We start from the raw sequence: 144,179 nt of genomic DNA, 5'->3' as shown, positions 1-144,179 counted from the left end.
GTGTTTGTGTATCTCTGACTTAAGCCGTGGATCCAATAAAGTTCTAGCCAATTGATTCCACAGGTATGGGGAAAGATTTTAGTCTGGCAGAAGAAAGGTTGTAGCAGGAGAACAGGAAAGATTTAGAGAAGATTGTTCCCCTAGTTTTTGTAACAAAGGCTTCAGGACAGCTATACATCTCCAAATGGAGCAAGCTGAGAAAAAGCTGAAAAACAAAGGCCTGGCCTGTGATCCAGAGGAGCTCTGCAAACCCACCTGCCAGTTTTGCATCAGCCCTCGTGGCTGAAGAGTCAAACAGGAATTTGAGAAAAAGTGTGCTGATTCAGTTGTCGGGCTTTGATATTAGAAACAAGCGGTGTGTCTTGTCCTTTACAGCTTGATACAGATCAGTGTGTCCTTAAAAAGAGATTGGCCAGATTTATGGCAAAGTCTGCCAGGGTAATAATGAAAGGAAACTTCTACATCCAGAGACAGCAAACCTCTGTCCAGCAACATCAAGGGAGAGCCCTGGCCTCCCTGCCGTGTTTCTTTGGCTTTCTGGGGCAACTGGTTGGCCACTGTGTGAAGCAGGAGGTTGGGCTAGATGAACTACTGATCTAAGCCATGCAAATTAAAGAGCCATCTTTTCTACATTTATTGTAGTAGGGAATAATATTTAGGCTTGCCAGCAAGCCTGAAGAAACATGTCCTTCCCCTTTAATAGAGGCTTAAAAAACTGGGCAGCTGAAGCTTTTTGTGGCATAGAGATAACTAGCATCACCTAGTAAATGACAGCTCATTAAGTCTCTATTAAAAGGTCAGGACTTTTTCTTCTCTGGTCAGTTGGCAACCGTAGTTTGTGTTTTTCAAAAATGTATGCAGTCGGGCTTTATGTTAAGCCTGCAGGGCAGAAGACTCCCAAGCTAGCAAGGCTAGCTCTAGAGCAAGGGGCAGAAGGGGGAGAAACAGCAGACTGGCCTAGGGTTGCCAACCTCCAGGTGGGAGGCTGACAATCCCTCAGAATGACAACTGATTTCCAGACTACATAAGTGGCTTATTTATTTAGTAGTTATTTATTGAATGCATTTATTCCACTCCTCCTCTGGAAAATCACTGCTTGCAAGGTGGACTGCACGGCATTATTCCCTACGGAGGTCCCTCCCCTTTCTAAATGCCACTCTCCCAGGTTGTAGGGAGACCAGCTGGTATTCTGTAGGCCTCAACCATAAGCCCAGTGGAACAGCTCTGTCTTACAAGCCCTACAGAACTGTTTAGGTCGCAAAAGGCCCTGATCTCACTTGGGGGATCTTTCTACCAGGCTGATGCCAGGGCCAAGAAAGCCCTGGCACTGGATGAGGCCAATTTAACTTCTCTGGGGCCAAGGATCTAGAGCAGGTTTTGTCTGCTTGGTTTTAAGTTTTTCTAAGGGACATAAAGGAGAGGCAGTCCTGTAGATGCAAAGGTCCCAGACCACTGAGGGCTATAAAGGTCAACACTAATACATTGATGGTAACATGAGAATTGCTCCACACACATCTAAAGAAGAATCAAGTGTACAATGTACACAGATGGTACATGTGTTTGCTGTAACTTGTGAACAAGCCTAAAGTGTGGCATGCCCAAAGTGTTTCAGGTTTATTTTTTAATTTACTGTATTTATACCCTAACTTTCTTCCAAAAGGGGACCCCAAAATGACTTATGACTCCTTGAAAATGACTCCTCAATCATTTATAGCAGGGGTAGTCAACCTGTGATCCTCCAGATGTTCATGGACTACAATCCCCATGAGCCCCTGCCAGTATTTGCTGGCAGGGGCTCATGGGAATTGTAGTCCATGAACATCTGGAGGGCCACAGGTTGACTACCCCTGATTTATAGGAATCAGGAGGGAAGAGAGGCATGTATTCAGGATTCTGGATGTTTAGGAATAATTCCTTACAGGGCTGAGTTGACTGATGGAAGAGTCCTTCAGGAACATTCGTCTGGGAGACTAGCTGCCAGCCAGCCCAGTTGAGGATTTCCCTTGAGCTACTAGCTAAAAAGGAAAGATATGGACTTTGGGATTTGTGGACTGTGAGGGAGGGAATATTAGTTAGGCTTCAAGAGGACATTGTTCATTATACTGTTATGTTCTGTGTTTGGTTTGTACAAAATGGTTGCTTAAAAAAAGAAACTAAAAATTGATTGATTTCTTAAAATTGGCAAGTTTTATTCCAAGTCTGCCCCACAGAACACATAGCAGTGTTTACAAATGCAAACAAATATCCTGTTTGATTGCAGATATTTTGTAACTGCCAATAGTTTTCTTTGGCGTTATTTCCTGCAGCTGTGGAAAACCTGCAGAGGACATATGTTCATAACAATTGCGTGCACACAGGGCCTTTGGATCTCAGACAGCTGGTGTCAGGCCCTTATTGTTCATTAAAATTTGATATTATAAGCGGAAAGCCATGACAAGAATAGTGGTTGTACAGAAATACATGCAAGGCAGTGCTACCTTTGAGTTTTATACATAGGCTACAGGCAAAGCCCATTGCATCCAGGAAGACAGGGTGTCTGTTGTGGGGAGAGGAAAGGTAAGCCGCTTTGAGACTCCTTTGGGCAGAGAAAAGCGGCATATAAGAACCAAGTCTTCTTCTTCTTCCCTCTCTAGCAGCAGTCTTGGGGCAGCAAACAATAATTAATATTCATGCAGTTTCCTCGCTAAATTCCCTTTGTTTTCTCATGTTTGTTTTCTCGTGGTTTCATATGTTAGTGTTGTTGTTGTCATTGCTCTTTAACATAGTCTAGATCAGGCAATTTCAATGAGGACCATATGGCCCCCTGTGGGCCCTTACACATGTGAAGGGGTCCACAGCTGGAAAATGTGAGACGGGGAGCTCAAAGGTTTATCAGGCCCTGGTAATTAAACTGATGAAATACCCTTTTTGTCACATATGATTTCATTAATCGCTAGAAAGTTTGATCTTATTCCTTTGTATGTGCTTGAATTAATGCATTCAAGAAAAAAAATGAATGCACATGTTGGTTGAATGTTCTAGAAATCTGTTTTGTGTATATATAAGACAAAGTATATCAGGTATAGTAAGCTCACTCTTACCTTAGGCCTTTTATAGCCTAGCTCAGGGGTAGTCAACCTATGGTCCTCCAGATGTTCATGGACTACAGTTCCCATGAGCCCCTGCCAGCATTTGCTGGCAGGGGCTCATGGGAATTGTAGTCCATGAACATCTGGTGGACCACAGGCTGACTACCCCTGGCCTAGCTCATTGTACAAGCCACCAGCTTACCACCTGGAACATGAAAAGAGCTTCTAAAAGGGCTGTGGCCACAAGAAGGTTGAAAATGGCTACTCTAGATGGCTCAGGATAGCCCTTTCTCATCATCTCTCAGAAGCTAAGCAGAGTAAGCCCTTAATAGAACTTGGCTGGGAGATTCCCCAAGGAAGTCCAGGGTTGCTAAGCAGAGTCAGGCAATGTCAAACCATCTCAGTTCATATCTTGCCCCGAAAACCGTACACCATAAGTCAGCTACAAATTGGCAGCATGTTCCACCATTCAGAAAGCACCAATGCATGTGGTTTAAGAAATCAGGTCTCTCCTAATTTAAACTATGTCAAGGCAGACATCAAAATGTGGGAGGGGGGAGAGGAAGTACAGAGGCGAAGAATATATTTTCACCCCAGTTACCTTCTGTCAGAATGCTATCTCAGGCCACTGAGAGCCGATGACCCTGGCTGTGTTCCATTCCCCAGTGGGAAACATACTGGGCCCTTCTAACCCAACATGATTGACTGGGAGGGAACGTAGAGATTAGGTATGAAGAACTCTTATGTGATAGTAGGAAACAACCAACAGAAAGCAGCTCCCTTTGCTCATATTTAACTGTAGAAAACAAAGGTCATTGGTTTGAGTCCCATATAAAAAATGGATATTTGTAAAACTGATGGGCAAAACAATAAACTGCTAATAAAGTTTCATATATGCTACAAGGGGGGGGGGAATTTCCCCTATCTCACTCCTGCCTCAGGCTTCATTCCCATTTCCCTCCCCAGCTTACTTCCCCCCAGAATAGTAAGGGGGGGCAGAGGGGATAGGTGACAAGCTAAGGCCAGCTCTCTTTCCCATATATCCCTTACTCTTGGTGGCTTTGACTGCTGTAATTCCATCAGCCATTTTGGGATTACTATGACAACCCAAACACTCCAGAGTGCTTGTATTTTCGCAACATTTGCACCATTTTGCAACATATGCTATTCACTTTTTTTGAGAGATTTGGGACCCTACAATTACTATTTCCCACCTAGATAAAGATTTCCCCCCTGAAAATTTGGGGTCCATAAAAACAGGCACCATCCCTTGGATATGAGATTTAAAGAGGTATTCAATGCATGTTGCTCGGCTGAGCATATTTCTGTCTATCTCACCATAAATGTTTGTCCCAGCTTTATTCCAAAGCTTCCAGGCTCTCCCTCCCTCCCACGGTCCTTACAATAGCCCCGTGAAGTGAATAAAGCTATGAGAAAACGACTGGCCCACGGACACCCAGTATGCCTTGTGGCAGAACGTGACAATATTTTCCTGTGTTGTTTTATTTCGACCGGTGCTGTTTTACCGTTTGCATTCCTCTGACTCACTGGCCACAGTTGTTGTTGTTATGTGCGAAGTCGTGTCCGACCCATCGCGACCCCATGGACAATGATCCTCCAGGCCTTCCTGTCCTCTACCATTCCCCGGAGTCCATTTAAGTTTGCACCTACTGCTTCAGTGACTCCATCCAGCCACCTCATTCTCTGTCGTCCCCTTCTTCTTTTGCCCTCGATCGCTCCCAGCATTAGGCTCTTCTCCAGGGAGTCCTTCCTTCTCATGGCCAGAGTTAAGGGTCTCATTTAATGTACAAGGCTGCTCTGCCAAATTTCTGCTCAGGTCCCTCTGCTAATGTATAGCCAAGATTGTCCTCCCAACCTCTAAGGCAGGGGTAGTCAAACTGCGGCCCTCCAGATGTCCATGGACTACAATTCCCAGAAGCCCCTGCCAGCATTTGCTGGCAGGGGGCTCCTGGGAATTGTAGTCCATGGACATCTGGAGGGCCGCAGTTTGACTACCCCTGCTCTAAGGAGCTTCAGGAAGCGCAGGCTTCAGAATTAAACTACAGGGGAGGGGGTTATCCAAACCCCCTTCCCCACCCCACCATGGTTGTGTCATACAGCTGCCACAGTTACTTGCAACCTCTGTATTAACTCTACGCCAGTAGAGGGAGACAAAGAAATGAAGCTGTGGCTGACAGTTGGAACTCCTTCCATTCAGGAGAAAACTAATTGTCCTGAATTCCTTCAGCGCACCCGAGAGTCCAGCTGACAGTCCTGTCACTGCAGAAAAGAAAAGCACAAGCTACTTTCTGTCTTTCCTCTCTGCCAAACATCTCCCATAAGACCCACCCCTTTCATTGCCTCAGGTCTGATTGACTGGAAGCACTGAGGCAATAAGCTGGCCTTGCTGAAAACAGGTCAGGATTTTCAGTGTCTTTCTAAAGAAGGAATTTTGTTTTTTTGACGTAGCCAATAGCACTGTGAATGCACGTCCCCTTTTATTTTATTCCCCTCTGCTTTTCGGTGGGCCCAGTGGAATTTGGTATGCTGGGCTTTCTATCTATTTTTATCATGCCGTTAAGTGCCTTCTGTCTTGGAGCATTCCCTCCATCCACCCTTGCACTGGCTTGTTTCTTTCTTCTATCTCCTTTTGTAAGCCCTGGCTCGCTTCCGTCGCTTTGTGTGTTCCTTCTCTCCCTCTCACTTGGCATCTCCTCCAGCAAGTCCCTGCCAGCTCCGCACAAATCCCCATGTCTGTTTTTTCCACTCGGTATGCTTTCTGGCTGCCAGTCAGTTCTCAGCTGTTAGCATTCCCGTCTCTCTTCTCAATAAGGATTTCTTTCTCTCTTACACCCTGAGCCTTAATCCATCATATGGAAGGAGCCTCACTGGGCTCAGTGGAACAGACTTTGGAGTAAGTGTGCTCAGGATCAAAGCCTTGTTTTCCATTGATCCCCAAATTTTTAACAATTTCTCTGTCTCCTTGGATCTCTGCAAGGAATGAGCAAATGTTCCCCATTTCATCTCCTTTTATATTCATTGGTGGAGATTTTTCAGCAGCGTTCTCAGCTATTTGGTGTTGCTTCTGTTGACTCATTTGCATTGTACATTTTTTTTTTACCTTACACAGTATTTATAAGTACGATATGTACCATCTGTATAGAGATATATAGGCTTAGGTCCTATGCAGTGCAAAACTCACTGTATAAATGGCAACCTTGCCATCTCCTGCTGGCCCATGTCTCTGTGTCCCCATTGGACAGTGGAATGCCAGGAACCCAAGAGGGGGAGGAGGGGGAGAGAGAGACGTGGCAAAAAAAATGGCCTTCACCCACTTCTATAACCTCAGGTACCTGGGGGAATCAGAAAGCAATGAGCCTTACTGCTTATATATTGTTCAACAAATAATGTTGAAAATACATACATTTCCTCAAGGGGAGGTAGGGATGCAAGTAGACGGTACCATTTCATTTATGCTCTGCCTTTCTCTCCGGTGGAGGACCTCAAGCAGCTTCCATCATTCCCCTTATGATGAGAATGACTCGGTCAAGGTCATTCAGCAAGCTTCCGTGACAGAGTAGGGATCTGAACCGGGGTTGTCCAGATCATAACTATTAGACCACGCTGCCTCTCAAAGACCATTTACACACTGGAGGTTTCATGCCAGGCTGCAGGCTGGAGTTTTAGTCGTGTCAGGTTGCCCCACCTCTTCCTGCACCCACACGGCCTGGTGCACCTCATCTGCCTGGTGCACCTGATGCATTTGGCCTGGTGCACCTCATCCGCCCCCGATTTGTGCTCCTGCACAGGAGCTGGGGCACTGAAGTTCCCAGTGCGTAAATGGTCAAAGAAACTCAAGTTTTATTTCCACGAAGTAGAGATGAAGATGGAATATTGATTTTTAAGAATGGCAAAAGTGAAAAAAAAATGAAAATTTTTCTACGGGAATCAGAGTGTACTGAGGTCTATTTTAAAATGTTCATAGACACTGTAAAGGATTTGAGTAGGATGAGGGACAAGATCTTGATTAAAATCTAAAACTCTCATCTAAGATGTATGCAGATTACATCTGCATTGATTCCTTCAGCAGCAGAAGGATTGATTCCTTCTGCAGCACATTCATATCCTGCCTTCCTACTCAAGGACACTTGAAGAAGCTTACAGTAATGGGGTTTAGCATTGTTCATGTAAAACAGTAACTTATCAGTCCAATGAACTAAGCCACAGCACTAAAATCAACAAAACACGCAAACGTGTCTTATATTAAACCTGGTCACTGGTCCATTAGTTTATTGTTGTTGTTGTTGTTGTTACTCGAACAGGCAGCATCTCTCCAAGCTCTTTGGAGACCAACACCTTCTACCCATATTAACACAGCTGGAACTGAACCTGGGATCTCTTGCCTCTACAAAGACTTGCTGCCTCTAAATCTCAGCTCTGTTGAAAATATTTCCTTAAAACAGGCTTTCTCAACCAGGGTTTCATGAAGCCCTGGGGCATCTTGATGACCCTGAAAGGGTTTCCAGAATAGGTGGGAGTTAATTAATTTTAATATATATATTTATTTTAAAAAAATGTTTATCAGTGATAAGACCTTATCCCCACCTCCTCCTACCCACCTCCTCCCAAAATGGCCAATGATGGGCCTGCCAGGGGTTGGAAGGCCATACATAGTTATGCTTCCCAACCATATTCTGCCACTTCTGAGGTTTCTTGAAGCCTGAAGAATATTTCAGGGGTTTCTCAGTGGTAAACAAGTCAAGAAAGGCTGCTGTAGACCTTTCATGTTGAATAAATTCTTTATTGATTTGAATGCTGTTTTCCATATCACAGACCTTCTCCATCCAAACATGCTATTCAAAGTGGGTGCCATGACCAGGGAGGATTCATGCCTCTTCCCCAGCATTTCTTAAATTTGACAATAGGATCCATAAGCTGCAAAGGTGCTAACTGCTTGGCATGGAGCTGTACACAAGATGTTAATTGCTATATGCCAAAAAAGGTCTTCTGATTCTGATGTTAATTGCAAATTGAACATCAGGGCAATCTGAAGTTCACTTCATGTGTATTTGAGTGAGTTTGAACAAGGTGTGTTCAGCAGGCCTCCATGTCAGCTGTTTAGTTCTCAGAACATCCAAGGACCTTAAAAGATCATTCAAATATATTGTTCCCCATTCTTCTAAAAGACAGCAGTAAAGTGGCAAGAGGATACAAATTTATGGGCAGGAAGTCCTGTAGTTACAGTGTCCTGACTGAGAAGACCCTACTCTGGATTGCCAAAGTAAACTGGATTGTAATCATTATGAAACCTGGCTAAGAAAAACAAAGTAAGGCAAAGTTCTTTTCTTGATCATAGTCGAAGGTAAATGTGAAACATGTCATCGCTGTCCAAGATGACATCTTTCCTAATTATTGATGCTATTTTTGTAATAGCAATGTTTCATTTTCCAACAATCAGTTCTTCCTTATGCATGCCAGAATGTTCCAGTCATTGTGGTTGACCATTCACTTTAAATGCAGTAAGGAGTCTTGTTTCCTGGCTGAAATGTAATGGGAGAACATAGTTCTCATCAGAGATGAGGAAATGATGTTATTAAATTCCTCACCATTTTTGTTCCATTTTTCCATAGGGCACATTGCATTCCTTTAGAAGTGAGACTTAGGCATGTACAAGTGAGGTCCCACCACAAACGGATGCACATTGGTTTTTAGCATAACGACTTGGCTCTGTTTGTAAGCTGCATGTGAATGGGTGAATTCTAGAGTTTAAGAGTGTGTGTGTGTTAAAAATAGGCTTTCCCCAATTGCTTTAGATTATATTCCTAAATTAAATTACATTACAATTTTAAAAAAGAGAGGCATTGCACAATCTCTCTGTAACTGTGAGATATTCTAATTTCCTTGAGCTTATTCTACAACATGGGAGTTAACGTGAGTTATCGTGATAAGAAAATGAGACGTGAGAGGCACTACCCCCCCCCCCCGGATATGTCACACTCTTTCCTGAGAATAAACCAGGAATAAACTTGGCTGAGATGAGTTCCCTTCATGGACAGAGATAGTCAGGGAAGTGATAACCATTTGCTTACTCATCTAGGAAAGGGTTTGGATATACTGAGTTAGGACAGCAAAAGATGAGTGTGTCTTGTTATGTTTAGGTAATTTTGAGGAGAGGGGATCACTTCCAGGTGAAAGAGTTAAACAGTTTAATACTCTGTGAAAGGTGCACAAGCTAAGGATCAAGGAACAGGGAGGAGTGGAATGGAATGGAGTCTGCCTTGACAAGTCTTTATTTCAAAACTCCAGCTTAGCCTGTGTCCATTCCTTAGAGAGGGATGTCAAGGTAAACCCAGTGCATATTGGGGTTTCTATTGTATTCGCTTCTGTAATATTCCTGCCCAGGTTCTGATAGTAGCTTCCTATACTCTTATGCTCCTTGGAGTGTATATTAGTACATAAAGATTTTTATTTCCTTCTAAAGATCTCAGAATGTGGCCAAAACTATTCTTACTCAAGCACCTGGCCATGCAACCAAGCCTAAACCAAACACCTGGCCAGGCTAGAAGGCTAGCAGGGCAGAGGGAAGTAGCAGCGAACACTCATCCATGCAGATTGCCATTATTAATACCTCAGACCACTGGTTGTAAGAGAAGGGCAGATAAATCTGAGTGATGGTAGGGACTTACCCTGTAGGACAGGAGGTATATGGGGTAGCCCCCTCACTCACATGCAGGCCCCCCCACCACCTCACAGACACTCACAGAAAATGAGAAGGATGGATCATCACTGAAACAACCACAGGAAACACCCATAAGCGAGCAGCACCATAATAGATCCTTGCAGGTGCTGAAACTGTCCAATCCCATTGCAGTGCTGCATAAAGTTGCCCCATGGCTCCATGCTGTTGCAGAACCAATCCAGCACTAGATAGTTCAACTTTAACATGTTTTTTTTCCATCCAGTTGGGGAATTAGAATATCGAATATTCCATGTTAGAAAATTCAATGCAAAAGAGTTTTGCATAATATGTTTATATTATTGACTGCCATTCCTGGCCATGCTAGCTTGAGCCGGTTTACAGATAAAAACCCATCCAACAATCTAAAAGGACGCAATATTGGCAGCACAGCCCCATTTGTTCCCTCCCAACCGACAGTCCAGTCCCCGTTCAAACCACCTACTAGCCTCGGGTGAGGTCATCTGCCCAGATGGGCAGGCATCCAAAGGGTTTCTAAAGGAGGTAACCAGATCTTCCTTAGCCTGGCCTTAACCAAATGCCTGGTAGAAGAGCCCTGTCTTACGGGCTCTGCAGAGCTGTGGTATCTCCATGACCATTTATGCACTGAGAAATGCCCAGCTCCCGTGCAGGAGCACAAATTGAGGGCGGTTGAGGCACACCGGGCCAAATGCTCCCCCATGTGTGTGCAGGAAGAGGTAGGGCAACCTGCCATGACGAAAACTCCAGCCTGCAGCCTGACATGAAACCTCCAGTGTGTAAACGGTCCATCAGGGACCTTAGCTCTTCTGGGAGCTCAGTCCACCAGGTTGGGACCAAAAAGGCCCTGGTCGAGGCCAGCCCTGCTTCCCAAATTTGAATCCCAGCAGCATAGGGGGAGATCTGAATTAAAACAATGCTTCTGCTGTTGATTTCAGCCTGAACATTATCATTTTCAATTGGCTGCAATTCTTACTGTCACGGTGGTTTGAACTGGCAATGCAGAATAAACCTCAACCGTTTCTGTTCTTTTTCATTCACAGTAGACCAAAAGGAGGTACTCCCATACTTAATTAGCGGCTATTATTCTGTGGGACTAGCACAGCTCTATAGACCAAATAATAATTAATGAAACAATCGACATTCTCTCTTGTTAAATGTCAATTTTATGTTTCCTATCTGGGAAAAATTCCAAACAGCTTAACGTTGATGGTGAATTGCCCTCACAAAGGTTTGGCACTGAGCACTTTGAAAGATTCTTATTATATTGGTCTGGGTACTTTGTATTAATTTTGCCCAAATGTAATGGAGAATGATAATTAGAAGAGAGGGTTTTCATTAAACATCTGCTCTGGCTCTTTGTAGAATGAGGGGAATGGAGAAGTATTGTGTGCTGAGTTTTTAATGCACATTGTTGATCCTAGTAATAAATGTATAGCAACACATCACATCAAGGGGGAAATCCAGAAAAAAAAGAATGTTCATTGTTTTCAGAACTTCAGATTCAATTTCTAGGGCAGGATTTAGCTGGCTTCATTTCCCATATCTATGGCAACAATCAGGAGGGTAACTTGCTTTCACCTCAAGAAAACACATGAGTAAATATCTAATGCTAATTCATCAGTTCAGTCAGCCTTATCTTTTGCTTGAGACTTTACATCCATTCAAATAGCCCTAGGTGCAAATTCACAGTCAATACCAAGGTTGGATTTATTTAAATACAAATCTGGACTGCATTACAATCAGGTGGAATATTGAAGAGCATGGGCACAGAATAAAATGAGATATTCCATGTAGAAAGGTCATTTTTAAAAACAAAACCTGCATTTTTATACTATGTCGTGTACGGTGGCTGAATTTCAGAGAAGAGCAGCTCAGAAACAGAGGAAAATGTTATCTAACTTTGTTTGCTCTGTTTTCCCACAGAATATGACAGGCACATGGTTTGCTCCATTAGGGCTCTCCATTTCTCTCTGCACCTACAAGATCAGATGTGTGTTACAAGTTTCATTCTGGGAGCAGAATTCTCAGGAACTCTCCGGCAGCTTTGGATTGGGAATATGGTGTGTGAGGAGGAGGGACTTTAAGCCTTCAATTTAGCATGGTTTTCATAACCTGAAAGAGCTGGTGGGGCTATTTTCCCCATTGGTGGAGCTGTATGTGCCAATGGGCTATATGGAAATTATCCCAAGGGGGCAAACAGCAATTCACTGTAGCTATGTCAGGTCAGGAAAATTGTAGAAGGAGGAGGAATAAGTCCCTTCTCCTTATGCATCTCGTCTTCAATCTGAATCAGGTTCGCATGTGCCTGTGGATCAAGTTTCCAGCAACGAATTTGATGATCACATCTGATAACACAGCAAAGATGTGAGGAAAACATAAGGAGAGATCTTAAGCAGGTCTACTCAGAAATAAGTCCCATTAAATTAAGCAAGGCTTATTTCCAGGAAAGTGTTGTTAGAATTGCGCCCAAAAAGTGTGTAGTTAGGGCCTTAGCTAGGTAAAACTTTCAGGTACATATACTTCATTCTCATTTTCCTCACTTGTGTGTTCATGGATTTTTAAAATGTTCTCTACATGTTTTAATTATTTTAGTGGTCAGTTTGATATCACAAGGTAAAGGTATCCCCTGTGCAAGCACCGGGTCATGTCTGACCCTTGGGGTGACGCACTCTAGCGTTTTCATGGCAGACTCAATACGGGGTGATTTGCCAGTGCCTTCCCCAGTCATTACTGTCATCGCAGGACTTTATGTCTGTCATAAAACCTGCAGTTTAAATCTGCAGGGAGATAGGCTGGACAGAATATAATGTAATTTCAAATCGACCACTAGAGGGAGCAAAGCATGTTGTGGAAGAGAAAAATACCTTGAAGCAAAAGGAACACACATGCAATGAAAATTAGAATGCGGAAAAGCTTCCTGATACCATTAGAGACTACTGTGCAAACCCTGGTGGATAATCTCAACTATTGAGAGGTGATGTGATTGTTACTGCTTTATGCCATTAAAGGGAACCTATATCTAAATGTCTCTTCTATTGTCTCTTTTTTCCTTGGTACATGGGACAGGAGTGCATAAAAGGTCTATATTTCACTGTTTCTGGAAACCACGAAAGATATTTTTTCCCTCCCGAAAAGGAGGAGAAGTCAAATTTTTCAGATTCGAGTAAGAATGTGGCAAATAGTAGTCCTGTGGTTTCACAGGACTTACCGCACCCTGAATGCTGAGAAATCCTCTCCAAGTGATAGTATAAAAATGTTCTTGTATGTGTGTGTTTTCCATGGCCTGCTCTTATCTTTTCCCTAAGGGGTAGGTATTTGGGCTTGGTTAATCCCAACTCTAGCCAGAATTAAAAGTGTTTGGTATCACATAATGAATTCAGCCTATGATAGTTTATGCAACAAATGTAAACAGTATTGTATGAAGGCTAAATCTGTGTGAAATGATGTATCTGCATGATTTCTGCTCGGAAATCATATTACATTTCAGCATACAAATTATCAATGTTTTTTAAAACTCGCCCCCTCCCCATCCACAATAGCCCCACAACAACCCTGCAGAGTAGGTTAATCTGAAAGAGAGTGGCTAACCCAAGGCCAACAAGTATGGCTCACAGCTCAGTGTGAAACTTGCACCTTCCAGATCCTATTTCAATATTAATCACCACTCCACACACATGTACTGGCTGTCTATGTTTATTAATGATGCCTCATAATTGTATCTGCAAGTCTGGCATTGTGCTCTGAATGTTGTATTTGAGAATGAAATGCAGTCTGACAGTGAGAAAAGGGCGGGCCCACTGCTGCTAAGTGGCATGTGCAGGTTACTTCGTGTGCGCAACCACATGGGGAAAAGTAACTGAAAATGGGCAATGAAATGGAGTGAGCATTAAAACAGCCATTTTTCTGATTATTACTGTGATTGATAGTGCCTTTTATAATACAGGGATAATACCTGACCAGTGGCAGCAGGCAATAGTAGTGCCCATTTATAAGAAAGGGAAAAGAAATGACCCTGCCAATTATCACCCTAGCAGTCTTTTTTCAGTCTTGGGTAAATTATATGCCTGCCCAGTTGTTCCTCTCACTGAATGAGGGAAACTCAGATTCTGCATTCAGGCCTTCTGAAAAGGCTCCACGCATTGGTTTTGTCTCGTTTGGTTGAGAAATACTTTTCCTTTAAAAAGAGGAAGCTTTAAGTTACATTCCTTGATATACATCCCATTTTAACACATTCTCTTTAGCAGAGCTAACTAGCAGTTTTAGGGGGGTCCCATGTGAACGGAGGTTATGTCCCTGTGGAGTTCGGGTTGTTGAAGTCATTATATTTTGTTCACCTGCAAGATATACGCAGAGCAAAGAACAATTATGTTAGCCCCACTTATGCCTACCTATCTTTTAAAGCCCTAAACCAGGGGTAGTCAAACTGCGGCCCTCCAGATGTCCATGGACCACAATTCCCAGAAGCCCCTGCCAGCAAATGCTGGCAGGGGCTTCTGGGAATTGTAGTCCATGGACATCTGGAGGGCCGCAGTTTGACTACCCCTGCCCTAAACCAAGGATTCCCAATCAGGAGTCCTTGGACTCCTGAGGATCCAGAGGAACTCTGAAGGAGATCTGGGGGAGCTCTGAAGTTGTGTGGTATGGGGAGGGCTAGGACTGTCTTCCCAGCTCCTAATGTTCTTTCTAGCCTACCTAGGGCAGAGCTGCCATAAGAGTAAAGGCAGGGGGGAGGGAGCAGAAGAAGGGTTAGCCCTGACTCCTGGGGGCATGGCCAGCTGACCACTTCCAGGGCTCCTTCAAGTCTGAAAAATTATTTCAGGCGCTCCTCTACAGTCAAAAGGTTGAAAAGGGCCGCCTTAAACAGTCACCTCTCCCATTATGTCCCCCAAAGAGCTCTTAGATCTAGCAGTCAAAATCTGCTTAAGATCCCTGGTCACAAAGAAATCAAATTGACCTCAACCAGGGCCAGAGCTTTTTCAGCCCTGGCCCCAGCCTGGTGGAACACTCTACCTGGTGAGATCAAGGCCCCGTGGAACACTAAGCTTGACTTCATCTAGTCAACCCTATTAGAGAGTGGACATTTTTACTCATTGCTCTCTCCTCAGACAAAATGAGGAACTGGCCGAGCAAGATTATATTTTTATATTGTTGTAAAGCTATATACTTCTGTATTTTATATTTTTAGAATGCATGTAAAACATTGTATTCAATTTTAATGGAATTATTAAATTGTATTTTTTTTACCTGTTGCAACCTGCCCTGAGCCTCTGGGGAGTGGTAAGCTAAAAATCTGGTAACAAACAAACACATTTATGGCCTGTTCATAGATTATTAAGTCCACAATAACTACAGAAACAGTGGCAAAATTCATCTCATGCGCCCTAAACATTGCGACCAGGTCTTGAAAATTTCTTAACTAAGTAGCTCAGAGGTCTGATTGAATTTTGATAGTGAGCTTATTCATGTTTTACTTATTGTTAAAATGCATGATTTCTACCCTTTTACAATGTAAACTTTTGCATTTGAAATGTGCACATGCTATATTTTACTGAAAGTAAATACTTTCTACTATGCTTACTATATTGTACTGAAAGTCTGCATTAGACCAACCCTAAGAAAGTCCAACAAGCCGCTCTGATTCATGGACTATTTTATTGAGAATAAACTTGAACTGGACCTTTTATTAAAGCTTTCCTTCACCACAGAGGTGACCTCTTTTTCTTTCTTTCTCCAACATGGAATTCATTTTAAATGTATGTATTTTCTAGTTCTAAATAACCCCCTTCAGACTGACTCCATTCCCAATTTGGCTGTTAAGGAAACAGACACTGAAAGTCGGTGAAATGGTCTTGCGTAGCCTAGAACAGGGTTAGTCAACCTGTGGTCCTCCAGATGTGCATGGACTACAATTCCCATGAGCCCCTGCCAGTGTTTGCTGGCAGGGGCTCATGGGAATTGTATTCCATGCACATCTGGAGGACCACAGGTTGACTACCCCTGGCCTAGAATGTAAAGGAAAGCAGCATTTTTACCAACACAATTTTAAGTTTAAAAAAAGACATTCAAAAGAGGCTAGCTTGTTTGGTTGGGAATGCAAACCCAGAATAGTTGATGTTTCTCATAGCTTGGACAAGAGCTTTTCATAGCATATTTGCATGTTTTTAAAAAATCAGCACTGAAAGAAAACCATGCTGAGTTTTTCTTTTGCTTCAGTTGAAGCTATTATGCATCTTCAGCAGCTCTCTTACAGACCTGTTTGTTTACTGTTTGGACTTTAGGAGAGAAATCTCTTTTTCTGAAGATGGAAATAAAGGACATGAATCTTTGCCATGCTGGCAATGCACTTTGTTTTTCAGAACCAAGGATTAGTTTTCCATTCGGCTTAGCTGTATTGATTTACAATGAACTATCAGTGTTTGCTAGAAATCTATTTCCTTTTATTAGAAGTGTCAGGGATATCCAGTCCCCCAAATCACATCCAACTCCCCAGGACTGCTCACTTGAATTCTGCAGAAGAAACTGGGTATACAGGAAGAAGGATGTGAAGAGACTGCTTCAGAGAAAAGGACCAGATGAGTGACTGGTCAGTGTTCATGAATGCTAAGAAACTTACTTGCATTCAGGGTTTACTAAACTCGGAAACAGGTTTTAGATTGTGCAAGTATACCGCCAACATCAACGCCATCTTTTTCCAGACTCTCCATTAACATATTCACATTCCATCACCTTTATGAGACAGGGGCATGTATTAATCTGATTCTACCTGTTGGAAGAGAACACAAAGACCTTGTGTCACATGTGCCATGAGAGTTTTGGGCCTTCCAGATGCAGACTGGCTGTCTGTGACCAAAGCCTGCAGGGGAAAGTATCTTTAGCCTCCCTTTCCCCGCCTGCTTTTTGTATCCTTAAGCCACTCTATGGAAATCATGTTATGTATGTAGCTACATGTACACAATAATGCCAATAGCATTGCTAAGGGGAAGTCTAAGGTTATGAAAAAGCAGGGAGATGAGGCTAATGTTGTTTCTCTATGGGTGCTTTGGTCACAAGCAGAAAAGAGCTTGTGTGTCTGGAAGGCACAGAATATATGATACAAAGTCCTCGTGTTGTTCTCTAATAAACAGGAACTTCGTGATATAGAGATGGAGCCCTGGGTTCGTGAACATTTATTTTTAGAAGAGGCACCATCATCTATGCTGCAAATTCAGGGCCTCTACCTCAAAATATAGTCCAGAGCCCCGCCTACCCCTGGATTGCTTCTACAGTATACATTATGGGGACTATAGACTATAAGGGTCCCCACAGGGTATAATAGAGCCAAATAACTTTCAGGATTCCTGAATACTTACCAAATCTAAATACTACACCATCATTGAGATTCAGGAATACTGGGAAATATCAATATATTTTCAAGTTCCATATACCTGAACCTGAAAAATACCGTTCTTATTGGCACACCCCCTCCAAGGTAGTGTTTAATGAGAAATGTGAGTAATACATATAATGGGAAACGCAACTCACAAAACTGCATAGCTTTAAAAAATACAGGTACAAGGTTGTGATTGTAGGGTGGTTTGCAGAGGAATTGCTTGTTTGGGTTTTTTCAGGATGATTCAGCCTTATTATCTTGAGATCATCCTCTACAATCAAGTGGGTTTGTTAATTAAAAAGTACAGCTGGCCTACACAGCCAAAGGGCACAGGGAAATTGGAAGCCATTCTGTAATTAAATCAGTCAGGTTCAGGTTGGATCTTTGCCAGTGGAGGAAAGCAATGAAGGAGAACAAAATTTCACACCTGACAGAGCAAATCTCTGTTAAAAGTAGCCCTCACTTTTTAAAATGGATTTCTCTTCCTACTTTCTCTAGCATCAAAAGCTTTTAGCAACACTGTTACATTCATAAGTACCTGCTCTCTAAACTGATTTCTCTTTCAATTTCTCTCAGTGCAAATCACAGCTAATCACAATATATAGATACATATTCCCAAACTGAAATTTGGTTGCTGACCCCAAATTCATTTTTTTTATTTGGCTGTTTGGGCATCCTAAGAATATTAACTCTGAATTTTATCATGTTAACATAATGGTGACTGCTAATGCTTTTCAGTACCAAGAAACTGAATTTTCCTTTGCTAATTTCCATCAATACAAATAATGCTCAATATGGCCAAATCTGTGGATACTTAAATCCAGAGAGTGGAGCCATCAACAGATGAGATAGATTTTTCTTCAAACCCTTGTTTGCAGAAAAATCTGAACTCGGAAAAAAAAGAGGATTGAACTACCCCCAAATAATAGAAGCAGCACCAGGAGCTTCAGCAAATGAATGACCTCAGTGGCTACTGTTAGACAACCACACATTGTTCAAAAGCCTTGGTTTCTGTCAACAAAAGGTAAGGGTAATATAATTTCCAGGGCTGTTTTGGCCTTTGAGGGATGATTCATCAGGGTTAGGCCTGGCAGCAACCACTGGGTGAATTGCTATCATGTGATTTGCATGACTTACCCAGGCCGAGTTTCTTGCTAATGTTCAAGAGTGGCCTACATGGAAGCCAGAGTTTCAGCCTAGGATCTGAGATACCTTGGTCCAAATCCACTTTGCCATGGAATATAAATTGCTGGGTGACCTTATTCAAGTTACACATTCTGTACATAACTGACCTTGCAGAATTGTTGCGAGGGTAAAATGGATTTGAGGAGAATGTTGTAAGCTGCTTTAGGCCCCCTCTGTGGAGAAAGGTTGGATTTAAATGAAAGAATACAGCTGGAGGAACAGATAAAGGGTAGGTCAGTGGGTGGGAAAGAGATAAGGAAGCAGGAAAAGGCAATGGTATTGGGGGTTGCCAAGAGGAGAAAAGAGGAAATAGTGTGGGGAAGGGAACATGTGGGAAAATGAGGTGCCACCCACAAATCCTTGCAGTTCCATACCACAAAATTGGGACTGGACCAGCAGCTGGCACTGTTCAACTTTGCCCCAGAGAGACGTTGGTGGGATAGGGAAGGAGGAACAGCTGAACATGGGTTGGGGACATAACAATTAGGGGTCTGGTGGTTGGGAAGGACAAAGGACAGGTAAAGGAAGAGCCCATAGGGGCTTTCATGGTAGGGAAAAAGGAAATAGTGGGGGAAGGGAAATTGGATGCTCCTGCAAGTCTTTATGGGTTCTCACTTGCAAGAGTGGCTTAAGGATTTGAGGGGTCCATAGTACCAGAGCCCATTTAAGGATTCAAGGGGCCCAAGAAGAGTACAATTGTGGTGGGATTGGGGGTAGAGGGGCCCTCACAGTGGGAAGAGGTGTCACTCCAAGCGTCCTTAAAGGAGGAGAGAGGCTATGGCTCTGATCCATGGGGCAAAGACACCACCCCAGGACCCTGGAAGCACGGAGCCTGTAGCACATGCACATTCCATAAATCAGTCCTTCCCCCTTGGGACTTTATAATTTTATCCTTTTTTCAGATCTTTGTGGTCTGCAGGTAGTTTAAGTGAAAACATTTCTATTCAATTTAATGGAGACCTCCCTTTATGCAGGGCAAAACTTAAAATTCTAATTACTTCCTCAGCCAATGACAGTATACCAAGAACAGTACTTGAACCCAATGCAGGGCACCTGTGTTTCAGATGCTTGCGCAGAATAGCATAGGATTCGGTATAAATCTGGCCTTGTGTTGATTGAATTCAGGGCATTCAAGTGGGGGACTTTGGTGACAGGATCTATGGCGAACAGGCACTTTGCACAAAAGGTGAGCATTCGAGTACAGACACTTTCTTTTCAGAAGCTGACATTCCAAGGACTCAAATCCACTGAATCTCTTTAAGCACAAATTCTCTTTAAGTACATATTTCCCCCCAACAATTTGGCAGATGCATGTTCCACTCCCCACCCCCAATAAATAAGATTCAATGTGATATATTTTCCAAAGACTTAAATATATATAATGTATTTTTCAGTATTTTCAATAATAAATTAAAACTCTTAGCTTTGTCTTAAATAATCGGCCTAATCTTAGTTATATCTTCAGCGGGTAGGTTGTGATTTTTCCTTATGGGCACTCCTGCAAATCGGAGTACGTTTCCTTTTCTCCTCACACCACCTTTTGTCACTGCCACAGTCGCTCCCTGCATACAAAGAGAGCAAAAAAAGAAATGCCGGGCCCAGAAATCGACATCCCTCGATGGCAAAGTCAACTTCTGGGTCCCGGCATTGTTTTGCTTTCTTCCGTTTCCAATAGCAACTGCAAACTCTCTTAGGATACAGAAGACAATGCTTCACATTTTCTTTTACTTTTTGTTCAGGGGCCACTGTTGAAATGCTTGTCATGTCTTAGCATTAAAGCTGTTTCAAAGGACAACATTGCAGGCAGTTCACTGTAAATAAATTATCAACTTTCTCCCTCAATATTCTCCAGTCAGAATCTGAACTGATGCACCTGCCAATGTTTTACAGAGAAAAACAAGAACCCAGGTTTTGAGGCTGGGTCTGTTAAGAACAATGGGCCCCTCTTAGGCATCTGATGAAACATCTCCCCCCCATACTTGTGGAGAGGCTGAAGGATTTCTCGTCTATGGACTTTTGACTTTGATTGTGGCTTTAAAGGTTGGGAGTTTTAATGGGGCTTTATGGGGTACTATAGAATCATAGAATCATAGAGCTGGAAGGGGCCATACAGGCCATCTAGTCCAAACCCCGCAAGATCAGCCCAAAGCATCCTAAAGCATCCAAGAAAAGTGTGTATCCAACCTTTGCTTGAAGACTGCCAGTGAGGGGGAGCTCACCACCTCCTTAAGCAGCCTATTCCACTGCTGAACTACTCTGGCTGTGACTATTTTGTAATCCACCTTGAGTCCAAGGAGGAAGGTGGACTATAAATTGAATGAATGAACCACCGAGTGAATAAATGAATTTCTTAAATAAAATTATTTAAGAAAGTAGCAGCTTCTTGTTCTAGCATGTATTTTTGTGGTATACACTCATTTTATTATAAATAGTTACTTTGGGGTTTTATCACTGCCTGGTTGGAATGGGCCTGTTTCTTTTGGAACTTTGGTTGCTCATGTTTGTCTGTTTGCTTTTTTGGTTTCAGGGCTTCAGAGTTAGGAGAGACTGTGCAGTCCAAAGGTAGGGCATCTCATTTCTTCCTACTAACATATTTCCTATTTTCCTTCCTTGAAAGCCCTCATAGTCTCTGCTTCCACACTAGAAATATTGCTCAGATTTGCATTAATAAAGGGCCAATTTTTCCATCTGTTTCTGTATTAAAATCTGCCTTTCCAGGCGCGGTTCTGAATTGCCATCTGACTTAGCGTGCATTTTGGAAATTCCCAGTCATAGCAATTTTATCAGTCTAGGCAGAATCTAATTGGGGAATGCCCAATGCGGAAATGCAGGCATTTGGGTCTTTCCCCATGCCCACCATTTTGAGTTGTTTAGGCATGCCCCTTTCCTCATCCCTGAAGTTGGATACACACAAGGAAACCAGACCTTTTCTTAAATTAATAAAAAGGGGGGAAAGGGATACCATTAGGCAACACAATCTGCCTGATTACATAGCATAAAACAATAAAAGCTGACTTTTCTGTCCAACACATTGATACCTGACATTACATGGTGCAGTCATAGGATTTCAGAGTCCAAGAAAATAGAGGTGTACACATTCTTCAACAGTCCAACATAGTAAAATCACCCAGTCAGCAGTACCCTTCCCTTGATCTCCAGCTCAATTATACATTTTGGCCCTTTGGGTCAGGTGGGGCTCCAAAACCAATCAGGACCCATTCCCACAGGAATTTTCTGGAAGATTGTATCATTTATGCTGCCCTCTCCCACCTAATGGACTGCAGGTTTTCAGGAAGAACTAATGGCCCCATTCCTGGCTCAAGCCTTGCAAGAGATAAGAGCCCTTGGAGAAGATGGATTAATTACAGACCCCTGCAAAACTGGAATAGGTCCATCAATATCTGCATTAACCCCTGTGAGGGGGGAACAGGGCAAATTTCCTCACAGATGGGAAGGCTAGTTCTTCTTTAAAAACTGTATGTTTTTTTCTTTTTTTGTATGTTGATTGTTGTGTGCAAAGCACACCATTCTTGCATTTTTAGGTGGAAAAGTTCCATCAGGTTCATCGTGAATAGCTCTTATATGAGTGTGCCTAAGGCTACAGCGCAGTGAGCTTACCTCTTTTCGTCTCGGTAAGCAGAGCTGCTGCTGAAATCTGTGTCAAGAGACATAACCTGTTGCGTATCTGTATGACTGCCAGCAGTGGAATTTTTCAGAAATGCCTTAGAGACGTGCCAAAGATCTGACTGTTGACTTGAGCAGAACACATATTGTGTTCCATTTGGGAAAAGAGAAGGATGCAAGTACAGAGGTGAAAATCAGCATTGACAAGCAGCCCTGAAAGTAATTGAAACATCTTTTGGTACTAGAACAAGGCACTTTTTTAAGACCAACAAAGTTTTATTCAAGGTATAAGAAGTGTGCATGCACATGAAAGCTTATACCAGGAATAAAACTTTGTTGGATTCAAACTCTGTTCTGCTGCTTGACACTAACACAGTGACCCACCATGTCAGAAACTACATTTCTGGGCTGGATCTGACCATGGGTTTCTTTTTGTGTTGTTGACTAAAGGAGAAGCAGTACCCTTCAATGTCCAAAAAGACTTTGCTGGGGATCATGAGATACATCCCTGGACAAAAGCCACATGGGATGGGGCTAGTAGTAAGCAAGAGAATTGGGTGAGATTGGGAGAAAAGACTGGCTGGATGCAACCCTCTTACCAGCACTCTGCACTGGCCCATATTGGCTTGCTTTCATCCATCTACAAATGCTTCCACACAGCTGACTATTTGCGGTTTTGGAAGGTAAAATGATGTTTGTGTACATAGGACAACCATAATAACAGTATATTATCTTAAAGTAAACAAAGTACATAATGAAAAAGGGGGAAGGGAGCTCGAGCTCTCTGGTTGGAGAGAGAGATTTAAACAGCCTGGGATCACATCCAAAAGCACAACTAAGTACTTCCTATTATAATAATATTCTGGGCATGATACTAATGTTTATTAACTTTGAATTGCTTTCAAGCCCATTGTATTATAATTTCCTCTTAATAGATTCCCTACTAAAGACCTTTCTGATGCTCTTAAACAAACTTCCAGTTTAGGGTACACTATGTCTATGGGTCGGCCTCAAAGGAGAGTCAAGATAATGACCGTTTATGCACGGGGAACTTCACTGCCCCAGCTCCTGTGCAGGAGCACAAATTGGGGGCAGATGAGGTGCACCAGTCCAAATGCTCCCCCGTGTGGGTACAGGAAGAGGTGGGGCAACCTGCCATGACTAAAACTCCAGCCTGCAGCCCGGCATGAAACCCACAGTGCATAAACGGTCAATGTGAAGACCCTTTGCTACATGGGCTGCAAGTAAGTCTGGCCCAAGTATATCATTCATCCCTCAGTGGAAGTGAAAAATGCCAGGTGAAGATTGTGAATGGTGGGCTGCTAGTGATAATTCATGACATCTGCTTACCACGAGGCTCCTTAGCTGAGTCAGTGAAACTGGTCTTAGCACTTCTTGTCCTGGGGGATTTCAGTCTACTCAGCCCCGCTCCCCACATGTCCAATTTATTTAAAGTAATTCTTCACTGATTTTTCAGAGCAAGGATGCTCAAAGCAACTTACTTACCACTGTGAAAACAGCAAGCCATAACATCAAAGATAATTGTACTTTATTATTAATTGGGACATTTTTGGGACATTTTTCTCTCCATAGAGACCCAAACAGAAAGCTCTAAAATACCATTACAGGAACTAATTTAAACAATGCCGTTTAACTGAACAAAGCAAACAGAGATCACACATATCTGGGGCTGACAGGTAGGATAAAAACTCACCCAAAAGCTCGGAGAATAAAAATACCGCTAGTAATCTGCCCAGCATGACTTCCATAAAAGAGTACGAATCAGAACACAACTGTGTGCAGTTCTGGAGGCCTCACTTCAAGAAGGACGTAGATAAAATTGAAAGGGTACAGAGGAGAGCGACGAAGATGATCTGGGCCAAGGGACCAAGCCCTATGAAGATAGGTTAAGGGACTTGGGAATGTTCAGCCTGGAGAAAAGGAGGTTGAGAGGGGACATGATAGCCCACTTTAAGTATTTGAAAGGTTGTCACTTGGAGGAGGGCAGGATGCTGTTTCTGCTGGCTGCAGAGGAGAGGACACACAGTAATGGGTTTAAACTACAAGTACAACGATATAGGCTACATATCAGGAAAACATTTTTCACAGTCCAAGTAGTTCAGCAGTGGAACAGGCTGCCTAAGGAGGTGGTGAGCTCCCCCTCACTGGCAGTCTTCAAGCAAAGGTTGGATACACACTTTTCTTGGATGCTTTAGGATGCTTAGGGCTGATCTTGTGGGGTTTGGACTAGATGGCCTGTATGGCCCCTTCCAACTCTATGATTCTGTGATTCTATGTTGGTGCAGGGTTCCCCCAGTCCCAACTCAGCTAGCCTAACCGAAAAGAGGTTTAGGTGGTGGTGGTAGTGGTGGTGAAAAGTGACTGTTTTGTTTAAAAAAAAAAAAGACTGCTAACCACCAGTGTGGTGTCGTAGTTACAGCAGTGTGGTTGAAGTAAATGTAAGCCAGTCACAATTCTTCAGACTACCTCATAGGGTGGTTGTGATAATAAAATAAATGAAAGAGAGAGAGAATCCCCTAGCATGGTGATTCTCAACCTGGGGGTCAGGACCCCTTTGGAGGTCGAATGACCCTTTCACAGGGGTTGTGGCAGGGCAAGAAGCTTGGCTGGGAGCGCCATCCGCACAACAGCCTTGCGGGGTAGATCAAGATAGAGCGTTCATCTGTCTGGAGCAGCGGAAAAGAGCAAGATGGGCATGGTGGGACAAGAGGCAGAGGTGAATTGAGAAACCCCTGGGAAAAAACAATATACAATCATGAACAATGGATCTTCGTGCCATTGGACAGTTTCAGTTTAATTACTGTGAAAGAACACCTGCATAATTTTATGGTTGGGGGTAACCCCAACATGAGGAACTGTATTAAAGGGTCGTAGCATTAGGAAGATTGAGAATCACTGCTCTAGACAGCCCTGAGCTCCTTGGAGGAAGGGTGAGATTTAAATTGCACACACACACACACACACACACACAATGATTTATAATTGGGCGGAAAACATCCTTCAGGAAATTATCACACTTTTATTCATTTCAGTAAAACATGTTTGCTTTTGCATCAATTTAAGGTTAGGAACTGTTTGCATTGATTTAAAATGTCAAGCACACAAAGAGGGTCAGACATACCATCACTCTGTAAACCTATAGAAACCCATTAGACAATTTTTGTGAAAACTCATATTAAAAAATTGTACATATTTAAAAAATACTGAAATTTAGTTTCTAATCATTGTCTAGTTCATATTTAAAAGTGTATTTAAAAGCAAATAGCTACCCTTATATACAGCATAATAGAGCATACTACAGTAGTAGCATATAGAGTGGGAAGACCTAATGAGAGGATTTTCTATAGGTTTGTAAACTATGTTGCTTCTCCAGAGTTCCACTTTAGGAGTAAAAACAAATACAATAAAATCATAAAAATACCAACCACTTTTTGGATGGTACAACCATGCATAGCAGTAGCTCAACAATGGAAAGAGGCACTATTTACAATGCTCTTGCTATGCATGGTAACAGTTTTGTGTGAACAAGGCAATGTACGTGTTTTCCATTCACATACCACTTTAGTATATGGAAACAAGAATTGGTTGTTCTTGTTTTACAAGCAAGGGAAATAACGAAAAAACACTTAAAATGATTGTCAATGGAATTTCTGAGCACAGTTGTACAATCAATGGGGTAGTCAACCTGTGGTCCTCCAAATGTCCATGGACTACAATTCCCATGAGCCCCTGCCAGTGTTTGCTGGCAAGGACTCATGGGAATTGTAGTCCATGAACATCTGGAGGACCACAGGTTGACTGGTTTGGGATTGCCAAGCAAGAAGGCAAGAACAGAAAGGCGACTTCTAATAGATCCAAACATCTCAGATTCTCTTTTTCCTCCTCCAGCCGCTAAGTCTACCAAATACTTAAGTACTGTTCTGTATTTTCATTTAGGCGTGTCCTACATTCTTTCTAATAAAATGTGGTTCTCATTGTGCTGCTGTCATAGTCCTCTTGATACGTGTGCTGGCAGGGAACCTGAACTCACTTGAAACCACTTTAAAATCACTTAACCCCCATTTTCATGGGCAGAGGCAACCAAGTCTTGTGCTCCCTTAGCAGGAAGTAAGCCTCATTTCACTGAACGGAACTTACTTTTGGACTGTGCAGTCAAATATCTTATGCAAACATGTGTTGGATAAATGTTTGCTTGTGAATTCACATTTGAAATGTTGCTTTTGGGGAGTTTCATTAAACATTGGTTTAGACTTGCTATTGTTCATTTACTGTTAACCTGCTATAGACAAAAAAGAGCTTCTTATAAAGGAAGAATTTAAATTATTCAATAAGCTTATCAGTTTGTTATCATTTATGGCTATCTGCTGCTATCTATAGTGCTGAACCTTGTTCCCAGGGTATGGCTGGAGGGCACAGAACAGCACTTGATACAACAGTTTTCCTGAAGGTGATTCTCTGGCCCATGCCTAAAGGGTGCAACATTCCACATGGTGCAGTGGTTAGATCCATGTTTTCCCAACTTCATCAAACTTTCCAAGATTGCTGGAAATTTGAGAACCAATGGTGGGCACTACAGAGTTGCTGTGGGGTGGCAAGGAACCAATAACAAAACACTAGGGGGTTACTCAAACTGGGAGGTTTCAACGCAAGCATGCTCTTATGAGTGAAGCAGCTGTTTCCAGATGGGTGCACAGGACATACACAAAGATGTTGCCTCCTGGGTTCTTCTGAAGTGCTTCCTGCTCCAGTGAAGTGGATGAAAGCCAGGATTGGCTCTTTTGCTTCAGGGAAAGAAGCAAGGGTACTCTGGGGAAAGCACTAATCGGTGCCACAAATACCACACTGAAGTTCACTGTATTTGTGTATTAATTGAGGATCAGGAACCTTGGTTCAAATTGTTACTTAGCCATGAAGCCAACTGGATGAGTTTGGATAAGTCACACACACTATCCTGCCTGCAGTTAGAATCAAATGCGTTGTGAGGATAAGATGGAAAACCATGTATGCTGTCTTAAACGTCTTGGAAGATATAAATTATTGGATGGATGGATGGATGGATGGATGGATGGATGGATGGATGGATGGATGGATGGATGGATGGATGGGTGGATGGAAGACCTCTTGGGATTTCTATGTACAATATATTTAGTTTCATGGTGGGTAGAAGGTGGGATATAAACAACCTATAACTACAGGGTAGCGTGTTCATTTATATGCAGCTTTTCAACTACACTTTTCAGAATCAGGAGCCTTCCCTGAGTGACTTGCAATTCAATTTGGATAGTTTCTCCGTTGGTAAAAGCTTCCTTCATATTCAATCTGCAGTTTCTTGTGCTAAATTTACCTGAAGCAATCTTACAAGAGGCTAAAGGGATGCAGTAGAGGTGATGCATGCCCATGTTCTATTCAAGTCTGTGAAGTGGATCTGAAGTTTCTAAAGAAACTAAATCCAGTTGGGTTCTAACTGGCACATTTTTCATTTCCCAGTAAATCTTACATATTGAATTACTATTGCTGCATACTGTAGTAAGCTGAGCTGGCTGTGGTCTCAAGTCTCTGTGTCAAAGCTTTTGTGTGTGTGTTTGCTTTCAAGCTCAAATTCATCGCAAAGCAAGCTCACTTCTCACAGGTAATGAAAGCCGAGTGCCCTTTGGCCAGGTACAAGGAAATTGGCACCAAGTATATCAAAGGATTTTGTTAGGTTGCACTTTTTAGAAAAGCTGTTTCCTTTAAACTCAGGATCAGAAACTGATGACCTGGATACTTGAGAATGAATTTAGGTGGCAAGAACTGTGAAGGTGCAAGCCAAGATTAACTATAGTAAGCAGAAGGCATCTGGAGCACATTCCAAAATGTCCTGGCAATGACAACTCACAACGGGAACTTTCACATTGAGACAAAGGGGGCTGATTTATGCCCTTCCAAAGCTTGGCTGAATCTCCACGGGGCTTTTATTCCAATCCCATGTCAATTCAGTCCCTGCCGTCTCCACTGAATGCGATTTCCATATTGATTTTGTCCGATTTAAAATTTCCCTCTGAAATAAGCATGATTGTCCTGGTGTGACCCTACCTTATCCCTGCAATATCTTAATAATGGATATAACCCTTAATATTTGAAAAATCGGCACAAGAAAGCGTGCAGCTCTCTGCTTTTTCTGAACTTGTTGCTGAGCCTCTGTTGTAGAAAAGCCCTGATTGGCCAAGGCTTCAGTTCTAAGGCTTCATCATTCCCAGGCTGCAAGCTTGCCTTTTCTGTTTCAATGGGGCGAGGTGATAGAGGAAGACCCGAGTTCATCTGGATTCAGCAGGATCCACAACAGAATAAACAAAGTAAGTGCAAATTCAGCCCTTAAAAGGAACCCAGTAATGTCAGTGTAACTAGATGCTTCTATACGCATATAGTCTGGATCACATTAGGTCTATATCTGATATAACTGATTTCATTCTGATTTGAGGCTATTCGTTGGGCCTATAAGTGTTTATTTATTTATATTTCCCTATATATGGCATCATGTTTTTTATCATTAATTGAGATATAGCATTAACAGGTCGTTCAATTTGGATTTCTGTAACCAGCCTTACCCACCTGTTGTGGGTAGAAGGAAAGAGAAGGCAACTGTAATCCGCTTTGAGACTCCTTAGGGTAGAGAAAAGCGGCATATAAAGACCAACTCCTCTTCCTCTTCCTCTTCTAGGGTCTCTTCACAAGCTGTTTTTTTAGGCATACACAAAAAATATATATAAAGTTGATTACAAAAGACTTATGTTAGAGTGGTGTAGAAGTCAAGGTATTGACATAGAATATGGTTGCCTGTCCATATACATTCAGTAGCACACTGGATTTGTTACATTGCAAAGTGTGATTTTTTTTAAAAGCTCCAACACTATTCCATCTAATGGACTTTATGGCCAGTGTGGTGTAATAGTTAAAGCATTAGACTAGGATGTGGGAGATCTAGGATCAAACTTTACTCTACCATGAAGCTCGCTGGGTAGTCTCTCAGGCTAGTAACCTTCCATGCCAGAGTGGAGATTCAAAGAGGAATCTTCTGAAACCTTCTCTGACACTCTTACCATTGCTCCAATGTTAACTTATCATCTCTCAGCCTAAGATACTCACGGGGTGCTTGAGGGGATACAATGGGAAAGGGAAGAACTATGTGTGCTATATTAATAGCCCTGCAAGAAGGCTGGGATCAAAAAATGTCATGGAGACTGGTCATCTATTTTACAGCCTACAGGTACAATTGCCTGTACCTTTCCCCCCTTTGGGCAGGGAAGGGAGGCAGATGTCAACTAGAAATGCAAAAAATTCAGAAAGCGAAATACAATACTGAGCTAGATTCTGGTCCAAAAGTACTTTAGTGATCAGTAAGTTTTTTTGGTTTATACACTTTGTCAGATACAAGCAGGAATGGAAATCCCTGAGTCCTTACATCCTCTTCTGATGGTGGGGTGGTGGGTGTCCTAAAGAAAGAAGTCAGGATGCAGAGTTAGAATACAAAATGTAATCAGGTTGATTAGAGCAGAGGAGAAATGCTTGGGAACAGAAAATTAGCATCTGTTGTGAGATAAGAATCCTATGTGCCTGTTTAGCCCTGCAGGATCCATTGTTCTGAATCTGTCAATGAATTCAAGTGCAGCAGTCTCATGGTTGTTATCTCCCCTTGGGGCTTCTCTATTTAAAGTCAGCAATGGGATGTCCTGGAAAATTAAAATGTTAATCTATCTCTTCTGCTTCAAGTCAACACTCTGACATTAAATACAAGACTGAGACACAGATCTCTCTGCTCAATTGTTTTAAGATGGACATGTCAAATTAGAAGCTGTTGTTAGTAATGCTAACTCTTCTGCAAAGTTTGCTTTGCTCTTGTGTCTTCCTATCTGATTTCATGATTTATATTAAAGTGTTTGTACAAATTGTTCTGTATTGCACAACATGCTAAACAAGCCTGATTGCCATATTTGTACATGTGTGATTACAGCATACTCAATTCAAGCTTTTATAATGACAAGTGTATTAAAAAGACTCTTACTGATGTTTAAACATATTCACAGAGGCAGAACTGAGGGATGGGACCATTTAAGAAGCTGGCACTGAGGTGGCAAAGCTTCGTTTCTTCCCTGTTGCCATTTTCTTAAAGTACCGAGGGGATTTCTCCGCCAGAACCTGCTGAAAAACTTTATAGAACACTCTGGAATGAATGAAGTGTTTCTTTTTAGAAACCAGATTATATCTAGGGTTCTCTGCTCCCAAATATAAAAGCTGGCCACCATGCAGAAATTCAACACGAGAACGTATTTACAACACAGAGATGTAAATACGACAAATTTCAACTGTTCAGTGTATGACACGAGCATCTATTAAAGGCACATGTAGCTTATGAACAGAGATAGCAAACCTATATTTGGTGTTCTGAAGTTACAGCCCTTGACAAAGAATATGCTTGGAAGGCTTTTAGGAAACATGTGAAACAGAAGTCCTGTCCGTTGTTTTTATCATCTGTGATGATGATATGGGTCGTCTTGAAGTTACACTGTGTACTGAGGCCTTATTAAAAATTGAGACATCTTCAAAGTCAAAGTCCTTTGCACTTATGTAATTTGCAGAGACTGCCAGTTTTGCTTCTGTTTATTTCAGTTGCTATTATTACCAAAGTGTTCCTTTCCTTCACATGTGTCCTAAATTTCAGCCTGAGTTCTAAACAATAACAGGAGCCAGATGCAGTAGAATCAGGCTGAGGATCACGGGTTACAATCATGCCTAAAGATAGAAGAGATCTGGAAAAGCCCTTGTGTACCATCTTTGGCCATTTATACATGGGTTATTTTCCCTGGCTTGGATAATACAGGGAAGCAAGCTCCCTGTCCCCCCCCCCCCACACACACACTGGATCATGATGCTTCTGTGCACATCCCATGCTGTTCTCAACTTTCCTGCCTTCTTTCTCAAACCCACTTTGCTGTGACGCTTTGGGAAAGATGTGTCCAGGAAAGCCCAGATCTTTCAATTTCAGCCTACATTTTTACCATTTTCCTTGTCACAGTTCCCAGTGTCCACTCAGCAAAGAAGTGCTTTTTAAAAACATTAGCATGTAATTTATACTGTTGTAAGACTTACGTGTCTGTCAGGTTTTCTGAAATCTCAACTTTCATTTTTTTTAACTGTGTAAGTTTTTAAACCCTTTCTTTGTGAAGATGTGCCTTTCTTTCATATCTCTGAAATAAAAAAGGCTAGAGACTTACCTAACAAAAATGAGAATGCATAGAACCTGACAGAGAGTTAGTTAAGATTTACAACAGGACAATGGCATGCAAGATAGGAGAATGCCCCCCCTGGGAGAGATACTGTGAGCAACTTGAAATGTGGAAGCCCTATTTACCTCGGCAAAAGGGGACAACTACACAAGTTTGTCTCTGTCTGGAAAGCACCTTTCTTTCCTCACAAAACGGAGAACCCACTCTCCAAGAAATAGGAGAGGAGCTTGCTCCACTGCTCTTCTATTACTTTCACTAGAGCCACCTACATGCTCTTTACTGTGAGTGGTAACTGCCGAAACACTGAGATTAGTTAGTCATAGTTTATTGTGCGATTTCAAAAGGCTTAGAAATGAGGCTTTGAGAGACAGGGAAAAGCTTTAAAGACACCGCCATCATCAAAACATTTCCAACCCCAGTGGCTAAAATAATACAGAATTTGTAAAACAATCCCCCACCCCCTCTTGCCTGAGAATATCTGAAAGGCAGCGGGGAAAGCTGCAGGTCTTCCCCACTTCCTTCCTGCTGTACTGGATGGCAGGCCACCACTCAAACCTTGTCCTTTCCTTCACTGTGTGTGGATTGAGATGCAAATAGAAGCTGCAGGTCTTCCCCACTTCCTTCCTGCTCTACTGGATGGCAGGTCACCACTCAAACCTTGTCCTTTCCTTCACTGTGTGTGGATTGAGATGCAAATAGAGGGATGTGGCATGCATGTGAATGGCTTCACAGCCCCTCCTCCCTGGTCAGTTAAATGACTGTAGCCCATTCAGGAGTTTCTGGTCTATGATGTAGTGCAGGGGTAGTCAAACTGCGGCCCTCCAGATGTCCGTGGACTACAATTCCCAGGAGCCCCTGCCAGCATTCGCTGGCAGGGACTCCTGGGAATTGTAGTCCATGGACATCTGGAGGGCCGCAGTTTGACTACCCCTGATGTAGTGGTTAAGAGCTGTAGCCTCTAATCTGGAGAACAAGGTTTGATTCCCCACTCTTCTACATGAAGGCTGCTGGGTGACCTTTGGGGCAGCCATGCTCTCAGGCCCACCTACCTCACAAGGTGCCTGTTGTGGGAAGTGGAAGGAAAGGAGACTGTAAGCTGCTTTGAGACTCCTTTGGGTAGATAAAAGCAGGGTATAAAAAGCCAGCTCTTCTTTTGTGTGTGGAAACACCATATCAAAAAATGACACTGTTAACAGACCTAAGGTAAACAAAATTCCAAGACCAAGTTATGCAAGACACTGATGTGACTTCGGCATTCTCTCCCATGAAATGGACATTACCTTCTGGAACTTTGAAACTCAGGTTGATCCAAGGTAGCCTTCACCCGATTTCCCTCTGCCCATTCTCAGATTCCTGGATTGCACATTTTCTGACAGTGCATCAAAAAGTTTTAACTCTTGTTCTCCAAGCTGGGACAGTTTCACTTTGATTTCTCCTGAACTTGGACTTGAGTTTCCAATCCCACGAAGGTACACATCCCCAAAAGTTTATGGCCCAGCTCAGGATATCCACATAGCTGTCTATCTTGTGTCTTCATGGCAGGTGGGTAAATGGTCATCTCGATGCTGTCTATTTGTCTTCATAAAGAGAAACTCATCTCCTCTCATCCTGTAATCCTAAGAGTGTATTGCTTCATTCCCGGGGAAAGAATATTTCATCTGAGAAAAGGGCCTCTCTGAGTATTAATCAAGGTCTCCTGTAGTCCCCCCTCACTATGCACCCACCACAGAATTCTCTCAGGTGTCCAGAAACTCATGACAACAGCTGGCCACATTACCTCTTCTGTCAACTTTCTTGGTGATTTCTGCTCATATTTAAACATAACAGAGGTCATTCTGAAGCTGGGACTGTTGAAAAGTACTTACCTATGCAGACTATAGACAAGGGGCTCCAAAGTGGGTGGGACCACCACCCTGGGAGTGGTGGAAAGATCCAGGGAGGGCGGAGAGGAATTTGGGAGCAGAAGGGGGGGGGGGGAGTGCAGCAGCCTGACTCTTCCTGTTTTAACTGCTTTTTCCTAGTGAGTGGCTTGCCATTGCCTGTCTCTGAATAGTAACTACTCAGTAGTTGCAACTCTGGACTTCCTTGGTGGTCTCCCATCCCAGTGCTGACCAAGGCCAATCCCTGCTTAGCTTCCTGAAGAAAACAACAGCTTCAGAAGGGGAGCTGGATGGGAGGGTTGGCAGTCTTTCCTCAAAAGTCTCAGCAAAACCGAGGCAGTTCTATAGGGCTTTTTAATTTATTAATTTTATTTATTACTTATTAATTACATTTGTATACTGCCCTTCCCTGAGGCTCAGGGCAGTTCACACAGAACATAAAGGAACTATATATCGAACTCAGTTGTTTGTATCAAACAGAAATAACAGCAAAGGTAATGATAATAACAAGAGAATAGCCATTTAACAGAATAACAATCAAACAGGTGGATGTGGCTTCCTAACTCTCCTGAAGGTCCTGGCACCTGTGTTGAAGACTATTGTCAACACTGTCCCTCCTAAAGGGCCACTCACCTGACTTCTGGCTGAGCATGAATATGTTCCAGCAGAGTGGGGAGGGGGTAATTATGTCACATTGTTTTTATAAAGAATCAAAAAAACCAAACACCCAAATATCTCAATTACATTTTCTTGGTGAGAACATAAAACTTTGATAAATGGGTGGCATTTTGGTTTTTTTTAAAGTGTAATCCAATGCATGTTCACTTAAACAAAAGAACCAATTGAACTGAAGCATCTAGTAAAAACAAATGACTCCAAAAAGCCCATAAGCAATGCATGAAAACTACTCAATCCAACTGGTATTTAAAGGGCCTCTGCTCCTGAACTCTAGATGTTCCCTTTGGCCATCCTAGGCCATCCTAGGCCAAAGGCAAGACTTTTAACAAATGTGTCCAGTCCCTTTTAGAAGGCATCTAAGATAATGAACATTGTAGGGCTGCAGGTCTGGCATGCCACTCCCCCAACTGTTGCCTCAGGTTCTAATTTTATTCTCTTCTCTAACCTCTAGATTGCCAGGTCCCCCCTGTCCACGGGGAGGGTCAAAGGGTTGCCAAATCCAGACTGGGAAACTCCTGGAGATTTGGGGGTGGGGCCTGAGAAGGTGCAATGCCCTAAAACCCACCCTCAAAAACATTGTTTTTTTAAAAAACAGGGGAACTGATCTCTGTAGTCTGGAACTGCGATTCCAGGGCATCGCCAGGTCTCACCTGGGGGATGGCATCCCTATGCCCCCCTTGCTTTATCTGGTGGACAAGGCCTAGCGGTTGCTTTTTTAAAACGAAAGTCCTTGTGCATTTTATGGGTGTTTGTCTTTTTAGATTCAAATGGGTAGCCGTGCTGGTCTGTAGTAACACAATAAAATCAGAGTCCAGTAGCACCTTTAAGACCAACAAAGATTTATTCAAGGCGTGAGCTTTCGAGTGCAAGCACTCAAAAGCTCACGCCTTGAATAAATCTTTGTTGGTCTTAAAGGTGCTACTGGACTCTGATTTTATTGTCTTTTTAGAGTTTTAGATGCACACAACTACCGTAGCCCACCTCCAGGCCGTCACTGGGGAGGGGCGGTCCACACATGGAACCCTAAACAGAGCAAACCAATGACAAGACTGGAGTCCAGCGGCCCCTTCCAGCCCCACAAAAGCTGCTTCCAGGCGGGCGCTTCCGCGGGCACGCCCTCCTCCTCTCCTCCTCTCCTCCTCGGGCAGGAAGACCTCCCTAGGGCCCGGCCGGGCTGAACTTTGCACGTGGCCCTTCCCCTCCGACGGAGCGTCTCATCCCGGCCGGGCCCTCGCGAAGAAGGCGGCGTCCGGGCCGGCAGGGACTCTCGGGGCGGCGCTTGGGCTCGGCGGAGGCGGGGCGGCCGGGGCCGGGCAGAGCCGCGGAGAGAGGTCGGGTTGCAGCCGGGCGCCGTGACTCGCGAGGAGCCCCGTGGAAGCGACAGGTGGCCACGGCCGGAGGTGAGTGAGGGCTGAGCGGGTCTTCTGGGGCGGCTCGCAGCGCCCGGGCCGCTTCCCCCGCCTCTTGGGGGAAGGAAGCGAGGTCTGCCCGGCGGGCTGCCTGGCAAAGGAGGACGCCGGACTCGCCCCGGCTCCGGTCCCCGCCTCGGCCCGTGGAGCCCCCCCCCTGCCCTCCCCCCCGGAGAAAGAAGAATTCGGCTAAGAGAAAGGGAGGGGGGATGCCCTCCTTACCCTCGAAGGCTTTTAGCCGACATAACAGTAATAAATAAATAAATAAATACCTCCAGCAGTCATAGAAAATAATTAATAATATTGATAAACGAAACCCCCTATCTACCAGATGGGCCCTCGCGGTCCAGTTCAAGCATAGTTTCAGTCCCCACCTTGCGAGCCTTCCAGATCTTTCACCTTCGTCCTCCTCCTGAGATGGAGCCTTGTGGCCGGGAAGCCCAGGCGGTCCCGCGACCTCTTGGACGTTTGCTTGGGGGGGGGGCTGTTGGAGATTCCTGCCGCGGAGGGCTGGTGCCGTCAGAAATGTGTGCGTGTGTGAAAAGTGCAAATCGATGCGGCCGTGCTATGTGTCTTAGGGCTGTTTAGGACGCGGCCCTAAGGAAACGCGTGCCTGGGGTTCCCTGCCCTTGCGGGGTTTTGTGGTTCTTGGGCGAGCCGCCTTCTGCAAAGTGCGGCAGATGGTGTTCAAAACAGAAGACTTTGGAAAGCAGTTGGTGATAGGGCAGGGCGGTCTGCGTGCAAAGCAAACCGCAGCAATCCTGTTGGATGCAGAGAAGCCCTTGGCTGTGCTTTATTGGGTCGCAGCCTGGATTTTAAAGCAGCAGCTTCAGTCCCAGAACCAGATCCTTCATTCACACCACCCTTGCTGGAAATTGGAGAGTGCCCTGGATGGTATGTCACCAGATGCCAAAGTCCAGATTTTTCAGCATGAAGTAAAGAGCGCTGAAACGGGGGGGGGGGGGGGGGTTATATATGCAGGGTGAAAGAATTGCAACAGATTGTGGTTGTTTCTAGATTAGCTCTCTGAGCCCCATAGTGAAACACCCTTTCTAGGTATTGCGTGGCCATTAGATAATACAAGAAATTCTTCACCTGTCTGACTGATGGAAAGTTTTGTGTGACATGACACAATCTCTTTCATGAACAGAAGTTGACCCACTTAAAAAAAAAAAACACCCCCACACACCAAACCCTAGCTGTTGAGGTTCTCTTTTTCTGAGGCAACCATGACAGCAGCCATGTGTGCTGAACTATTCTTGGAAAGCATTTTCTACTTAAAAAAAAAAAGTTTAAATTTCTTTACTATCATTGTCAAGCCAGGCTTTGAATTGTATTGTTCTTATGGGGATAGATGGAATCTTCCTGTAAGTAAATTTTGAGTTTTCAGATTGTGAGTTGCTTCTGAATGATTAATTTTTTTATTTTTTCTTCTTAAGAAGGACAGATCCCATTGCTGTCTCAATGTTGGGTTGACCCTAGCACTGGATTATGGACGGCCAAAATGAAGTGGACATCTCAAACAATAACGTTACACCCCTGTGGAAAAGGAGGACAGCCCACCAGGCCTGTTTGCATGCCAAGAGCAAACCCAGGCCCCAGTCCTATCAGAGCTCCACTGGGGTACTCTTTACAGATTTCCCTGTGGAAGACAGGGAAATGTTCACTTTAACTCAGCCTACTGAAACCATTACTCCTGTGGACAAGAAATCTGTGAAGAAGAATCCTTTGCATTTTAGCCACAGCCTGAGTTCAGTGCCAAATGGGAAGGTGCGACTTCCAGAGAGCAGATCTCTCTCCCCTGGGCTTTCTGGCAGGACATCTCAGATCCTGAAAAGAGTTTCAGATAATTCTGTAAATTGTACAGCAAATGGTTCTCTAAATTCAGCAGGCAGCAAACTGGTTCATCCAGCGAGGGTTTTTGATCATTCATCGCTTAGCCCAGAGAAGGAACAAATGGTTTACACATCAAGGCTTGGATTTTCTTCCACAGAAAACGCACCTTCACCAAACAGCAACAAAAGCATTGCCTCAGCTTTTCAACCAAGCCAGCCCTCTAAAGTTCCAGAGAAGGTACCTGTTTGCTTGTCTCCTCCTTCTGAACAGCAGCATCTACCTCTTCAAAGACTGCCATTGAATGAGGATGAAGCACAACCTGTGGTTTTGAGCACAAATAGTCCTGCTGCCTTAAAAGTGGGGAAGCAACAGATCATTCCTAAGAGTTTGGCTTCCGAAATAAAAGGAGCCCACAAACACAGTGGCCAAAATGGGGAGCTGAACAGGAGGGCTCTTAAAGTTCACAGCATGGTGGAGACCGTTAATGCGCCTTTGGTAGTTGGGAAAGATGAAGCAGCAGATGGTGATGTGGATAGTCCAGGGATTTTGAGACGTGGTTTGAGGTCCACTTCTTATCGGCGAGCCGTTGTGAGCGGGGTTGAGTTTGACAGTACAGCCAACTTTAAGAAGAAAAACAGAATGTCCCAGCCAGTGCTGAAAGCAGTGGTTGAAGACAAGGAAAAGTTTTCTAGTTTAGGAAGAATAAAGGTAAGTGGACACTATTTTATTTTTCATCAACATCATGGCTGTTTTTCTGATTTACATAGTACAGTCTTGCAGGATGGACTTGCTTAAAGCCATCCCATAAGCAAAGCTACCTACCAAAGTACTTTAAGTGTGCCGTTGTGTTTGCTGTAGTGGATACTGTCAAGTGAGAATGAAAAATGTGCATCTGAAAGCATACAATAGACACACAGGGCAAAGAGAAGAGAGGGTTAGTATGTGTATTCTTTATTCAGAAGTACTGTTTCTTGTCTGGAGGTGCACACCTGTACTCAGGGAAAAGATAATGAAGGAATTAGAACTCCTTTTACCATTGATGTCTTCTGCCTCCCTTGCACTGGCTCACACCTGGTGGAAAAAATTTGGTTCAGCTAGGAAATGATGGAAGAGGGTAGGAGTCTGCCCAGGGCACTTCCTCTCTCCTTTGGAAAATGGGATATGTTTGTGAAAATGGAAGAGGAAAGAAGTTTGTGACTCTGGATTTGGGGTAGAGTAGAGAGAAATGTCCTCTGCAGAAGTTTATCTGAGGGCTGTAATCATATAATTTGCAGCAATGGCAGCTATTTAGGAATGGGGAAGACCGTCTTGGAACTTATCAACTTTTTGGAAATAGTTTGATTTGTAAACTTTTCCCTTGGATTACAGTCTAAACACAGATAAGACATTGGCCATTGAGATTCACTGTCCTATTCAGAACACTGAATTCTCTCCCCCCCCCTTTAATATTACATCTGTAATATCACAATACCTATAGCTTCTTTGATATTCATTTTCAAATACTCAGTGATATGCATCTCTTTTTCTACATTCACCACACATCAATGTGCGTAGTACCCATGGCGTCCAGATAAAATGAAAATTGGCCCTGATGGGGATTTGAACTAAGTTTTCTCATATCTGGATGGATCCAGTGTTGCTTTCACCAAAGCGCACCCAAACCTTGTATTGTTGGAAATTTCTGTATAATCCTTTCCTAAAGCATTACTTGCTTAGCATCCTTATATCTTGATGTGAACATTTTTTGTGCAAATATCACTTTTAAATCAAATCAGTATACTTCCTGCAGTGCTTGCATGCTGAACTGGAATGAAAAAAAAATGGAAAAGAAGAGCTGGTTCTTATATGCCGCTTTTCTCTACTTGAAGGAGTCTCAAAGTGGCTTACAGTCGCCTTCCCATTCCTCTCGCCACAACAGACACCCTGTGGGGTGGGTGAGGCTGAGAGAGCCCTGATATCACTGCTCGGTCAGAACAGCTTGATCAGTGCTGTGGGGAGCCCAAGGTCACCCAGCTGGCTGCATATGTGGGAGTGGGGAATCAAACCAGGCTTGCCAGATTAGAAGTCCGCGCTCCTAACCACTACACCAAACTGGCTCTCAGTGTCTGTCTTCAAAATGCAGGACACTTTCTTACTGTATGGGTAGAAAGAGTCCTGCTGTACAATTTGCACAACCAATTGATCTTGGAATATAGATTGGCCAGGACTAGCAGGGGATGGATATCCTAACTGGAGGAGAAGTGCAGGGCTGGAACATCCCTGACCCTTCAAAAAACCACTCATTAAGGCAGGTGTCCCAAAAGATGAATTAATAACTGACAGTAGTCCTTTGCCTGTATGCCTTTGGGATGTCAGGTTTATTGACTCTATTCAGTTTGCCACAGTCTCTTTCTATGTGGATAAAGGAATCTGACATATCCCAAAGGATTTTCCATGCCACAAAATGAATGAAGTGATGTGAAGGTGGATGTTTTGCAGCTGAAGTAAACATGGCTTTTGCATGTCAGCTGTCCTTCAGTAAGAGAAGTTAGGTTTAGAAAAATTGATAGTGAGATGTCTAAACAGGAGCTTATTTATTTTTTCAGTTTATATACCACCCCTCACTATAGAATCATAGAATCATAGAGTTGGAAGGGGCCATACAGGCCATCTAGTCCAATCCCCTACTCAACGCAGGATCAGCCCTAAGCATCCTAAAACATCCAAGAAAAGTGTGTATCAAACCTTTGCTTGAAGACTGCCAGTGATGTCTATGATGTCTTGGGGCAGCGTCCTAGTAATTGTTTGGCAGCAGTGCTTTTGCTAAATGGTCATTTTATTAGCAATTCTGAATTTAGGAGTAGTTTTAAGAGAGACAGCCCTGTCCCATCTGTTTATTCTGAATACTGCTCCATTGATTCTGACCTAAGTCACCCAGCCTGGCCTGATCTCATAAAATCTTGTAAGCTAAGCAGGAGTGGCTCTGGTTGTTATTTGGATGGGAGACCACAAAAGAAACTCAGGGCTGCTCCACGGAGGAGAGGCAATGGCAAATAGGGTTGCCGAACTCTCCAGCGGAGGCAACATTGCCTGGGCCTCCCTCCTGCTCTTGATAAGTCCCCCTTCATCCCCTGCTCGTCACCATGAGGGACCTGCACCCTAATGGCAAACCACCTCTGAATGTCTCTCCCTTGGAAACTTTACAAGGTTACTATACGTCAGCTGCGACTTGACAGTACTTTCCGTCACCACCATACCTCACTAAGTTCAGTAGTACCTACTCCCAAGTAAATCTCATTAGAATTGTCTCTCTAGTAATTCAATCAACAATATATAAACAGAAGCTACAAAAGAGTCTATAAAAGAATGTTCAAAATAGCCTGGCAATTTTGATGAGTTGTTTTGTTGCATTTCGGTACCTAAATGCTTTTAATCATGGTAGTTTAAAAGTTCTGCTGCATGTCTTGAAGTTTCATGTTCCATTGAGTTAGCCATGTTGCCGTTGCACCTGTGAAAGACTAAGATAGGGGCAGACAACCTCCAGCACGTGTGCCAAACAGCATGTGCAAGCTTTCTCAACCAGGGTTTTGTGAAAGTCTGATGTATATCAGGTGATATGACCATAGATGGTCATGTCAACCTGCCCCCCCCATGGCCAAGGATGGGCCTGGAGGGAGTGGGAAGGGGAGGGGCCACGGGTGGGCCTGGACATGGCTATGCTTCCCAATCGTATTCCACATGATTGCACAAAGTCTGGGGTTTCCCGAACCCTGAAGAATGTTTCAGGGGTTTCTCAGCAGTAAAAAAGTTGAGAAAGGCTACTTTAACTCATCACACAATGCCAGTTTTCTCCCTAAAGGGCTGGTACAAGTCCCTGGTGTTCTGGCAGTGTTGCATTGCCTCTTGTTGCTCTCTCAATGTCTGGGCAACCTTCATCTCATTCATGCTGTCGCTTGCTCTGTTGCTTGCTGGCACACCAGCATCTAAGCTTTTATTGGCCTCAGCCCACTCCAACAAACTCTATGACAAAAGACTCTGAAGACATGTAGCGAAATTAGACTCTTGTGATTTTTTTCTTCCCACGACGCTATTCATTGTTTGTTTGTTCTATACTTCGTGTCAGCCCATATCAGTAAAATGTGTGTAATTGGCCCAAATTCAACTGTGAAGAAGCTGCTGCTCCATATTAAGCTCAGCGCAGGAAATAGAAGACAAGCCTGGCTTGTTTCTAATGTGAATGCTGTGAGCTCTAAATGTGATTCCAGACTAATGAAATCACTGCATGTTTCTAAACTCTATCAAAATGAACTGAGTGTTCTCCCCCCACCCCTCTTTGGGAAGAATTTATGCATAAATAAAATTCACCATGTGATCTAATCTGATGGGCATCTGCAATTCTTCCATTTGCGAAGCTGCTCCATTAATTTCAATAAAGGAAGCAGGTGGCCGTGAGCATTCCTTTGGAGGGGTCTGGAGAGCTCCAACCAGGTCAGAATATTTCTAGAGTCAGAGCTCCGCTGAGACGGTAGCTGCCAGTCTGACCTGCTTGTTACCAAATGTTTTGTGAGATTCAAATCTTAGATTATGCCATGTAGTGTTCACTTGGGGGTGCATTCCTGTTTTGATCATTGCCTTCTTGTTTATCTCTCTCCTTGTAATATAATTGTAGAAGAAAATGCTGAAAGGACAAGGGACATTTGATGGAGAAGGTAAGAACTAGCTTTTGAATTGTGTGGTGTGATGCTTCAAAAAATAAGATGCGGAAGAAAACAAAATAAGTTGTATACCACAAGCAAACTCTTGCACCAACTCAACAGAGATCATTGTGTTGTTGCAAAAAAGCTTCTTTCAGTTCAAACTTACAGGGGCAGGGTGGAAGAAACCTGTTACGAGGTTACCAGTTGATGATGATTGTGTTAAATTTCTCAAAATATATACATTTTTGGATAGGCCAGTCTACACTGTATGCATCTCTAATCCATTCAGTCATTTCTTTTTTATCAAGTTGATCTGTTGCTCCTTTATCTCTGCTGCAAACTTAGGTGAAGAGGATCTCCTCTGCTCTGACTGTCACTTCTCTCTGTATCCTCAAGGCTATTTTGGAGATATAATAGTCATTAGCTGTCTTCTTTTTGTACTACTTTGCTTTTTACTCTCATGGGAGATGCTTAGTTTTTGTTTGCTTTTCCGGGCAAATTAGTACTTTGCTTTTGCCTGTCTCCTTCTTTCTTTACTGTTAAATATTTGCTTCTGCCAAAAGGTGGACTAGCATTTTTTGGCTTTTTTGCTACATAAAACAGACTTTTAATGTCATTTTTGATTTTGTTTCTTACTGCCATGCCTATTCTCTTAGTTTGAAACTCCGTTGTATTCCTTTTACCAACAGTGAGGATAAAATACATTTTTAGTATGCTATAAATTGCTAGTGCTTTATTTTGGATTGTGAATTGACCAGAACAATGGTAGAGTTGTTTGGTGGAGCTAGTACAGTATGTGTTGGTATGAATATTATATATTTTCAAATGAAATGCATTTTCCTACACTTTATTAATTTGAGGCTTCAGCCCAAGCTGAAATGGATATGGCTTGAGAAATTAAAAATGGTGGGTGATGGCCTCAGTGAGAGGTCAAATTCTGTTTCCATTCAAATTGATAAAGGAAAAACAAGGATTGCACCACAGACATACGATCTGATCCTGTGCCTATATGCACATAAGTAGGCATTACAGAATTAAGTGTATCTTACTCCTAAGCAACAGTGCATAGTATTACAGAAGACATGAAATATAGCTTAACCCACTTTCATAGGTGGCTTTTTCTTAGAATCATTGAGTTGGAAGAGACCTCGAGGGTAATCTTGTTCTACCCCCTACAGAATGCAGGGAATTCACAACCACTCACAGTAACCCCAATTCCATCCCCAAGATGATCCCCCCCCCCCAAAAAAAAACAACCTTAGAATCCCTGGCAAGTCTGGCCTAGAGAAAATTCACGTTCCATCCCTAAAGTGGTTATTGGCATTTCCCTGGGCATACAAGAAAGGGCCACAAGAGCCAAGCATGGGCACAGTCCCTTCTGCCCACCCACTTACAATCTGCCTAAATCCACAGAATCAGCATTTCTGTCAAATGACTATCTTGTTGTTGTTGTTAGTTGCGAAGTTGTGTCCAACCCATCAGGACCCCATGGACAATGATCCTCCAGGCCTTCCTGTCCTCTACCATTCCCCAGAGTCCATTTAAGTTTGCACCTACTGCTTCAGTGACTCCATCCAGCCACCTCATTCTCTGTCGTCCCCTTCTTCTTTTGCCCTCAATCGCTCCCAGCATTATGCTCTTCTCCAGGGAGTCCTTCCTTCTCATGAGGTGGCCAAAACTCTATGGACAGTACAAAAAATGACTATCTAGCTTCTGCTTTAAAACTTCCAAGGAAGGAGAATCACCTCCTGAGGAAGGCTGTCCCACTGGGGAACCACTCTAACTTTACACTTATCACGATTGAACAGTGGATCCTCATGTGGTGAAAGGCAGGATATGATTAAATAAACACATTTTCTAAAAAAATAAATCAGGAGGCTCTTATGGTGATCTAAAACCACAAGTTTGCTGTCATGTAAACTACATATATGTACTGGTTTCCCCAGTCATTTCAGTCCATATGTTCTATATGAGCATCCCGTAGTATGTTGTAGAACTAGCTTCATTGTATACATAGGATTATTGGATTGAAGAACTGGGAAAATAACTGAGAGGAATAGATAGCAGTTTCCATTGTACGTTTAAAGACAGTACCTTTCCCACTGGAAAATAACACTGCTTCTTTAGCCTTGGAAAAAAGCGGCCCGGATCCTGAAAATGATCTGTTCTGTTAGTGATGGGGCCTTCCTCCAACACAGGAAGACCTGTGTCGTCTGATTCGTGGATCATTAAGCTTTATTTATTACAGTTGTTTGTATAGTACATGACTACTAAGTCAAGAAAAGATGGACTTAGTAGTTTATATAAATTATATTATATGAAACTGAAAACACTTGTATGTATTTTTTGTGTTTCCCTCTAGTTGTATAGAAGGGGAAAAAAAGTTGTTGTTTTTTACTAGCCTTTGGCCACATATTCTTCACTCTTTTTTTTGTCATCATCAGGACTAGAAACTATTTTTTTAAAAAATAAATAGTGATCATTCAATATATAATACTTTGCTTATTTAGAATGCACACAACCATTTTTTTCAGTTTTAAAAAAGCTTTAGCTTTAAAAAAAACTGTCATTTTTTTTACAAACACAAGTTGAAGGAAAATAAAATTGTTTCCCATTTTCTTCAGCAAGGAACACATGCTATATTGAGTTTGGGTGGAAGGTGTCAGTTTAGTGTTACAGTGATCTGTTGTTACTAGCTGTTATGCTGTGGTGCATTCCAAACAGGAATCTACTTTTGTCTACAGGTTATGAGTTTGATATTCATAATGTTGTTGTTTCTATGTCAAAGAAAATCTTCTCAAATCAATTTCTTTTTCGTGGTATCGTAGAAAATGCTGTGTTGTATCAGAACTACAAAGAAAAAGCCCTAGATATAGATTCCGATGAAGAGGTAGAATGGAAAGAACAGAAGTTGGATGAAAAGATAGTTATTCAATTCAAACCTCTGAGATCAACATGGAGTCAGTTGTCTGTGGTAAGTGCCGTAAAGTCATGTAGCCCAAAACCAAATTGAAACGCAATCGTGCATGTAAGCAAGTCTTTTATCTGCCAGTGTCCTTTTCAACTTGACGTTTTATGGCCTTTTATTTGCCCTCGAACTACCTCCCAGAGTGAAATGTTTATGGACATGGAGATAATACTAAGAGCTGTAGCAGACAAAGAAACACTGCTGCCAAATGTATATTCTTGACATGGTTAGGCATATGCAAACAAGTCAAGTGCATGAGCTGCAGATGTATCACTTTTCAAATCCTTGAACTTTTTTTCAGTATAGTAGCCATAAGGAAAGGTTTTAATGAAAATAACATAAAAAGAGGAACAGAATTCCCAAGGATGTTCTCTTCTTTCCGCACCCCTTTGTCTCCCACTTCCTTTCTTCTTGATACTTTCTGTTCCTTGGGCATCAGTGCAACCATGGTTACTTCTAGCCAAGATTTATGGCCATGATTCGAAGTGGGTTGCAAACTCTTCTTAGTTTATGTTAACTATATGGTTTCTTAGTGCATGTTCCCGTGCTAAATGTTCCAGCTTGCTTTTGTCAACTCAGCACAGTTTAAAGAGGGCATCTCTATCACATGATATACCCAGTCCTGATATTAGCACTGGAAAATGACCATGCAGAAACAGCAGCCATACTACTGAAGGCATGCAAGAATCTGACCCAATATGATACAATAATATTTACATAATTCTCTGGTTTTGCAGATGTTGGCTTAGTTAAGCAAATATTGAAGAGGTCAAGGTTCTCTTTTTTGTTTGCATAATACAGTCTGCTATGGTTACAAGTATAAATTAATTAAAGATGTGAGAGGATTCTAATTGACTATATTTAATGCTAATTCTTGGCAGTATCTTTTCATAGTAGAAGTTTAAAAAATGTTACAATACCAAATATATCAAAACTGAATGTTTTAACACCCTAAAGAATCATCCTCTTTACCCTAACTATTTTAGCATATTATTTATCCAGTAAACCTTTGGCAAAATTAAAATGACAAAATGGTGATAGCATCATAACATCTACAATTAGAAGGAGCATGATAGGGTAAACCATCTCTATTCCCATGTACCTTTTTGAGGCTTTTCAGAGACAGGTAATCAAGTACCCACAGGAATTTGTGGGAAACAACTCATTTTCTCTTCCCAACTGTTTCTTCTTTCCCTTCCCTAAAAGCCCTCCTAATGGTTCATAACTTTTAAATTAGGCCTTTTCCTGCATTCTGTCCTTTACCCATCAGCCAGCCTACTTTTACCTCTCCTCCCCCCATCTTCAGCATATCCTCCTTCCCTGCCGCTGGCAGCCTCTACACAGGAAAACTGTGGCCAAATTTGGCTTTGTCAGTCACAAGGCAAGGCCTGGTTTCACAGTGGGGAAATTCCAAGGCCTTGTGAGGGGACCACTTTTCCCCTGTATCACCTTCACCAAGCAGAATGGGAGCAGGGATAAGAAGGAAGTGGAGTTGGATCAAGGGATCTAAAGGCAGGACAAGGAGCTATCAAAAGCGGGGAGAGTAGTAGCTGGACCTATGGAGAAGGTTAGAGCTAGCTTAGGGAGGGAGGGTTACAGGGAAGGGAAGTATAATTCCCCCTTTCCTGGAAGTCTTTTCAGGTACCCAGTTCATAATTAAAAAGCACCAAGGGAAGTGTAAATGAACTGTGTCTTCTCCCCTCTTTGTACTTTCGCCTTTGCATCAGGCGATACCTTCCATTATGAAAAGGGATGCAATGGAACTGACACTGGGGTGAAGATTGCAAGTCAAGGGTCATAAAATAGTCAGGCCATGTTTTCACTAATGGTTTGGATAAACCCACACCTGATCTGAGAGAAATGCTATGTAAACCGGCTCTTCTTCCTGAGTGTGTGCCAGACAAAAAGAAAATGGACTTAAGACTTTTGCTATTGCATGTACAGTGACACCTTTTTAACATTAGATTACATAGCTTAAGATCTGAACACATGCTTGCCGAATTAAGCAAAACCAGTTTTTGGGGGATGTTTTTGAACTGGAGGCGTTTCAGTTTTTGAGCCTGGGTAGAAAAGAGAAAGTTTCTGGCTGAATTCTGTGGTTGGCACAGAGTCCAGACCACTTTTGGCAGTCAGGAGGCTGCCTAAGTAAAGGAAATGTTCTAGCTTTTTATCACAGGATGTAATAGGGGAAAAGTAGACACGCTCTGGAGCATATTTACATAGCAGCCAAACACTTTAAGCACACTAACTTCTGTCTCTTTCTGTGTAAAAACTGAATTAAGTTGAGAGGTAGGAAGGAGGTAAGATATTTTATTTTGGGGATTTTTTAATTTGAGTAGGTCCACAGATTTGAAAACAAATTCTAAAAGAAATGAGATGTATTCTGAAAGAATTTTGTTTAGTTTGAGGCAGAGGCAGTAATCCCAGTTCTGCTCAGTCTCAGAAATTAATGCGCAACAGTTTCTAGTTTGAACCTTGATCATAAATTATGATAAGCTTATCTTTCTGCAATACTGCACTTGCCAGGGTGGAATAATATCATGCGTTGGAACATCATATTGGTACAGTGGTCAAAGTATGTTAGATTATAGACTGGCAAGGTGCCCTCCTGTAGTTAAGGACCTTGTTTAGGGCTGGCTAAAGCATACTCATTATAGAGCATTTCCCACTGAAGCTGGTGGGAGTTACTTTTGAGTAAATATAGACTTGGATCTACTGGAATGTTTCCGTGAACAGAAATATTTCTACATGCAGAGAATGAGTATTTCATTTGTTCTCTCTTGCCCTGGAGCAACGGACCAGAATCAATAGGATGAAATTAATTCAAAAGAAATTCTGTCTAAACATCAGGAAGAAGTTCCTGACAGTTAGAGCGGTTTCTCAGTGGAACAGGCTTCCTCGGGAGGTGGTGGGTTCTCCATCTTTGGAAAGTTTTAAACAGAGGCTGGATAGCCATCTGAAGGCAAAGGGGTGGCAGGTTACATTGGATGAGCAATAGGTTTGTGAGTGTCCTGCATAGTGTAGGGGGTTGGACTAGATGACCCATGAGGTCCTTTCCAATTATTTGATTCTATGATTCTATGTTGCGATAGCCTGAAATTCCTCCCAAAATTCTACTCCTTAGGGAGGGGAGACCCTTATGAACAACAGCATTTTGGGGAGTATTATGGATGATGGAAGAGCCTCTTGTGGCGCAGAGTGGTAAGACAGCGACATGCTGTCTGAAGCTGTCTGCCCATGAGGTTGGGAGTTTGATCCCAGCAGCCGGTTCAAGGTTGACTCAGCCTTCCATCCTTCCGAGGTCGGTAAAATGAGTACCCAGCTTGCTGGGGGGTAAACGGTAATGACTGGGGAAGGCACTGGCAAACCACCCCATATTGAGTCTGCCATGAAAACGCTGGAGGGCGTCACCCCAAGGGTCAGACATGACCCGGTGCTTGCACAAGGGATACCTTTACCTTTTTATGGATGATGGGCTAAAGAGAGAGGAAGATAGCATGAAAATCATTCTTTGAGGGCAATCATCCTGCCATAGATGGAAATACTCCAGTGGATCAAAGCCATCTTTAAGATGGTGTTTCTCAGCATCTTGGAAGTGCAAAACTAGTTGAATTGTTTATTTTAATCTTATTTAAAGTTTACTTTTGCTTGGGTTCTGGCCGTCTTCTTAAACTGTGCTCTGTTTAATGATTAAGTTGCTTGGTGTTTTGGAATTTTAAAAAGATTTTAACATTTTTTTTTGCTACATTTAGAATCCCACCAAACCCCAAATTTGTTAGTTAGAAAAGATAAAATTAATTTTTTTTAATTCTTAAGAGAAAAAACAACAACATTCAGCATCTCTTATTTCTTTCAGGTGAAAAAGAATGGTTTATCTCAGACTATCAGCCAAGAAGAAAGAAAAAGACAAGAGGTATTCGAATGCACTAAATACATAATCAATAATTAGCACAGTGCTTTAATATGTATACTTTCTTGTTCCATTTATTCTCATTTCTGTTGTGGCACAGTGGTGCCTTTTTTATCCAGAATTCCTAGAGAGATGAAGCATGTTAAAATGAATGTTGTTGAGTATAGACACACCCATATCTGGTGTGCAATAAGTATCTAATGATCAGAGAGTGAGATACAAATCATAAAGTGGCTTGATTGGCATCTTTCCCAGATCATGCAAATGTGACCTGAAATGTGCCCTGCCTAAAAACACCTTCTATTTAGCTCCTGCAGTTCAAAGTATTTAGTTCTGAACCATTTTGGGACCATCATCCTCACATTCCACTCTATATGCATTTTCAGATAGTGAGAGGCTGTCTTCTGTTTTTTCTAAAATAATATGAGGAGTGATCCTAAAAATCTCCTGTTTCACCTCCTCAACCCTCTCCTCTGTTCTGTAGAGGCTTCTGCTGTACAGTTGATGAATATGGATAAGCTCCTCCACCTCCTTTTGGCTCGAGCAACACCTGAAGAGAGCTGCCCCTCAGATCAATCAGTCCTGCTAAGTCAATGAAAGAGCACAAGGAAGAACCTAAAGAGCCTTTTGAGAGTGTAAGTCATCAGATTTTTAAGTTGAATGTAGTCAGTGTTAGAGAACACATGGAGATTTTGTTGCTTGGGGCAGTTCTTTTCAGCTGCAGTTCAAGCCAAAAGGAGAGGAGCTTTTCAGAAGAGTGAGGAGAGCCTGACAAAATAGCGAGTGGTTTGCCCAGGCAGGGTGGTAGAATGAACTGCGGAAGTCCTTACGTTCAGGTTTTAAACTCTTAAATCCTTCTTTGAATGATCCTTACCATCATTATGATCCTTAACAAACCTCAATTAAGATAGAAAGCTTCCATAGTTCTTCACCTGAAGTCAGAAATAGCACAGACAGTTCTGACTTCTCAGTATTGCCTCTTGTAGTTCTCACCAGTTCTCCTTGGACTTAGCTGGAAGATGGGATGGACCAGCTGGATGGGACAGATATCAAGGCATACATGACGATTGGCTTAGGGTGAAGAAAGAACAATGACGGTAGCTTGAGAGGAAAAGAGATTGTGATCAGCGTTGATGGGAACAAGTTGGTTGCTGAGAGAATCCTGAAAGGATATGGGCCTTCAAGTTTCTCTGTAAATCCTTCCTGCTCTCTAATTACGGAGTATGTACCAGTGGGAAATGAAAGCAATCTCCAGTTGTATATTCAGAAAGTATCTTCAAGATCAAATGTCACAAAGAATGATAAGGAATGGTTGGAATAAGTCATTTGAGTGCCATTTTACTTGTGTGAGTGCATTGTTTAAAATCAGTAAACTAATACAGTTTAGTGGCATAAGGGATAAAATTATTAAGTGGGGTTTCAGAAGGGGGGGGGGAATGCCACAGTTTTTTTGTGGTTTGTTAGTTCTGTACCCACAGTTGTCTGCTAAACTGAGGAGAACTAAGTAGGCTGGTTTAAATATTAGCGGCCGGGTTATTTTTGTCCTTCATACTACTTTCAAACTAAATGCACCTGAATTCCGCAGAACCATGTGCAAAACTTCACCACACATGTGGTCTCTAAAGAGTCTTACAGAGCATTTATAAACTTTCAAGCTGTAGACATCTGTTTGCATTGATGCCATGCAAATTAGGTATAATTCCATTTCACACTGATGCTGGGCGGGGGGGCTGTCACCTTCACTAAGGAATAGTAATTGGTAAATATGTTCTCATTGTTCATCTCTGATTACTCTCACTGGATTATACAATGAGCGTATACATTTCTCCTGTTTATTTGGAGCTAATCAAGGATTCAGAGAGCTGCTGAAAACATAAGTGGCCAACACATATCTCATTTTGACTTTTAAACTATTATGGTCATCCTTGATTTTCTCAGCTGGGAAGGAATCAATGAAAGCTCTCATCAGTACTGGGAACAAAGGATCTTTAAATACTGTAGTGAAGACCAGGGCTCAGATGTCCTTTCTCTGAACAAAAAAAGAACAGATTGAGACAAATTAGTCACGGAACTCCGCAGCCTTTTCTAGGCAAATCCTTTCCTCATGATTGCAGCGAAGGGGACAAGGGTAGCAGAAATTTGAAGACAAGAAGATTTGTGGGAAACTAGCATCCTAGCTTGAAGGCTTCTTCCATCCCCTCCCAGGCATGAATACAAAGAAGAGCACATATCTTTCCTTGTGTTTAATTGTGGACTTCTTCATAAATAATAGTAGAACTGCTTATCTAGTTTATGACTGTGATGTGGTCATACATATGGAAGCTAAAATGATTTGATTTAATCTGTTGTGAGAAAGCAAGACACATTGAAAAAGACAGTAATACTAGGGGAAGCTAAGGGCAGTAGAAAGAGGAAGAGCCTCTACCAGGTGGGCTGACTCAGTTGAACTCGGTAAAAGGAAACTTGGCCCTCAATTTGCAAGGCTTGAGCAAGGCTGTTACCAATAGGGCATTTTAGAGGTCATTAATTCATAGGATTGCAATAAGTTACAAGTGGCTAGATGATGAAACACACACACATACATGGCATAATTAAGGACAGACATACTTTAAAAGATAATGGCAGTGCAAACCATACCAGAACTCAACTGGAATGCTAAAATATCTTTGAATGCACAAAAGCTAGATAGATCTTTTACATTAATGGCAATATGCTATTTGAATCAAACCTCACTATCAAATACTCTAATAGAGTCCAATAGCACCTTCAAGACCAACAAAGATTTATTCAGGGCGTGAGCTTTACTCTGATGTTGATCTTGAATGGAGTAAAGCAAAAATGCAGAGGAGGATGATAGGCAATACGATGTACAGTTTGGCAGGCATAGGTTTTTATGGGTGGCAATATACATATTCTGAAGAACTACCCCTTTCTTTTTTAGCCTGGTGACCTTTTGTAAAAGATCTGGTACAGCTGCTTCCAAGGAGCCGAATCTTTAACTATGAGAAATTCTTGTGTCCCTAGGGAGGTTTTTCGTTACTTGGGAGTTTGTTTATACAAGGTTCTCCAACAAAACCAATGGATTTCTCTCTTCTCATTCAAAAAAGACTCTAGTGCTCGTTATGGTAATGCTGTAGGCTTTTCCTAGACCTCCCGAAAGAGGCAATTGTTTAGAGATATCACCTTTTAAATGTTTCTCAACACTGGAACAAATATAACCGTTTTTCATTTTTATAGCAGCTTAAGTATGGAACGTTCTTTACATTTCTTACCAGTATTATTCTCACCATAGACATCTGAGACAGATTAGACTGTAACCAACCTTTTGTTACCCAGCTGACGTTATGTGTTGTAAAAATGGGTTTCTGACATCCAAATCCTGGCACTGGAATATGTGACTATAGTGAAGCAGTAGTAAGAGTTAAAGCCATGGGCTAATCACACACACACACAAACACGTGAACACTTAGTCATGGATCAGTGCAGTATCATTTTGTTGTGTTTATATGCTAATTTTAAGCATCTACGTCAGCCTTATGCTTTTTGTTTAACCAAGATACACTCAAAGTCTGCAATGTGTGAGCATTTGAGCTGCATGCCTTTTATGCACCTTTGAAACCTGGGTGTGTGATTAAAGGCATATGATACAACAACAGTTCTGATGCAAAACAGGACTGATTCCGCACAAGGAATTTGTCCCTGCACAGCGTCTCTTTGCTCTCGGGTTTTAGTGCAGCTTCCTCATGATGTTGGCAACATCCTGTGGCTGTGCAGGAGTTGGCACGAGCTTTTGTCCAGTTTTCTCCGCGATGAGGGAAATTGCAAAATCCCGCTTCTTCCACTTGTCGCGCTGCAGATGGGGGCGCGAACAGGGGCAAGCCCGTCTGAAAGGAGAAATGTGTGACAGTCTCAGTAGTGTTTTGCCTGCCCTCGCATCTGCCCTCCCCTCTCCATTTCTGGATTGCAAAATTAAAAAAAAAACATGGTGTGGTCCACGTTGCTTTCGGGACTGCAAAGCAACGTGCCCTCAGTTCAAGTAAAAGGTTCTCTTCAGTGTGTACAGTAATATTGGTGCATTGGGCAGCAACCCAATCTAAAACACATTCCTGCTTGTGTTTTCCGGTGCTGGGGTATGAACAGGGAAAGGGTGTATGTGTGATGAAGTGGCCCTTAGCTTAGCATCCATGCTAATCTTTATTGAGAACACACAACCATCCAATTACCATGGCCAGTCTTATCACAAATCTACCCAAACATAAAGACAGACCATTATACAAAGAATCCCAAAAAGAGATCTAAAGAAATGTTTTATTGTTGTAGCGAGTCTCCATGACAATGCAGAAGTTTTTAAAATTATTCTTACTAATTTTGGAACCCCGCGGTGACAGAGGTTTGGGTCCCCAAAACCACAGCTGTGAAGGGATTGGTGGCTCGTGTTGATTTGACAACCTGAGGAGCAGGAGGGAAACTTTGGGTTGTCCATGCTTCCGGCTTCTCCGCTGCCTCACCAGGAGGCAAAAGCCATGACGAGATGGCAGGATAATGTGGGAGATGTCTCCTGTCAGGAGGCATGCAAACACATGGCTTACTGTCGCACATTTGCAAGCAGAAGCTGGAGTGTATTTTATGCCTCTGTGTGGAAATGGTCCAGCCCTCGTCAATGTTTGGATGGGAACCCTGGGTATGCTACCTTAAATTCCATGCGGTAAAATGGTAGTATGCAAATGAAATAATTAAGAAGCTCAGGGAACTCTGAATGAGTTTTCAAAGAGCAGTTCCTGCACGAGAAGTTTACAACTTCAGTGAACTTGTCTGATGGCCATTATGAATACTGGGATATAATTTTTCATCTAGAACTAAAAAATTGGCTTCAGCGTGTCTTTCTCATCATGCAGGCTATATTTGAAGTAATATCTTCAGAACACTCATACTTGCTCAGCCTGGATATTCTGATCCGGATGTTTAAGAACTCTAAAGAACTCAGTTCTACGATGACCAAAACAGAAAGCCATCACCTTTTTTCAAATATTGCTGATGTCTGTGAAGCAAGCAAAAAGTAAGTGTTAAAACAGAGATGCTCATTTTTTGAATTAAAACAACTGATTCATTAACAACAAACCTATATTTTAAAAATATATATATTATTATAAAAGAAGAATGTATGTTCTTTATAAATAGTCTTTTGTGGTAGCAACTGAATGAATGAACTGTAATCAGGACTACCAGGATCTATTTATTGAAGGAGCGTGCACTGGGGAAACTAATAGACATGACCTTCCCTTGCTTTCATATCTACACTCTTATTTTGTCATATCTATTTTGTCAAATTATTTGAATTTCAGAGCTTGAGTAAATTGGATGAATAGGTGGGGAGGGCTGTATGGGGGCATGGGAAGTGCTTGCATATCTCCCTTTCCTGGGGTAAGGGGGGGGGGGAATTGGGCTCACAGGCTCTTATGCACCCTCATGGGGCAAGACCAAGTCCTCTGTGTGCAGCTGGAGTTTTGCAAAATGTTTTGATATTCCAGCTCTCACTGCCAAAGAGATAATCCTGAAGAGGTTTTAAGGAGGTTTGTCTCATCAGCAGTGGGAACTGCTACAGTGGAAACATGAAGCAAAATTGTAGGTGGCCCCATGTTTTTTTTCCTCATGTGACCTCTGAGCCTTTGTTTGACCAATGTCTTTTGGACATCAGTAGTACCTAAACATGTGTAACTGGCTGTAGGAATGCAGTTAAAACTTAAAAAAAAGAGTACAATTCTTAAAAATATAGTTTGTGGTTTTTAATGATTGATTTTTCTAGCCATTCCTTTTAGTTATCCAAAAATGCCTTAAAAGAGTGCTTTCATAGACAATGTTGTGTTGTGTTTGTTTCTTTAAAAAGGTCCATAAAGAATGGATATACTAACATGTTGCTATAAATGATTCGGTTTTCAAAACAGTTTCTTTTAGACTGATGATATACAGACTGATGATATACAGCAGAATCAAGTAGCGTTTAAAGGCTTGATAGATTTCTTTAATTAAGGTATTTCTGGTTTGGAATATCCATATATTTTTTAGTCTAAACTAAATGAGTAGTCTCTTCCAAATACTTATAGAACTGTGGGAGCAAAATGCACCTCAGTAAAACCCATATTGTCAGTGATTCACTTGTTCTTCAGTGACTGAAAATTAGTGATTATGAAATTTTTATATTTCCTAATGATGCTCATCTTTCATAACAAGTTTGAGGAATCGTTTGTTCATCCTTTAGATGGTGTTCTGTACCAAGTGTCTGTGTGTGTGTTGATCCTCATGCAGTTTTAAAACATTTCCTGTTCTGTACTTTTTATTAATGCAAAACTATTCATTTAGTCTATAGTTTCAATCTCCTTTTTGCTTTGTGGGCAGAGGGATGAACCTGAAGCACCATAGCTAGTGCTGCCTTTCTTTGACCTCTGCACTTAGCACAGGAGTTACAGGGCCAGGTTTACATTGTTGTGGTGTTGGCATGACATTATGCTGATATTTCTTTGTGCTGTTTTGGCACAGAAACTTCATTTCTTTGAATTTCCAGAAAGGCTTTAGAAGTGAACCTGAAAAATTGGCCTTTATGTCGAAATCTAGTCAGAACCTTCACAGGGTGGTCACTTAGTTCTTCATATTAATTACTCTAATTTAATTTATAATATTATAATATGATGGAAAGAGGCGCAATTTTTTTCTTACTTTGAGAGTTTGTATTACTCAAAAATAACAGGAGAAACTGGACAGCTCTGTGTACCATGTCTTTTCGTATTCTTTGCATCCAATTAATTTTCTGCTTCGCAAATGAGATTAAGGTATCGTAATGCAAATACAAAGCATTTACTCTAGTGTTCCCTTTAGTACCTTAAATCAGGGGTAGTCAACCTGGGGTCCTCCAGATGTTCATGGACTACAATTCCCATGAGCCCCTGCCAGCGTTTGCTGGCAGGGGCTCATGAGAATTGTAGTCCATGAACATCTGGAGGACCACAGGTTGACTACTCCTGCCTTAAATGGCACAAAATAATTGAACTCAGAAGAAAAAAGGAAATCACGAGGCACAATGATATTGTAGTCTTCTCTATGTTTATAGGTGAAAAGGTTATAACATAAAGGGGTAGTCAAACTGTGGCCCTCCAGATATCCATGGACTACAATTCCCAGGAGCCCCTGCCAGCATTCGCTTGTGCAAGCACTGGGTCATGCATTCGCTGGCAGGGGGCTCCTGGGAATTGTAGTCCATGGACATCTGGAGGGCCGCAGTTTGACTACCCCGGGTCTAAATGGTCAAACATATGATCAAACATAAGGAGTCAACCAAAACGGGATCCTAGGTTAAGTGACCCGCTTTCTGTTTTATCTTCGTCAGTGGTTGCTCTTCCAATCTACTGTCACAGTAGTAGTCGTAGTATCACATTGGCAAAATGCTCATAATCGTCTGGGGATTTCATAAAGTGCCCGCCTGCCAGAGCCCCCTCCCTGCCTCCCTCCCTATATGAAAGCTTCTTTTTATTCCCTGTTTGCTGGTTGGGAATTGAGAGTCACCCACCTGGTGAATTTTCTTCTTTTTTATTATCTCTAAAAACCACAGTGTAGATTATACAAAAATATTTACATCATCATTATTTTGCTAAGAAATCCAAGCCCTGCTCCTTCCCCCAAAAAACTGAAGGAGCAAAATGATGTAATTTTCTACAATAGATGCTAACACAAGCTCAGTTCATATGTTAACAGTGGACACGCCAGCATTGTGCATGTATATGTATGCATCTGTTTGGAAGGAAAAAGCCAATGTATATTCTCTTTACAAATGAAACCAGGGCCCAGTATATGGATAAATATGGGATTTAAATTACACACTTGGTTATACAAAGGTAGAATGTGCTCAGTGCTTGTACAGAAAAGATCCACGTAGTAGCCCTGTACAGGGGGACACTGCCTCTTTGTTATAGTCCCGTGCTCATAATTTGGCATTCAAGCAGAGATGGGGCGTGGGGTCAGGCTTCTTGTTCCCACTCTTCTTCTCCCTGTGTTTAGTCAGTATGATTACAGGGTCATGTGTACCCTGTAGGTTGTACATGTGTTCACTGTAACTTGTGCACAGGGTTAATAAGTTAATCTACCACCTGTTGAATTCATGACTGATTTAGAATTTGAACTTTGGCATACTTAGAACAAAGTTAGTTCATGTCGTAATTCATGAGATTATGATGGCAAGTTTTTGATATTTAATTATTTAGTTAATAAGCATAAACTCATGAATTACGACATGAACTAACTGTGGTCTAAGGAGGCCAAAGTTCAAGTTCTAGATCAGCCTGGAATTCAACTGGTGGTTAACTAAATCAAGCACTAGTGGCAGTGAAGGAATTGAGGAAGACTCTGCTAGTTGGCTAGGTATGATTTAGCGGAGTTTTCCTCCTCTGCTTATAGGTACTTAAAACCTGGATGCGCCCAAAGGTGCGGGGTGGGGGTGTGGGGAGGAGATTCTGTCAGCTGGTTAGCAGGAACTGAGTAAGATCTGGCTGAGCTGGTTTGTCTTCTGCTCACAAGTACTTGAATTGTGGGTGTGCTCAAAGGCATGAGCCAGAGGACTTTTGCCCTAGAGCTGGGAAGAAAATCTGATAGCAGAAAGAAGGGGGAAAGAAGGGGGAAAGGCCTGCTTGGCTTCAGAAGCCTCTCCCCTTCTTGATTGATTCTAATGTATTTTTGCAAGCCACTTTGCATCTCTTTGGAGGAAAAGTGATATATAAATAAATGTTTAAATGAAAATATCTGGATGTGGCTCTTTTAGTCACATCCAGATATTATTTATTGAGATGAATCCAAATAGTGAATCTCATCTAATTCTCCTCTTTACTAGCATCCCACCTCCCGTGGTTTTGTCCATGTGGGTCCCAATCCACTTAGCATAACCTTTTTGGTTGTTAAAGTGGACCCTCTCCTCTTTTTTAGTAGTGGAAAACCAAACTGGATCCAACTCAATATTTTGCCATTTTAGCTTTAGAAAGAAAGCTGATTAATAACAGAGAAATATAATAACATTAACTATGACTTTATTTTTATAGCCCACCCTTCCTGGTTGGCTCAGGGCGGGTGGCAACAGGCATAGACAAGTGATAAAGTTACATTGATAACAATTACACTTTTAAAATTAAATATTAAATAAATTATATTAAATTATATTATTAAACTGCCTCTATTAATATCTTACAAAGGGACCTCTGCTGGGTGGTTGATGTTCTGTGGGTGGTGCATTGCTGATTTTGTGAGGAGGGAGGCCAGTGTTTTCTCAGTGTTAATTTCCTGGCCCCAGCCATGGGCCTGGCGGAACAGCTATGTCTTGCAGGCCTTCTGGCTTAGCATATATAGTGCCTTAGCATATATAGTGAGACAAGAAGCTGATATCTCTTTGGCCCAGGGGGTTCCGGAACTGTTGAGGAACAGTGTCCATACAGTAAGGTAACTATTTTCTGTACCATGTATTTTAATATTTTGCGGGAAATAATCTAATGACATTGATGATTAGATTCTGAGCAAACATCCTTATGCTAATTAACACCTGGAATTCATTGCCAAGAGGTACACGAGTCATAAGCTTAGAGGCAAAGTATACCAACCGTTTCCCATGATTCATCTGTAACTGTATCACTTCAGGTTGCAGTAGTAAGTTTATGTATATATGTGTCTATGTATGCATATGTGTGTTAGTGACAGTGAAATCAAATCCATATACGTTCTGTGACATAAAAAAGAAGATATGTTAATGTACAATGTTGGCTTCCATTCTTCCTGGCATAATACTTTTGCTTGTGCAAGGCGATTTAAACAGGAATATTGTTCACGAAGTGATACAGTACAGTGGAGTAATGGAGCACTTAATTTGATTCTAAAACAGCTCTAAAACAGTGATTTATAATTGGAAACTATTTGGAAGAAGGTGCAAAAGTAACTGAACAAGAACAATAGCTAATATTGCAATAACACATTTTAAGACATGAATAGCAGCAAATTGGCATATAGATAACAAACGGATGTGAGAACTGAATTTGAGACCAGTGGCACCTTTAAGACTATCAAAGTTTAGTTTCTGTTTATGTGAGAACTGAATAACTTGGCATATATAGTGAGACAAGAAGCTGAGATCTCTGTTTGGCCCAGGGAGTTCCATTGACTTGTGTATTATAATGAGTTGTAATACATCAGTCTCCTGTTTCAATCTGTTTTTGAAATTCCTTTGCAATAAAACAGCTACTGTGATATCCACCATTGGGTGCCCTTGGAATTTGAAATGTTCTATAGCTTTCTCAGGTTTGTGATTCTTGATGTCAGATTTATATCTATTTATCCTTTAGCATAGGGTTTGTCCTATGTAGAAAACAGCATGTACTATGTCAGAAGATGAGCAAATGAATAAGCCTGAGATGGAGAGGAGTTAATGCTTGCAGCATGTTTATTTGCAGTCTGACATATGTATAAAGTCCTGTACAGGGTAGTATCCTCACTCCCTGGAACCAGCTACCAAGGTTCCCTCACCTCTGACTCTTCCCTTAGCATCCAGAATTGTCTACCACTTCTCCCCAGCTTCTCAGCATGGCCCTCCTTAAATCCACACCAACATTTGTCTACCACCTGGGGGAGGTGGTCCCTTGGTGCATGCCACCTCTATGTTTTCTCCAACCTAAGGGAATACCTTCCCTCTGCTAGGCAGTTCTAGATCCCAATAAACAATCTCAACTCCGGCAGTGATCTTCTGGCTGAACCTGTGTCTGACGAGCTCTCCACTGGGTCCTTAGGCCCTGCTGCCTTCCTACACTCCTCTGTGCCACACCACAGCAAGACTGTTCTTCTGTCCATGGTGTTCTTGGTGAGAAGTCTGAACAGATGAATATGTAGGGTATAGTTTGCTTTAAGAATGATTATTAAAGAACTAATTTCAACTTGAATATAGCTCAGAAACCTAATTCAACCTAGAAAGAGTTGAATTATTCCTTAGCCATGTAAAAAGCAAAAATTATCCAGGAGACTTATAAATAAACTTGTTTTTAATGATGCTGGATGGATGCTGGGTTATATATGAAACAAGTCATAAAAAGTAAGTTCAGGCAAAGTACACTGAGCACTCTTATAGCAAAAACAGTATAATCACTGCTTTCTCTACTCCCTTCCCCAGCATTGTCCGAAGCTAGAACTTTTACATACCCCTTCTAAGCCCATTGAATTCAATGGACTTTGAAGGGTGTAACTCTGTTTAGTAGTTCACCAGTTGTCATTTAAGTTTCTGTTTACCTTCTTTTCATAGAAACTCACTGTACAGGATTACATCTTGTGTGCTATCTTGAGTAAAGAGAACAGTTACCTCATAGTGCTTTAGGAGTCTGCCTCTGTACTCCTCCAGCACCAAGCTAGAGAAAGATTATTTTCTTCTTCAAATTGACAGGAAGGTATTTTTGTCAACAAAAATGTGGAAGATGGGAGCAAGCAAATAATAAGTGAAACATTTTTTTCACACTTGGAGATACACACACAGATTGTGGTGGAAGTTATTTATTATGGTCAGCCAAGAGGTATGCAGGATTAAAAAACAAAACAAAACATTACCTTTTTTATTTTTATTTATTCTTAAATTTTTAGCCCTTCACTCTCTGGAGACTCGTGATAAAACCCCATCCCGTAACAGAACACAAAAACTTAGTTAAAAATAGGAGAAAACAAGATTGGTGGTATAATCCTCCCCCCATCCCTATAGCCATCCATCACCTCAATGTGGGGTACATTGGATGTTACTGTGTAGCCTGAGGAAGTCCCCCATTGTTCCTGGCTTTGACCTTAACCAAAGACCTAGCAGAAGAGCTCCCTGCAGATCTCTTCATAGCTCTGTTAGGGCCCTCAGCTCTCCCGGGAGCTCATTCTACCAGGTCGGAACCAGGACCAAAAAGGCCCTGGTCCAGGTCGAGGCGAGGCATGCTTCTTTGGGGTCTGGGACCTCCACAGAGTGAAGTGCCCTGCAGGGGGCAGAAGGAGACAAGTGGTCCCTCAAATAGAAAGGCCCCCAAGCAGCAAATGGCCTTAAAGGTTAGCACCAAAACCTTGTACCTGATCTGGGCCAGGACTGGCAACCAATGCTGTTGCCTCAGTACAGGCTGGATATGTACTGGTGAAGACCGTACCAGCTGCATTCTGCCCCAGTTGAAATTTCCGGGCCAAGGACAAGGGTAGACCTGCATAGAGCAAGTTACAGAAATCCAGCCTAAAGATGGTAGCATGGATAACTGTGGCTAGACAGTCCAGAGGAAGGTAGGGCATTAGTAGCCTTGCCTGGAAAATGTGGTAAAATGCTGTGTGGGCTAACTTTGTGATCTGGGCCTCCTTAGAGAGGGAGTATCCAGAATCACCCCCAGATTCCTGACTGAGGATGAGATGGCTTCCAAACAACTGGCAAATGTATCTGGGGGGGAGTCTGGGTGGCTGTCCATGAGGAGATAGAACGGGGTGTCATCTGCATACTAGTGACACTCCAGCCCATAACTCCAGCTCAGCTGTACCAGGGAGCACATAAAGTTGTTAAATAATGTAGGGGAGAGTACTGCTCCTTGTGGGACCTCGCAAGGGAGTCGGTAAGGGTGTGATAATTCTTCACTGCCACCCTCTGTGTCCGGTTCCAGAGAAAGGAGCACAGCCATTGAAGGGCTGTCTCCCAAATCCCATCCCTGGCAATATGATGGGCCAACAATCATGATCGACCACAAATTTGGCCAACAGCTCAAGCATCACGAGGATGGCCGAATCACCCCAATCCAGCTGGAGATATAAGCTACCACATGCTAATCTTGGTATCAGAGAGTAATATGCAGAGAGGAGTCATCAGCAGTTCCCTTAATATTAGACTAAAAGAAGGCAGCCTGTTCACACTCAGCCGACAGCTCTAAAGGGGGAGGGGGAAGGTGATGATATGTATGTCCTGAGGCGCATGTCTTCTATCTAAACCCAATTTCGGGTGTCATAAATGACAAAAAATATTTGACATACTGAATGGCTTACATGGGCTTTCTTGTTAACTATTGCTGATTGACTGAATTCTAGTTTATCTTATTGGGATCTGTTTGCATTCATTTGAACTGGAAGCTACTTTTATGGTAATATCCGAACCAGCGTTAAAACCTTCCAAATCCATTGCAGTCATCATTTTCTCAAAAGGCCACTTTAGCAGAGAATGTATTCTCAAGATTATCCACTACATATTATCAAAACTTCTACTGGACTCAACTCTAGCTGTTCTACAGACCCACACAACTACCCCTTGAAACTATCTTCAGTTTGGTGTAGCCGGTTTGGTGTAGATTTCTAATCTGGCATGCCGGGTTTGATTCTGCACTCCCACACATGCAGCCAGCTGGGTGACCTTGGGCTCTCCACGGCACTGATAAAGCTGTTCTGATCGAGCAGCGATATCAGGGCTCTCTCAGCCTCACCCACCCCACAGGGTGTCTGTTGTGGGGAGAGGAAAGGGAAGGCGACTGTAAAATGCTTTGAGCCTCCTTCGGGTAGAGAAAAGTGGCATATAAGAACCAAATCTTCTACATATTATCAAGGTTGCTGTTGTGTTTTTTATTACTGTGGCTACTTTGCCACCTCTGTCTAAATAACTAAAGATATGCATTAGTTATTTTAGTGGTGAAAATTTTAGTGGTGAAAATTACAGGCTGTTGTTGATTGTTGCAGTATCTGGAAGACTCAAAAATAGCTGCACATGTGTATATGTTTGTTTATTAGGGAATGGTTTAATTGATTAACTAGCACTGCAATACTGAAACAGGAGTTATCATATTGAAAGCCCTAGAACTAATGCACAAAATATTTTCAAGTGCAAGTGGGCCTGGCTCAGTGGTTTGCAATACACAACTGGGCCATAGTTTTTTTAGGTCGAGGCTGCAGAGGGTGGGGAGCAGAAGACAGAATATCGGGGCAGATAACGGTAGGTTGGCTTTTGAGTGGGATGGAGATAGCATTGCCACTTCCAGATTAGACGACTCTCAGGGATTTGGGGCCTAGAACCTGGGGAGAACAGTGTTTGAGGACTACATTTATCCCTCAGCTGCCAAAGAAACTCTTTGTATATTTTGGAAAATTCTTCTTGGAGTATATGAAACACTTTTGTATGATTTATCAATTGAGAAAAGTCAAATTGACAGAAACAATTGTCTTGATTTGTTATGAACACTTCAAACAGTAAATTGAAGGTAAAGACTTTGAAGAACAACACTTGCAGAAACTGTTTATGACACTTTAAGCCATTATTTGCATAGGCGTTATGCCCTGCTGAGGATCCTCCCTTACCTAAACCCCACCCTTCCTAAATCCACCCCTAAAATCTCCAGGTATTTCCACCCAAGGCTGCCAACTCTAGACATATTGGTAATGCTTTATAATGTAAATAGAATCCATTGCTCATTTCAAGAACTGATGGCAGAAACATTTTGCTAGGTGCGTGAAATTTACGATATGTGAAAAAAATGTGCAATTTATGTTTTGTGGAACTGTTGTAAAACACCCATTACAGTTGTTTGCTAATGTTACTGGCCTGTGATTCTGAACTTTGCTAGAAATTGTTTTTGGGAGTGCATAAAGATACATTGAAATAGGTCATTGCGTTTCATCAAAATGTTTTCACTGAGGATTAGGACTGGCATATGACACGTGGCTTGAAATAAAAGCCTTTGTTACATGACAAACAAAAGGTTGTTATGGAAACCAATTCTACCTCTCTTGCTCTTTTATTGGGAACAAAGTTCAGAAATCTATTTGCTTTTTTGCTTACATTTGGTGTGTAAAATTAGTGGGAAGCTCTGTTCCAGCCTTTGGAATTGTTTGTACAAACTACTTTGTTGCCTTTTCTGTTTTATTTTTAAAGATATGTTTGGGTTTGCATGTTAATTTAAAAAATTGGCATATCAAGTCAAAGTAAAAAAGCATATTCATGAGCTTATGTATCATCAGTGCATAATAAATAAGTAATCAGCTGGTGATAATAAACATATTTGAGTCTGGAATGTGAAACCTTGCCTGATTTGTTATTGTTGATTGGTATTTTTGTTTGCTTGCTTCCCCCCCTACATAGCTAGTTCTCAGATTCTGTATGTAATAAAATTTTTGCTTGTATGCAGCGAACTCATAGTGCAAAAATAGCTTTTCATGTAATGATCCGTGGACTGTTGTTCTTGAGTTTAACTTATAAAGACATAGTAATTTGTGATTCTTTTGTAAAGCTTCTTGATAACAAATTATCATGAGTAAATATACAGAAGGCAGAGGTATCTTGTTCTTAATGGATAGCTTGTGTAACTGAATTCTTGGCTTGTTTCAATGGGTATCCTCCCCACGCAAACCCTCTGTCCCAAAAGAACTCGCAATGCAACTTGTACCTGATGAATTTCTGAAATTCCACAAAATGTGTGTGGGGGAGATGGTTTGTTTCCCTCCATTGTGATGTGACAGCGAGGACAGCCAACCCCTACCGATCTTCAAAATACCTAAAGTTCCTAATGGATCCCCTTGCCTAGAAAGCAGACCTCCTAAATCTTCTCCCACCAAAATCCAGGAAGTCTTAACTCTTGTCAATTGGCCAGCTGTTAAACTGCCAGACCACCCCCCTTTGCAGTATTTCAGTCCACCATTTGAAATTGATTGGCTGAGGCTTCTAAAGGATATAACTTGAACCTATATATCGTTTTTGAACCTATCTGTTGTACTAACCTGTTGTAATTCATGCTTGACCCTCTGCAATTATTTTGGAATGACTGAAACACAAATTATAGTTCCTTTGCTCCTATGTTATGTTTATTTACTAATTCCAGATATTGTGAACAAACTTTAAAGGTAAAAGTTCTTCATCAGCCATAGGTTTATAGAGTTAAAAACAGGAGTGTTCATGTGCTTGGGTTAATTATTACCGTACTGCGTAAAACATCTATTTACAAAAAGCATAGAAACAGCCACATGGCCAGTCTGGACGAGACCATTAAATAGTTTTCTGATTCTTCCCTCAAACATCAGTCTATAGAGAGCAATATGGGTTTGGTCCCTGCAATTTACAAAATGCCTTCTGCTGGGTCAACTTTACAATAGTTTACTATTTTCCAGGGACTCCTTTTTGACATTTTGTTATGCTACCTAAGGCAGGATTTCTTTTTTAACTTTAGCAACAGCATTGCAAGAGACTGCAGAAATCCCAGAAAATGTTTTAAAATGCAATATAGTAGTTTTCTTAATGACCCTAAATATATTGAATATTTTTGAAGAATTTTTGAATAGTTGCAATTAAATCAAATAAACTGAATATTTGGGGGAATCACAAACATCCGGGCCCAGTTTGCCCCATGCGTGCTATCCACAGTACAATTGCCACAAGATGGTACACATTGTGCACACAAGCAGCTGGGTCGCATTCTGCTTTGTGAGAAGGAATGGAGGCTAAGAACTGAGTGACTAGAAAACTGGGGGGAGGAAGAAAGGGTTAGGTGGGCCAACCTATACACCACCCTCCCCCTAAAGTGATACATACTAACTGCAGTCTATGCTGCATTTGAGAGGAACACATTTAAGTTTCTATATGGCATTGCCTTGATAACTTCATCTTCATGATTAATAAAATGGCATGTGCCATTTATAGAAGGCTAGCAACTTATCATGCCAATTTTAGAAACTTAAAGGAGGGATGGATATTCAATATTTAGGAGGTTCAACCGTTATTTTCAATTAACAGAAAGTACTTCCACCACCATGACTTAGATAGCCTAGTCTAGCCCAATTTTGTCAGAGCTTAGAAGCTAAGCACGGTTGGCCCTGATTAGTATTTGGTTGGGAGACCGTGAAGAAAGATGCAGCACAAACCACCTCTGAACATCAGTTGCCTTGAAAACTCTATGGGATCACCATAAGTTAGCTGTGCCTTAATGGCAAGGGAGGGACCCTTCTACCATTATAGCATCACTTTCACACCTTTCCTTACCTGCTACAGTCCGCTGAATGCTTAGAAATGCTGTTCCTGGAGAATAGAGGTGTGATGGACAGCGTCTACTTCCGTCAACCATGCATCACCGCCAATCCCTGATTCCCTGCCGTGTATGAAAATCTCTAGAGTTCACAGCCAGTGAGAGGCTATGAATTTGTCAGGGGCTGGGATGAGAAGAAAAAATTCTTCAGTCCTGGTCCAGATATTAATACAACTTCGGTCAGGGGTAGGTAGTTAAACTGCGGCCCTCCAGATGTCAATGGACTACAATTCCCATGAGCCCCTGCCAGCAAACACTGTTGTGAAAAAGAGCAAATGCTGGCAGGGGCTCATGGGATTTGTAGTCCATGAACATCTGGAGGGCCGCAATTTGACTACCCCTGACTTAGGTGGTTTGGGCTCAAAAGCCTATAGAGAGTCAGGATTGGGTTCCGTATGCTGTGATAGCCAGGTTTAGGTTACCTCAGAGAAACATTATATTGTGATTTGGGAGAGGACTGGAGAAATCCTGAGAAAGAGACTAACACATTTTCAAGAGTCTAAGATTCCTGAAGTTAGTAAGCAATTCCAAGTAAAATCCATCCATCTCTCTCTCTGTCTCTCTCCAACAAAAACAGTCTGTCACACTGAGCGTTCAATTCTGCAAGCTTCCTTTCGCTGTAAATAATTACTGTGTTGGTCTACCCACTTACTTGCCCACCCAACCACTCTTAAAAAGAGTTTTTTTAAAAAAATAAAAGACAAGTGAAGCATTCCAGGAAGTGGGAGCGGAGGGAGGGGTAGAAATTAGCTTCAGTGAACAATGCAATAAGGTTTGGATTACAGATGTTTGAAAACAAGCAGAAATCTGATATAGCTGAAAAAATACTCAAACAAAGCAAAACCATAGTGGGAATGATGGAAGGGCTGTACATAAAAATGTAAACAAAGACATATTTATCAGGGTAAATGTTAGGGTTTTGGTTAGGGTTAGCTTAGGTATGGTTTGGGTTGGGGAGTTTGTAGAATTACGGGGAGTATTAGGGCTGGGGAAGGCTTAGTGACATGATTAGGAAAGGCCATGGGATGTCAAATATTTTTTTGAGATTATTTTATGTGTAAAATATCTGGCCTGTGCTGAGGCAGCTGCATTGGTTGTCAGATGAGGCCCAGATCAGGTTCAAGGCTTTGGTTTTAACCTTTAAGGCCCTTGTGGTCTGGGACCCACATATCTGAGGGATCACCTGTTGCCCTATGCCCCCCCCCCCCCCGCAGAGCTTTGCACTCTGCAGGTACCAACATGTTGGTCATTCCCAGCCCCAAGGAAGCTCACCTGGCTTGGGCCTTTTCGGTCCTGGCCCCTACCTGGTGGAATGAGCTGTGAGCCCTGCAGGAGCTACCAGCTTTCCACAGGGCCTATAAGGTGGAGATCTTCCGTCAGGTCTATGACTGAGGCCAGTGCAGGAAGGTCATTCCCCCCCAGAAGATCCACCACTTGCCTTTGGAACATCATGGGCAGTGAGTGGCTGCATAGCCCCTCCACCGCTCTGCTGGATGGTGTACTGTTATGGGAAGGACTCATTTTTTACTACCATGATGTATTGTGTAATGTATTTTAATGGGTTTTTATTGATATAAGCTTTATAGTGTAACCCACCACAAGCCAGCATGCTGAGAGTGGCGGAAAACAAATATAACAACAACAACAACAACAATAAATGCTCAAGTTAGGTTTAGGGTTAGTTTAGATGTTGGTGAGCTTGGTTAGTTTGTAGGTTTAGTGGAGTATTAGGGACATGGTTGGGAATGGTCAAGGGATGTATAAATACTTTATTTTACATATAAAAGAAGATGTGTAAAATAGGGATTTATATTAGGATAAATTCTTAGGTTAGGGTTAGCTTAGGTATGGGTTGAGTTTGGAAATGTTTAGGTTTAGTAGGAGTGTCATTGACATGGTTTGGATGTATAAATATTTTTGACAGTATTTTACATGTAAGAAATATGTACAATTATAGGGATTTATATCAGGGTAAATTTTACATTTAGGGTTAGTTTAGGCTTAGGGAGCGTATAGGTTTAGTGTAGGGATTCCCACAGTGGGTGGTAGCCCCCCCCCAAGGGGCAGTAGAAGAATCCAGTGAGTGATGAGGAATTTGGGAGCAGTACAGGGGCAGAGGTCTGACTCTTCCTGCTGCGGCTGCATTTTCTTTGCAGAGACATTCCAAAGAGGCTTGCCATTGTCTCCCTCTGGGTAGTAGTGACCCTGGACTTCCTTGGTGGTCTCCCATCCCTGTGCTTACCAGGGCCAACCCTGCTTAGCTTCCTGAAGGAAATGACAGCTTCAGAATGTTGGCTAGAGAGGATCACATTCCTGCAGAGCTTCTTCCCCTCCTCAGACTCTGCCCTTCCTAGGCTCCACCCGATAGCTCCAGCAGTTTTTAAAACATTTTTTAAGTTTCCATTTTGGGAGGTCAGAAAAGCCCTCTCCTGCTTGCTCCTATCCATGGGATTTTCCATTGCTTGCTCCTCTCTCTCTTTCTTTCTCCATCTGTCTTTCTCCCCAATTCGGACACAAAGTGGCTTTTACAAAAAGTTAGGGTTTTTTCCTGACTAAAATATGGCCGCTGCACAACAACCAAAAAAGAAAATCAGAGTCCAGTGAGTCTGACAAAGAGTGTTTGCACTCGAAAGCTCACGCCCTGAATAAATCTTTGTTGGTCCTAAAAGTGCTCCTGGACTCTGATTTTATTGTGCTACTTGAGACCAACACGGCTACCCTTTTGAATCTAACCAAAAAAGAAGTGCAGGCAATACATTGTGTTTTGAATCCGCAGTAGACCTAATAGCAGGAAAGAGGTGTGCGTTCATGTGTGTGTGTGTTGGGGGGGGGGGGGGGGAGAGTAGAGATGTGTCCTGGAAGCCAAGAAGGCAGCAAACCAAAAACACTTGGGAACTACTGTGTTAAATGATGCAGTAGGAGCATATTTACCGCAGCAAACAGTACACAATAGTGCATCTACAGTCTCTATCCGTTTGCTAAAGCATCTATCTGAACTTTTTCATTGCAGCCTGATACTTAAAAATAACAAAACTTAAATAATTCAGTGTTGCACAGTTTGCAGAAAGACTGGTCAGTAAAGTCTTCCTAACCTTGTCATAAGGCAGGGGTCACAAGAAAGAAGGCACACATACAGGCAGTTGTTAATTTTGTCCATCTGCAGGGTGGCACCTGCAGAAGGGCCTGCTTAGCTTTATTGGCCATTTGCAAACATGCCAGAGCCATAACTTCTTGATCCTTGCTACTGGGATTGTGACAGATGGGGGAAAGCATCCTAAGACAGCACCATGTCTTCACAAAGGGATCTGCAGAAACAGCAAGGTGGACATAGTGGGTGGGGGAACTGGCAAAAACAACCCCTTTCTGCTGGTCGAAAACATTTTGGATACAGCTCATTATATTTTCATTTTCACATAGAAACAGTATATTTGGTTGTTATTGAATCAAGTTATTTTTAGGTAGTCCACAAAACATGTTAATATAACTAAGTTTAATGCAATATTTGTTTTTGTTTTAACCTGATCATTATGTTCCCTCTACAGATACAAATAATCAACCACACTTCCACTAACAGGATATGTGCAGTGTTTGAATAAATAGGCAGGCCAGGGTTCTTCACTTGTATGGTATTCCATTGTTGGTTCTAATATCTCTGCCTGATTGCTTATCATTGTTCAGTTTTCAAGCAGTAACTCCAAAATAAAATAAACCATTGTGAAGCATGTTTTGTGGATTTGTTCTCTTAAGGTTCTTCAAAGAGCTTGAAGCAAGGCACCAGAATAATATCTTCATAGACGATATCAGTGATATTGTGGAAAAGCATACATCATCAACTTTTGACCCTTATGTAAAATACTGCTCAAATGAAGTCTATCAGCAGCGGACTCTACAGAAACTACTGTAAGTAATGGATACTACGGTGTTTATATTCCAACAGCACTCCTTCAACACTATCAGAATTTCCTGCAACGAAAATAATTGGTCTACCACATATTTGTTTCTGAAAATCATATGAAATCATATGAGCATGAACCAGAAAATTCTGACTTGCTTCAGGGTTTGGGGTGTTCCAGAATGGAACATCTGAACCCAAACAACCCAGAAACCCTGAAACGAACTGACTGTGTTTGAGCCAGTTTGCTTTGCTTTCCCCTGCTTAGAAGCAGGGTGAAGCAAAATGGAGTGCCAAAATGGCTGCAAACTTCTCCATGTGGAATTAGGGGGAAGCGAAATGGAGGTCTTAAATAACCCAGCCCTGTAAACATCAAAGCTGGACTGGGAACAGTGGAGAATGAGGGCATTCTTTGGGAGCCCTTAGAATTGAACTCCCTGGTCGAATATTTTTCAAACATAGAGATTTGGGTTTTGTTTTGCTTTTAGGAGAGGCACCAGCAGCTATGCTGCAAATTTGGTGCCTCTATCTAAAAAGTAGTGTCCCCACCCACGCTCCATAAAATCCCCCAATTGATTCTCCATTGTAGTCTTTAGGGTCTATTGAGCCCTGTGGGACAGAGGTGGTTTAAAAATTGAATAATTATAATTGGCTGTAGCAAAGCCAGCAAAATTTAGTATTCCTGAATACTTACCGAATCTGAATACCATACTAGTATTAGGATTTGGGAATATCGGGAAATGGTGATATTTTTTGAGTTCAGTTTATCTGAACCCGAAAAATACTGTTTTTTGTTTTTGTTTTTGCATCCCTTCTCCTTCAGTTTTCTCCAAACCATGAAAAGGGGATGGTTAAGAAGCCTGGTAAAGTAATAGGGCAAGAGAAGTTTTGGCTGCAACTTTACCGCATTTCGAAGTATAGACAACCTCTCATGATAAAAACCTTATCAAATCTGGTTCTATGTTGGTATTTTATTGTGAAATTTGAGTACTGTAACAATAAACCTACTTTCCTAGATTCATAACATCATATTGCGGGCCGGTATACAAATTGAATGAATGAATCAATAAATCAAATAACTGATTTCTAAACTAATGTTGCCTCTTAGAAAGAAAAATACTTTTATTTATTGTTTTGTTTTTTATCAGAGCTATAAATCCAGCCTTCAAAGAAGTTCTGTCACGGATTGAGTCCCAAGAAGAATGTAGGAACTTGCCTATGATTTCTTTCTTGATCCTTCCAATGCAAAGAGTTACACGACTTCCACTGCTGATGGATGTAAGAACAGCATGTTTTAAACACTGTCCTAGTTGTTAAATATGTATGAAATCTTGGTTACAAAGTGTTCTGCAGTGGCTGTTACTACTGCATTTCACTATTCTTTGGAGTCAGGCAAACCTGTAGGATCAACTTTTTTTCTTACAGGGAAATGCTGATTTTGGGGGGCAGCAGGGGGGGGGAGGACAATTGCACATCCACATGCATTTTCCCGCTAATAAATTAGTGCAGACTAGAGTCTTTACTGTTGATCTCTCATTACTTAGATTAATTAGATTCAAAGAACTACAAACATAGTGAAGTTTGCAGAACTGATGTTTGTTAATTCTCGTTTTTCACTTCAGCCCCCCCCCGGGGTCTCCAAAAAGGCATCTTTGAGGGGCAGGAGACCCTCAGCAGTAATGTGGAATATAGCATAGGATAGTTACAATGGAAGCGAATGATGGGTTTTCTACTTATTTCTCTTTTCACAACCCATGCCATTCCCTGGAGGATCTTGGGTGGGAGTATATCTGGCATTAGAGTAGAACTGTCAACCCAAGAGACAAAACACTAAGTTGAGGCTTCCAAGTCAGCTGTGCTAAGAGTAACTGTTTATGCAAAACAACGGCTGAAAACTACACTGGTTGGAATGGTTTTCCCAGCAACCAGTATCTGTATTAAATTTATAACACATAATATATGTCGAATATATCAAACAACCAAACGAATTACATTCTGTTATTACATTTGGAGGTGGCATAAATTAACCTATAAAAAACTGCAAAAATGAAGTTTCACTGAGAAAACTGATCATGCGTGCCAAATTCAGCATTATCTCCAAATATAATACCAGCATGAAATTTGTTTGTTATATTTGATATATCTCATATGTCATAAATTTAATAGAGATACTGGCTGCTGAGGAAGTCTGTTGAAAAACCCATTCAACCGGTGTGATTTTCCACTGCTGCTTTGAATAAACAGTTACTCTTATCACAGCTGACTTGGAAGCCTAAACTCCATGTTTTGTCTCTGGGTGGTCATCTGTTTGTTTCCCAATACAGTAGAATGAGCAGAGCCCCATTGGCAACATCTGCTCTATTCACAGCTGTCTGAATCCAAGGCAATATTTCCTCCTCTGGAATGACAATCTGGGGGGGGGGGGGGGGCGGGGGCAGGAAAGATTTTTTTCCCCATAAAAAATCACACTCTGACTCCTTCCTTTGAATGTATAATGTTTTTTTTCTTAATTGACACTTTATAAGAGGGAAAATAAACTGGAAACTAGGGGCATGTTCCAGCCAGGATGGATAGTGCTCTGATCCTATATGCAGTCTTTTCCTATGGGAAGGATTCTTGCATCTTGAATTCGAACCCAGTGTAAATCTGGTTTCTGTTGTTCTTGTTACTGTGGTTGTCAATAATGTAACCCTTACATACTTGAAGCAGTTTACAGACTTTGCCCCTTGGTCACTTAAGTACTTTTTATAGGTAGATTATTGTGTCCATTTGGACTGAGCCTAGATGTGGGTAACTCAGGACCACCCAATGAGTTTCCTGGGAAACAGACTTAGATATCCTTTCTCCAGAACTCTTTGTACCATCTTTGTCATTTTATTAAGAAATTGCATTTTCAGTACTGATTTTTGATTGTTTCACCGGGTCAACAATTCAGGAATCAAGATCTTTTTTATTACAACCAGACTGTAAAAACACTATTTTACAAGAAAATAGTTTTGTGGTATTTTGGCCACTCACAAAATGATATTCTACATCCCCCATCATTAGAAATGTGTCAGCACAGGATGTTCATTTTGGTACACCTTGTTTTCATAAAGGTAAAGGTAAAGGTATCCCCTGTGCAAGCACCGAGTCATGTCTGACCCTTGGGGTGACGCCCTCCAGCGTTTTCATGGCAGACTCAATACGGGGTGGTTTGCCAGTGCCTTCCCCAGTCATGACCGTTTACCCCCCAGCAAGCTGGGTACTCATTTTACCGACCTCGGAAGGATGGAAGGCTGAGTCAACCTTGAGCCGGCTGCTGGGATTGAACTCCCAGCCTCATGGGCAAAGCTTTCAGACGGCTGCCTTACCACTCTGCGCCACAAGAGGCTCTTCTTGTTTTCATAGCTTTCTTTAAAAGAAAGTTTATAAAAGTTGACTTAGTGATCATACTCTTTTTTATTTGCATGATGTTTCTGAAAAAAGGAGACCCTTCAGTTGTGTGCTATGTTTCATCTATATCTATCCAATAAGTTCATTAAGGCCTTCAACCATTGAACTCTATGAGATCACTATGTTCGTATTTGAAATGCAAAATGTTATATTAATGGTCTTTGGGTGCCACAACCAACAAAACTGTTCATCTTTTTGTTTCAGACAATTTGCCAAAAAACACCAAAAGACTCACCAAAATATGAAGCTTGCAAACGGGCACTAAAAGACGTAAGCAAGGTATGTTTAGATCCTCTGTTGAAAATTAGGTCATCCTTGTCCAAAATGTTTATCTAGCTTTGATGGTGAACCTGTGTATATGTACTCAGAAGTAACCATCCCTGAACACCAAGGGTTCTTATAGTCACCAGTACTGCATAAAGCAGTTTTGTAATCATTATGCAGAAAAGGACAAATGGTTCAAGAGAAGCAGTTTGATGGCGTGTTTAGACTGAACCATATATCTAAGCTTTAGAGTGTTAGATTAGAACTAGAGAAACCCTGAGTTCAAATATCTGCTCAGCTCACTAAGTGATTTTGTACTAGATGGTCTCTTTCAGTCTTACCTACCGCCCATAGAACAAAGTTTGAGTCCAGTGACACCTTTAGGACCAACAAAGTTTAATTCTGGGTACAAGCTTTTGTGTGCATGGACATGCATGCACATTGACTGTACATCAGATGTGACTGTAAGGTGATGTTAGTAATAATTTTGAATTTAACTCTCTGGTCTCAGGACAAGATAGTTGCCAATACAGCTTTTCACTTGCAGGAATGTTTCACACTTGGGTGGTGACAGGTGAGGCCAGCAGCAAATGGTAAAGTGAAAGCCATTAATCACTAGCATAGACAGTTTTATTTCTCCTATGTTTTTGGGAACTACAACTGAATTCAAGGCGACTGATTGGCTGTTTTAGCAAAGAATTATCATATGGGTGTATTTGGATGTTGTCACACAGTTTACTAATTTAACAGAATTAACTTTTGTTTTATATTCCCACTGTCATGATGGAAGTTCATAATCTGAGGAAGAGTGCTTGCCCTTGAAAGCTCACGCTTTGAATAAATCTTTGTTGGTCTTAAAGGTGCCACTGGAGTCTGATTTTGTTGTGTCCCTCACATAGTTGAAGTAAGGATAAAGTAAAAGAGGAGAGGAATATCCATGCCACCCTTGGGGAAAAAATTGACTTCTGGGCAGATATACTTGCAAAGATCCCATAACATGATTTATAGTTAGAATATTGGTTGAAATCAGTGAGTGAATATGACCAATATTATGTCCAAAGATCTTGATGATTTAGAGCACAGTCATGAAATTAAAACTTTGGCAGGACCTAGATGTCTAAATTCTGTAGGGATTATAGATAATTCCCTTCAGTGTTCTTAAAATCAATTTAAATATTGAAATGAGTGCTATCAGGAGACTAATGCTGACTTGTCGTTCCATTGTGGGTCCACTGTGACACTGAGCAGTGTGAGCATGAAGCATAGACAGGGATACCCAACATGGTACCATGGTGCCCACCAGCAGGTTACCAGGTATCCATTTGTTTCTTCAACAAAGTTTCGCTTCCCTAAAGCTAAGAGTGAGTCCTTGCTTTAATAGAGTAGGAAGTACTTCAGAAAGACCCAGGAGGCAGTAATTTTGTGGCTATTGGGATCTCCCATTCAGAAACAGCTGCTTTCAGCCTTGGAACATATGGAGGCTTGCAACCTCCCCTCCCCCCCCATTCTGTGATTGGCCCCAGTATCTGAGGGAGGCCATTTTGTGACTGTTTCTCATAGCAGTCATTTGGTGTTGATGCCACCACTTCCCATCATCAAAATTCCAGAAATGCCACAGGCTCAACAAAGAAACCTGATGTAGGATCAACCTTCTATTCTCTGCTTCATTTTTTTAGTTCAGTTTAAGTCTATAGATATCCTCAAGCTTTGGTTTTGTGTACTAGCCAAGCCAATATTTGTGATTGCCATGTCTGAGGCTTTTGTCAGCAGCTTAAGGAGGAGAGAGTATTTACTTTTTTGATCTTTTGTTGAAAGTGCTGCTGTTGGCCATTCTAAAAGTCCGGTAGGAACAAAATACCATTTTTTTTTTACCAATATGTATTTGTACAGGAAAGGCGAGGTGCTTTGTCTTCCTTCTTTTTCTATGAAAGCTTAGAATGTAGGAGAAAAATTGCCCCTCTTTTTTGCCTCAATTTCTTCATGGAAGATAAATACCGTGTCTAATTTCATATTCAAAACAAAAGGAAAAAGAAATGAATGCAAGTGATTCTCAGCAGTTGGACAGATACCTTTTTAGAAATATGCATTCCTTTCACTTCAAATGCAGACATTGCCTAAGGCCGCAGACACTTATTGATATGCAGATACCATCAGTTTTATTTTTTTATTTATTATATTTATATACTGGCCTCCCTTTTGGCTCAGGGAGGTTCCCTTTGTAACTCTCATAAGCAACACAGTACAATGAATAGTCAAGTATAAAACGTATGTAACAGTGAAAAACTTGCATCAAACAATGTACTATAACAAACAGTACCCAATAAACAACAGCTGTCTGCACTGTGGTTCCGTTTTCTGTTAGTGTAGTTTATGGCGCTTCTGGTTGATGGTTGGTCAGGTGGCTTGTTTTACTTGTCTTGGCCCAATGACTGGTGGAAAAGCTCCTTTTTGCAGGCCCTGCAGAATTGTTTTAGTTCCAGCAGGGCCTTGATGTCCTCTGGGAGCTCATTCCACCAGCTGGGGGCCAAGACTGAGAAATCCCTGGCTCTAGCCATTGACAAATGAGCTTCCCTGGGATCAGGGATCACCAGTTGGAGGAGCATAGAGCTCTTTGGGGTGCGGTTTCTCAGATACTCAGGGCCCAGTTTTACTTCTAGAACTGTGAGGAGGGCCCAAAGGGCCCCAAGTGCTAAGTCTCTCCTCCTCCTCCCATCAAAATTATTTGGAGGCCAGCTTTGTATACTGATGTCGCAGTATAATACTATTTTGCCAACATTGCTGGAACTCCTTATGAGAACAGGATATTGATGTATATAGTATTCAAATCCGGAAAGCAACAAAAACGAGAAATGAAAAAAAAAAAACCTGGCATTTCCAAGTACTTCTTTTAACCTGCATGGATGTCAAGTACTTTTATCCTGTGTGGATGTCACTAAATTACCACTGATAAGTATGACTTTTATCCTTGGCTCATAAAAATGCTTCTGGTGCCTTGCTAAGAGTTTGCTAAATGGTTTCCAGGCAAAAGATACCCCTGGGGCCTTTTTATAAAGTTCTTATCTTCATCTTCTCTAAATACCTTATTACTTGTTCTGAATTCATTGGCTTCTAGTGGAAGCTTAATGTACTTCCTACACATAAAATTGCTAACATTCTGTTTTGTGTCTCAGTAACTCCAGGTGAAGTTTTCCTAGAAAAGCAATAAGACATTTATGATGTTTTTTTTCTTTCTTTAGGCCTTCACATAGGGCAACTTTAAAACAATATGACACGTTCCTGACAAAGGGTGGGAAGTGCATCATAGATCCAATGGAGCCACTGGGTCATGTCATGGCTTTGTTTGGAATGGGTCATGGCTCATTAATACAGTATCTGCACTTCTTGCAGAAGATCCTACATTCAGCCGTTATCATCTCCAGTTATCAGATTGCAGCTGTCCTTTAGAGCAGAGCAGGAATCTCCAATAGGGCTGGGCGCTTTGGGGTCCGATGCAGCCAGCACCGTGGTGCAGGGGGAGGGGAGGCGAGGGTGCACTCACGCAGGGAGCCTGTGCCTCCCCCTCCCCCTTGCGCCACAGTGCTGGCTGCTTCGGGTGTGAATGGCCGCTTCAGATGCCGAAACGCCCAACCCTAACCCAACCTTTATTGAATCTGTGAATGCATTTGGGACCCCGAAAACAGAGAGTGGGTGTTTTGTATCCCAAGATTTTTACCTTACCTACCTAAAAGAAATCTAGCAGTAGTTGCTCATGTGACTTGTTCCTTCCATGCCATGGCAAAAGCACATTCACTATTTAAACAGAATCGTGAAGGAATCTGTGATTTCTCTTAACCAATATTAAGGACATGAAAATCAGTATGAATTAGAAATGCTTAAGTTTGGCAGAAATATAGTCAGGTGATCCCAGTAAATTTAGTAAGAGCAGGATTTTTTGGCTTCCAAATCACCCAGTGCACAAGTTTTCAAAAGATGAAAGAACCAACAAACTTAATAGAATTATATAGCCTTAACTGAAGCTCAGAATGTAGAAGTCTTGTTTCTTATACTCTGCTTTTCACTACCAGAAGGAGTCTCAAAGCAGCTTACAATTGCTTTCCTTTCCTCTCCATATGAGAGCTCTGATAGAACTGCTCTGTGAGACCAGCTCTACCCCAAACTGAATGTACAGGGACTAGCATAACACTACCTTGAATTGAATGCCTGTCTTTCTATCAAATTATCCATTCATTAAATGTCTAAGGCCTATATGCAGATTTTGATTATTCTCTGAACAACTGCCAGCATTACATCTCAAAATGGGGATCTCAACTGTGACTGTCTTGCAGCGCTAATTTGGGGGGTGGCATTTAGAGAGGAGAAAAGGTAGGCAGGAAAAAAGTATTTTAAGTCTTCTGTCACCCTGCAAATCAGGCTATTTTCGGTCCCACCCCCCCTACACACAACCGAGAATCAGAAATGGAAGTAAATTTGATCAGAAGGAGATAACGGGCTTGATAGGCATTTGCAAGACAAAATTGGTGGTGAGAATTGGTGCCGTTTTTTCTGTCTGCTGATTTCCTCCACAATCATGGTATCTCAACAAACAATTGGGGAGATGTCTGTCTGTCAAGGTGACCCGGAGTTCTCCCCTGAAGGAAAGGGAACAGCTGCAAGCTTATCATCACAGTCTTTCAGATTTGACAGAAGAAAGGCAAACTTTAATAAGGCTGTTTCATATATCCCTTTTGCAGGAAACAGCTTCTCCGTTCCAGTGGTACCTCAATACAGTTAATAGATAAAGTCATGCGTAGTTCTGCATCGCTGTGTAAAGTGATGAATGAGTCTGTTGTGAGACATGCACAATGAGACATGCACATTCCGAGACTATTTGTGACAGGAGCCATATGCAGCCTCTTCTCTCAAATAGATGAATAGAGTGCTTCATTTTCAAGCATTTGAAAATAGAAATGGAAATATATGTTTTTCAGTTATTTTTTTCTTCCGTTCTCCCCCCCCCCCCCTTGCCCCCTTTTCATTTGAGCCGAACACAGCCTCTGGCTACAATATAAGAAGGGAGGATGTTATTCAGTGTGGTTGATTAGGTTTAGATATTTATGTCCTTTTGTGTTTCACTGGGGGCACAAAGCAATTGACAAAATTGTTCTCCCTTCCTTAATTTTATTCTCACAACAATCATGGTTTAGGTGGCCCAGGATCATCCAGTAAGCATCCATGGCAAAGTCTGAATTCGAACTTGGGTTCTCCCAGATCTAGTCCAACACTCTAACTGCTATATGACATGGGCTCTCTGATGTGTGAAGGAAAAAGTGGGGCCACTAGATCTTTCCCCATGTACCATTTTCTTGCTGAATTTTCTCCGGAAGGGGTAGCAGCATGACAGAAGAGGATTACAAGGGAAATATCTTGAGGAGGGAGTTAAGGAGCTGCTCTTGCTCTGTAAATGTCATTTTTTAAAAGTTATTCTGCACACAGTTATAGCCTGTTTTCCAGAATTAATTAGATCAGCTTTGCTCATGACGGTTAATGTCTAAAAAAGACTAATTTATAATTGTACCTATAAAATAAATGCCTGCATAGTTTCTTTAACCCCCTTTCTTATTGTTAAAAATTTATAAAAATCTGCTATATTTAAAACAGCAACAAAAAGCTTGAAATGCTGGTCAGGAATTTATTGGATAGCTAAACTGTCTTCTTTCCCAGTTGGTTCGGCTCTGCAACGAAGGCGCTCGGAAGATGGAAAGGACAGAAATGATGTACACTATTAATTCCCAGCTGGAATTCAAGATCAAGGTACAACATTTTCTTTCAGACTTGTATTGCATAAGCTTTAACTCTGGCTTAATCTTTTATTATGAGAATTTATCTTCTTACCTATACATGTGGAGAAGGAGTGCCAGTTTAGTGGATGGTGCATTTTCTAAAGAAGACTAACCATGTCCATATTGTGAAAGAAGTTGTATTCATTACATCGGTATTGCACCATTGCAACATTATGTTGTATTTAAACAGACAGGACATTGCACCCTGCTTGTGATGCTCTGAGGTGACCCCTATGGGTAAGGCTGTCCCATTAGTTGTCGCCACAAAAACTTAAAAATAAAAGTTTATAGTTTATTTATAGTTGGAATTATATACCACCGTTCGCCAAAAGGTCTCATGGCGTTTCACAATAAAATAGAATTCAAAGTAAAATCACATAAAACCCCATAAATACCCCATTATTACAATAATAAAAAGATATGCTGAAAGATTATTCAGTGAAGTATTTTTACCTTGATTTTCTCCCTAATGGTGTCTCAAGGTGGTTCACAGTAGAAAAATACAACTTAAACAAACAGAAAATCCCATACAGCACAGTATAACACATCCAGAGCTAGTTGGCAGTCCACTATCCCAGCCCATCAGGACAATAGGTTTCCAGCCAGGGGCTTGAGCTCTCGTTCATTGGTACCTGCTTCTGTTCACACCCAGGCTACATACCGTTGCCCCCGTCTTCGGGGCTGCCACTAACAGAATGGGAGGAGGAGCCATACGGGTGGCTTGGCTGACATTCTAATCAAGATGGCTGCAGCAGTTAGGCTGAGAGAGGATGGTTGGCCCAGGTTAACCCAATAAGCTTCATTACTTATATTAGGTTCCAAGGCCAACACCTTAATCTCTACCCTAAACTAAGTGTTTAGACATGTAACCCAGATAATTAGACAGTAAGACTTCCAATTCTATTTTATTGTATTCTGTTTTGCTGTTTAAAGAAGCTTGCCATCTTACTGTAAAATTTATATTACTACTGTATCATAAAAGCACATGGTGAGGCTCATAAAAGCACATGGCATAGTGGTTAAGAGCAGTGGCCTCTTATCTGGAGATCTGGATTTGATGTCCCACTTCAGCTGGGTGACCTTGGGATGGTTACAGTTCTCTCAGAGCTCTCTCAGTCCCACCTACCTCCCAGGGTGACTACTGTGGGGAGAGGAAGGGAAGGCGATTGAAAGCCACTTTGAGACTCCCTCAGGTAGTAAAAAGCAGGGTACAAAAAAATCTCTTCTTTTTAGCAGCGTAAAAGTCAGCAGAAAAAACTTTAAAAGCCAGGCTTCTGCCCCAAGAAGCACAAGGATTGCATGAAAAAAGTTCACATTTCAGTGTGTGTGAGAGAGAGATTTAAAATGCTGTACTTTTTAAAAAGCCAAAAGCATGCAATAACTTTTCATACCAACCAAAATAACACCGCACAGTATGAAAGCATTCAACTATTTCAGAATTTTTCAGTACACTGAATTTTTAAACTCAGAAAGGGTGGTCTCTCAGGCAGAAGGCAGGATCAAGATTTGCACTGCGATCATAAACATGTTGATTCGTGTGTCCAATTGAATGCAGTGAGGCTTACTGACTAGTAAGTTTGTTCATGATTGTGTCCTTTGTGTACAACATCTGGAGGGAAATTAATTATATAATGGGTGGCACACACATCCTTGATTACAGCAGAACAGCAAAAAAAAAACAACAACAACAACAACATCCCTTCCCTGTATTCCATAAGAATCTGTTGACCAAGTCTTTCAATGTTTCTTTAATACATCTCAACCCATTTCTGTATTTTTCCATTGCACAGACATGGACTTTACGTCAGAAAAAGAGCCTGTACCTTTAAGAATGAATGGCAGGGGGAAATTTGGCTGAGGTCCAGAGAGACAGGTTAAGGAGGAAGCGGACAGTCTGCAAGCCCTGAAGTAGTAATGAGTTCAGTAAGGCTTTTACGTCTACTGTAAAGGAAGCAGGAAGCTTGGTGGACAAGCCGCTCTCTGTGGGCCTAATGGACCAGCTACCCTTGTTCACTTTAAATTTGTACAGTTCATAATAAAAAGCTAAGTGAAGCACATCCTGTTCCATGCAGACACTAAATGAAGCACAGGCAGCTAAAGAGGCACACACTGCAACTCACTTGGCCATTGGCTAGATTTGCCTGTCCCAGGCATTCTCAGAGTTTGCGTTCCTAGTTGATATGGAATAAGTTAGATGAATTACCCTGTTAGACATATGTTGGGCAGGGTTTTCCCAAGGAGAGGTTGCTGGGGGAGAGATGGAGGGAAAGTTGAAAGCAGGGGCAGATAAAGGTAGGTTGTCTAGTGGGTGGGAAGGAGAGAAGCTAGAGGGGCTTTTAGGAAAGGTAAAGAGGAAATAGTGGAGGAGGGGAGTATGAGGTGTCCCCTGCAAATGTGGGTTCCCTGCTTGTTTGCATTATGTATATAATACATGTGATAACACTAACATGCTAAGATTAGTGATGGATTCCAATATCGTCTGAACACAGTTGTAAAAATACGTTTGCTATCATGGAACCAGTGAAACAGCCACACAATGTGGCTGTTCTTCAGGGGAGTTGCTGATGAAGCTGCCTTATGCTGAATCAGACCCTTGGGCCATCAAGGTGAATATTGTCTACTCAGATTGGCAGTGACTCTCCAGAACTTCAAGTTAAGGTCTTTCACATCACCTACTGTCAATCCTTTTAGCTGAGATCCTGGGGATTGAACCTGGAACCTTCTGTATGCCAAGCCTGAGCCACCCCCACACAAACCATTCTGTTATTTGACATTTACTATTTATTTATATAATAATGGCCTTTCCTCCCAAACATTTGTGGGTTCCAGATATCATGAGAATAATAGTCCATTTGCTTGTGTCTTTTTGTCTTCTATGTTGCCTCATTTTATATACATCATAAACTGAATATTGCTAGTAAATGTTGTTTCACTGATGGGCCAAGTGTTTTCCAAATGCATTCTAAAAATTACCAATGTACTTGGCAGACTGTTCAGATCACTTTATGGAGGAGTTTATCGTTTCATCAGAAAAATGATAACTGAAGTCTAAGGGGACCGTAGAAGATGTATATTCAAGAATTTAGCCAGTGTCAAAACCCTGTGGTATTTGCCATATGTTGTACTCCTATTTTGATTTGGTTTTGCAAACAGGCAGCCATTAAGCTCTACGAATTCCACATGCCTCTCACACATGTCACTCACATTCTCTAGTCTTCTTCATGTCCCCCCCCCCATCCTGCCAGTCACCTTTTGTAATTCATATTCCCCCCCTCCCCACTAGCCCAGCACCTGGGCTACTTCCTACTGAGAGTGACCAACCCCCCCTGTTGCCATGTCAACCACCTACAATCCCAGGCAAAGTGTTACCTTGTAGGGGAGAGGGGATAGACCGTCCAAAAGGTATTCAAGACCTCAACTGGGGATATCTCCCCAGTTCCAAGTTGCTTTGATATTTCCCATTAAAGAGTTCTGATTTCTACAAATCACGAGTCTTTGTGGTGTCTACAGAGCAACCCTCATAGCCAGATGCATAAATTGGTTCTGAAAATCAGAAACATGATCAGTTCATATAGAAGAAAACGTTAGAGACTTTTCCTAATAATGCTCATATGAAAACATTGCATTACTGCATATATATGAGGAATAGTGGAATAAAAAAGTAGTAATTTTTTGGACACATTCATTCAAAATAATGGATTTCGTAGAAGGGTATGACCTGTACCCCAACCCTGCATCCCTCTAAGCAATCCACTGAAATCATCGGCACCACATATTGTTCTCAAAATAATCAAAATTGGTGCTTTCAGTTTTGGTTTGAAGCATCTACATTTAAAATATGATGATCAAAATGCCCGTTTCTCTCTGGAGAAGTCTGACTGAATCTAAGAAAAGATTAAATTACAAATTTCTTATGTTGCAGCCTTTTCCATTAGTGTCTTCTTCCCGGTGGCTAGTGAAACGGGGTGAATTGACAGCATATGTGGAGGACACAGGGATTTTTTCTAAAAGGACCTCAAAGCAACAGATGTACTTCTTCCTCTTTAATGATGTCCTCATCATCACTAAGAAGAAAAGGTAAGAACTTTACTGAATATTTACTGTTTATAGTGGACAGCTGCCTCCCCCTTTCCCTTTTAAACTTTTTAAATTTATTTAATTTACTCACAATAAATTTATTTAATTTATTATTTTACCCTGCCACCGAAGAAGCTAACAAATTAAATGCACACATTAAAATTTCACCTGAAAACGTATTAAAAACAACACACAAATACATCAGAGGCAGGGCTTAAAATAAGTACAAAAGTTTAAAAAACAATAGTTAAAACATTGGAGAGGAAGGAGAGATCACAAGGACAGCTCCAGATGGAGCATACTGCAGTAATCTAACATAGCGATCCCCAACCTGTGGACCGCGGACCACATGTGGTCCTTCGACTAATTGGAGGTGGGCCCCGAAGGACGCCTTCTCCCCCCCCCCCGGCCCTTTACTTCATCCCCCCTAGCCCTTTACAACACACTTCATTGTTGTGGTATGTCTGTATCTTATTTTGAAGGGATGTTTAAACATTACCATAATGATCAGAGAGCATTAGGGCAGTGGTTGAGAGTAGAGGAGTAAACTACCCCCCCCCCACCGGGCCTCAGTAAAAGGCTGAGGAAGAGACCCTACAGAGACCCTACAGAGACCCTACAGAGACCCTACAGTCTCTGACCAAGAGACCCTACAGTGGTCCCTGGTGATAAAAAGGTTGGGGACCACTGATCTAACATAGATGTAGCCAAGGCCTAGCTGCAGAAGGAGATAGACAAATCTCCCTGGAGGAAGACTTCCAGAAAGTTGGTAATGCTCTCGGAGGCAGAAGTCCTCAGCACTGCCACCCAAGATCCCTTCTGCTGGAGATGTTGTAAATAGAACCTCTGATCTTTAAAGACACAAAGTATATGGTCTAGGCTTGATCCCGCAGCCTTGCCTCTTCAAGAATCAGGCAGTTATTTAGAAGACATTGGAAGGATTTTGATACACATCTGTTTTTAGTTAGAGGTGAATTTTAACAGCCTCGGTTTTAGAATGTCTGGAAAAATTGATTGTCCTGTGTATTCTAAAATGATTATACATTGTTCTTTTCTGTTGTCTTGTAAAATGTTTATCTATTTAGTCAGACCCAACTATTTACTCTGTAGCTATTAGCCAGACCAGTGAGGACCAATTAGGCCATCATTACAAAATTAATCCAGTCTGAGTTTGCTAACGTGTCAGAATTATCCTGGGGATTGGGTTGGTTTAATTATTGCATGTTTAACAGTGGCTAATATTGTCAGTGTATTTAAAGAAAGCATTTGAAAATGCTTCACATACCAAAGGTGCCATTAAAAGAATTATATGTAACATGTACATTGAGCAATCAAGCTGAAAGGCATCTGAGCAATGAGACTTATTCAAGTTTAGCTATGAGAAGGATAAGGTATAATCTCAAAGCCTGAAGCATAACCTCACAGTTCTTTATGCTTTAGTTGTTTTGAACATCAGTTGAATACGTGGTTAGTTGTTTTGGAACCTGCATCTTTGGTCTTGCATTTCACGTGATGTTTATAGGTATATGACTTAATTTGTTTATGCTATCATATCTTCAGATTGTACTATAATACAAATGAGTACAATAAATAAATTATTTGATTTGGTCTAAATGTTTAGTTTAATTGTTCTGCCTTTTCCAGTAATTAACTTATCTTTAATATGTCCATATGTTTAAATTACTTGACATTGTACAATTAGGTTTCAAGATCCCCTTCCAAGGATAAGTACATTATGTGTGGTTTTGAGGAATTCATTTAGGGCCTTTCAGCTTTTTATTATTTCTCTTTTCTGTAAATAGTACAAGGGAAAAATCAGATATGATTGTTGAATAAGGGTAGCAGAGCATGTTTGAATTAATGAGAAAGTTTAATACCAAGATAAATCATAGCTCTGAATCCACGTCGATGTCAGATTTCCCCCTCTGAATTTGCACCACAGAAAAGACATAGAAATCCCTCAGGCATAATTCAACTTGCTTTGTTGTGTGTGGAAAAGTAAATGTCTGAGATAGAGCCTGTTTTTCCTCACTATGGAGGAAAAATGAATATCAAACCAAGAGACCCTACACTTCTATGAACATGAGAGACCTCCAGCATTCTGTATGAATAACCTCAGATACAGTTGCTCAACTGAGGAGGAAACAAGATATTTTATTCAAAAACTATAGGATCTCTCAGTTTGAGCATTTCCCTGTAATGAGGATAACTAAATGGAGGAATATGATATGATTGCCTAAATTCTCCCTGAGGAAAATCTCAAAAATAGAAACTAATATCTGTACAAATTGTACATTAGTCTGCAGAAAATAGAAAATGGATTTTTGAAAAAGAAACTTAAAAAAAATTAAGCTCTTGCTTGGAGCATACAACATTGAATTCATGATATTGAATTCATATACCATACTTTGAGAGCCGTTCCCAGGATAAGTAAGTGAGGTCAACATCTGTCAGTTACTACAATACTCTTAAGACTACGTACAGAATTTTAACTAAAAAGAATGCTTGAGTTGTATTGTGATGGCTCCCTGGTCAGGAAATGGCATGATAAGGAAATAGTGCCATCTCTAATACATCTCACAGAGGAATCATTCTAGGCTGGTATTATAGCCACGTATCTCTTCATTTGGCCACCTCATGAGAAGGAAGGACTCCCTGGAGAAGAGCCTAATGCTGGGAGCGATTGAGGGCAAAAGAAGAAGGGGGCGACAGAGAACGAGGTGGCTGGATGGAGTCACTGAAGCAGTCGGTGGAAACTTAAATGGACTCTGGGGAATGGTAGAGGACAGGAAGGCCTGGAGGATCATTGCCCATGGGGTCGTGATGGGTCGGACACGACTTTGCAGCTAACAACAATATCTTCATTAAGGAACCTGAAGAAAGTCACAGTCGCATGAGCACCCACTGGCCTGTTTTGGGGAAGAATGAAAGCATAGATCACTTTGAAAGAATATTATACAGATTCATGGGGAAGAGGTTCATCAATAGTTACTGGCCATTGTGACTAAACAGAACCTCCCTATTTGAGGCAACTAACCACCAACTTCAGCAGAAGGCCTTGGCCTCTATGTTCTGTTTGTTGTCCCTGTAAGGCAACTAGTTGGAAACTGTGTGAAATAGGATGGTGCTAGACCATTGGTCCAATCCAGTAGTGTTTTTCTGTTAGATTGTTTACTGTTTTGTCAGAATGTTGTTTTCTCTGTTTATTGCTATTATTATTATTGCTTTTATTTTATATGGTTACAGAGTTCAGTGTACTGTTCTTTGTTTTCATTCCAGCCTCTTCAACATGGTTTGCTGTAGATTTTAATAGAAATAATGTTCCCGTTATTCAGAAAGGGGATTTAATCATTTGCTTTTTTCTTTATTTAAATACTTTTTACCCACTGTCGACCTCAGCACCATCCTCCCCAAAAGACGCCGGACAACCATACTTGGGTTTAACTGGTTTATTTGAATGGTCTACATCAGAGTATATCTAAAGGGGGGGGGGTTGCTAGGTAGTCCACAGCAACTCTCACCAAGCAACTTCACCCTAGCTACAAACATGGCTAGCGATTTCTGTTTATCCTCACCTGCATGTTAACTGGGCTGAGAGGGGTCAAGCCTCAACTCCTTCCCTCCATGTGCTGCTCAAACAGCTAGGGGTTGGTTGATGCTGCTCAACACCAAGGTGTTGTTGCCTTACAACAAATGATAGTATCTTGTAGGGCCATGTATTAACCATGCAGGCTGGCCTCTGGCTGGACGAGAAGGATGGAATAATTGGAGGATTTATTTATCGCCTGCTGCCTTAGTTGTTGGTTGCAATAAGGAAAGTTTTATGGGGCTTTTATTGTTTTACTCTTTTATTATTGTAAACCCTGTGAGCCCACCAGGGAATGGCGTTATATAAATTGGTAGGTAGGTAGGTAGGTAGGTAGGTAGGTAGGTAGGTAGGTAGGTAGGTAGGTAGGTAGGTTGGATGGATGGATGGATGGATGGGTGGGTGGGTGGATGGATGGATGGATGGATGGGTGGGTGGGTGGGTGGATGGATGGATGGATGGATGGATGGATGGATGGATAGATTTCTTCTGCCACACAGACTCGAAGTGGCTTAAAAATAAAATATACTGCAGTTCAAAAGATATATATAATCCAGCAGATTGTCATACACCTTTGAAGCTGGTTGTTGTTGGTTCTACCACTACCGCAGCATAAAGGCCCACAGCTGAAAGACAAAGGGCCAAGAATCAGAAGCTTGTTTCTGGATATGCCCAGGCTTTAAAGGACCTGGTGGGGTAGGGAGGACAACAAATGCTCTGCTGAGGTCTTTATCCAGCAGGTTAGATATTACCAGTATGTTACCAAAAGTAAATGTCTTACATGTTACCCTCTTATATGTAACCAAAAGTCAACCAAACAAAAGAAGCATCCTTCCAGGAATTGAGAAATTTGGTATTTACCCAGTGGATGCTTCTAATGAAGGAGAAGAGTACGTTCCATACAGAAACTATGTTGGAAGCTCTATTGCATATGATATACCTATGCACACATATAATTATCCTCCAGTGAGCTACAAAAATAAATATCCGTACCTAAAGTTTCATAAATCTTCTTTGATCTTCTCCAATATACATGTTCCATTCTCCCCCACCTCAGTTGTGCACATCTATGTTTTGTTTCTTTTAGAACAATAACTCTTTGCACAGCTCTAAGGCCTCTTTAATGGTTTCCGCACATTTCAAGAAGGCTTCGGTAAACATATATTGAAGCCGTAGTTATGAAATAGTCTTACTTCATGTTCTACAATCCCCTGAGGATACTACTAAAATTCTGTCTGTGCCTAATGACTTGTCAGCCACTGATATAATCCTTGAAGTGGAATGTAGCTGGACTTTTTAAAGTGGTAAGTCAGCCAAAGGTCAAATAATACTTTGGAATGCTACCTGTCCACAGCTGGTGCTGCATTCACCAGGAAAAAATGCAGAATAATGTTAAGCCTTTGGATTCCTAATTAAAGAACTTAAATGACTGAGGCATCATCATTTTTAAATAACTACTGTACAACTTTTGGGGATCTCAGTGCAAGAAGTATTTTTGAAGCAAAATTTTGTATTTAAGGTATTGTTACCACTGAAGCAAATCTTTGCATTTTAATAATCATTGACTTCAATGAATTTAGAAAGATGTAACTATTTAGGATTGCACTGAAAGTGCTGCTTTTATTCCATATTTGTTCACCCCTTTTGCATGATGATGGTGGCAGAAGGGTATTATTGACAATGATAATCTAGGTTTTTTAGCCACCATAGTGGCCCTATCAAGACAGAGGGACAGGGTATAAATCTTGTGGAGAAAGAGAAAGATGGCAGAAATGAATTGTTGACAATGATTGTACCAGAGGACAAGCAGTTGAATGATCTCCTGTCTGATGCATTTATAGATTGTATAATGGCCAGCCTGAGTAGATACTAGGAGATCTGGATTTATTGCAGGCTGCAGGGGCTGTACATATCCCATTTCATGGCTTTTTGACCACACAGTTCACAGCCCCCCTTCTATACATGTGTGTGCATTTCATGTATCTGACTCTAGTTGTCAAAGTCTATACAAGTTGCCACAAAGTCTATACAAGTTGATCTGAGAAATTTTTTAGCGCACAGCAATATTCCAGTTTGTTTTGCTATGATAGGACCTCTCCCCAATAAAGTTACAGGTTTAGTCTCCAGCTTTTGTAGAAATTGCTTGCATTCCAAAGAGGCAGGTCATAGGCAAGCTTAGAGGCACGGGGGACTATCAGAGCTCTCTGAAACTAATGTGAAGATGTAACAGCTGTTTGGGCTTTGTGTTTTAAAGTAGTTAAGAGGATGTGAAACACATGGGAATAACCACATGATTTACCAGATTATCAGTAAAGGCATGAGAGTTGCAACTGAACCATTGTGCCGTTGTTGCACATCTTTTAATTCAGTAGAACTTTTGTCGTCTTCTCATTTTCACTGCCATATTGGAAACCACTTCATCTTTCTTCCATTAAGATTTGAATAAGGATTCTTCTGTTGAACATCACCAAGTGCAATTCATGTCTGGTCTATGCTAGTGAAAAGGAAGCATTACGCAAAGCATTTAAAAATCCATTTGAGTGCAACTTCATGACATTTTACAATCTCTTGTAAGTGTACAGCCTTTTCGGTGTATTCTGTAGGTCAGTGGTCCCCAACCTTTATTAGGCTGGGGACCGGCAGGGCATCGGGCCGCGCTCGCAGGGACCGCACCCGTGCGGGCCGCGCCCACGCTTCTGGCCGCGCCCGCGGGCTCTGCCCGCGCATCAAGCCGCGCCCACGGATCGGGCCGCGCCCGGAAGCCACGCCTGCGGATCGGGCCGCGCCCGCGAGCCACGCCCGCGGATCGGGCCGCACCTGCGGGCCGCGCGGGTGCGGCCTGCACGGGCGCAGCCCGGCCCTGATTCCCTCTCCCCGTCCTCCCGCAGTAAGTAGCTTCCCGGGCCGCAAGCTTGCGGCCTGGGAAGTTTTTTACTGCGGGGGGTGGCGGGGAGAGGGAGCTGCGGCCCGGCGGCATGGCCTTTGCGGCCCGGCGCCGGGCCGCGGCCTGCAGGTTGGGGACCACTGCTGTAGGTCATCTTACCTTCGCATTCCAAGATGCTCAAATCTACTGCAAGTTAAAAAATCTTCTACAACTTAGAAAACCTTATTCTAAGACAGGCCTGTACAATATGGAACTCACAAAATCAAACACAGCCCTCCCTAGAACATCCCAGGGACTTTATAATCCTTCTAGTTTTATTGCATGCATCAACAGGAGGGCTTTCAGAGTTCTGGAAAGCCAAACTACCACTATGGTTCATATTCTGTGTTCCTCTTGGTGGGGAGCAAGTTGGGCACAGCTGTTCTAGAAGAAATCTTCCTGCAATCTAAAGAAAGAAAAGATACCAAAAGAATCCAATTACACACAGTCTTCACCCCCCCACACACACACCCCAAACCCCCTCCCCTACATTTTCCATGGTTCATCCTTTTGTTGCTGTTGCCTTTGTTATTCTTCCTTTCCCTCTGTTCTTTTTATCCTGGATTCTCATCCCTTCCATCATTCTATTGTGGGTCCAGTGTTGAACTGGGACAAGTACCTGAATGTTTGTTTAATTATATTACCCTGTAAAAGTAACATACAGTTCTATGTATATTGATAATGCTGTTTAATTAACATTTTTTGTCCAAGTGGGTAGCCGTGTCAGTCTGAAGCAGCAAAACAAACTTAGGGTCCAGTGGACTCTAAATTTATTATTTTTTGCTGTTCATTCTTCACCTTCGTAGGGCAACAAGAAACTTTTTGAAATATCTTTTTCCAGATTTCTTTTTCAGGCTCCATAGACCTTACAGTGTGTTGATCTCAAAGTTTTAATGTTTATTGCCCTCATTTGCTTTTTTAAAAAGCCAAGCTAGCACTATCAATGATCTGACAGATGGACTGGAGATCATTTGTTCTCTGGTGCTAACTGACAGAGTACTGGTTCCTGTTTAATTATACGACTTGGCAGATTCAGTTTCCTGGAAAAGCAAACTAAGAAAGGAATGTTGCTTCTAACGTATTCTGAAATACGAATTATACTGCTGTGTTAGAAAGGCTTATAAAATAATAACAGGGCATCCTCTGTCGGTCATTTGTTCTGTGCTTGACATTAGACTAGTCTCATCTCCTCCTTTAAATGGGACAAAGTGAGGTTGCTTGCATCATCAAAAGAACTTCAGAGGCATGTAAACTGCATCACTGAATAGAATTCTGCGGGGCTCAAAGATGAACATCATTTGTCTCCTTGGCAAGTAGTTGCTTTGTAAACATTTTGTATTTCCCCCCTTCTTTGCTCAAAGGAAAATGCCTGGCAATTACATGCAATGGAATGTTTTTAGAATCTGGCTGTGCTGCAAAACCTGAATCCCAACGCATTTAGTGGTGATTTGTCTCTAAGCAATTGTCTGTCTTTCCTCTCTGCCTTTGTTTTTGCAGTGAAGAGAGCTACAATGTCACAGACTATTCCTTAAGGGATCAACTGTTAGTTGAACAGTGTGACAGCGAAGAGCTGAATTCCTCTCCTGTAAAAAATAGCACCACTATGCTTTACTCCCGGCAGACTTCGGCAAATCACCTCTTCAGATTAACTGTCCTAAGTAACCATGCAGGAGACAAGATTGAACTACTGCTGGGGACTGAAACTCAGTAAGTAAATAACACATTTTTCTCAATCTGCTTTTCACGTCCAGATTTCCATCTCATGGAGAAGAATAGACAGTTCCCCAGGTTCTACTGTCCTTTGTCCAGTGAAGTAAAAACCATACCATATCCCTCCTTTTCAGTGGGCCAAGGGACCTTTCACAATGACTAACAATCTCTTCTTTCTCACGGGAATGCCAAATGTTGTCAGGCAGCTGTTGTTAATGAACCGATCAAAGACCGTCATTAATAGCTTTATTTTGGCTAAGAGCTTTATTTTGGCAATACATTGCTACTTCTATATTTAATTCAGAGTTTTTAGAATTTGTTTCAAGGAGCCCCCCAGTATCAATAAATGACAAGAAAGACAGAAAAAGAACAGTAACAGTACTTTTATAATTTGGTGTCTGTTAAATTGTAGTAGTAGTAGTAGTAGTAGTAGTAGTAGTAGTAGTAGTAGTAGTAGTAGTAGTATTTCGATTTATTTCCCGCCACTCCCAAATGGCTCGTGGCAGGTTACAGTGTTTTAAAACCCCATTAAAACTCCCATTATAAGACTTAAAAATATCACAGCATGGCGGCACAATAATAAAATCTCCTTCCTACCCCACTTCCTAAAAAAAAAGGGGTGGTGGTGGAGGAGAAGGAGGTCAACGGTGTTCAAGAAGAAGCCCGGGGGAGAGCAGTCGATGTACCACAGCAGCCCCAGCCTCAACCATAGACCTGGCGGAAGAGCTCCGTCTTGCAGGCCCTGCGGAACGTCGAAAGGTCCCGCAGGGCCCGCAGCTCTCCCGGGAGCTCATTCCACCAGGTGGGGGCCAGGACCGAAAAGGCCCTGGCCCTGGTCGAGGCTAGGCGTGCATCCCTAGGGCCAGGAATTGTATTTGGTGACATGGGAATAGCCAAGATAGTGTGACTTTTTGCCCCCCAGCACAATGTTGGAAAGTTTCCTTGTCTTTTCAAGTGGATCTGGCTGGCTCATATGTCTAAGTAGCACAGGATTTCCTCCATTTATTCTCCCAGCAATGCTTTGAGGTTAGGCTTGGCTAGACTGAGGGACAGCAGCATGCTCAGACTTGGGGGCAGGGGGGAGGCACAGGAAACAGTGAAGGAAATAAATATGTCAGGATTGTAGACGAATGGACAGATGCATCCCTAATTGTGGGATGTTGAGAGTAATTCACTGAGACCCTGTCACTGCACTTCATCTGTCCCCTCCAAAGAGTTGAGGCATCCATACTACACATACCATAGGATGCCTCCATGTTTGGAGGGGGACAGATGGAGTGTAGTGGCAGAGTTGGACTAAGGTTGGGCCAAAGCATGCAACCCTAGTGTGGATCCTTTCAAGTCTATGATCTTCTCCATTGTCCTCCTTCCTTTTAGCTGGGTTTTATGGGAGAGAATATGCTGGTGGTATTTCTTGTAGAACCTAAGATCACAGGAGAAAAAACACCCCTAATTTCTTCCATAGATAGCCTGAAAAAAAGAAAGGAGGATGGGTGATTTCACACACTCGATGTTCCTTATGTCTCCTTCAGTGTAAGGGCAGACTCTTTTTCTTGAGTTGTCTGTACATGTCCCAGGAGGAGTCAATGAAGGCTGAGATCACTGGTGACTGCAAATAATAGCTTGGCTAGCAAACCCAACCATAATATATGGCCCCTGATTAAAGTGTTTTCTTCTCAGTCTGTAACATTGCAAATGGAATGTTGGCAAAAATATCTCAGAAGTGGGGGGGGGGAGGCTCTTTGGCATGGCCACTTTGTAGTGACAGATAATTTTGTCATAAACTTTGCTCTTGCTCTAGCTGAGTAGCTCCTTTTGATAAAGTTTGTCTAATTTGACTGGTAAAAAGTTGAACATAAATTGAAAGCTATTTTTCCTTTACTACATTCAGAATACTACTTGACAGAGGCTAGTCATACATAATCTTCTCTGCTGGCAGTCTGAATGTCCGGTTCTGTATTTCTGTCTGGCTCCATAAAGAGATTCCTCATGGAGGTGCATAGGCACACTTTATGCTTTAACATTCGCTGATGTGCCAAAATAATAATAATAACAACAACATGCATAGGATTTGCCAACTGACGATCAGGGGCTGTTTGTGAGCAGCATGTCCAAGACAGCTTGCTATGAAGCCATGAAAATTGTGTAATAAAATTCTTTGTTGCTTGGGAAACAACTGAAATACTGAGGGTGAGTGTCATTCTTGTTTTGCTGGACCAGTTCCAGGGGGTACGCTGTGTTAAACAACAGAAAACAAGAAACACTTTGTTCTCGCTGGGGTAGATCCCAATGAGAGAGAGAGAGAAAAAATTCCTTGCCTTGAGATGCCATTAGCATCCAAGCAGAATTCTACAAAGCTCTAAGATTGTATGTGTCACCATAGAAACTAGAGGCTGAAGGGGTTTTCCCCGTACAATAGCCTACATGTCATCTTGCCCGGAAAGTTTTCCAGCCTCCCCTTCCCCCCCCCCCCAATCACAACTAAAATTTCCCTGAAACTACATGCCATATTGTAAACAATTCCTACTGGACAAGGTTAGAATCAACCACTGAAAGGCCACTGCATCAGATTAATAAACAGCATAATGCAGCTAGTGAATTGAACCGATTTCAAAACTCGTAACCAGTGCCCATTCTTTGAAATATGTAAGTATTCAATAGAACCTCAACAGAGGAAAGGAAGCTGCCAGTTGTAATCTCTAATGCTTGACTCACATTGATACTGCTTGCGGCTTTTAAGCCAGGACAGAATGAGCCAATGTGGGTGAAAGTCTTTTGAATGTCGCTACGGTATTCTATTTCCTGTGCCAAGGTGCACATCTTGTAACCTAATAGACTAAAAGGCATTGATGAAATTCCCATTTTGTCACTCTCACCGTGTTCTACTCAGACGGGTTTAATCCAGTTGCCTTTTCTCATTTCCATTTTTTTTTTTTTTGGTACTGAAGCTTTGTATGTCATGATAATACAATTTCCGAGCAATTTGCTGGATTCATGCTACCTTTTTTGATCTTGAAGATGAACCTTCAACCTTCTTACATGTGCCATAAACCATCTTTGAAATGTAATTGGGATTTCAGGATTTAAAGAGAAGCTATAACCTTTTTCTTGAAATGTGTTTTTTTCCTTTTGCATAACTATGTGAGCATGTGAGAAGTGCTTTGACAAAGGTCGCACAGAAGAACATATTTCTCTGAAATAAGCTTTGTACAGTGCTAGGACATTATGACAGGCTCAGGTCTTAAATCTGTTCATTTAAAAATGGCTGTAGCCAAGCTATTTATTTGAATAGTTCAAAGACAGATTGTTCTTGACCACTCTGTCAGCTGTTATTACTTCTGATTTTTTCCTTAAAATGTTCTGTTAACAATATGTTGCTTCTATGGGCTTGGTTGTATACTGCTGGGTTTCTCTGGCATTGATTTCTCAGAATATCGTTCTCTCTATATTTTAAATTTTCCAGAGATTTCTCTGGGGTATGCACATGCACGCATACACCCACACACACACACCCACACACACACACACTTATTATCTTATCAAACCTGGATTTAGTTTACTGCTTTAAGCACAAACTTTCTTATGAGTAGTGCAAATAAAGTTATACTTTGAAGCATATTTATGAAATTATAAAGCCGTCAATCTGTTAAAACAGAACTATGACCGTGTATCAAATTGTAACTGCAAACTGCAAAAGGAGAGTTTAAGCTGCTGCCCTGTGTGCTACTTAAACATCACAATTTAAGAAGCAGGAAAACACAAAAACTGAAAATAGAAGCTATTTATTTTGTAGCAAACAGAAGTTATTTTTATTTGGACTTGGAAGCAAGCAGTCTTTATACAGTCATAAAAAAAAAGCAGACTTAGATACTGTGTTAAGTAGCCGCTATGATCCACTCCCACTAAAGTAAAGGCCGCTAATGTTAGCAGAAGGGTTTCTTTGTAAGTTATAGCAAGGTTGCCGAAGAACCAATTGTATCCAATGACTGATATTTCCATGGCATAGCACTGGCAACCAAAAGTTAGACTTAATATATATTCATACAATAATTTTAATTTAGAATTTAATAATGCAATTAAAGAATTCATTTTCAAAGCAAGGTGTACATGGTAAGCACTTCTGATTGCTCAAGAATCATGCCTTGTGTAACACTACCACTTGCACAATGACCCTTACCTTAACAGTACACAATTTACTTGGAGATGCACTCTCCTGATATTTTGTTTGATACACACCATTGTTCTCTTCAACAATATATTAACATCAGTATGCCATAGTGACAAAGTTAGTCTCATTTAAACCAGTGGTCCCCAACCTGCGGGCCGCGGCCCGGCGCCGGGCCGCAAAGGCCATGGCGCCGGGCCACGGCTCCCTCTCCCCGCCCCCCCCACAGTAAAAAACTTCCCAGGCCGCAAGCTTGCGGCCCGGGAAGCTTCTTACTGCGGGGAGGGCGGGGAGAGGGAATCAGGGCCGGGCGCGGCCCGCGGGCACGGCCCGATGCGTGGGCATGGCCCGCGCGGGCGCAGCCCGATCCGTGGGTGTGGCCCACGCAGGCGTGGTCCCCGCGGGCGCAGCCCAATGCCCTGCCGGTCCCCAGCCTAATAAAGGTTGGGGACCAGTGATTTAAACAACCAACATAGCCTTTGAAATCTGTGATATGTAAGGGCATTAAGACATTACAAGACACTGAGGGGTTCTCAGCATCAGCCCAAACACATTGCAACACTTCATGTGTGCAGAGTTTGACTGAAAGCTTCCTGTTTGATCAAGCTCCAGGTTGCTCCGATGCCCCAATGCAGGGGCCTTGGCTAAATCAGAAGTTGTCTATTTCTCGCAAACTGGGATTATAAAGGTGTAAGAAGTAAACAGATTCCAGCCCCTGAAGAAGATGGTTGCTTTGGAGGGTGGACTCTATGCCATTATACCGCCCTCCTCACATTCCACCCTGAAATCCCCAGGAATTTCTCAACCCAGTTGAATGAATGGCAAAGAAAAGGATCAGTCATAGGTCAGCAGGTTTTGCGTAATCAAGAGAAGAAGAAGAGTTGGTTCTTATATGCTGCTTTTCTCTACCCGAAGGAGGCTCGAAGAGGAACCTGGTGTGTGTAAAGTACTGTCAAATCACAACTGGGGTTGGGTGCTTCGGCCACCAAAGTGGCCATTCCAGCCCGAATCAGCCAGTACCGCAGTGCAGGGGGAGGGGTGGCACTGGCGCTGCCCTTCCCCCCGTGCTTGCTGCTTCGGGCTGGAACGGCCACTTTGGCAGCCGAAGCGCCCAACCCTAGTCACAACTCACTTATGGCAACCCCAGCAGGCAGCTTTCAGGACAAGTGAGAAGCAGATGTGGGTTGCCATTAGCGTCCTCTGTAAAGTCTTCCTTGGTGATCTCCCTTCTGAGTACTGAACCTGCTTAGCGCCCAAGATATGACAAGCTCAGGCTAAACCATGTGACCTTCTCTCCCAAGAGATTCCTTAGGTATATTTAAAAATAATTAAAAATTAACCCTTCTCCCCACAAAAAATTGACCCGAGGAAACAGAGAATGCTCATTGCTCTCAGGATGCTGAAGGTCAGTGAAACGAGAAAAGGGAATAGGACATGATCAAAACCAAAAATCTTCTAGTATCTTTGGAGGGTAAATAGGGTCAAGATGGGAAACAGCAGTTCCTTCTGGGTCTCTGTGGGTTCTGAAATCATAGAACATAAGAAGGCATAAGAAATCTGAATCACAGAGCATAAATCCATAAATTCTTTGTCCTTCAGGAATGAACGTGCTCGCTGGATTACTGCCCTTGGACAGAGCAGCGATAGACGTTCCATGGATAGGACAAGTAAGTATAAAACATGAACTTTGATATGAAATAGAAGTGTTTAGCCACTGTTGATTTCCACTGGGGGAGATAAGTGAGGTATAAAGTGGCTTTTTGATGTATAGGTTTCACAAATAATGGCAAAGTGAATGTATTGCCTTGAATTTGGCCTTTCAATGTTGCAGTGGGTTGTGTGCGTGAAACAATCTCTCTCTCTCTCTCTCTCTCTCTCTCTCTCTCTCTCTCTCTCTCTCTCTCTGTGCATGTGCATGTATGTGTGCGTGTGTGATGGGACCCTGAATGAAACATACATTCTAAACAGAATCTGAACAGTTGTTGATAAACCATTTTCCAAAGAGTTATATTGAAATCATTGTTACTTTATTTAAGCAAGATTTGTTTAATTGTGCCCTTAAAACATGCATAAGCCAGCCTTGCTTCTAAAAGATGGACCCAATGCAGATAACAACAATAAAATCTCTACATCATAAAACCATTAAAAATAACAATTTAAACAATGACATGTTTAAATAACTGCCTGCTTTGTGTGGGTATGCATCATGTAAAAATTCAAGTCCAATTCACGATTGCCCTCTTCATTTTTATTGGCCGCGGGAGGATGACTGATTTATCAACCTACATACACTAGGAGTGCGCATTCTCTAACTGAGCCAAAGGTTTCCCTGAAAAATACTGTCTTGGTATTTTCAGGGTATATTTCAGCTTCCCATATGTATCCAGGTTTTCTTGGAATTTTAGGTAGATCTGAAAAAAAGAAAGAAAGATGGGAGCTGTCTGTCAGTCAGGCTTATACCATCCCTTTAAACTTTAAAGGGGCTGTAGAAGCCAGTCCAAGGAACAGCCAGGGTGGTGGGGAGCTGAGAGTTAAAACTGGGCTGCAAAAGAAGCCAGCCCAAGATCAGCTGGGTTGGGGTGGTTGAGAGCTCCCCACCAGAACAGCTCTGCCAGGATAGTTGTGCCTATGAGGAGCCTTTCAGACATGGCTCTCCACTGCCTTTTCCTGCAGCTTGGTTTAAATCAGGATCAGGCTAGTATTTTTCACTGGTATTATTTGCTTTGTGTCGGTATTTGGATCTGGGATTTTTTGGGAATCCTGAATTTTGGGGGGTCCAATAGACCTAAACTGAAAAACATTGGTAAAACAACGCACAGCCCTAATGTGCATGTTGTTACGATTTGGTGAATGATCATATTTATCTGCAGTTTGCTTCTTCTGAAGATGCACCTGCTGGGTGGGCAGGTGGGTGTGGAGATGATGCTGTGTTCCAAAGTCTTCTATCCAGAAATAATTACAGTTAACACCCCTTGTAATCAATGGGATGTAAATATTTTCCCTGTGGGCATAATTTTCCATTTTATAAATGCAGCTTCTTTATTTTGAACGTGTGAAGCAGGCATTGTGGATTGCCTACCACAGAACATTGCCTCGAATCAAGTCAGCTAATTACCAGAAAGCAATCTAAGAAGCAATAGGCTTGTCATGCATTTGCTTTCACTTAAACTGAATTTGCTTTCACTTGGGTCAGTAACTATTCTTTCTTCTCAGCACTGACCCAGGTAGAGATCATCAGATCATATACCGCCAAGCAGTCAGATGAACTCTCCCTACAAGCTGCTGATGTGGTTCTGGTCTACCAAAAAGTGAATGATGGTGAGAAGATTTCTTTGCTGCTTAATTGCCATAAAAGAGAGCAGTCCTTTTCTGTGGTGCTATTCCATTTGTGCAACTATGCTCTCATGTACAAGGCCAAAGCATTGTCATTTTCTGGAGCATTTTTAGTAGATGGTCCCCACTTACTTTTGTTGCTTTTTTAATGGATTTGTAGGGTGATTGGTTTTAGTTAGCACGCATTGGGATTTTATTGTTAATGGTTTCATTCTGGTTTTGTAGCTGACTTTGTAGCAAAGCTTAAATGTTTTAAACAATGTAGAATGAATAATTTGGGAGAGAGAACTGACCCCAGCTTTTGTGGGCCGAGTCTAGAAGGGGGGTTACAAGACTCTTAGGAGAACACATCTACAGGACTCTTAGGAGAATATATCTACAATGCTTCTTTTCGGAACAGGTCTGTAGTATAATAGGCTTGTTTTGGGAGGGTATTCTTTTATTAAAAAAAACAGGAACAGGAACTCTATTTAATTGTATGTATCGTACAATACTCTTACTGCATTGCTTTCTACTTTTGCAATTCCATTTTTTGTGCTGATGGTAGATTCAAAACAAATACACAAGACTGAATTTTCTGCCAAGATGTGGTTATGGCTGTTGACTTAAGTAGCTTCAGAAGTCGGTTGTATGCATTCTTGAAGAATATGTTTACAGCTATTTCCTATGTAGCAAAATGGAACCAACAGTGTGCTTTTGAATGCCATCTACCAGGTGCAAAGTATTGGCCTTACGTGTTGGCTTTGTAAAAATGTCTGGATGGCCACGATGAGAAACAGGGTCTTGAACTGGATGGATTTTGGATCCGATACACCAGTTGGTATCTTCATTCATTCATTCATTCATTCATTCATTCATTCATTCATTCATTCATTCATTCATTCATTCATTCATTCATTCATTCATTCATTCCATTTGTATACTGCCCTCCCCTAAGACACAGGGTAGTTCACATGGAATGAAAAGCAAAAACCAATTGGCTATTGTTTTGTTGCCTTTCCTCTAGAGATTGAAAGCATTGAGGTCTTTATTTTTAATTGCAGGTTGGTATGAAGGAGAGCGATTGCGTGATGGGGAGAAAGGCTGGTTTCCAATGGAGTGTGCCAAGGAGATCACATGTCAAGCCACGATTGACAAAAATATGGAAAGGATGGGACGTTTGCTGGGCCTCGAAACAAATGTTTAGAGCCTCAGTACCTGAAGTTCTTCTACAATTTGCACTTCATCAGCTATGTGGTTGCTTGGGCTGTTCTAGATGGCCACTGATTGTAGCATGCAGAAGAGGGTCACAGCTATGTGCAGTTATTTGGAGTGGAAGAAGCCCAGGGCGACTGCATGCAAATAGGAATCGGCTAACGTTATTTGCAACAATAGGATTTTGTTTTGTTTTATAAATAAAGATTTTAATACAATAATAGTTTAAAACGTATATAGATTCCTGATAGTATGACCACTTGAGCTACTGTGGATGAGCTACTTTTGAATCTTAATCTTGGCAAAGTGCCTTTGTTTTAGAAAGTCGTTTTTAGGTCCATTCAGTTCACTCGCCATTTTACTTTGGTATTAGACCCCTTTCCTTTGTCTCTGTTCAGCCATGCAGATTCATGTGAAAAAACAGGCTTCCATTACACACCACTGATGTGGATCCTGGACTGAATCAGCTGGGTGTGTGTCTCTTTCGATGTACAACTGGAGTTGGTATATGACTGAGAACACAAGCTGCTGAGTATTAGTTATAAACCAGCCTCATTAAATTTTATGAGACTGGAATGTACAGTTAAATGTTTAATTGTGTTCATTCCAGTAGAACTCATAGTTAACTTTTGTTTGATTGTTCCCCATGAGTTCTACTGAAATGAACACAAGGGAGTTTCCATGCCTGCCACATAATTCTCATACCTGTGACTCTTACTTTTCAATTTTAATGTACTGGTATTTTGCATAATTTTTATTGGTAACTTTCTTCTGTTGGTTCCAGCCATTTTCCTCTTAGGCCTGTCATTGACAAAACAAGCTGGCTGTGTCTTGTTTCAAATAATAGATGACAAAGGTAGAGTTAAAGCAACATAGGTGGCCAGAACTGTTACATTTGATGATACTTAACCAGCTGGTCAGCAGCAAACATAGTTCTAGGCCAGCAACAGCTACTGGCTGTATGTCTTTTAACCTTGCCATTCAGAGCCAGGAAACAGACCGCTGTCTCCTATGGCCCCAGAGCAGGTATTCCTCACCACTCACCACAGAGCAGAGTTGTTTGACATGTCAAGGTCTAAATAGGTCTGGTTGAAAAAAGAGCTCATGCTGCTCTGTTTCCTCTTCCTCATGCAGTCTGGTTGAACAGATTGATGTGATCACATAGGGCTTTGGCCACCCCCACGTGGCAACACTGGTTCGTATATAGTGGTAGCTGTGAAGGCGGAGAAAAAGAGGGTGTTTAGCTGCTTTGAGTCAACCCTGGAGAGAAAAGCAGGGTAATCTTTCTGAAGAGAATCTGATTAACATGTTTATATTTATCTGGGCATTTAGGAGGTAAGATGTGGAAAAGCAGCTGCCTTGTGTATTACATGACAGCTTACCTTCAGCCTTCTTAGTAGAACATAAAAAACATTCATTTCATACTAATAAATTAAATTGTCCAGGGGGGGAAATTCTGACATCATCTATATCTTTAAAACTTTTGCCAGAATTTCCCTGCTCAACTTTAAAAACAAAAAATGGAAGAATTACAAGACTATTTTATGTGGCAGTGATTTGATCTTTCAGTTCTGTATTTAATAGTTCCCAAGTGTACGACTACCCCTCCTGTGAGTTGGTGTAGAGTAATCCAGGTATTGATTAAGAATATTGAACCTGAAGCAAACTTAAGATGTTGTTGACCACATGAAGTTGCATCCCAACCATGAATTACACAGTTAAGCTCTTTGGCCCCACGGTACTAAGAGTTAGTTACTCTTTCAGCTGAAATCAACAGGACTTTAATCAGATAAGCTGGCCTGTATGACTTCAAGTGTGGTTTTCCACGGGCTGGGGGCTAGTGGTCCTTGGCAGGGTCTCTTGGTATCCTGCCTGTCTGGAAGGGGAGCCTTGCTGTGATCTCTGAACGTCTCATTATAAATGTCCACGTTGGAGTTTACAGGCATTTATTTTTCAAACTACATTGTAAATAGGAATTAATTTGTAACTGCATTTGTAATTAATTTATAAATAGAAGTTAATTTTCAACTTCCTTCTTTTTTTGTAAATAGGAATATATTTTCTTCATCATGCATCCTAAGTGCACCTTTGTCTTCCTTTAGTACTGTTTTTTCCCCCTTAACAGGAATGACAAAAAAAAACAACAGTTTTTAGAAAAAAGGGATGAGATTTTTTACTTTGATTCTATTTTTTTCACTTGGGTAGAAATTACATATTGTAATATTTATATATAATGGAATTGAACAGTGAATGTTTGAATAGAGGTAAATCTGCACTTTCATCTATATGGAAGCATATATTTGTTATCGTGTAGGCTGCTGGAATCGGTGCTGTGTAAGGCACATTTCTAAGCACTCAGAGAGAAAGTGTGTAACTTTTGCAATGCTGTAGAATAAATCCAAACTGTTACACATGGATTTGAAGAGTTGCAGTGGCTGCCAGCCTGTCCAGAATGTATTGTAAATCTCCACGTGTAAATACATCTGCTCCCCACCTACATAGACTTGGTGTGTTTGTTAGCAGTGCTGAAATTACAGCATGCCTAATGGTTGTACTTGCTGGAAGGTCATCCTTTGGGACAACAGCTATTAAAAGGGTTGGATCACCCTAACTGCTTTCTTCTGACTCAGCAATACAGTCACAGTTCCCATATGTTACTGCAGGACTAATTACCAGGCAAAGAAGAAACACAGCTAACAGCTTTAAGTACTATCCGACCAGTGGGGAAAGAGCTTCCCCATCAGTCTTCATGCTCTTAAAGCCCTGTAAGGCCATAACAAGCCAGCAAAAGACTATTTTGAACAGTAGACTGCATTAGTACAATTATTCATGTCTCTTGACTTCATAAAGTTCTGCATACGGGTAGATGTGTAGCACATTAAAACTGATTTTAGTTTCTTTTATAATATTTTATTATTTAAAGTTTTTTTAAAAGCTCCAAAGAACTAAAAACATAACAAACATAACAAAGAAAGTATAAGTATCATTTAAAAAAACAGTATAGGAATTATCAGAGATAAAATAGATGGATATAAGCTACATTTAGTATTATTTAAGCACTTCAGTTTCAAAGTAATGATGTACTGGGTCACTGCTTGCTTGGTCTTTAATTCAACTATTACAAATTTATGATGAATTTATTTACCCCATTCTGCAAATCCACGTTCTTTTCACTTTTCTGCAAAAAGTCAGTGAGGGTTTCCAATCCGTTTATTGCAATAAAAGAGGTTATATTCTTTTCCCTAATCAAAGACGTAAGCTTGGCCATTTCTCCAAGTCCCCTCATTTTCATTGTCTAGGCCTCTACTTTAGGTATCTTTGAAGTTTTCCAATTTTATGGTATGTGGCCCAGATATATTCAAGCTTTTAGATATGATCTGTCCTGTTCTTCTCGGCCTCTTCCCTCCATTTTTGAGAAAGAATAGTCATGCAGATTAAGATAGACAGAAAAAAAGCACTTGTACCACACTGTAAGGGTAATGTGATACACACACACCTACTTCTGTCATTCAACCAGAATGCCTTGCCAAGTAAGTGGATGAAACTACTATATTTGCAGGGAAAGTATCAAGTGACCGTTATAATTCTTCCGTTCCTTTAATGCTTTGGGTGGGACTCAGACTAACCATGCTGCCAATTCAGTGCAGACTTTAATCAATTAACTGGAACAATAGACACCTTTTCAACTGGAGGGCCAGTTTGGTGTAGTGGTTATGAGTGCGGACTTCTAATCTGGCGAGCCAGGTTCAATTCTGCACTCCCCCACATGCAGCCAGCTGGATGACCTTGAGCTCGCCACAGCACTGATAAAGCTGTTCTGACAGAGCAGTGATATCAGGGCTCTCTCAGCCTCACCCACCTCACAGGGTGTCTGTTGTGGGGAGAGGAAAGGGAAGGCGACTGTAAGGAGCTTTGAGACTCCTTTGGGTAGAGAAAAGCAGCATATAAGAACCAAATATTTTCCGATAATATCAGGACTCTCTCAGCCTCACCCACCTCACAGGATGTCTGTTGTGGGGAGAGGAAAGGAAAGGCGAATGTAAGCCTCCTTCAGGTAAGCCTCCTTCAGGTAGAGAAAAGCATCATATAAGAACCAACTCTTCTTCAATAGGGATATAGAGGCATTCCATGCAGTGGCAAATGAAATTGAGAACTATTTTAGAGATTATAGCTGCTACAAGGAACATCTAGCCCAGGAAGTGATCTCTCCCCTTCTGATGTCATAAACATAGGGTAATGTAATGTAATGCGCCCAATAGGTCTAAACTGGAAATTAGGTTGCATTTTAGCATTTGTACTACTTCTTTCCTTCTATAGTTGCCCTGTTGGTTGATGTATGGGTCCTCCAGCCCATATAGACCTTACTCATGGAACACTGAATTTAAGATGATGCATTTCTTTTATGCCATTTGTATAATGTGGCGATGCTCACTGCACCAGTCTTGGAGCTGGCAGAGTTCCCAGCTATGCTGTTACCAGCCCTGACTGGAGGCCAAAAGCACAGTGAAGCAAAGTTACCCAGCATAGAGTCCAGGGGGTCTTTTACCAGTGGACAGAAGGCAGGTCCAGAGGGAGGTGGCAAAGCAGTGCGGTCATAAGGTGGTTGGAGGCAAGTGGCAATCAGTCAAGGTCATGGACAATGTGGTGGGGCAGACGTCCAGGCACACAGGTGTGGGCTAGGCAGCAGGCTCCCTCATGCACCCAGATTCAGCACTCAGTGCTAGGGTTGGGCGCCAGCATGCCCACACCTCCCCTCCCACCCCCTAGAATTTCAGCCCTTCCAGTTGTTTGCTGCTGAGTGATCCATGCACAGATGACTGCAATATCCCCTGGGTCTCTTCCTTGGGAGGCTTAGTGATTTCAACCGTTCTCATTTTGCGAGATTTTTTTGTTGTTCCATTTTGTACACCGATGCTGTAGCTTTCTTTGGCAAGTAGACAGTCTAAGAGTGCCAAAAATTCCATTAACCCATAGTTGCATAGCAAGGGGGTAGAGGAGAAAAAAAAAAGACCACCCTTACTCTTTGGCATTAGGTTTTGTATCCTGACACGTGAACAGAGAGGGTAACCCTGGCCAGCCTGTCACTAGACCAGAACAGAGCTAACTCCAGTTTCCCCATCTGAACTAAAGCACTACTGTGCTGTAATCTTGTCAATAGTAACTGTCAAACCAGTAACATCAATCTGGCTGCAAGTCTCTGGGTACACTCAGCTTCTTGAGTCACGAACTGGCTGGAGGGACAAAGCGAGGTAATGCTGTGTGTTTGGATACAGAACACAGTCAGCTCCGAACCTGGTTGTTCATATACCAGAAGTTATAATTCACAGAACCCTTTCACACTGATCAGACTTGGCAAAGTTAGTTTCCCGCAGAAGTTAATCCCCACATTAGAACAAGTAGCACAACCCACCATGTATGGCCCATTATATTCATCAGAGAGCCAACCCAGCCTTGCAAACGTATCCCATCAAAAACTCCTTTTATGATCATACCTCTGAAGGTCAAGGTGAATCAACCATGACACATCAACAGCCTGAAAAGGAAACATCCAATCTCAAGCAGTTTACAAAACGAAACTGTACTAACATGGAGGCAGTGCTTACTTGCTCTCTGCCGCAAGCAGTTGAGATTTCTTGTTTTTTAAAATTGCAAATATCCAAACAGAATTCATATTGTTCTAACTGGCCTTCTCTTTCAGCCTTCAGCTCCAGGTAATTCTGATTTCTTTTTATCTAGGCAAAGTAAATTTACCAGACTTTAGAATAATAGTCAAAACAGATAAAAGGGGGGATGTAAAGGGCTCATGACTCTCTTGACCCAAGGAATTGGGTACATATTGGTTGACTGTACAAGTTCAAGGCATACGCTCCCTACTTTCTTATTTTGTGCTCAGCAGAGCCTTGACATGATTAGGAGCTTCCTGTGACTTTAAACAGCTGTGCACCAGCAAGTTCAAATGGGGGCCAAGCCTTCCCCCCCCCCATTCATTACAACCTGAGAAACTGCTCCTGCCAAGTGTCTCTTCTGCGTGTCCCTAACTAACATTGCAGACGTTCCCGTCAGGCACTCAGCCCGTGTAATAAGTGCAGAAACACAGTGAGGAACACATCTTGGCAATGATGGTGTGCATACAATGAGAGTAGTGCTACAAGGTCCATGTGGACTCAGGCAGGTCAGTTAAATATGTATAAAAAGAATGGCTAAACCAACAAACCTATATTCTGATTACTGAGACAGAACTCTGGCTGCTGCTTAAATCCCACTTCTCAGCCCAGATCCAAACCTATGCTCTTCAGCAGGGAGTGACACCAAGTTCTTAACCTCCACTTAATTCTGTCACATTCCACAGAGGAACTTAAATCTTCAGGAGACGTGCGCTGCAAGTCCCATAAACAGATAATTAGAAGGATTTAGTTTTTTCTCATGGGGATTCTACGGATGTGCAGCCTAAGCTGATGGATTGGCACGTGTGATTCTCCCCTCTACTGTATAGCCTCTAGATCAGGGGTAGTCAGCCTGTGGTCCTCCAGATGTCCATGGACTACAATTCCCATGAGCCCCAGCCAGTGTTTGCTGGCAGGGGCTCATGGGAATTGTAGTTCATGAACATCTGGAGAACCACAGGTTGACTACCCCCGCTCTAGATGGACTGGAGTCCAAATGTTTGCTCGCATATCTAGAAAGACATGAACACTGACTGGTCAAGAACAGCCTTTTCTAGGACAATTTTATTTAAAGTAGAAAAAAAATGCCTTTCACATATCAGTCCTTGGCTCCCTTTTGGAAGTTCAGGACTCAGCATGTTTGTTTTTACAGAACATTACAACCTCCCAGCAGCGTGCTTTTCGGCTGCCCAGACACACTTATCTAGCGTCCGGAACAGAACACAGAGACAATGCTTATGGCTGAAAATGTAAGTTATTTGCCCCACTTTTAAAAGCGACAGTCTCTGCACAGAGAAGCATAAACAGCAGAATAATGTCCCGAAAAAGGCTTTCTGTTCATTTCCAATTTCCTCCAGCTTGCGCCAGAAGAACTTACAGGCCTTAATGAGCACCATATAGACATGACAATACAATACATCAGACTGTGTCACATTGGCAAAAGCTATTTTATACGTTGCATGCCATACACACGGAGCCATTCTGAACTACTGGAAACTACTGACACTGCGTATTCACTATGTGTGACATTTCAAGAGGCCCCAAGATCAACTAGCAACAACAACAACAAAAAAAAATCAGGCTGTGCTGTCATCTCTTCAGCAGCAAAGGAACACTGTTAACTGTATACTTCATTCTCAAAACGGGGGGTAAAGTTTCTGCCTGTTTCGTTCTCCTGCGTTGTGATTAAGTCTATAATGGCTGTCAGCACGGCAGTGTCCCTTGATTTAGTATTGTTCCAGTCCACAGGGTGTGGGTTTTCTATTTTCTCTTGCAGAAGGTCATCCAATTCTTTCTTCAAATCCTGCAGATAAAAAAGACAGTAGTTGGAAAGATCCAACATAGCAAGTTTTGACAGTTATTCTACTTTTTCTACAGTAGTGTCAAAACTTCAATTTTCTCCCTGGAAATAAGAGTGACCTACTTTTCTTTTCTTTTTTTTTACAATCCTATGTCCAATTAAGTATCAGTCTGTAAAAGATATTGAAAATTTCAGCTGGCTATACAGTTTGCAGCCGAGCTTAAACTTGCACATATTTAGGAACAGCTTTCTCTGTTGAATTCTTTTAAAATGCACTGTGTAGATGAACACTCTGAAAGTAGTAGTTTACTTTGATCTTTCCCCAAAAGCATGGCCCATACTTTAATATTTTAGGAGGACCCTTTTGCAAGCAGGATGTCCAGGTTCTTGCATTTCAACTTATTCTTACCAAGCATTTCTGCTGTCAGAAGGAGAAGCACTAGGGGAGACGGGATTTGGAGACTGCAGGGGGAAGGGAAAGATGAGAAGGTCTTGTTCCAATGGCAGAATCCTTCCACTTGAAGAACTGCGCTGTTGGATACAAGTGAGCAAAATGTGGAATTTGGTGCCAGAGGATGCTGTGATGGCCACAGAAACAGAAGATTTTAAGAGGGGATAAGACATACCTGGAGGATATGTTTATCAGTGTACTAGCCACCATGACAAAATGTGAGATCTCTGCACTCAAAGGCAGTAAACCTCTGACTACCAGGGCCAAGAGACAACATGGGGGAAGGACTCAGCCTCTGCGCCCTCTTACTGGCCTCCAGAGGAACTGGCTGGGCACTGTGTGCAAGAGGATGTGCCGCTAGATGGATCACAGGTCTGATCCAGCAGGGCTCCTTTTTATGTTCTCAGCATTGTAACAAATAGACTAAGAGAAAATAGTGATCTCTAAGTGTTCAGATGAGTAAAAAAATTGAACAGCATTTGGAAATTTTTAAACAGAGGCTGGATAGCCCTCTGACCGAGAGGCTGATTCTGTGAAGGCTCAAGGGGGTGGCAGGTTACAGTGGATGAGCGATAGGGTTGTGAGTGTCCTGCATAATGCAGAGGGTTGGACTAGATGACCCTGGAGATCCCTTCCAACTCTGTTATTCTATGATTCTATAAGCATAACTTTAATTTAGCAAACCTAAGATAATGATAAACTATACCTCTCATTTTCCTTCACCACACCAAATCACAGTCCTGCTCAGCCCCCAGAATCTCTTCATAAAGGAAGGTAAGTCTTCAATGCTTGCAAGCTCCCCCTCCCATTCAGTGTTGCAAGTGATGTATGAACTGGGCTACACCTCCCTGCCCTCACTGTGAACCCCTCTTGCTAGTGAGTAGGCTGCAAGGAAGATGCCATTCTCAAATAAAGGGTGTATGTCCAGTTTGTTACTTCCTCCCTCAATGACAGAAAGAGGAGCAAAAAAGCCTGAGACCAACATTCTGATGAGGGTTCTCTCCAGAGTGAATTGCTTGAAAATGGCAGGAAATTTTCAGAGCCATAAACATACTCATGTTAAAAAAGGTTTTCTGGGTGGCCAAACTGTGGGGTATGCAGATGTCCGTGGCCATGCTGGCAGGGACTCATGGTAACTGTAGTCCAAGAACATTTGGAGAGCCACAGTTTGGCCACCCTTGAAGAGGGAGCACACTCACCTTCACTAACTGGGCTATTCGTGCTGGAGACTGGAAGACAATCCACTCGTCCACAGCAATAGTGTCCTGGTCTTTATCCTTCTGGATAGAAATGTCTCCTCCAAAGAACAGTAAACAGTATGGTGAGACTTCTGTGCAATCGTACAGGTATATCTGCAACAAGAAATATATTCGGCACAACAGGAGGATGTTAATAGCGTCATCCCAGAACACCAACATCCTATTGGAATTAGGCAACTTCAAATTATTTTAAGTCTGTTTAACTGAAATGGTAATGCAATGACATTTTCTGCCAACTAATTAAAATCCAGGGTTTTTAATGAAACCGAGACGATCTGGCTTCTGAGACGCTATCCAGCTTTGCATGCTCCCGCAAGAGCAACAACCGAGGCAGTGGGACACAAATGTTTTAGATTTTTAAAAAGAATGCTAACATTTTAATTACAAAAGCATTAATAAAATCAAGGAAAAATAGGACTCAGAATGTACATAAGCAATGGCAAAAATAGTAAAAATACACCAGGGCTGTTTAAAAAAAAACCCACTGTCAGGGCTCCTTCCACTTCACTCCTCTGCAGTCAAAGGCAGGTGAAACGAAAGGCACAGAATGTCACGAGGAAACGGGAGGACATGAGAACTGGCGTGGAGAAGTATGAGCAATCCTGCCAACAAGTAGCAGAGGAATAAAGACTGAAGACTATGGAGGAATAGTAATAAGAGGTTGAGAACGCCATGAAAATTAGCACTGGTCAAGTTCAGATTTATGCTGTACTCCCATCATTACTATAGCTAATTTAAAAAAATTAGCTTATTTCTCAACAGAACCAGAGTGATAGATTGTAGATAGATATAGATATATGCTAATGTTTGAAAAAATCCCAAACTGACCACAAAGTCTTTCAGCCCCCTGCTCTCCTCAGCCTAATTTTACTTAACAAGGTTTGTTTTAGGAGAAAAATAGATGAGAGTACAGATTAAACCACCTTGAGCTCCCTAAAACAGGACAAATTATGTGAATTAGGCAGAGACAGTAAAGGTCCTACAGATCAGATGGAAGCATTAAAGCAAACATTTATGTCACTGCGATAGCAAAACTAAATGTGGCATTTACAACACGAGGGAAAAAAATCACATTTACATGCTAAAACAATATTCACTTACACTGCTTGTTCTCATTTTCAAGTGATAAACAAGCCAGTTGTAATGAAACTCTGTCTCTTCAACGTTGACAGATTTAGGATGGATGTTAACGGTTCCATCTGTTTTAGTGGAAACTTTAACCCTTAAAGACATAAAAAGTTGTATTTTAGATGCAAAAGTTTTATTTTAAATACAAGAGTATTTTTGGATAAGCGTTTCCTCTCACAGTAGTCATCTTAAGCTCTGGATAATTACAACCAGCGCTAAACAGTAGACCACAAAATTAGACATTAGATTATTTGGACAAGATTCAAAAATCAGTGGAAGTGATGACATTTTAAGCATCTCCTCTTTCAAACACTTGACATTTCCCAGCATTTAAAGTCATGGCATAAAATGAGTTGTGCGTTGGTGATAAACACTTACAGAAGATGCACTTGACCTCCCTTGGAATCTTTGTTCTATTCTTTGTATATTAAGGAACAAGGTTTTAAGATAGTTTTGTTGATCTGATGGGAGGTGGGGAGAGACCAAGAATTAAGTAACAATGCTGTTACCCTTCAAATGAACCTTTTACCTGCTTTTGTAAAAAAACAAATGTATAAATAGCCTACGGAAAGTTATCGTCTAAAACAGCCTCTCTCAACTTTTTCAACCATTGAGAAACCCCTGAAACATTCTACAGGCTTCAAGAAATCCCAGAAGTGGCGCAATAATGCAGAATATGGTTGGGAAGCAAAGCTGTGGACATGCTCACCTGGGGCCCCTCCCCTTTCCACCCTCTCCACGCCCATCATTGGCCACTTTGGGTGGGCTGGGTGGGTCATATCACCCAATAAATGTTTAGAATTTTTTAAAAAAATATCTTAAAAATTAATTAACTCCCACGCATTCAGGAAACCTTTCCAGGGCTGTCATGAAACCCTAGTTGAGAAAGTCTGGTCTAAAATGTTCCTTGTCTACTTTAGCATACAGTTTAGATACAAATAAGGTATAATTGGTATGTTATGTTTTTGCCAGCCATTTACTGAATAAAAATATTTAGAATGGGAATATCATGGTAAGGAGAAAAACAGAACGAAGCTACTGAGATAACTGTCCTGTTCAAGAGTACATTTGCAGCTCTACCTGGTGGCAAAACTAGACTATTGCATGTGGCTCTAGTCAAATGGGGGAATACAGAGATTGCTACAGGCTACTGTAGAATTACTGTTTGTTGCAAAAAGAAGCACTATTTTCCAATGCAAGAAGAAATCGGCCAATTCTATTGGAGCAAATAGGCAAAAAATGGTGCAGGAGGAAGAATGTTTTATTTCAATATGTTGAAATAAATATTTCATACTAAGTTTCCTCCAGGGAACTGTGGAAGATAAAATGTTCCCACTAAAGCACCTTCAAAAACATTTTATTTTTCAATGCAACATTCTAGGTTCTCAGATGCAATAGGCTCTTCTGATCGAAGGAATACAAAAATGACCCACTGTATATGACCCCCATTGCTGCAGCAATACTCTCAACATGCCTTTACAGTTCTAGAACATGCCAGGACAACCAAGAGGATATAGAAATGCAGATATACTGGTGTGACTGACTATATGATAAGGCCACTAGGAGCTGGTTCAATGGTTACAAAAAAGCAAGGGAAGAGAAAATCAAGTGAATGGCATTCTTATTGCCACACAGAGTGGCTGAGGACTTTACTCATGAGAAGACCCATGAGCTCAAGACTTATATAGCACTCGGGGACCTCACAGTGTAACCACAGCCGCCATCTGGTGACAGCAGAAGCACTACTGGGGAAAGCCAGTGCCTTCGGAGCACCCAGTCACTGGGCTGTCTGCTAGTGACAACAGAATGTGAGACTAGGTAGCCTTCAGGTTAGCCCAGCAAGGCAGAAGTGTTACATTTGCAGCAGGGCTAAATGAAACCAAGTGCTCAGCCCATGCTTTTCACTGTAGAAGTTGAACAAACCAATACAGTTGATAAATAAGGACAGAGAGATCTATATATACTGTTGCTACCCTATGCTAAGGCAAGGCAGGCACCTTCCCCCTCCCCTTTTATGAACTGAACATATACATAGAAAATGAGTTGTATTTTATACCCTGCTTTCACCTGCCCGATAGAGTCTCAAAGCGGCTTACAATCGCCTTCCCTTTATTGTCCCCACAACATACACCCTTGTGAGGTAGGTGAGGCTGAGAGAGAACAGCTTTATCACAGCCATGAAGAGCCCAAGGTCACTGAGCTGGCTGAATGTGGAGGAGTGGGGAATCAAACCCGGCTCATTGGATTAGAAGCTGCCACTCTTAGCCACTACACCATGGTCTCCTCGAATTAACCTGTTTGACTCATCCAATACACTTACTCAGTTTCAAAGACGAAATACTTCTGAAGTATTGGCTCAATACAAGAACACCCCCACCCTGGTACTCCTATAACCCCCCCCCCCAAAAAAAAGCCAAGAATAAAACTGGGATAAGCCTTACATTTTCCTTCTTTTGCTGAAGTTTGCTCGGATCTTTGCAACCTTTGGATATAAACCAGCACATATAACAGCTTTGAGTAACTTCTCATTGTCTGTGGAAAACAACACAGCCAAGTAAGACAGAATTCACAAAGAGAGAAATAAAGTACACCCTATTTCCCTTCTCCAGTTACCTGAGTTAATGTTGGATTTGGAGTCTTTGGGGTTTCTGCTATTCACAAACCCAGCGGCAAGGAGATGTTCTGCAAACTGCCCTTTCATGTTACGCAGCATCTAAAGAGCAACACAGATCAACCGATAATAAGCTCTGCCACAATATGTCGAACAATTTGTTTTTCGTGATTGACAGCGTGATCCTGAGCAGAGATGCACCCTTGTAAATCTTAGGAGGATGCAACTTCTAAATACTTATCAAGGATAAGATACTTATCAAGGATGCTTAAGGCAGATCCTGTATTGAGCAAGGGGTTGGGCTAGATGGCCCCTATGATACTCTGATTCTATTCTAACTTCGTCTAGGATTACACTATTAAACACAAATAACTGTGTTACCTGCAATATATTCGAAGAAAGAAAATATTCCCAGCAATAATCTTTTTCACACCTGAAGCCACGGCGCTGGGATTCTTCCCAACCCTGAAAAAAAAGAGATGCTCGGTATAGATCAGGTTCAATATTTTAGCCTTGTCAACAATGAAACTTTGATCCTGTTTCCCGCTCCCCAACCTTAGGTCCTTGTTGAACTGAACTGCTAGGGAGCAGGAAGAACTAGCGAGCACTGTACAAGGCACAAAGGAAATGGAATGCAAATGTCACAGTTATAATGACTTTAAAATTAATGTTTTAATACAAGAGCTATTCCCCCTACAATTAAACATTACACAATGATTTATCAACAAACACAATAAAAATACCTATAAATATGACATGGGGATGTAACGAGGATGGGAGGGAGACAGAGAATTAATGGGTTGAGTAATGAGCCACATGAAACACTGAAGCATAACAATTATTCTTTGCAAAGCCATACATCGATGTAAAAAAAAAGCTAAATTAGAACATACAGAGCAGAACAGAGGTAGAAGAACAGAAAAACAGAGTACAATGCACAGACTTCAATAACTTTAAAAGGGTATAATGCTACTTGGGACTGCACTGCTGTTTCCATTTCATTCTTACAGATGGTATAACACAATATTCTCCAGAACTGTATTAAACCAATTCCAAAAGAAAGAGTGAAAAGACGCTTCATGACTTTGTAACTTGGAGGATGTGATTACAATTACATCTGCATATGATACCTGTACAATATATATCAGAGCAGAAAATAATACAATCGTCTTTGGAATAAAACTAATGATAAAGTCTGCCCTTATTAGTAATATATTCAGTGCTGGCTGGAACAAGGCGCACCCAGCGGGTTTTAGCTAAGTGCAGATGGTCTACATAAGGCATCTGGCATTTCTGCCTATTTTTAAATTATTTTACAACTAATAGAAGGTTTTTTTTTTAAAGCCACTTGTGCTTCCACTGAGAGACAGGCACACGTCGTCAATCTGAGCATATGTACCTGGAAAGCATTCACAACTGTGAGATGGTCGCTTTTTGTGTTCTTCGATAGTTCCTTTCTTCTTGCATCTGCTACTTTCTCCTTACCCTTCAGGCAAAAGAAGCAATATTTAGGCTCGTACCTGCATATTTCCCCCTCTTTTTAAAGTACAAAGTAAATGGGCAGCAATGCAATAGATTAAACATTTCCAATTTCTGGATCTACCTTGACACTAAAAAAACACAGAAGGGAAAAAGGCTGACAAGCCTGGGTTTCTGCAACTCATTTACTCCTAGCCCTTTCAGAATGACCGTTTATGCACTGGAGGTTTCATGCCAGGCTGCAGGCTGGAGTTTTAGTCGTGGCTGGTTGCCCCACCTCTTCCTGCACCCACACAGGGGAGCATTTGACCCGGTGCGCCTCATCTGCCCCCGATTTGTGCTTCTGCACAGGAGCTGGGGAAGTGAAGTTCCCAGTGCGTAAATGGTCAGAATGAGTAGCATTTTGTGTTTTACTTCTTAACTCTCTCTTCCGATACTTTACCAGTGGGATGACAAATGGATCCTTGAAGCTGAGGCTGGCTGCAATAGTGAGGACTGGGTCTAAGCAACAGAACAATGCTCCAAAGAGAATCATTTTCCCGATGTGTGGCTCCACCGGTAACCGGGCCAGATGGACCCCGAGGGGAGTCAATACTTCTTGTCTATCCAAGGCATTCTGTAAGAAAGAAGCAATGAATGTCAAGAAGACCAGGACCAATAACAATTGAATGATGCCAGGATCTATTAGACTAATTTTGAAACAACAGAAGTAACGTTCTGAGAAAGACTCATTTGCTTTCATTAAATGGTGATATAATGCACTGTACGAAAATAGTCTTATTTACATGCTTGTCCAGTCTCTACCCTCCAAGCACTCCATTAATTTTAAATCTTGTATTAAAGTTTAGAATCATAGAGCTGGAATTCACCTCCAGGGTCATCTGGTCCCACCCCCTGCACTATGCAGGACACTCACAACTACCTGTCCACTCACATATTTTTAATATCTTAATTTTTCTAGTTAAATCTGTAGTGAGAAAACTAAACTAAGAACTTTTGCAAAATTTTTGCAACAATTAGGACATTGCATAGAACTGTCTGCTCTATAGGCAGCAATATTTAACTCCTTAAAACCAGATTTCTAGCTGTTCTGTTTTTCGGTCTAACTGCAAGGTACTATGACCCAAAGAGTCTGAATCCAGCATGTGGGCTAAACAGAAATTTACCAGCTGCATAAGATGATCTATGGACAGCAACACAGCATCTCGAGATGGTGGATCCATTAGCTTACTCAGAAAGTGAGCAATTCCTCCAAGCTTTAAAATCTGAAAGAACATCAAGTGCACAGTGATGATGAGCTCCAACAATAGTGTAGGCTCATTCTATACATTTCTTTCCAAGAGTCATTTTTTTTATATAAACATAAACAGACAGTAAATAAACTTCTAAATAAGGGCTTTTTTCCCAATATACTTTTCTGTAGTCCAGGGTTGGCCAAACTGTGGCTCCCCAAATGTTCATAAACTATAATTCCCATGAGCACCTGCCAAGTGGCCATGCTGGCATGGCCTCATGGGAACTGTAGTCCATGGACATGTGGAGAGCCACGGTTTGGTCACCCCTGTGTGTAGTCAGTACCACATATCCCTGAGCCAGGCAGAAAAAAATCCTATCATAAATGTGCAGAAAAAATCTGTGACAGAATTTTCTCTGCCTGTCTCAGGACTATGTGAATTCATGGGAACTTTTAATATATGTGAGATTATGCATTTGCTTGTTACCAAGAATTATAGTATTACTTTTGGTTGTATTTAGCAAATTAGTGGAATCGTGTGTGCAACCATTTAAATGTTTGTTTTGTGAGAAACCATTTTTCCTGTGTAGGCAATATGAGAATGTGTTTTGTATTTCTCGCATCTAATTGGGGCTGCTTCATATCCTAGTGAAAGTCTATGTAGCTTTATGACCTCAGTCTTTAACTCGGGCTATTTCAACCAGGGTTTCATGAAACCCTGGGGTTTCTTGACAGCCCTGGAAGGGTTTCCCAAATGGGTGGGATTTAATTAATTTTTTAAAATATATTTTTTAAATATGTTAAAATGTATTGGGTCTTTCCCCCCCCCCATGGTCAATGATGGGCCTGGAGGGAGTAGAGAGGGGCCCCAGATGGGTATGTGTACAGCTATGCTTCCCAACCATATTTGGTGTGAATGTGCCAATACTTGGGTTTTTCGAAGCCTGAGAAACGCTGCTCTAATTAGCAGCCTACAAGTTCATAAAGACTCAACTATGTAGCAAAAAATGAACCTAATCCATAATATTATAAATTAGCGGACGATAACATGAAGACCCAACAAGATGGCAAATGTCAGAAATACCAGAGCAGTGGCAATAAAATTTCAACAGCCAAAGCCCCTTTGTAACCCAGAGAATTTACATTCCAAAGGTCATTCGATAGATTCAGCACCATTGCAGCAAAACTTTGACACAGGTGGTAGAAGGCCATGCAATACAGCCACAAGCAGCAAGGTCTATAAACACAGTACAGCAGGGATGTAGCTTCATTTCCTATTGGTAGCTAGCTACGGCAGTGGGATTCTCTGCATTGAGGAAGTTTCGCATGACCACGCAGCTTCCGATATCTGATTTCTACCACTTTAGTTCATTCTGAATGTTGGTGTTTAATACACTGCTGGCGCTTAATCCTTGAACAGATCACGAGTTTTGCTAAGCACATTATTCACTCAAATAGCAGACTATCACCTTGATTTGTAAACAGAGTTCCTCCAAGGGTGTCCTCAAGATTTCTGGCAACTGATAGTCATCCAGCAAACTGCCACGCAGACCATTGTACAAATGATAGCAGTGACCTGGCTGGACTCTGCAAAGTGACAGGAAACATTTATGAAGTATTTGCTTCCCCAACCTGCATACATTATTGCACAGATGCTTTATAGTGTTTATGCCACCTCTTGTACATAAAAGCCATATATAATGGCTTATTTAAATTAGGTGTTCCCAAAGTGAGCAGTACTGCCCTCCCTAGGGGAGGTGAGGAATTTGGGGGCAGTAGAGGGGTGATGAGGAATATGGGGGGGAAGCAGTCTGACTCTTCTTGCTGCAGCTAGCAGGAGACATTCCAAGGTGCTTTGCCATGGCCTGCCTCTGGGTAGTAGCAACTCTGCACTTCCTCAGTGGTCTCCCATCCCAGTGCTGCCCATGGCCTACCTTGCTTAGCTACCTAAAGAAAAAAACAGCTTCAGAAGGTGGACTAGATGAGATCATATTCCTGCTGAGCTCTTTCCCCTCCTAAGACTCTATCCTTCCCAGGCTCCACCCCAGATCTCCAGGAACTTCTTAACCCAGGGTTGGCAACCCTTCCTCAAACCTTTGGGAGGCTGGAAACGCCTTCTCCTGCTTGCTTCTGGCCATGGGATTTTCCATAGCTTGCTTCTCTCTCTCTCTTTTCCCTCCATCTTTCTCCCCAATGAGGACCCAAAGTGGCTTTTATGAAAAAAAAATATAGCGTGTTTCATGAATATAGACAATATAGTGTGTTTTGAATTTGAAGTTGACCTAGCACATCAAGAAAGAGGTGTGCATTCATCTGTGTGTTGTGTGGGGGGGGGGCACTACGGATGTGGCCTGGGAGCCCAGGAAGCGGGAGTTTGGGAACCACTGACTTAAATCTAGAACCTTACTAAAATTAAGTTAGGTGAATGAGAGGCTGAAAGGCTGATCTAATACAGGTTGCGCACGTGATTAAATTGTAAGGAGGGGGAGTACATTTTAACATTTTCGATTTGCAAAAAATGTTACTGTTTGACAAATTTACAGTGGAAGGCATTTCTTACCTTCCTGCTCTACCTTTCCTTTGCTTGGCATTTGCTTTACTGACCCACTCAGCAGCCATTGTACTAATGTTGTTCTGGGTATCAAAGTGAGTTTCCTTTATTTTTCCACCATCTATGACATATACCACATCATCTATGGTAATGCTACAAAGTTGGGAAGCAAAGAGAATTAGTTTTTCTAACTTCATCCAGAGACAGCCTTTAGCGCTGCAAAGCCAAATTTAAGACAATTGTCTACTCTGAGTGGAAAGTTATACAGTTCTAACAATTCTTAGTTGCTTCAGTGCACTGCTTTAAAAAAATGCATCTGTCAAGTGGAAAAAGCTTCACAAAGGTCAAGCAACAAGTTAGTCTGCTTGAACTATAGCCAAAACATTTCCATTGAGTACATGTACATTGAGTACATTGAGTACATATCAATAAATAAATCAATAAAAGACAAGTTTACACTGTAATTCTATTCTCCTTGAGGTAGAACCAACTAACTCAGTGGTTCTCAACCTTCCTAATGCTGCAACCCTTCAATACAGTTCCTCATGTTGTGGTGACCCCCAACCATAAAATTATGCAAGGGTTCTTTCACAGAAACTAAACCAAAACTGGCCAATGACGTGAAGATCCATTGTTCATGATTGCCCCTTCCTGAATCAATAAGAAGTGAATTATCTGAAGCATCCTAATAAAGAAAACTTCCAGGGTGTGGGGTGGTGGCCTGGACTATCTAAATTTTTACCCATCTTCAGAAACCAAGTGCAAAGCCCAGCAAAAAAGAAACTGTTAAACATTCCTTTCAGCTATTCCACAAGCTGACTCTAAGAATCACACCAATAAAGGCATGGCTATCTTTGTATAAAATTCCAAGTAAACATCCTCACTGAATGCCTTTTTTATTCATTATTCTTTCAATCATGCACAGGCATTACATATATTAGAAATCTATACTTCTTCATTACCATCCTTTGATTTTGCTAACATTATGTCTCTAGCAACAGCTGAAATTAAACAAAAATGTACCTAGTTTCGGCGATATTAGTAGCTATTACGATTTTACGAACTCCATAGGGGGTCTTTTTAAAAACCTATTAAGGAAAAAGGGTAAACAAAACAAAGAACATGAGGCTTCCAAAGCTTTGGTATTCAGTTTATTAATTAAGTCTTATTAGTTTGACAACAACAGCTAAACTGAAGTTGAAAGCAGGTTATTCAAAATGTATGATATAATCATTAGTCTTTCAAAAGCAGGTACGTTCTAGAATGAGGGCTAATCAGTGTTCTAACAACTAGGCTACCTCCCAATTAAAGTATTGGCTTGGACAACATAATAACTTTCCACCAAGGGAAAGGAACAATCCTTGAAGATTCCCCCCTTTCCTGCTACAGATCTTGAACTACCTTCCTCATGTTGATCCTGAAGTAGCCTATCCTACAGGGAGCATTCGTGAATGCAGGGTGATTGTAGTCGCATCCTGCTAACCAGACCACTTTCATAGTTAGCAGACATTTAAGGGGAGATCTAACTTACTGTGGTCTATAATTCTAAGATGAAAGAGAATGGGGAAGAGGCTGCAATGTGAACCCTATTTCATCACACACAGGGACTCCAATGGGGAGCATTGTATGAACGTCTTTCTTGATTTCATTTTTTGTGTTTAAACTATTCATTCTTTTGAGGGCATAAAGTTAACAATAATATTCAGTGATAGTTCTATACTCTTTTTCTTACCAATAAATGCAAAGCACTAAGTCTAGGCCACCAAGTCACAAGTAGGATTCCCAACAAACTTACAAGACTCTTTGGACAATTAAAACAAGCCAACGGAGGAATTAAAATGGTCTCAAATAAAGAAAATGTTAACAAGTTAGTGTCAGTGTGGGTGTTGGGGGGGGAGGTCGGACAGGTCAAACAACTGAGATATTCTAAATCTATGGTGGGGGGATCAGGATTGGGATTTCCAAACAGTGTTTCCCGAGATTCTTCACAAGCCTCTCAATTATACTACAGATTTAGGATACTACAGTACACAAAACGTTTTTTTAAGATCATATGCAAATATGCATTAAAATTATTATGGTCAATTGTTATACTTACCTGGGTCTGATTAACAGTAGGCATTAATGAATGCAAAGGAATGATAAGGAATCTGTCTGAAAATGAATATAAACATCTACGTAAAACTGAAAACTAGAAACCTGATGAATACAGTGCATTGCTATTAATGCAGATTTTTTCCAAGTAGGCATGTAAGCTAGAGAAACAATTTCTACCAACTACTAATGTGTGGACAGCTTGCACAATAACCATAGTCTTTCCTGAACAGCCTAAAAGACCCCCCCCCAAAAAAAAGAACCTTAACTACTTTGGTATAGAAATCCTAGGGGCTTTACGCACCGGGATCTTTGTAGCAAATTGGTCACTGAATGAAAAATCGCCATTTAAAATAGTGGAATTCGTCGTTAAGCATACCTGCCTTTGTAGTGGAATCCAGTTGCGTTTTGTAGCGTTTCCCACAGGCTTCCGGTCTCGGCAGAAATCGCTAGAAAGGAAGCGCTATTGCCAAGCTCGTCCCGCCCCTGGCCGTCAAGCAGCCAACGGGCAGCCGTTAGCATGCTCCCAAACAGCCCCTTTCCCTTTAAGAAAGGTTTTTAAAAAAAAAAAAACAGACCCATAGCAACGAATCTGGGTAGATTCGTTGCAACGGAGAGACCCATCCAGCTGCCTAGTGTGTTTGAGCTGTCGTTTGATCGTTGCCACGCTCTCTCCAAGTGAAAAAAAAAAAAATCCCCCCCCCTCTCACGGGCCCGATTTTCGGCTGAATGAATGTGTAAAAAATAAAGGGAAAATACATCAGCAAACGGGCTTTTCTGTGGTTTGTGCTTAGTGACTAAAGGGGAGGGACTGAAGCCAGGGAAGCCTCTAAACAGAAAGAGGCTCGCTGGTGCGTTTATCCCCGCTCGCTCGGAGAAAAAAAAATGGCGATCGCTTCGCCGGAAGATCAGAGAAGAGAGCCAGGGGGAGGGACTTTGTAGAAACCGCAACAATGTTAACGCAGAGGTCTTTTTCGCTAGTGTTGCAGATTGGTTGCAGGAGTGTATCGCTTTCCGGAGGGTGAATCCACTTTTGGGGATTTCCCTGAAAGCGCTACAAGGAAGCGCTTTTTGCAGATTGGTTTCAGGTGTGTGGCAGATTGTCGACGACGTTGTGCAAAACAGCAAATCAGTAGCGTTTTCAATTGGCAACCATTGTGCTATTTTGAAGGCGTGCAAAAAGCCCCCTAGTATTCCTTAGAGTGAAAACAGTGTCCAAACAAGCAATCCATTGCACATAACAAGCATTTTAATATATTTAAACATATTAGTAGCTACTATCTTTCCTTAATATACATTGGATGTACCTCAATCCAGGTATCCGTTCCCCAGTTTTAGTATTTCCATATCGCTGTGTGTGTTTGTAAATCGCCATTCAGTCACAGCCAACTTACAGTGACTCCATAGGGCTTTCAAGGCTAAAGATGTTCAAAGGTCATTTGCCTGCCTCTGTGTAGCCCGGGACTTCCTTGGTGGTCTCCCATCCAAGTATTCACCAGGGCCATGCCTGCTTAGCTTCCAAGATGTGACAAACTTGGGCTACCCAGGTCAGGACAGCTATTAGGTACCCAGTTAATAATCAGGAGCTTGTTTGAACAGTTGATAGATAGCAAAGACCAAACTAGTCATAATTTCCAGCACAACTGCACAATGCCTGGCAGGGACAATTCTATTTGGTGCCAAGATAGCTGTCATGCCTAACAGAGCGGATGCAGAAGCCCTGGGGTATGTGTTCACTCTAATGTATAAATCCCCATTATAGGTGACCATTCTCATGCTGGATGCTCTTTAATAGCCAGCTTACTCTAGGCAAACATTGACTAGGTGACATTCTGACTGGCATCTCAGATGTTACCACTGCCCGTGCCACACACAGGCCACTCACAGTGACTACCTGTAGCACAGTTCCAGCCAAAATATCATCTGAACACATTACAGACACATAAAAATTGCAGATGCCAAATGGCTTGAGTTTCATCAGGACTCCATGGAAAGGAATACAATGTCTTCTGGGACATTAAAAGACATTCTGGGACATTAAAAGTGTGGATTCAGTTGTTGCTGAGATAAACATTCAGTTGTTGCTGAGTAAACATTTGAGAATCCAGCAGTCCTTCCTAAACAAGATCATATAGACAGCAAGCTTGAGTGAGCTTCATGGGTGATGGAGATACAGATCTGCCACCATAATTTCACAACCCATGATGCCATGGTGACACAGCAGAGAAAAGACGGTTTCCCACACCGGGGTGACTACTCAAGCAAGAACAATTGAAGCCATACTACGCTATACTGCCAAAATGAATAAGACTTGTTTTACCTGATTTGAACATAACTTGCGATGTCAGAAGATCGTGCAGAGTGCTAATGTTATCCCATCCAGGTAAAAATACTAATATTGCACCATCCTGCATGAATAAAGGGATTATGGGGGAAGGAGGGGAAAATCCAAACAAACTTTAATGTCTATCCACTAATACCCAAGCCATTTTGCTAAACTTACATCCTGGCATTTACAAATTTTAGCAGCTATGAAAATTAATTACTTTACTCTCTTCACCATTCATGCAGGCTCATCTAAACAGGAACAGAGAATTCATTTCCCAGCTGCACTGGCTCCGTTGGAGATCAGATCAAATTCATGGTTTTGACTTTGACATTCAAGGCCATAAAAATGTGGAACCTTTGCAGCCCAAAGAAGGTTAAGATCAGGCAGTTTAAATCTGTTCTGGGCCTCCAGCCCCAGCGAGATAAAATGGCCTCGACCATGTTCACAGCCTTTTTGGCCTTTGGCCTTGGCACTGGTCTGGTGGCACGCTCTCTCTGAGATGGGCCCTCCAGGATCTTACACAATTCCAGAGGACCTGAAAACTGAGCTGGTTGACCAGGCAATAACACCAAGAAATACTGGCCTCCCCACATGAAACATCCACCAATGCAGACCCCTCCAAACTATGAAAACACCCACAGAGAATTAATATTAGGAGGCGGTTTCTAATGTAAGCTTCTTATATGTTATTATATGATTTTACTACGTATAGTTTTATTTTGTTATTTCTTATTTCATTAACCACCCTGAGGATGGGATGGTATACAAATACAATTTTATTATTATTATTATTATTATTATTATTATTATTATTATTATTATTATTATTATTATTATAATTAAAAATCAAGATCCACAAGTCAAATTAGAACTCACCTCTTCCTCAAGAGCAATATGCCTGATCAGTGCAGCGATCAAGTCAAGGTCAATTTTATCATCATCCATCATTCCCAATGCCTCAATTGTACTTTCTGAATACCTAAAAACCATGGATCGAGTAAAATCATTATTTAATTCTGTGCAAAATTGTGAATTTTACTGCATGTGTAGTATTTCTCATTTTATTCAAAGTGGGAGAAAAGGAAACTATTTTAAAGTGGAGATCTGATTGTTACAAAACTAAGCTAACAATTTGGATATACTAATAAAACACAACAGTGTGGGACAGTCAAGGTAGCATTTTATGTATCTTTAAGCACCACAAAAAGATTGTTGCACAGAGAAACTGCTGTTACCAAATTCCAGTCTATCTCAACTTTTTACCATTGAGAAAAAGAGCTGGCTCCTATATGCCGCTTTTCTCTGCCCGAAGGAGTCTCAAAGTGGCTTATAGTCATCTTCTCTTTCCTCTCCCCACAACAGACACCCTGTAAGGTAGGTGAGGTTGAGAGAACCCCGATATCACTGCTCAGTCAGAACAGCTTTATGAGTGCTGTGGCAAGCCCAAGGTCACCCAGCTGGTTACATATGGAGGAGGAGCGGGGAATCAAATCTGGCTTGCCAGATTAGAAATCAGCGCTCCTAACCACTACACCACATTCTTCAGGCTTCAAGAAACCCTGGAAGTGGCACAATGATTGGGAAGTATAGCTTCCTGGGGCCCCTCCCCTTCCTATCTCCCTCCAGGACCATCACTGACTGTTTTTGGAGGGGAAGTCAACATGACCATACATGGTCACATCAACCGATCAGGGTTTCACAAAACGCTGGCTGAGAAAGCCTGCCATATCAAGTTACAATTTTCTCCGGTATCTTGCATATTTGAGTAGGTGTTCCATTCTGCTAAATACTGCAAAAATTATATTGCTACATTTGCATGGCTAATATGCAAATAGTCCAAGCCTCAGGTATACAGGAAATGAAGCTGCACAAGTGGAAGAATCAAAGTACCTTCCTGTCAGTTGCTTTAAATAATCCGGCCACTGCTCACGATAGAGTTCTTCTTTTTCTTCTTTTTCCGGCCTGCTTACGCGTCCTTGCATAAACCTCTTTTTCCAGTGTGGCCTGTGATCTGCATTTTCTGGAATGTACCTTCAACACAAATAGAGTTCTAAGTAATGAATAAGGGCAGGAATAAATCCGGTTCTGAGAGTCAAATTCCAATAATTTTGATTAGAGCTTTCCTATGAGGTTGATCAACCTTTTTTTACTCATGCCATTTCCCCAGAAACTGGTAGAAAGAGGGGAAGCGGGGAGGATACGACATTCTGACAGGGACAATATTAGGGAAGGAAAAGCAAGTGGCATCATCACTCTCCATCCCAGACCAGAATCCCCAATAAACTTTTCTCCAAATGGCTATTGCAGCTTTGAGCTAAGATTCCAGTCACCTGGCCTAGTTTGACCCCTTACAGTTCACCATATCAGTGATCTGCCTCAGTCAGCTGATTAAGGGAGTTTTGCCTTCATATTTAACATACCCCATGAGATCCGTAAAACCAGAAGATAACTACGTAGACACATAAGTCAAAATGTTATCAATACATCACAAAGGCATTACCGGAGCAGACTTCATACTAACCGTAGTTTCTCGATGACATCTTCCAAAAGGTACTCCTTGACAGGATAAGTGAACCCAGGAATATGAACCATAGGGCAATGATCTGTCATATGAGAGAAAAATGCAGGCATCAAAACCATGTATTTTGTTTTAGCATGTTGCAGTGCACCTACGCAAAAATCCTAAGGCATATCATGAAGTAATGAGGGGACATTAACACCCAAAGGGCCACTTTCATGTTTTACTACAAAAATAAAACACACACATGTCCTATGAAACAAACCAAACTGGTTTAGAACCAAAAGCATATTTTAAAGTAGATGCTTGTACACATTTAACAGGTGAAGAGGAAGGAAGGGAAAGTACCACACAACCCCCTTTTAGTCAGGAAATCACTGCAAGCTACCTGTCCAAGGAAAGACCTATTGAGACTTGGTGGAAGCCTCTTTCCAAAAACCTGCAGAGGCTGTCAGGTAACATTTAGGTGGAGGTGCTGCTTAGACTGTAATCTTCCCTGCAAGTGGAAGGGATTAAAGAAGTTTTGCTGCAATCACAGCAAAAAGCTTACATATTGGTTGCAGGGAGGGGGGGATGGCTGGCATAATCTTGATAAGGCAGAAGGAAAAACACTCTAGCTTTCACTGTCTGACTTGTTTTTAATTAGACTTACCCTGAAAATCTAATATCCATTGAAAAGTAAAGGCTTTCAAATATTAACAAATAGAAGAAGAGTTGGTTCTTATATGCTGCTTTTCTCTACCAGAAGAAGTCTCAAAGTGGCTTACAGTCACCTTCCCTTTCCTCTCCCCACAACAGACACCTTGTGGGGTGGGTGAGGCTGAGAGAGCCCTGATATCACTGCTCCGTCAGAACAGTTTTATCAGTGCCGTGGCGAGCCCAAGGTCACCCAGCTGGCTGCATGTGGGGGAGCGCAGAATCGGACCTGGCATGCCAGATTAGAAGTCCGCACTCCTAACCACTACACCAAACTGCTGTAGCACATACCAAAATATTCTGAAAACTTCTCAGCATTCAGCGTTGCACTCATTAGTATCACTTTGAGGTCCAGCCGTACGCTTAGGAGGTCTTTAATAATGGTCATTAAAACATCCGACTGGAGATTTCGCTCGTGGATTTCATCAAGGATAACATGGCTAACACTGGACAACAGCCTGCAAGAAATACAAAAGTGCAGCGCTGACCACCCCGTGCTTATTAGAGTTAGAAATAAATGGGAATGAGAGAGCATAACAGATACAATCATCAGCTGATTCACAAAGGAAATCCTTACAGAAAGGCATTTGGTAGCTTCATCTGGAGCCAAAGATACTTACTTGTCTGACTGGAGCCACTGTAGGACAATTCCAGTTGTGCAGTACAGAATTGAACCTTGTCTCCTGGGTAACCGGCTGAAAGAGATTCATTAAGAACACTTCAATTCTTTCCTTTTTCTTCTTTTTTTTTTTTTTGAGGCATTTGATATATTACAGAAAAGCCAGAAGGACGGCACATACTTTTAAGAGTGTTATAATGCAGCAGGATGGCTCACCTATTGAGGAACACACAATGAGTGGGTAGCTGGGTAGAATGAAAATTAAGGTGTGCTACCAAGGCAGGACATGATTGATGGAAAAGAGTGAATACATGTCAGGTCGTTCTAGTCTACCAGACCTCGCTCATGCAAACAGCACAAATGAATTTCAATGATGCAATCTTGGGTGGTTTTATCTACATGTGCTGCTCTCAGGGCTGCTTCAGTGAAACTTAACTTTAGCAAAATAAAAGAGGAAGCGTCAACACAAGTGAGTCATACAGCCTCAGGTCTTAAGACTCTCAGGAAAAGAATCCAAAAACACCTATATAAGCCATAAGAGTGAAGCGCTATGCAGTTCATGTCCAGACACTTGCATATAATATCCACCAAGCCAGCATGACTCAGTTGCAAATAGGTTTTACAAGATCCTTATAGCCAATGGCTCCATCTGATAAGCATCCATACAGTCATCCAATTTATTGCCACTGTAACACTGAAAGCACACCCACCCAAAAATTATGATGTTATGCCAGTGCACAAAGCAGTTCTCTGTCCAAGAACCTGCACACCTGAGCCAACTTGCTGGGTGGGCGGTAGATAAATTAAATAAACAAATAAGAAAAATAAAATAAATGATGTAGCCTTGCTGCACAAGCACAAAGACAATGCCACACAGTGCAGCATGTACAGGCGTGTAGGGAAGTTCCACAGGTCTATCTTCCTGCCAAGGTACGGATGAATTAGTATCTTATTTAAAAGATCTGAAGAGACCGTTAAGACGGATGTGTGTTGCATTAACAGATTAGTAACCCAGGTAGTACGTGGACAGGTAAGTAACACTGGACCAAATTTCCCACTCTGACTAAAAATTGTTCAGAGATACTCATTTGAATTTTCCCTTGGTGCATGAAAGTATTTTAAATAGCCATTCTGGCTAAGGGCAAGTATAAAAAAATAATTCGTACCTTTCAAGCCGAATCTGATATCCAGTGCTTTTTCCATTACCGCACACTTCAGCCCTTTCTGCTGCAACTCTCTCTGCAACCTTAACATTAAAAAAAAAAAACGGTTTTAAAACAACAAGAACCTTTCATTTATTTATTTATTTATTTGGCTATTTTATTGCAGGGTGAACATTCAAAGGAAAGACATGGGATTTCTACTGCGATACTTACAGAGATAGCACTGATCCTCCTAGGCTGAGTGCATACAATCCTGCAGGAAGACCCCTTGCCTCTTTCGATATAGTCATCCAAAATGAACTGCGTAACTTGGGTTGTCTTCCCACAACCAGTCTCGCCACTTATAACAGTAACTTGACTACTGTTTAGAATGCTCACAAGTTCCTGTTTTAAACAGAAAAAGGAGTAGAGTACATAGACATTTTTTTTTTGCATCTGTGCTCTAACAGGGACAAATTTAAAGTACCTTCAAAACTATCCTACTAGACTGATGTCTATTGTTTTCAGCTTTGCCTGCAACAGATACCAGTTCCCATATTCTTGTTCATATTTGAACACTATCTATGCCTGGAAGAGCCCAAGTACACCTTTTCTGGCTCTCCATCTCCAGAAGCAGAACACGAGACAACAGAACTAGTTGTACAGAGTTAAGAGTAGCCTTGCCAACTTTCTTCCTACTACAAGTATTTTAAGAGCCCAATATTTCTGCCTTTTCAAGAATCTAGAGTGCCATAAAAGAGAGAAATTAGCCTTCTAGCTTCTCACATGAGCAATGCCATTAAGTGCTAAAGGAGCCTTCATGTCATCTCACCGATTATCATAGAAAAGTGAAGCCAAGTAAGTCATTGTAAAGGACATACCAAAGGCTGTTTCATGCAGACTTACAAGCCAGTTATGGAAAAGATTGATACAATAGAATACTGCTCTTTCACTACTGCACAGAGGGCAGAAATGCTGCCATTCTTGTTGGATTGATTAGTTTTAATTATATTAACCCATAACATTTGTTTGTGTTTTAATTTGCTGCAGTCCTTAAACTAAGTCTGGCAGCTAATGCAGAAATAGGTATGTTAAATGTCACAAGCATCTGAGCAGAAATACTAGGCAATAGGATTTTTAAAAATTCTATAAATCCAGTGCTATGCCAATAAGTTCACAGAAAGCTCTATCCTATACCTTCAACAAGTTCCCTTCCAAATCTCAGGGTTTATTTGAATTAACTCTTGTTTACCTTAAAGATTAGAGTATAGAATTTCACATGTATTTACCTTTCTCATTCCATAAGAAGGCAGTTTTTCACGAAATCTCTGTAAATTAAAAAAACACACCAGTGATACTAAAGGATCTGATAGAACAACTAATATATATACCTTGAACAAAATTTACTAGTATTATTTTAGGTACTTTAAGCAGCAAGCCAATATAATTTCATGTCACACATGTAGCCAAGCCTGATAACTATATCAGGGTAACCACAGTGTTATCCACAGAGAAGTACTTCACATTTCCAAGCCAATTTGACCACCCCCAAATTAAGGCTTTCTTTTAAAGAGAAATTATTAATAGGAGCAGAGAAGGAAGTAGCACCCCTATGAGTATTTAGCCCCCAAGTAAAATTGTTGCTGGAAAGTAGTTTTTAGTACCACCATGGCCTTCTTGCCCATGAGTTCCGCCTTGGGCTGCATTTGGAACAAGAACAGAGATGACACGAGGTTTTCCCTTTCGTCTCCCATTTAGGATGTGTACAAAGATATCTTGCAAGCCATTTCACTGCAGCAAGTAAACCCAATCTTGACCAGATCATATTATACTGTTGAGAAGCTAAATTCAATAATACATTCAACATTCCTCTCACAGTTTCTCCATATACAGCATTTAAAAATCCTAAATAATTAAAAAATACTTTTAAAAAAAATTACTGAAACAGTTGTATGTTCTTCGACGTGATACCTGCATTTCAGTATATCTGGGATCACATTTTTTCTTCTGCAATTCTTCCTTAAGTTGCTCATCTAAACTAATATCTGGCTTATTTTCTTCTAAGAGATATTCTGAGTCTCGATCTAGGAATGTTTTCCCTAAGATGGGTCTTGTTTTCTCAGGAGCCTTCTCCACAACAGGTTTCTCCACAACTGGCTTTGGTTTCACAGGAGCCTCCTTTGTGTACCTAGAACAAGTTTTAACATTGGTCATAAAATCTTATTTAGTATAACACATCTTGCAGAAGGGCAAGATGCTGCCGAATACATGAACATGTAGCAGACATTCTTATGAAAAGTTTCACCATTGCATAAGGCACATTATCTTTCTCTTATCTTGGAATTAAATTTTTCTCTGCCTGTTTACTAAGAAAAAAAAAGAATTTCAGCTAAGACAAAAAGCCTTATTTACCCTTCTTCATCAGACCACCAAGACATGGCTTCTTGTTCTTTTTCATTTTTGTTCTGGACAGTGTTCAGCAACTGCACAATCTGTTCTTCTCTTCGCTCATCCATACGCACCACAGCTCTCTAGTGTATGGGAGAAAAGCACATTTTGTTCAAGGAGATTGTAGAAGGATAGCATGCTCAGGGTCCAAGATGCACTCATATGCTTGCTTTAGCTATACCAGTGATCACTGATATCCAAAAGTGTAAAAACAGAAAAGTTGCATATTCTCTAACTTTCCTATCTTTCAGGAAAAGGAGAATGGCACAACTGTTTAGAAAAGCCCTTAGACAGATATATAATTGTTGTGGGGGATCTACCTATATGAACAGCTTGACTGATGCTGCAGGCCTCCACTGGATTTGTTCTACTAGTTCTGTATGATTCTTTGTGTCTCAAACAGGGAGAAAGGCAGTGTATATATAGAAACAACATTTTTACAATTAAGGAACCTCTGAAACATTCTTCAAGCTTCAAGAACCCCCAGAAGTGGTGTGATCATGCAGAATATTGTTGAGAACCATAGCTGTGTACATGCTCAGCCATGGCCCCTCCCTTCCCACCCCCTCTAGGCCTATCACTCGCCATTTGGGTGGGGGGATCGACATGGCCATACATGGTCACATCACCCAATAAATGTTTAACAAATTTAAAAAATACATTGGACATTTATTAACTCCTACTGATTTGGGAAACCCTTCCAGGGCTATCAAGAAACCCCAGGGTTTTATGAAACCCTGATGATATACAGACAGCATTGCAATATACATTATAAATATAATGCTTTCATATAAAGCTCAGGAAAACATTCTAAACAGCAAACACTAATCCCCAAAACAATGAAAAACTGAAATGATAAAAAAAAATAATGTGATGATGTGGCTACATAATTCACTTTGGATTTGTAAAGACTTGGATTCAAATTTCCACTGGGTGACCTTGAGCCACTCACTGGCCATAGATATGAATTAGTTTACAGGGCTGCTAAGGAGATGTATTTGAGATTGGTGACATCCCACTTCAAGCTTCTTAGAGCAGGGGTAGTCAAACTGCGGCACTCCAGATGTCCATGGACTACAATTCCCATGAGTCCCTGCCAGCTGGCAAGGGCTCATGGGAATTGTAGTCCATGGACGTCTGGAGGGCCACAGTTTGACTACCCCTGTCTTAGAGGAATAGTAGGAAAATGGTGTAAATAATCAATACTAAAACAGCTACTCTGGAAAGAGGACCATTTCAACCTGATGAGTTTCAACCATCTCTTGTACTTCAAGAATCTTCTCAGGATGTAGAGAGCAAAAAAAACCCCTAAACTGGAAGCCATCAGCATATATGCTTGGCAAGTAAAAAACTGACACACAAAAAAGGTACTATCTTCTCCCTTATACCTTGGAATTAAGATCACCGGGATAGGCCCTCCTGACTGTCCTACTTATTAAACCTCATTTGGAGGGCACATGAGATATATTTTTTTCAGTGGTAGCTCCTGGTCACTTCATTTCACAATGTCACATCCCACCAAGTAAATAAATAATGTAGCTGTTTGTAGTATTTTATTGTGCTGATGATTGGAGAGTCACCTAAGCAGGTCTCTGATATAGATTTTAAAAATAAACAAACAAGGTATAATATCTTCAGACTGGGAACTAAGGTTGAGAACTGGTTCTGTACCACAGTTTCAGTTATACTCGGGTGCCTCCACAAACATACACAAAAATACACAGGTAACCATAAAAACAGAGAACTTTGACAGGTGCTAATTCTACCATCAGGGTAGTCAAACTGTGGCCCTCCAGTTGTCCATGGACTACAATTCCCATGAGCAAATGCTGGCGGGGCTCATGGGAATTGTAGTCCATGGACATCTGGAGGGCCGCAGTTTGACCACCCCTGCTACCACAATGCTCCAAAGGTTCTGGAGACACACCACAATTCATGTTTAAAGGAAAGGCTTACAGTTCTTACCACATCAGGCCATCCTACTTAGATCTCTTGATTACCTTTGGGCTAGCATTTTGAGACTGGGCCTTACACTGAGAAAACTTAGACAAAGTTTTATACTTTCAGAAGATGGCAGTGGATGGATATGATTAAACATCCTAATCTTTTGCAATGCTGTGTGCTGTGTCAGACCTTACTAACAGCACACTTGAAGGGATGGGGACATGGCTCAGTCATAAAACAGTCTGCTTTCTAGATCTAAGTTCCCAAATTCAAACCCCAGCACCTTTAGTTAAAAGAATCAGGTATCAGGAGATGTGAAGAGCTTTGACCTGGTAATTCGGGTAACCAATACTGACCTCAATAGACAACTCAGTATAGAGCAGTTCACTGTGTTCACTCCTGCCCTCAAGCAGATAGCTCATAAAAGCAAATCCCAGAGAGCAAGAGGCACTGCCCTCATCCATGGATTTGTGGGAGCATGGCTTAAATGAGATATGTGGATAAGCGATATGCTTAGACATAGACATACTAATGAATGTTGTATGCATTACTTCAACCAAGGTTGACAGCAGGTCCTATCCAGAAACCTGGAGGTTGTGTCAACAGCGCCATGGAACATGAGGGACGTGCTTAGCAATGTCAAGTCCCCCCAGCCTCTGGCAGGGGATAGGAGGTGGGTAGGGTTTCTATATGCAGATTGGGAAAACCCTGGAGATCTGGAGATGGAGCCTGAAGAGGAAAGGAACCTCCGTGTAGATTCCACCCTCCAAAGCAGCCATTTTCTCCAGGGAAACTCAGTCTGGAGATGTGCCGTATCCCCCGGAGATCCCCAGTTCCCACCGGGAGGCTGGCATCCTTAGATGTGCTCCAGAGAAAGCCCTACTGGAGAATCCGGCTTGCTAACGGGCTGCGCTACCGTGTCCGGGAGAGGGACTATGGGGGCGCACATCCACCCCGGCTCTCCTGCGGACGCCTCACCTGCTGCCTCTCGGCCTCCTTGCTCCGATCGCCCTGCCTCCGCGCGTACCATAAGCCGATCTCGCGGCCCTTCAGGTGCGCAGGAGGGCGGCCGCGGCCACCGCCTCTTCCTCCGCCTCCCCCGCCGCCGCCGCCGCTACGGCCTCCGGAGGTCGAGGAGGAGGACGACGACGACTGGGAAGAGCGAGGCCCGCCGCCGCCGCCGCCGCGGCTCCAATCCCGGCGATGTTCGTAACTCATCCCGGCCCTGGCTCCAGGCGCGGCCGGTGCGGAGACAGGAGGAGCCGGTAAACACAAAGAGCGCCGGAAGCAGATCCGAGACGGCTCGGTCGAAGCGAGTCACTTCCGCTGGGAAGCGTCAGGGGCTGCCGCGCAGGCGCAAGCGGGGCCCGCGGACCGTGCCCTGCCATGGGGCGCCCAGGAGCGTCTGGGGGGGGGGGGGGGCGGTCTCGCGGCGGCAGCCGTTATGCGCGTGCGAGACTTCCAGAAGGTTTTTTTTTCCTTCCCCGACTGGTGGGGTGGGAGGTGAGGGTCGCCTTCGTGCTTTGGTGCTCGGCGCCTCATCACGTCTTTGCTTTGCTGCCGTTCGTGGCAGAGGATCTGCGGGGCGCTGCGGCTTCCCGCCAACTAGGGTTGCCAGCTCTGGGTTGGGAAATACCCGGGGACTTCGGGGTGGAGCCGGGAGTGGGTGGGATTTGGGGCAGGGAGGGACCTCGGTGGAAATCCCCCCCCCCCAAAAAAGCAGCCATTGTCTCCAGGGGAACTGATCTCTTTTGTCTGGAGAGGGGCTGTGATTCCAGGGGATCCCCAGGTCCCCCCTGGAGGCTGGCATCCCTACCGCCAGCTCATGAACCAGTGCAATTTTTCAAGTTCTGCATGACTTCTTCATCAAGCAGGGTGTTAAAAATAAAGGTGGAGGGGGGATATTTCAGACCCTGATCTTAAAAAGTCTTTTCTGTACCTTGATTAGAATTCGAAGCAGTTTTGAATAAAGTGCTTGGGTGGAGCGTGGGTCTCCTCCCTCCAGGTCAACCTAGCAAGAATACAGTTTTAAAATTTAGGATTCAAATATAGATTTAAATAATTGGGGAAATTCTGCAAATTACTCAATTCTGTAAGGATAGCAGACTTAGGTCATTGGTTTAGTGTTGTCTAATAAACATAGGCCTTAGCTTGCACATTTGATTACACTTATGAGCCTGACAGCTATAATAGTGATTAGAATGTCCAACTAGGATCTGTGGGAGCCAGATTTGAATCCAAGGGAGCTTGCAAGCTGCTTGTGCTCACCCTAACAGGATTGTTCTGAGGATAAAATGGAGTAGAAGAACTCTGTAGAAAGGCAGGATATGTGAAATAAATAAATAGCTGTTTATGGTTGGTTTATAAATATTATAAAGGTAGTTAATATTATAAAGAGGAACTAAAGAGCCTGTTGATGCGGGTGAAGGAGGAGAGTGCAAAAGTTGGCTTGAAACTCAACATCAAGAAAACAAAGATCATGGCATCCGGCCCTCTCAATTCCTGGCAAATAGAAGGGGAAGAAATGGAGATAGTGACAGATTTTATTTTCCTGGGCTCCAAGATCACTGCAGATGGGGACTGCAGCAAAGAAATTAAAAGACGCTTGCTCCTGGGGAGGAAAGCTATGGCAAATCTAGACAGCATCCTAAAAAGCAGAGACATCACCCTGCCAACAAAAGTGCGTTTAGTCAAGGCTATGGTCTTCCCAGTTGCAATGTATGGCTGCGAAAGTTGGACCATAAGGAAGGCCGAGCGTCAAAGAATTGAGGCTTTTGAACTCTGGTGCTGGAGAAGACTCTTGCGAGTCCCTTGGACTGCAAGGCGAACAAACCGGTCAGTCCTAGAGGAGATCAGCCCTGACTGCTCTTTAGAAGGCCAGATCCTGAAGATGAAACTCAAATATTTTGGCCACCTCATGAGAAGGAAGGACTCCCTGGAGAAGAGCCTAATGCTGGGAGCGATCGAGGGCAAAAGAAGAAGGGGACGACAGAGAATGAGGTGGCTGGATGGAGTCACTGAAGCAGTAGGTGCAAACTTTAATGGACTCCAGGGAATGGTAGAGGACAGGAAGGCCTGGAGGATCATTGTCCATGGGGTCGCGATTGGTCGGACACGACTTCGCACATAACAACAACAACAAATAACAACAAATAAAGGTAGTAATGAATAAAATTGCCTTGTTTTCAACGATGCACCTTTTATTTATTTTGTTATATTTATATCCCGCCCTCCCCTGAGGCTCAGGGCAGTTTGTAGAACTTAGGGTATGTTTGGGGAGTTCTCATTCCCTCCCCTGTTTTGTTCTAGCTCTGTGATTTAGTGATTAATAGGCTTGTATATGTGAGTTGAAACACCTAGTTATGCTTGCTTCCCACTCACCAGTTGTGATCAGGTAATCAGTTAATTAATAGTCAGCTGTTTGCAACCTGTGACACATGATCACACATGAAGCTGCTTTATACTGAATCAAGCTACTGGTCCATCAAGTTTAGGACAGTGTGCTCAAAACTAGCAACAGCTCTCCAGGGGCCTGATCTTTCTAACTGGGAATGCCGGGGTTTGAACCTGGAACCTTCTGTGTCGAAGCAGAGGCTCTTCCACTTAGCCACAGCCACTCTTATCAAATCACAGGAACTGTAGCCATTAGACAAAGACTTCTGGCTGAAGCCATTAGACATAGACTTCTGTGCAGAGTTATTCTAATCTAAAGCCATTGACTGGCATAATTGCAATAGGATTGCCCAGTTACATACTTCATTAACCTGAGTTTTTTGGATGGAAATTTCAATAGCCTTAATTATATTGCTGCGCTGTGTGACCTATTCACAAAGAACATTAACATGGACAGGAATGTTAATGTGGCTAAATGTCCCTTGATTAATTGCTTGAGAGGTTCTGAATGGTCTGGTTGCCTGATACTTGGACCTCTGCACTCTTGGTCAAAGCCGAAACCTTCAATGGTTGTCCGTAGGAGTACCTTGCAGGAATTAATAATTACAGTTTTGACTCCCATTTTCTCAGTAATCTTGCTGAGAAATTCACCAGCAAGAAATAAGGAAGCGGTGTATAGGTGAAAAATATATTTATTTCCTAATGTGTCTGGTGTTTTAATCCAACAAGACAAAAATTCTTCCAAAGTATTATGTATTCAAGTTGCTGTGCTCTAAAAAAATTGATCATATAAAGGAGCCAAAACAGGGACCAGATTAAGGTTACCCATTTTCAAGGTAAAGACCTTTTCTTCAATGGCTATCCCCTCTCTTCTCATATATCAGCAATTGTCATTTCTGTGTGAGTAATCATCTCTTAGTATAAATCGGCCAAATGGCTCATATGTTTTACCGGGGATCTGTGTTCTGCTAAGTGACGTCCAAAAATTTGATATTTTTCATAAGATTAGGTGAAGGCTAATTGCCCCTGGCAACCAGTTCAATTTAACATCCATTGCCAATGAAATTCTGTTCTCTGAACACCAGTGGGTTCCAGAATGGGATCTGGAATGAGGCTACCATACCAATTTAGAGAATGATCTTAAGCAGGTCTACTCAGAACCTTCCTCAGGCATCCTCAGTGGGGCTTACTCCCAGGAAACTTCTGTTAAAATTGCCGTTAGTCTACTAGCCATAAGAACAGACCCATATGGATTGGGGTTTCATGGAAAGTGCTGCACAGCATTTGCTGTAAACACCCGACACGGATAACGTATTTTGTATTTTCCTCACACTGTTTCCTTCCCTGATCTGGTTCTCTGCGCACATTAAATTACTGAAAAACAGTGGTTCTTTGGCTGCCTAGGTAACCATAACATCTTATCTGTCTAGTTCAGAGTTATTTATGTCATCACTTCTGCTTATGTAAATTGAAGACACTCTCAACAAATTTTCACAAATAACTATCAAAATTGCAGTGTTCTTTTGTCAAATTAATTCCTATAAAGCCATCGCACCCCCACCTTCATTCTCAAAATGCCATGAAAGTGTGATTTAAGCCTCAAACATTGGATTGGACTCACTTCCTGCTTGCATTCTCCTTGTAGGGATATAATAACATCTCCATGCTAATGCTGCTCCCTCTTAATCTCTGAAATTGATTAATGGCAATGGGATCCCTGATTATGCAGATGAGCCAGTTAGTGAAAGTGTTACACTTAATCTCTTTGTTTTTGAAAGTATAAGTGCCCACTGAATGTAATTAAACATTTTAGACAGGTTGGCTGTCAGGCACCGAAATGCTACAAATCAGGAATTTAAAACCTAATGGAATTTTAACTGTTTTCAGGTTCTCTTTATCATTTGTGTAGTTTCTCAGCCAGTATTTGTGTAAAAAGCATTAAAGTTATGACACAACAAAGCAATGAAAGATGGCAGGCAAATAGAGATGCATTACACAGCATTAGGTCATAGGCCCACCTTTGAACTTGTGTCTTTTGAATTTAGATATGAATCTGTATTTCACAGCCGACTCGTGTCAGTCTTAGCCAAATGTGTTCCATTCTTGATCTGCCATATATGATCTGGGTATTGCAGTTTTTGGCACTCACAGGTCTAGTTTTGGATATTGGGTAGAATATTGCTTTCCAAAGTACCATAGCCAAGGAAATCAACTTTCATCTGCTCCACTTAATATTTCTGGTAAGGGCTTGAAGGCCTCCGATTGGCCCCTCACCAGGACAGACAGCAGTTCCAGCCAGTCGGGTGAGGGCCCAATCGGAAGGTGCGATGCGCCTTCCGATTGGGCCCACAACAGGACAAGTCAGAGCTCTGCCAAGAAGCAGTGAGTACACGGTCAGTCTGGCCGCTCGGCTCGCCAACGGGGACGGGGCCCGTGATGGCTTCCCCGGGACCCGCTGAGCACTCCTGCCACCTCGCAGAGGGGGGAGGGAGGCCTTCTGGCCCCGGGGGGAAGGCTGCGTGCTTTGAATCTAGTTAAATCATATTGCACATCCAAACAGGATTGTAATAGCTATCTAATGATTTTTTACTTTACTATGCACATAGCAACACTGAATGGAAATGGAAACTCAATGCTTTGCCTTAAAGGTAAAGGTATCCCCTGTGCAAGCACCGAGTCATGTCTGACCCTTGGGGTGACGCCCTCTAGCGTTTTCATGGCAGACTCAATACGGGGTGGTTTGCCAGTGCCTTCCCCAGTCATTACCGTTTACCCCCCAGCAAGCAAGCTGGGTACTCATTTTACCGACCTCGGAAGGATGGAAGGCTGAGTCGACCTTGAGCCGGCTGCTGGGATCGAACTCCCAACCTCATGGGCAAAGCTTTCAGACAGCTGCCTTACCACTCTGCGCCACAAGAGGCTCCTGCTTTGCCTTACTGTATGGTAAAATCCAGCCCAATGAGCTCCCCCTCACTGTCAGTCTTCAAGCAGTGGCTGGACAGATACTTGTCCTGGATTGTTTAGGCTGACCCCATATTTTAGTATGGAGAAATTGAAAGGTGTGAAGGATATTTTGTACAGTGGGATAAAAAAAAATTGAATTGGTACATGGAAAATGTGTTTTGTAAAAGAACTTGTTTAAATATTTCTATACTGCCCCCCTCAGTATTACCAGCTCGGTAATAAATTATTTACCATATTACCTTCTTTTTCATTGTCTGTAGTTATGATATGTAGATATGAAAAATCCTGATGTAAAATGATCAACTACTTACACTATGTTCTTTTTTGTAATACCATTTTCTTTCTTTAGAAACAGGAAAAATTAATCCTTTTAACTATTTAAAAGGACAAACATTGTGATCAAAGATAATCCTCTGTGAAATCCAACTACTAAGCATTTGAGATATCTCTGTAGTACATTTATGGATACTGCAATTCCGGAAATAAATTTTGAATGAATCTGTGAGTCCTGTGAATCGGATTTCTTTAATGCACCACAGATGACATTTTTGCTGTAGTTTGCCAACTGTTCAGTTTAATTTCTTCAAATGCTGAGTTATGCAGGAAACTGTCAAAACAAAAACCTCTGTAAGAGTAAGATTGTTATATTTAGAACTACAAGAGACATCAGTCCCAATAGGGAGCTTGATGGTCTGCCCGTAGGGCAGTGGCATGGCCACAGAATTTGCTGGTCACCTCAAGAGAAGGGACTTCCTCTGCCACCCACAGCAGGCCAAACACAAGATTAATGGCCTAGAAAACCAGTTGAACCAGCAAGGCTCCTTTCCTCACCTTCAGCTTAAACAGGATGAGGGAAAGCAACCCCAACAGTTACAAAAATAGCTTCTGGATTTTGTTGGGCTAGGTTCTAACGGGCCCCGGATTCTTCACGTGATAAAGTTGAGCTATAGCAATGGTCTAGTTCACTGACTGCATCTTCTCTCAGCTGCATCTGTGGTCGCATGCTGCCTCGGCTTCCCATCAGTAGAAGGTGAATCCTATGGGGCTGATGGCTGAAGTGTGGCTGTCTCAGGCTATGGGAAGGCAGCTGGATGTTCTAGTAGTGATGCCTCAACAGTTGGATCCTTGGTGTCTAAGGGGGTTGTTACACAACTTGGGGGTCTCCCTGACATCCCTGCTTTTTCCCAGGTGACACTCCTGGTTCCTTGGCTCACTTTTCTGAGGATTCCAAATTTGAGTCCATGGACCGACCACTGGAGGTCATGAGAGCCAGTAGAATAGAATGAGGAAGACTGAGCATGTTCAGAGCATAAGGCAGTATGGATGCCATGTACCCCAAAGCATCAGGTTTCTTCAAGGGAACTGATCTTTGTAGTCTAAAGATGAGTTACAATACAAGGACATTCCTAGCCCCCTCCTTGAGGCTGGCATCCCTAGAGAATGGCTCTAACCCCTTGCAGGTTGTACTGTTTTAGAAGGCATGAGGCATCTAATATAGGATTGGTGTCAAGGGTCAGTCTGGTGGGTATCTGCTGACCAATGAGGGCTGTCAGTGGGCCTACGGACAATGGCGGCTTCTTCATGTGAGGGAGGGAGTCTGGAGGAATCAGCTGAGCATGGGGGAGGCTCTCCTTTATCCCCTCCTCCCTCATGCTAGCAAGTCTGTTGGCCAGCCATCAGTTCTTGAGTTCTCCTCCTCCCACAAGTAGCAGTTTTTAATAAGCTTAAATTTTGTATAGTGGAAGGGGCATTCAATGGTAGAAGGTGACTGAAAACTGAGAGACCAGGTGACATCAGCAATCTCCAGCATTCTGCCTTTCACAGTAGTGGCTTCTGAGTGTAGGGAAATCAGTTGTCTTTAGGGTGGACTGAGGCTCCCTCATCTTCCCTCCTCTCACTTCCTCCCTTCTTTTGGGCACAAGGCAAGTGGAAGCCTGGAAGGAAGTGGAGTCACAGAAGGCACTAATACTGCATCTGCCTGGCCCCATCCATGCATCCATGCATGCATGCATCCATCCATCCATCCATCCATCCTTGTGTCTTTTCTAGCAAATTATATAGGAGCCAAGCCATAGTAAGCCATAACTTTTGTCTTGGAGAGAGCGGAGGTAATTCAGTGGAAAGTGGTTTTGTGAATCAAAGGGGCCATCCATCCAAGAAAATATATGCTACTTTGTGATTTTTGCCATGAGACCCTAATTTCATGATCAGAGGAGGGAACAGACCTTTTTTTTGTTGATATATGGAGGAGAGGGTGAGATTCCCACTGGTACACTGCAATCCAGGAAGGGGGAAGTGAGTAGAACTAATGCTGGGGGATCTTCATTCATTTACAAAACTCTTGTGTGTCAAGAAAGGAGGGGGTAATCTCTTTTTAAATATACAATAATTGTTACTTAACCTTCTTTGTAGAATGATCCATTTTTATTTGCTGTATGTAAACAGCAATTCATTTTGTTTTTAAAGCCATTACAATCAGGTCGATTTTTTTAAAAAGCTTTATGAGATGAACTGCAAGCTGACAGGGAAATAGATTTCTTCTGTTTTTCTGAATAAATTGCTTTTCAAGACAATTCATTTTGTCATCTTTAAATTCTGTGCAATTATACAAGAAATGCCGGATAAGATGGGCAGAAGAGATGCTGCACCCTTTTCCAATTTTAATATATGGCACTTCATAACCTCAGAGGAAGAACACATCATTCCTCTAAAATATCATGCATCAAGAATCAACTGACGAACTACACTTTGTCACCCTTTATTGCCAGTTTGTGGTTCACGAAGTGATGCTTGTGAACTGAAGAGCCAACATGAACTTCCACAAATTTTGATACAGTTCATGGTGGTTAGCGGCAGTTCATGAAGAGCAGAAAACACAAACTGAACTGCAAAAATGTAGATTGTGCCCAACATTAATCAAGACATGGAAAAAACATTAATCAGCATTAATCAAGACGTTGTTTCAGTCCCTAAAAAATCAAAAATCCCTTTAAAAATTCAAAACCAAAAGTTTCTGAGTTTTCAAGAGATCTTCATCAGTCTGGAAGAAAGAGGGGACTGTTTCAGGGCATGATGAAGAATCCTATAGTTTGCAGTCTAAATAAATAAATACGAAATGCAGAAAGCATTACAGACTTAACTGAATTATGTGGTACAAAGCCGAGGTGGCTCGGTGCTACTTGGTGAAACTCCAAGATTTGTACGCACAAAAAGTAATTCAGTGCCACTTGATGAAGCTCCAAGATTCGTAAGTACAAAAAGACTGAGATTTTTTGACACACTGTACCAAAATCTAAGATTGCATTCTGAGGTAATTTTAAATTGCACATCTATTGATATTCTGATAAAATTAATGAAAAAAAATAAACTTCAAAATCCAGTTGTTAGTCATAATTTTTCTATTGCTTCTGTTTATTTTATTTTTTAACGGACTATCATGGCCCATGAGATTTGCATTCTGTGCACCAAACGCCAAGCAATCACATTCTTTCCCACTGTCCAATAATTACCGTACTTTCCATGGGCTATATTGCCTTAACATAGGCTCATTGTGTAATCCTGAACTAATCATTATAGCTTTTTCTAACATACTTCTCAGGGGTCTTTTGACAGACTGACTGACTACCAAAACTACAGTGGGCTCTATGATTGCCAAGTCTAGGTTGGGAAATACTTGGAAATTTTCGGGATGGAGCCTAGAGAGGGCAGGGTTTGGATAGGGACCCCAGCCGGATATAACACCATAGAATTCATCCTCTAAAACAGCCATTTTCTCCAGGGACATTGATCTTGATTCTTTGGAGATCAACTGTAATAGCAGAAGCTCTTCTGTTGCCACCTGGAGATTGGCAGCTATAGCCTGTCCAAGGAGGTTGGAAAGGCTTTCCGTGATCCATGCAAATCTAAATGATTCAAGAGGGCTCTTCTGCACAGGTAACAGAGCTGCACTCAAGTAGGTTCAGAAACCTACTTGAATAAATTATATTGTTTGAAGCATCAAATCCTGCATCAACTTGCTCAACTTAAATGTGATTTTCAGAGGCCCTATTCCATGTACAACCGTTTTCTGACTACACGAGGCAAGGCTTTAGAATTTCTAGTAGGGAAGCCTCCTTTTGAATCCAGCACGTATCAGGAAACGTGCAGAGCCATTTCCAAGGTGGAGTACAGATTTCCTCCTTTTGTAACAGAGGGAGCAAGAGATCTGATTTTCAAGATCCTGAAGCATAATCCATATCACAGGCTGCCTCTGGAAGAAGTGCTCAAACATCCCTGGGTTACAGCCAACTCAACAAAATCTCCCCGGCACCGAATGGCTGAAACCACTACCACCAAAGCGGACTAGTCCTAGCCCAGCGTGCACGGTAGTATTTCCGTTTGCGGCAACCGGGAGGTGTAATCAATTACAACGGTTGGGATGCGTCCGATGTAGGCTGCTTAGAACTGGCCTTGATCAAGGCAGAGGAGAATTCACACTGTGAGCATTAGTATTCGAAACAAATGTCCAGCAGCAGCATCTATGCCCTGTTGTTGCCCAGTTGTTGGTCCTCTGTAGTTACTGGATTTGGCCACAGTGAGAGACAGGATGCTGGACTAGATGCTGGACTAGATGGACCACCGGTCTGATCCAGCAGGGTTGTTCTTACATTATGTTCTTGCCTTAATGAATAACAATATTAAGTCCTGTATGAACGTTTGTGAGTCAGACCTCACGTTCTCAAATATAATGGGGGGGGGGGGAGAACCCAGTTACCTTAAGAATGACCTTCAGAAGGGGAGGGGGAAAGGGATCCATGGTGCAAAGAGAAGACTCTTAGGGTTCTCGCTAAGGGTATTCACATAGGAAGCCCTGCTATCTGGAGGCATGCAGGGTCTTTCACTGCCCATTGCCCGTTTCAGGATTACTGCACTTATGTTCTGTTCAGGATGTGAACTGCTCCACTGGGGGACGGGAATAGAGGTGACATTGTCTGGTTTTCTTTAGCTATACATAACAAATGGCTGCAGTCAAGAAGTGGGTCCAGTGAGCATGTTCCTGGTTTCCTGAGTCCGTTGGTTTTCTGAATGGAGTTTCTTCCTGAGTTGTGGTGTTGGGTATTCCTTCATTTTCCTTATTCCTGAAGTCAGTGGGAATCTGTGGGAAATAATTCCTTCTGTACTGATTCTTATGGGCCCCAACAGATTTGTTTTAGCTGCTAATTAAGTCTGGATGGGGTTTTAAAATTTAAAAAAGAGAAAAACAGACCTTGAGACCATAGTGTGTAAAACAAGCCTAAAATATAATTCCTTTGCACTGACCTCCAGCAGTTGTGAGAGCCACCTAATGCTACCAAAACACTGGGGAATATGTTTCAGGCACGGATGTCTGAAGCATTGCTTCTGTGTTCAGCAAACAGAATTTTAAAATAAGGGTTGTGCATTGCGTAAGCATTGTGTAATATTATGACTCAAGGAAACAAAGAGCCCTCAGCTACTTATCACACCATAGCAATCTTGTATTTCTTATTCTGCTAAATGCTACAAGGTGTTTACGGAACTACATAATTGCCGCCACCACAAAGCCTACTAGAGATAACGCGATATAGTTACAGACTGGAATTAATTATCAATTTAGCAGGGCTAATGAAAAATAAGATTTGAAAGGATCCACCACCACCACAACCCCTCAACCGGGAGGAAAAGATAGGCATGCTTTATTCCTCATTTCATAATTCCATAATACTGGGTTGGCAATTTGACTCCTTGTTGAACATTTCCTGCTTGGTCCTAAGTGGCATCTCATGGAAGAAAGCCCC

General features: G+C 41.9%; 2 protein-coding genes across 4 annotated transcripts; one reads left to right on the top strand and one right to left on the bottom strand.

Moving 5' to 3' along the window:
• Positions 1-34,783: 34,783 nt before the first annotated feature.
• On the top strand, positions 34,784-102,557 carry ARHGEF26 (Rho guanine nucleotide exchange factor 26). 3 transcript variants are annotated; one of them, XM_077348639.1, is made up of 15 exons: positions 34,784-35,203; positions 36,655-37,756; positions 41,697-41,736; positions 44,553-44,698; positions 48,549-48,605; positions 53,498-53,658; positions 69,410-69,562; positions 70,703-70,832; positions 73,194-73,268; positions 78,954-79,043; positions 82,995-83,149; positions 91,156-91,365; positions 97,133-97,200; positions 98,747-98,851; positions 99,910-102,557. In XM_077348639.1, exons 2-15 carry the CDS (start codon positions 36,704-36,706, stop codon positions 100,050-100,052), a joined length of 2,586 nt encoding a protein of 861 aa, XP_077204754.1. In that variant the 5' UTR covers positions 34,784-35,203; positions 36,655-36,703; the 3' UTR covers positions 100,053-102,557. The 3 variants fall into 3 exon arrangements, with proteins under 3 accessions (XP_077204754.1, XP_077204753.1, XP_077204755.1); XM_077348638.1 differs by having other exon boundaries at positions 34,786-35,203; positions 36,652-37,756; XM_077348640.1 differs by lacking the exon at positions 34,784-35,203 and adding an exon at positions 36,002-36,106 and having other exon boundaries at positions 36,652-37,756.
• Positions 102,558-106,758: 4,201 nt separating this feature from the next.
• On the bottom strand, positions 106,759-133,370 carry DHX36 (DEAH-box helicase 36). The gene is made up of 25 exons (XM_077348637.1): positions 133,006-133,370; positions 130,048-130,166; positions 129,607-129,823; positions 128,925-128,963; positions 127,870-128,040; positions 127,660-127,739; positions 126,495-126,569; positions 126,166-126,332; positions 125,182-125,263; positions 124,551-124,691; positions 123,537-123,639; positions 122,652-122,739; positions 120,336-120,391; positions 119,261-119,325; positions 118,247-118,390; positions 117,156-117,273; positions 115,619-115,717; positions 114,895-115,068; positions 114,373-114,459; positions 113,355-113,438; positions 112,976-113,075; positions 112,804-112,894; positions 110,336-110,456; positions 109,175-109,327; positions 106,759-107,527 (listed from the first exon to the last, which is right to left on the bottom strand). Exons 1-25 carry the CDS (start codon positions 133,243-133,245, stop codon positions 107,342-107,344), a joined length of 3,000 nt encoding a protein of 999 aa, XP_077204752.1. The 5' UTR covers positions 133,246-133,370; the 3' UTR covers positions 106,759-107,341.
• Between the last annotated feature and the right edge of the window lie 10,809 nt (positions 133,371-144,179).

Source organism: Paroedura picta, chromosome 8 (genome assembly GCF_049243985.1).
Source record: "Paroedura picta isolate Pp20150507F chromosome 8, Ppicta_v3.0, whole genome shotgun sequence".
NCBI lineage: Eukaryota > Metazoa > Chordata > Lepidosauria > Squamata > Gekkonidae > Paroedura > Paroedura picta.
Note: the sequence above shows the minus strand (reverse complement) of the source record. Positions and strands in the feature narration are given on the sequence as shown.

Bases quoted from the DNA above. Each gene is read 5' to 3' on its own strand.
- ARHGEF26 (XM_077348639.1), top strand. From the start codon at position 36,704: ATGGACGGCCAAAATGAAGTGGACATCTCAAACAATAACGTTACACCC. The intron at 79,044-82,994 runs GTACAACATTTT...CTTATGTTGCAG, and splicing joins AGCTGGAATTCAAGATCAAG to CCTTTTCCATTAGTGTCTTC. The intron at 91,366-97,132 runs GTAAGTAAATAA...TTTGTCCTTCAG, and splicing joins CTGCTGGGGACTGAAACTCA to GAATGAACGTGCTCGCTGGA.
- DHX36 (XM_077348637.1), bottom strand. From the start codon at position 133,245: ATGAGTTACGAACATCGCCGGGATTGGAGCCGCGGCGGCGGCGGCGGC. The intron at 126,333-126,494 runs GTAAGTATCTTT...TATTTCTTGCAG, and splicing joins CAGTGGCTCCAGTCAGACAA to GCTGTTGTCCAGTGTTAGCC. The intron at 107,528-109,174 runs GTGAGTGTGCTC...TTTTATCTGCAG, and splicing joins GAATAGCCCAGTTAGTGAAG to GATTTGAAGAAAGAATTGGA.